The 144,179-nt window shown below is 43.8% G+C and overlaps 3 protein-coding genes across 5 annotated transcripts in view; 2 read left to right on the top strand and 1 right to left on the bottom strand.

The window, feature by feature from the left end:
* etv6 (ETS variant transcription factor 6) overlaps nucleotides 1–50,034 on the bottom strand; it is a 64,294-nt gene extending 14,260 nt beyond the window's left edge. Inside the window, exons 1-4 of one of the 2 annotated variants that reach the window (XM_060902884.1) lie at nucleotides 49,655–50,034; nucleotides 38,827–38,956; nucleotides 9,389–9,553; nucleotides 2,081–2,215 (exon numbers count right to left, since the gene is read on the bottom strand). In XM_060902884.1, coding sequence (XP_060758867.1) covers nucleotides 2,081–2,215; nucleotides 9,389–9,553; nucleotides 38,827–38,956; nucleotides 49,655–49,687 — 463 coding nt within the window. In that variant the 5' untranslated portion in view covers nucleotides 49,688–50,034. The remainder of the gene's footprint in view (nucleotides 1–2,080; nucleotides 2,216–9,388; nucleotides 9,554–38,826; nucleotides 38,957–49,654) is intronic. The other variant, XM_060902885.1, reaches the window with a different exon arrangement.
* A 20,934-nt stretch (nucleotides 50,035–70,968) lies between these two features.
* Nucleotides 70,969–138,910, top strand: LOC132869609 (protein mono-ADP-ribosyltransferase PARP12-like). 2 transcript variants are annotated; one of them, XM_060902888.1, is made up of 12 exons: nucleotides 70,969–71,367; nucleotides 84,288–84,423; nucleotides 86,464–86,869; nucleotides 105,765–105,815; nucleotides 105,958–106,084; nucleotides 116,803–116,959; nucleotides 118,309–118,429; nucleotides 119,728–119,824; nucleotides 119,924–120,002; nucleotides 132,245–132,375; nucleotides 134,095–134,246; nucleotides 137,466–138,910. In XM_060902888.1, the coding sequence occupies exons 1-12, from the start codon at nucleotides 71,075–71,077 to the stop codon at nucleotides 137,948–137,950; spliced, it is 2,235 nt and encodes a 744-aa protein (XP_060758871.1). In that variant the 5' UTR covers nucleotides 70,969–71,074; the 3' UTR covers nucleotides 137,951–138,910. The 2 variants fall into 2 exon arrangements, with proteins under 2 accessions (XP_060758871.1, XP_060758870.1); XM_060902887.1 differs by lacking the exons at nucleotides 70,969–71,367; nucleotides 84,288–84,423; nucleotides 86,464–86,869 and adding exons at nucleotides 95,731–95,843; nucleotides 95,982–97,760.
* Nucleotides 97,768–102,324, top strand: LOC132869610 (uncharacterized). The gene is made up of 2 exons (XM_060902889.1): nucleotides 97,768–102,107; nucleotides 102,246–102,324. The coding sequence occupies exon 1, from the start codon at nucleotides 99,407–99,409 to the stop codon at nucleotides 101,780–101,782; it is 2,376 nt and encodes a 791-aa protein (XP_060758872.1). The 5' UTR covers nucleotides 97,768–99,406; the 3' UTR covers nucleotides 101,783–102,107; nucleotides 102,246–102,324.
* Nucleotides 138,911–144,179: the final 5,269 nt, after the last annotated feature.

Raw genomic sequence — 144,179 nt, 5'->3', positions numbered from 1 at the left:
TGTCCATTTTAAGGCTTCAGTAAAGAACACATGCAACATTTGATCCAGCAGAGGGCCTCATTAGCTTTTTTTTGCAGTGTGAAAGCCATTTTACTAAACAAAATGACAGATTTTAAATTTCTAATAAATTAAACTAAATGCTGAAAGTGAGGCTGACCTTTAGAGGAGAACAGCATGCAAGCAATGATCCTGTGCAAGCGAACTACACCATGGAAATTTACATGACGGTATTTTTGTTTCGTAACACTGAATAAGCATGAAAGTTCAGCACAATAGACGGAGTAGAGCGTGACGCTCTCCGTCTCAAGGACGGTCATTAAACTTGAACACCTGCAACAGTCAATTTAAATCTTCAACTCGGAACGAACAACAAGTGGCAGCTTTTTGTCTGGATTTTGAATAAAACTTCAGGCTTCCAACCTCATGGCATCAAGCATGCTATTTAAACAGAGCCGCATTTCCTCGTACGACAGGTTTTTCTGTCAACATTCCCAACCGCCACTTCCTCCCCGTCAACCTGTTGATTCAAGGTACAGCCTCATTTTATAATCATTGTCTCCTGAGCTCTCAAGTACACAGTGCCAAGTAAATCAATGAACAGGGAAATGAGAAAATTACTTATTTATGAACTAGGTAACGTTCCCTTGAAAATCTTGCTTACCACTCATTAGGACTCCTTACGCAACATTTTTTTTTAAGTTAATAATGGATTACACCCTCCCCCACAGTTTTACAACATACTACACGGATTAGGACACTTAACGAGCATAATTAGCTCAGGGTGGATGAATACTAGCAGGTTACTGATCTTAACGACACCGAATTGCAACCTTTTATTCCACAGCACTGTTGAATTCTCAAATCTGAAGGCGTTGATTCATTTTCTGTAACGGCACAACTCTGTTCCGGCTGTAATTTAATGATAAGTCTCTAAAGCTTTGCCGTTTCTATAGCTACACCTCGTTCAGAGGGATCTGTGTGGTGCACTGTATAGTCTTTATCTGAAAATAAATTACTATATGTTACTTAAAGAAAGCGAAATGCATGTAAACGCTGAAAGTTTTCTGGCTGGACATGTTTCTTTAACGTTTGTGGAAGGAGCCTCTAGTCAAAGGTTCCACTGTGGGAAAGGAAGAAGTGATAACAGGAACTAACTTGTCTTGAGAACATACGACAACGTTAAATGTAACAAAAATGATACATTCTTACCATCAAATACTCTTGTTCTAGATTTTATTGCTGTTTTTTTATTTCATCCTCGACGGCACGTATTGCTGAACTGATCATTTTGTTTTCCTCTACTCACGGTATATATGAGCTGATATCCTAGTAGTGGAGTAGCCAATCAGAGCACACGATTGCTCATATCCAGTGAATGTGGAGATATACATATGCGCACTGTTATCCACCCAGGTGTGGATTATTTTCCTGTAATCACACACCCATCATACCGACTAGTGGCCTAGTGGTAGCGTGTCCGCCTCTCGATCGGGAGATCGTGAGTTCTATTCACGGTCGGGTCATACCAAAGACCATCATAAAAATGGTGCCTACTGCCATCTGGCAAGGCACGCTGCAATACAGATGTGCATGGGGAGTTAAACTCTCGTGGTTACCAGAGGACTAGCCCCCCACTGTAACCCTAGCTATGTAATAGGCGAGAGGCCGAGGGCTATGGAAATGGAGATCGGCGCCGCCCGATGCGCCACCATACAGGTTGGGCCTGGTTAGTACTTGAGTGGGAGACTGCCTAGGAATACCAGGTACTGTAAGGCATGGGAAGGACTTTAACTTAACTTTAACTAACACACCCATCATGTTTTAATCCTTGCTTTTCATTCAGCTGTCTGTCATTACTTCTGTGTAGTGTACTACGCTGCACTTCGTCTTCTACTCCCACTGCATATCGCTCACTTTGTTTTCATATGTCCTTTTGTCTCACGCTTCCTACATAATTCCGTGTGCACAAGGCATGATATTTTATCATCTCGAGGGATCTCATGTCGACGCACTGGATGAGAATAAAGCCTGGCACTGGTGAAGTGCCCCATCTGTTCCTTAAAAAAAAAAAAACACTCACCCTCAAGTTTATGGTGTTGCAGAGCTGTGTCAGACAGAGAGTGAAAGGAGTTTCCAGGGTAATACGTGTTGGGGAAGGATGAGTGGGGCTTCCTCTGCTTCAGGATATGTTGCAAGAGCTCGTAAAGAACGTCTCCTGTTCAAGAACACACCAGCCAAAAAATAAAGAAATGATGGTTAATCTCTCAAGGCCTTCGGGGCAATAAATACGACCCAGTTTTCTAATTGGGGGTGTAACAAGATACTGGTATGGCTGAATAGCATGAGAATGAAATCGGAAATAAATAGTACACGAGATACGTTACTTTACACCAGATCGGTATGGAAATCACAATCTCACAATTATTTTTAACTGCACATTTGCATACACGACACTAGACTATTGTAAACCGGACTCACTTTATTCAAAGCAAAAATGATTTATACGTTCACTAAAGGAGTATTGTAGTTAAGGAGTGCATGGCAAGCTCATTTTCATTGAAACCTGCTAGCTAATAGCATGCTTAATGTCGAGACAAGCATGATGCACGTCGTCATCTTTAAAGGATAAGGCAACTTTTGTACAGTGTGTGTAATAGGAGAAAAACATGTACGTAATCAATTCCGTTAATTATTTCCATTATATATCGAACATGAAAAAATATTTTTAACTTTGAAATCATTAATTGACACAGAGGAGCCAAAGTTGGAGGAGTCGGCCATTTTGAGATTGTGGGCAACTATAAACCAATCAGAATCTTTCGTTAATGCGCCTCCCTCTGATCTGTGACGTCACTGAGCCCATGAAAACAGTGTTTACAGACAGATCACTGTGATGACAGTAAGGAGTCCCGGCGGGTGGCTTGTATTCGATTCGTTTATATCCCGACCTTGTCAGCGGGATTTATGTTCATGGACCCGGTAAGCTGGTAAATAATATTTATTCATTTTTTTCTTTACCAAATTCTAACAGAAAACGAGAGCGCCCGAAAGGGAAAACCGAGCCGAGCCGCTTCGCGCATGCGCAGTAGGCTTGGTAGGACAAATCCAAATAGGAGTCATTCAGGATTCAGCCATGTTTTTGCTCGACCAAAGTTATACAGCATTATGAGCTTTAAGTTGCATAAATAAAACTTTGGTGAAATTTGGTGAAACTTTGAAGCGATTGTACTGGTTTTTTACCTTATTACCATGAAGCACTGAAGAGTTCTTTTCAGTGGTGGGCCGCATGACGTCACGCAGTAGATCAATATGGCGGAACGCATCTTCGCTGAGCTCAGCGCAAGCCCATATTATTAAAAGTTAAAAGATACTGTTATGCGGTCTGTTCTTTCTCTATAAATTCCATGATCGATTACTTTATATATTTATCTATCCATCTATTTGTGGTGATTTTGTACAAAAGTTGCCTTATCCTTTAAAATCAGGGGTTTGTGTACTCTAGTACAAGAATAGCTGAATAGCCGCAGGGTCACCAAATAAAAGAAAAATAAAAGCTTTACGCACTGCTTCGAGAAGACGTATGGTTCTGCAGAAAAAGCTGTAAGATGGCACGTTTCTCAAGGGGGAGATTCAGTATAAAATGTCCTTGTTAGCATTGTGTGGAATATCAGCCGAGTTGCACCCACTGTGTGTGACTGGCCCATGATGCAACGTGTATCTGTTGCATCATTCGGAAATGGTCTGCTCAAATACGTCAGGTTTAATATCCGTCAAAAATGCTGTAAGCAGGACATGTAACAATTTGCTCAAATCATTTTTCACATTTGAGTCACGATATGGTGTTCACGATTCAATTTTTCCACAGTATTTATAATTTAAAAAAAAAAAAAAAAAAAAAAACACACCCCATTCTTAATAACCAACAAAAATCATTTACGCACATTTGTAAAGGTTGGAGTAAAATATAAAATTGCCTATTAACTAAAATATTCCTTTTATTAAAAATGAAATAAATAAATAGGCCTTTTCTTAATAAAAGCTTAGGAACTTTTGTACTCCTTCCATTCGCTTCTCTTTTCTTTATCTTTCAGCAGTCTGTATAAAGACAGCTCTTAAATCTATTGGTACTCATAGTAGAGCAGGTTAAGCAAACCATCGTGCACTTTGTGATAAGCATGACATTTGGCATGATTGTTGCTTATAGGTCACTTTTTCAGAAAAAAGTGCTAGCCACGAAAAAAATTCAATATGGCGGCCATTTTTCAAGATGGCCGCCAGACGCATACTCGTTTCATGTTTTTGTTAAGAAAACAGAGCAAATTGTTATATAAACATGAAATTTTGCAATAATGTTCTGTGTAGGTCATGTTATCAGTTAAAAGTGCTAGCCCTCCAGAAAATTCAATATGGCGGCCATTTTTCAAGATGGCCACCAGACGCGTACCCATTTTGTGGCTTTGTTAAAAAGCCACAGTGCATATTGTCATATGAACCTGAAATTTGGCAATAATGTTCTGTGTAGGTCATGTTTTCAGTTGAAAGTGCTAACAGACCAAAACATTCGATATAGCAGCCATTTTTCAAGATGGCTGCCAGACGCACATCCCCGTTGTGTGGTTGTGCTCATGTGTGCCCCTAAAATGGACTGCTATTGCCGGGATGGCAAGAGCTCTCATTGCTTACAAAATATCCCAAATGGCTTGCGAACCACACAGCCTCTGGCAGTCAAGTGTCCACCCTAGCCTTCCAGAGCCGGCAGGGGTGATTTTGCAGATAGAGGTGGTGCGAAAGGCGGGTATCTGGCGCCTCAAAAACCAGTTGCTCTTGGCAGAAGAAACTGAGTAATGGCACTAACTGGAAGGGGATGAGGAGGACTATGATGGAACAGGACTATGAGGACACCGAGTAATGGCACATCTTCTGGCAGTTCATAGGGCGTAAGAAGAGAGAGTGTATGTCGCTCACTACCAGGGCACACTGGTGACAGATACTGCTGTGAAACTCAGCATGGGGTTCAATGTCAGCTAAACATTGAGTTAGTATCCCAAATGCAAGTGCTCGAAGGCTGGAATAGGGTGTACTCCACTGTGCAGTTGCCCTTGTGAGATTTTTAAGCAAGGAACAGTGACTGAACTTTGGGCCTAGCCATGCTGGTGATGGCAAAGTAATCCAAATGGTCTACCAAACTTCACTTTGGACAGTGGTACATATCCATTCATAAATCAGAGCTGGCAAACCATTTTTATGGTAGGGGGCATTGTCTACCTAAAACTGTGTAATTGGGTGCTGGGGGAGAGGGGGGTAGCAGTTCAGGGATAAAAGATAGATCTCAGCAATGGATATTTTTGTCGATGTCATAGATTTGACCAAGTTATTTTTCACTGTTGAGCATTAGCACTATTTTCGTTCACTTGTTTTTCTCTGAAAGGCCTACGAGCATGCTGGAAAATCATGTGACCAATTCATTTGGGACTATTTGATGGAAGGATCAATCAGCAAGAAACAACTCTTAGAGCTTAGGAAAGATATGGGAATTTTCCCAAAAAAAAAAAAGCATTGGAATGTAAGGGTTTCACAAGATTATCCACTGTGAAAAATAGGCTTTTCATCATGCCAGATTGGCTAATTGTGCAATCATTATGTTTTTCTGCATGTAATTCTGTATTATAATGGCAATAAATCAAAAATTTCTCATTGAATTCATCTTTTGTACTTTGACACCAGAGCAAGACCACTAACGGGGGATTTTTTTGGCGACCATCTTGAAAAAATGGCCGCCATATTGATTTTTTGGGGGGGCTAGCACTTTTAGCTGATAACATGACTTACACAGAACATTATTGCCAAATTTCATGTTCGTATCATAATTTGCACTGTTTTTTTTTTTTTAGCAAAACCACAAAACAGGGACACGTCTGGCGGCCATCTTGAAAAAATGGCCGCCATATTGAATTTTTTTCGTGGCTAGCACTTTTTTCTGAAAAAGTGACCCATCAGCAACAATCGTGCCAAGTTTCATGCTTATATCACAAAGTGCACGATTTGGAGCAAAATCTGCCTTAACCTGCTCCACTATCAAATCACACAACAGCTCTTTCCCATTTTACATCTGTGTTACTTCCGTCTACAATGAAGTCAGGTGCATTCCTGCTACTGTACGTCATTTCACCGTCTGCTGTCTAAACAACGCAATTACAGCTGGGGAACATCCAACATTATACAGCCTGATGAGAATAATCGTGATTGTTTATTTCAGCAATTTGAAATCAACAAACTTTAATTACAATTATTCATCAAACAAGTCTCATTACATGCTGCACTCACACTTAACAGATTTACAGTGCCTTGCAAAAAGTATTCATCCCCTTGGTGTTTGTTCTGTTTTGTTGCATTAAAAGCTGGAATTAAAATGGATTTGGGGGGGTTAGCACCATTTGATTTACACATGTCGACCACTTTAAAGGTACGCTTTTTTTTAATGCGACAAACAATAATCAAGATGAAAAAACAGAAATCTGGAGTGCGCATAGGTATTCACCCCGTTTTTACATTAATCAGAGATGCAACAAAGACAACACTGAAGGAGCTGCAAAGATCTAGTCTGGCTAACGCGACTTGAAAGCTCTACGAGCTATTTGTCTGGCCAAGATATTAAGCCCAACCGTTTCCCAGAGCCCGTGGTTGACCCGCCTCCCTGAAATGCCCCAGTTTGCTACTGGTCGAAGCCAGAAAAGGCTGTGACGAAGCTTAAACCAATCACATCACTCTTCCCTCTGACGTATGTGACGCGACGGGGCTAACTGGTAGATTAAACTCTTACCGAAGCCGGTCGGGAGCAAGGCGAAAACGGCCTTCCTTTCAATAAATACCTCCAGGGCTGCTCTTTGCTCCGTTTTCAACGAGAACTTCCCGTTGAATGCTTTCAATACAGCATCTACCGCTGTGTCAAAGGCTTGCCGCTGCTCCATGTTCATGATGTGAATGAAGTGCTTCCGGCATAGATTCTGTAAACAATCTATGGCTTCCGGTCGCAGTTCTACTACGTCACTGCCTTGAACACGCCTCTACCCAGGGCCGTTGGAGATGCTCAAAGTTGATTGGTTCCAGATTTTTCGGGAGCTTGGAAGAGCTATAGATAGCTTGCCTGGCCAGACTAAGCTCGCAACAGGCCCTCGTGTTGCATCACGTTTAGGATGGGCAGGCCCAGGCTAGCAAAGATCCACAGCGGAGATGGGAGTATCTCCACAGAGTGGGGCTTTATGGAAGAGTGGCCAGAAAAAAAAAAAAAGCCATTGCTTTAAAAAAGATATTTAAATTTCTTTTTTTAAATTAGATTTTGTCCAGCAGCATGTGGCAGACTCCCCAAACACATGGAAGAAGATTCTCTGGTCAAATGAGACTAAAATTGAACTTTTTGGCCACCATGTGTGGCACAAACCCATCACCCTGAGAACACCATTCCTACAGTGAAGCATGGTGGTGGCAGCATCATGCTGTGGGGATGTTTTTCATCTGCAGGGACAGGAAAGCTGGTCGGCACTAAATAAATACGGGGCAACTCTGGAGGAAAACCTGTTCAAGTCAGCCAGAGGTTTGAGACTGGGATGAAGGTTCACGTTCCAGCAGGACAATGACCTGAAACATACTGCTAAAGCTACACTGGAGTGGTTTAAAGGGAAACATTTAAACGTGTTGGAATGGCCTAGTCAAAGCCCAGACCTCAATCCAATTGAGAATCTGTGGCATAACTTGAAGATTGCTGTACACCAACGCAACCCATCTAACTTGAAGGAGTTGGAGCAGTTTTGCCTTGACGAATGGGCAACAATCCCAGTAGCGAGATGTGCTAAGCTAATAGAGACCTATCCCAAGAGACTTGTAGCTGTAATTGCAGCAAAAGGTGGCTCTACAAAAAGTATTTACTTTTTTTTTTTTGGGTTGGGGATATACACACTTATGCACACTCCAGATTTCTGTTTTGTCATCTTATTGTTTGCATCAAAAAATAAAAAATTAATAATAATTTCACCTTTAAAGTGGTCAGCATGTTGTGTAAATCAAATGGTGCCAACACCCCAAAAAATCAATTTTAATTCCAGCTTGTAATGCAACAAAACAAGACAAACACCAAGGGGGATGAATACTTCTGCAAGGCACTGTAAATCTCAGCATGCTGCTCGTATTATTTTAGGCTGATTCATATACATTTGCTGATAAGGTTAATGAGAAGGAAGCGTAGCTTGCTAGTTAAGACTTAAGATGACCTTTTATAACACTTTGCTAAAACGCATAAGAAATTGTTAACTTTTTAAACCGGGTCCAAGATTTCATATCTTAAGGATGTGTGCTACTTTCTCGGTTTGCTGGTAAAGGGTCGTGCTAACCATTAACACCTCAACATGTCCGTTTGAAGAGAAGAAGTGAGAAAAGAAAGTATTAGTGGCTTACAGACCGTGTGAACCCAAGCTTACCCACATCCCACAACAATTTTACAGTCAAGTGTTTAGCTCAACACGCTGGCAAACATTCACAAACAAAAGCTAACCGACACTGCATGACTGTCAAAAATAAACAGATGGCTTATGGCATGGAACTTGGACCATAGAGACTACTTTTATGATTCTGGCTTTGGGCACGATATATAACTGATTATGCATGAATAACTATGAATAAAACTGGGAGTGAGAAAGGAGCAGGATAGTGTTAGTCCAGGGACAGGATTGAGAAACACTTCAACATCATTCGACGGCATGACGAAGCTTTCCATGGCTTCTGTTTATCGTTTTAAAGCCAGTGGAGGAAGAGGAAAAAAAAAAAAGATGCAAAATAGCTTCATTTATGGAACTTCCTCCTGCATGGTGTCTTATAAAAAACTTTTCTTGAGCCTCTTCCAGCAACTTCAAGGAAATGCTTCTCATAAAGGAAGTCAGCATATGCAACACGCACACAAACAAAGCAAAATACCTTTCGGTTCTCTGTTTCTGGTCAGCTTGTTGCTGGAAGGGAAATTCCTAGTTCTACCAGGTGACAGTTGTGGCTAGATTAACACTTCCTTATCAAACGTTAGCCAATTTTTAACTTCCTCTCGCACACTACGCAGACACAAAACTCAGGCTTCAACCACTAGTGCTTTCTATTGTGTCTTTAAAGCTGTGCTCAGTTAATAAAGTTTATTTCACATGCATCTCTACAGTACGTGTGTAGTACAGTAACGGTTTAAAGATTACAACACGGCACACTCACTGAAACGCATCACAAAAATACCCTGGGAGACGTGTCCAAACCAAAAAAAAAATAATAATAATAATAATAATAATAATTGCTTTGCTCTCTGACGTGACCTGCATGCGTGCGTGCGTGTATATATACACACACGTGCAAGTGTCACCTGAGTGGGGTGAACGGTAGCGGAAATCCTCCTTGGTGAGCAGCAGGAGGGCTTTACCGTTCATCTGGAAACTTCCGCTGGAGATGGGTCGGAGAGCGAACTCTCGCTCAGCCCAGCGCAGCCACTGAACGACATCCTCTCTGCTCCAGAACACAGGCTGCAGACCTGAACATGGTGACAGGACCACAGGAGACACAAACGTTTATTGACCTCCTATCAGCACACGTGCACACACACAAAAAAAAGGCTTGATTAATATGTGTAGATTGAAAAAAAAAAAAAAAAAGGAAACTTGCTACACAAGCAGACACGAAACGAGAGAGACTGAAACAGGTGAAATTGTGTAACTGTACATATAATTTACACGATATAGTAACTAAAAACAGTAGATAATACAAAGAGAATACATTTATTTTAACTTCATTTCACAAGCCCAGCAATTTCTGAACACCTTTTTTTTTTTTTATCCCTTATGCTGTATAAATGTTGATCCAATTTAAAAAAAAATATATATTCTTTATTTTCTAATGTAAATATAATTCATGTGCTTTTCTGCAAGAACTCGAATGATTGATGTGACCGAGGGAAGCAGCTTTTTGTTTTTATGTGCCAAAGATCAGTAACATGAATAAAATGGGCAATGGTTCAACGGTGGGCTCAGAGTTACTAAGCAACAGGTCAGGGGTTCACCACCAAGCTGCCACTGTTGGGGCCCTTGAGCAAGGCCCTTAACCCTTTCCGCTCGAGGGACTACCCTGTGCCCCGACCCCAGCTTCCCAACAAGCAGAGATATACAAAGAAAAGAATTACATGGTGCTCTAATGTATACAGAAACAAAAGGTTTCTTCTTCAGATTAAAAAATAAATAAATAAATGAATTAAAAACCACACAAGAATGCTCCGAGAGAATAAATATTCCCCACTGGCAACCAGCGCTCGAAACTAACGGTGTCCCGACGTCCCGGGGACCATAAAAAATGTCATCGGGACACAAAATTATCATATCTGGGACAATCCCGGGACAATGGAAAAAAAATAGATCTAGAAAAAAAGTTCTACATTAATATTATTTACAAAGCCGTAACACATACGTAGACATTCACCTAATTTGTCAATTTTAATTTTAAAACGTTAACAGGGAAAAATACATTAGTAGCTACACTTTCGATGCACCTGCATCCGTAGGCTACAGAGCAGCGCATTCTGTTCTAGAATCTTCGGCCGGAGTCCGCATTATATGGACTTGGAATAGAATTGCTACCGCACACGCTGCGCCGACTCTTGCCAGAACAAAAATGCTGAAGTGGTTGAAGCGGACCGACCGCGGGGAAGAAACTGAAAGCCCAGACATAACGTCTCCGGGACCTTCAGGATCCAAAGTGCCATCGCCTGGTCTGCAGGCAACGCTAGCAACTGAATGAACTTAATGAACACTGTTAGACACGTTATATAAAACAACAGGAATGATGTGGATGATATTGACGGAAGATACCGTTCAACAGAATAAGTGAGTTTTCTTGGTGTCTTTCTAGTTCAGAAAGTTTAGTCAGTCAGCAGCACAACTAGGCTCGGACCTGGCACTATGTTGATGTTGCTAACATTTGCACCCACGTTTCGGCAGCGAAAGTTCATAAAATGGATAACGGTAATGGATAATGGAAAGTTCATAAAAATGGATAACGGTAATGGTGAAAATTATAAGTTGGCCTTATAAGTGCCAGATATTCAAGGTATAAGTAGATGAAATGAACATAAAAGGGGTCTTATTTTCAACTAAAGTGTACTGCAGATGTAGGGAGTTGAAACATTTTCTGAATGAGCTAGTTGGCCCCTTTAAATAAACGGGTATCTATTCATACAGTGAGATCGCCAAAGTTTAATAAACTGAAAATGCAATAACTGTAATTTTGAAGTAGATGATGTATAGGACATGTGTCACTTGTGTCTTGTGACTTATTGTAAAAATGATATAAAGGGTTCAAAATCACATACTTACAAATATAATAGTAACTTCATATGATAATATTAACCACTGGTTATTTCAGAGAGGAAAAAAATGGGGACACTATTGCTTCCATTCGGGACAATACAACACAGAATTCGGGACCACTGGGGGACACAAAGAAAAAAAGTTAATTTCGAGCCCTGCTGGCAACTGTGCCATAACTCGTAAAATGCGACCGAATTGAACAAAATTGCAATATGCGCATTACCGACATATAAACAAAGAATCCTGTGAAATTCCTCCAAAGATTGAGAGAGAGGAGTTGATTTCAGAAGGGGAGTACCCTTCCTGGGATGGATGGGCGGACATCGCCATGACATAATCCCTCTTTGGGTCTTTCGACCAGCGGGGGATTAAAAAACACCCCACAAAAAAAAAAAAAAAAAAAACCACCCACCCACACATGGAATTTAACCACCTTTTATGATTTGACATACTTTTAAGTCAGTATCACATTATTATTTGCTTTTTATATAATATTTTCTTTGACACTGCTGTTACTTATTGTACTTACTGTTAATTATAAATTTGTAAATTATTTTGGGAGATTATTATTATGCAAATCCTGGCTTTTAAAACTGGGACACGAGGGAAGTGCATATTCAAATGGTTACTAAAAGTTACTGTAAACCATGCAGCACACCAGACAATGAGGTGCAGCTCCTTTATGCCACTTTTCCATCAGCCGAGATCCTCTTTTTTGTCTGGGGAATTTGTGCAGCTCCTTCCTTACCAATGAAGCTCCATTCGGTGTAGATCTTTTGAATATTTTGTTCCTTACTGACAGCAGGTAAACAAAACAACTCCCAGCTAATTACAGCTACAATCTGATTTGCAAGGCACAATAAAGGAGAACCTTCAATCACCGTTTATTATATTCCCGCAAATGGATATCTGAACCATCCACAGCAGTAACGATAATATAACTTATAATAACACGAGTAATAAATATCAACTTCATGCCTATTGGAAAGCAGACAGACAATCAGGCTATATGTAAATGTAACTAACGTTGCATGGGCTGCATGCATCAGAAAATCCCTCCATCTTTAAAGTGCTAGTCTTATGAAAATGACACCTTACAAAACTAGACATGTTAAATAGTTTGTCTACATTGTATTTTAATACGAGACCAGGAACATGTTCTATTTAGCTGGTAAAGTTTGGCTCTTTGAGTCCACCATTACACGAATGCGTTCCTGGCAAGTTATTGTTAATTCAGAGGAAGAAGTGACCTCATATGCGCAACGCTTGAAAGTTTGTGGCATTTCTGGCTTCATCTGCTTTGTAAAGTGAAGCACGTTTAACAATTACTTTTTTTTTTTAAATTAAAAATTATGAGTGATTCCACGCTTATGGGTACTGAAATGGGGACATGAACTTGTTTTTAAAAATTCACCTAAAACCATTTCTTTTTTTACCATCAGGTCACAAAACATGTAATCTTTAATGAATGATATGTTAAAAGATAACTTTAATTTTCTGAGATGTCATAAAAACATATTTATATGCCAAAGTCAAGCCTATGAGTTCCGAAATGATGTCTGTTACATTACTTCTGTTACGATTGTCCATCTCGCGTCTGTTACAAATTAATTACAATCTAGCTCTATACCATGTTAATCTTATTGAAAGAATGTGTATGTTTATTCTACTACACATGTTTATTAATTATATTTGCTAAAACATCACCTTCCTATGTTTCAAAAAGTAATTCTACATTGTTAAAATTGAGAATATATATGTCCACAACACTTCTGTTACGTTCTGACTTTGGCATATAAATATGTTTTTATTACATCTCAGAAAATTAAAGTTATCTTTTAACATATCATTCATTAAAGATTACACGTTTTGTGACCTGATGGTAAAAAAAGAAATGGTTTTAGGTGAATTTGTAAAAATAAAGTTCATGTCCCCATAAGCGTGGAATCACTCATATATATATATATATATATATATATATATATATATATATATATATATATATATATATATATATAAAAATGCCTCCTAAGGTGTGTCATTCAAGGCTGTTCAAGTGTAGCAGCTGATTTAAAAAAAAAAGCCGAGCTTAGATCCATGATAGCCCAAAGTCAGCAGGACACTTATGGAATAAATGGGTTCGATTTGTATGGACAAAGAGGTAACGTCAAGCCGACAGGATGGTTTGGTGTGTGCTCCATATATTTATGAGGCAAATTCACATAGAAGGATTTGCGCGACGTCTGGTATGCGGAGCAGTTCCTACCGTATGATCTGGAAACAGACGTCAGAAGCGCCATCCCAAAGAGCAGAGATCTCACCGCCGCACACTAATGGTCGAGCTTGTGTTTAGTCTGTTGCTTGAATTTATTAGTTGTCCTTAGTCAGATCAATAACGTTCTCAGGTAGTTTCTATGCGGCCAAATATAACACTTAGATAGACGACAGACAATTACTGATTTAAAAATCAAACATGCTTATTCACTCTGAGTCACTTCTTCATCCTTGTTGTCGTAAAGTTGTCGGTTTACAAAAGAAAGCAGTAGCGCTCATGACATCACACATGCAGCGCCGCTGACCAATAAATCGCTGCGATCTAATGGAGGACAAGCTTTAAGTGATTTTTGGAACAGAATTCTGACGTTTTTTAAAAAAATAAGAATTAAAAAAAAAAAAAAAAAAAAAACACCTTTGTCGAACAAATTTATCCATTGGTGAACCTTACAACCTATTTGAGCATATCACACACACAACCTGGGATTTTATGATCTCATTTTCGTAAGACTAGCACTTTAACAAGGTGTTTAAAGACCCACTGACAGTCATTTCGTATTAATTTTTAAACAAACAATATATGACTCCAAAGATAAATTCTGGTTTTAATTCTTGGTTTAACTGTCCGTTTTAAACATCAGAAGTAATTTTAAATTTCGCGCAGGGAGATTGACCTGGATATGAACTGGGCTCATTCAGAGATGCCGGAAGTGACGTCACATCAGTGTGTCGTTTTTGTTTACAAGTCACTATGTTGGTTCAGTTCTCACAAGTCTTGTGATATTGAGCTGTGGTTTTGTTGTGATTTCCTTGCGTGAAAAAGTTAAATGGCGTCTAACCGAAAAGGGATTATATGTGTGGCTTACAGGCCTCTGCATGCTCTTGCGACAAGGCTTTCGCAGATAGCTTTTCGCAGACAGTTGTAATTTATTGTTGAGCGGGGGAATAGGCGTGCGCGATGTTATTCACCGGCACAACGCAAGGGGGGCGAAGTCACTAGGAGTAGTTGGTGGGTGTGGTTAGTGGAGTGTTTATCCTCCGGTTACTTATAATGACTAGAACTTTTTTTTTTTTTTATAATGACTAGAACTGGAGTCGTATAGATGTACGTACTTCCTCAATCAACCACTCTTCATGCTGCTCCATCTTCGCTCATGTTTTTAAAAATGCCGGTCGTGAAAACAAAAACCGGGAAAGTAGGGAAGTGGAAGTGCGTGTACAGTGGGTAGAGTGGACCAATCAGAGCCCTCTTGTCTGCGAGGCTTCTGCGGTGGTCATAATTTTTGGGAGGTGCGCGCAGAGCGTCTGCGAAGGTGGGGGGGCTACGCAGACACTGTCTGCGACACTGTCTGCGAGGACTGGGTTGTCAGCATAAATTGGCCTTACGGGTGTTCTAACACCACGTCGGAAGGAGTGAAACTCCATTCCTTTCCTTGGAAAAAACACCCTGAAATAGCAAAAAAAAAAGTGGGAAAGAAACGTTTCCAAAACGCGTGCAAACTGGAAGTCAACAAAATGGTCACGTCTCTGTTCAGCACATTTCGAGGAGCACTGTTTCACTTTGTCGTCCAGAACTCGAAGAACGTTTGATCCAACTTATCCACTGGTGTTGGAGGAGTCAGCTGTGCCGACGTTGTTTGACAGGCCCGGGCCGAATCAATCTGTCAAAAGAGAAAAACAGATGACAGCAGACCCCCCGAAGGGGCGGTCAAAAAACGAAAGTCCGGTGGTGCCTTTGCCAAAAGAGAACGAGCCAGGGTACGTGGCTATGTGTTGTTATTCAATACATGTATGTTGTTTAAAATTTGTTGTAACGTCACAAATGCGTCTTATACCATTGCAGATTACTTATCAATAGGCCAAAGCAGCTAATACCAGTAATGTACAACAACTGAAAGGCCAATACCTTGTTTCATATATTTAGTTAGGATAATATACGTGTGGAGTGATAGATATAAGATGTCATCCGGCATGTTTTGAAAGTTTGTGAACCCTTTAGAGTTTGATATTTCTGCATAAATATGACCTAAACTTCTGGTAGCTACTGTATCTAACATGATCTAAACAGGAGCTTAGACATGATGTTTTTTGGAGTGGGACCAATAGTGTGACGTGACCAGGACCATATGTTTAAGACATTATGCTGTTTAAACAGAATCTTTAATAGACGTGAGGGCAAACAATCTCGATAGCTTCCCTGCTTCATGTTTTGTTTTCATGCAACCCAGAACGACATACACTGATGTGACGTCACTCGCCCTAGCGGCAAAAACGGGCAAATGGCTCATGGCGCTTGTAGAAGCCGGGGCAAAAAACACAAAATCGGCTCTGAAATTCTTGATTTTCTACAAAGACGACCCTTTATTCAAGTTGAGTTTTGGATATTTTATTTCAAAATACAGCAATAAAACAATAAATACACATATTACGTGGTGTAAAAAGTTGTGTCAGTGGGTCTTTAACTGCATGAGCTGAATTGGTGGAAAACTAGATCATTTCTAAATTCCTGTGATGTTTGGACTAACGTTTGCAAAATGTCTTTTTTTTTTTTTTTTTTTTTTACACACATACACTAGCAAAAATCCAACATCTGTAAAGTTTGCCTTTTAGGACACTATTGGAAGAGCATCATCTTGCTGCACGCTGAAATTGAACTTGATCTTGAACAGGAATACCTGAACACAATGTAGATACAGGTCAAGAGCTCGAGTTAAAATGGGGGAAATGTGACCTGTGTGACTGTGACAGGGTTGTTGGTACTAGAGTGCTGATCTCCTGAGATTCTCACACACAACAGTCTCTATTACAGAATGGCATAAAAAGGGGGAGGCGGGGCGGGACATCCAGTCCGTTCGGTGGGTGTAAACACCTTGTTGAGAGGAGAACGGCCTGACTGGTTCAAGTTGACAGGAAAGCTACGGCAACCCAAAAACAACCACTCGTTACAACCGTGGTGAGCAGAAAAGCATCTCGGAATGCCGAACATGTCCAACCTTAAGAAGTTTGGACCACGCCAGCAGAAGACTGCATCTCCTGAACAGGAATCTGAAGATACTGAATCTGGACAGTTCAAGATTATAAAAAGGCCAGGTGACACTTTTCCAATCTACGAGGTCCGACATGTTGCTTTTCTGCTCAGCGTGGTTGTAAATGGTGGTGTACACATATTGCATGTTTAAATGTGTTTAAGGAAGTAAAAGCAAATAAAAGGAACATTTCATAGAAGCATTTTCAAAATGTAAATTGGTGAAAATGTTGGCACAGCAAGCACACAAGTCAGCTGTCACCACTTCAAAGAATAACAACACACGATTCAGCTGTCACACCACGAGTTGGAAAGTCCTGCACTTCCATATCACTTATACCATGAAGGCTTGTTGGGGGTTCCCCCCACCCCTGCCCATATTTTTTTTTTTTTTAGTAAAACAGGGAAACATCTGCTCTGGAAAAAATAAAACATCTGCACTAATGCATCACCCAGTATTCCAAAGACGGACAGCTACTGAAAGTCGAGAAATTCTGCTACATACCTCAAGTATCTTGTATTTTATTTTTCAACGGTACGCAACTATGCATAACTATCCGAAACAGGTCACTCCCTAAGATTTACCCGATCTTATTACGGTCTTTGGGACTGCTGTCTAAGACAGTTTTGCATGTGTAGCTGTTTCTACATCAACCGGTTTTGCTAGTTAACATTTTAACCACAAACAGAACTTTAGGCCTTTTCCACCTTTACTGCACTCTTTACAAAGTCTATGTTAAAGCTTTAACTCTGATGAAAAGGATTTTAAATTTTTTTCCCCCCTTCAACTTAGGTTATCCATGAAATGGAGCAATTAACATATTTTGGATGTGCTGCTTGCCGTTATTACAGCTGAGACAGAAGCATATGTACAAGTGACTGAACTTCGGAGTCTACAATAACCGTTTTGCACAACATCGCAGTACGCCAAATAGATCACATCTCAACTACAGCTCTCGGACTCAAGAGCCTTGTTGCTGTGCAAGACCAAAAACAGTAAAAGCTTGAGCACAGGCATGAAGGAACATTGATGTCAGAATGACCACAGCAACGTCTCAAGCACATATTATGCAGTACTTGACTGGAGTGTGTGTTCGAGCGCATACCGTATAGAGTGTCTCCAGACACAGAGCGACAAAATCACGGGTCATGCGGGTAGGTTAAATTTGTCAGTGCATCTGCACACAGCCTCCGGAGAGACAGTTAACCACAGGAGGAAGGAGAAGAGAACCCATTCTTAACTTCCCACAACACACTTGAACAGGAAGCCCTGCCTCCTCTTCCCCTGCCCCAGAACAAACCTCCACCATGCAGGCTCTGTTTTGAAACAGGAAGCCCCCTGCAGTAAAGCCGGGTGACGCAGACAGCTTTATCAACAGTCAGCAGCAAGAGGGAGAAGACATGAACAGACAGGAATAAAGAAAAAGATGGAGCGAGCACTGCACTAAGACACACAAACTCCAGAAGAAACCATGCTTTTTAAAAAAAAAAAAAAAAATTTCTTGTCTCGTTGTGGTCACAAATGACACCAAAAGCTCAAGCCCCGGCTCTTTAACCCACCAAGGCAGCTACGTGGGCATCTAATCTGGTCTCATGGCATTGCTCTTGCTGTGTGGAATCATGGGAGCTCCGGAAACAGCGCCTTTTTGACTTGTGTTGCCCGGGCAACCTGCAGGCACCAAGGATGAATGGAGGAGATGAGATCACCACTATCTAGTTTCACTGTTGCTCTCGCAACTCCTACTCATACCCACAATTCAGGCATCACACTGCGTGACACGCGTACACACTTACCCTTGCATTTTCTGCGCATGGACCCTTTTCAAATACAAAAAAAAAAAAAATGAACCAGCTATTACTGTTGATTTCCATCAACAAGAAATGAGCCAAAAAAAAAAAGCGCATAAAGGGCACATTTCAATACACATGTAGAAATCAACCAAAACAATAACAAACATCCCGCCTTTTAATATACACCTTTCCGGCTGTTGGCATTAGTGATAAATGAATGGCTGTGAACTGATCAGACATGTTGATGCTGGACTCAAATGACGCAAAGGTATGCTTACAATTCGATTTATGAATGAACGTCTTAAACCGACTCGTCTCATTATAACCGCAAGTTACGCAGGACACTTGAGAAATACTGGAGCCATGTGTTGTGCTTGGCAGGCTGTGTGCCGAGTGACCGCTCTGTATCGAGCGTTTTCCTTTTTCCTTCTCCCCCCCCTCCTTCATATCCTGCAATGACTGGGTGCTTCAAGTCAATAAGGGGTTAATGCTGATGAATCATGATCACTCCCTTTCTGGTAAAGCCGTCCTCTTCAGGAAACATGCAAGAATCACGTAGGTTATGAATCTGATATTTTACAACGTGGGATCAGTACAACATGCTGGATCTGCATTGCTGAACTGAAACACAACTTGGACGGATGCACTTTTGAAAGAATCATTCAAACCTATTGTCCCATTCAGTGATTTGAATTGACATTATTATAATAATAAAGCACCAATGAGTCTTCTTCGCAATAAACACAATGCATTATTACAAAATCATTTGTATTATAACCTGTGTATAAATAACGTGGAAATGTTCTTACCATCAACGATTATTCATAGAAATGTCTGTTCTTGTTCATGTTCCTTAGGATCGTGCACTGTCTGAAGCTACTGGAAGCACAGATCCTTTCATAAATATTTAATAATATTGGCTGGCGTTGAGTGGTATATATCAGATATATTCCATTCAGCTAGCATGATACTGAACGAGTCGAAGATGAATATCTGATATACTGCTAAAAAGCCATTATTATTATTCACACTTTTCCAGTTTTTCAATGTCCATTGGTATGTTTTTCTCTTGTAAATCAGAGGGGAACTGTCAGGGCCTTCGAGGTCTTCAGAGAGGACAAACATATCAGCATTTCAAAAAGTTATATTTAATTAACTTCATTATTTAATTGTAATTAATCTCTTAATTCACCTTCATTTTCTATCAAATGTGCTTCAGAAATGAAGGGGTTACTGTCCTGAAAACATTAAAATCGAGTTATCCAATGAGACGTGCGTGTTTGTCGTCTCAAAGCTGAGAAGAGTTTAGAGCTGCTCACTCATTGGTTAAGACTTCATTGCCGGGACACAAGGCCATGGCAGTGCATGTTTATATAGGAAGTGGCAGATGAATTAACCAATCAGATTGATTTATAGTGTGAGGAACCAAAATTTGATCACTCTTGATGTGAGCTTAACCACGAGTCGTTCATCAGTAGTGTTACCAAATGCTAATAAAGCGGTAAAGCCAGTGCTATCGAGAGCAAGTAGCACAGGATAATGACCGAGAAACTAAGATTTCTGTCTCCAGACTCTTCTTCTACGCAGCTCGCCACAATATTTTTTCACTCAGATTTAAGTATTCATTTCCCTCTGTAATTTACTGAGTTACTTTTAAAATCAACATCGACAGCTACACACAATAGTGCGACTTGGCAGCCTGCCGCTAATCCCTTACAAAATCCTTTGCCCTGTTTATTTTTTTTGGTGTCTGGCTAAGTTTTGGCTGAGCTCAAGTCCCAGCTCTAATAAGAACAGTTCACCACTGCTTGTAAATATGCATGAAGAATACCTAATGAAGTTTTGGTCACCTTTTGGGTGTTTAACAAGTCCCTCTCTTTCCCGGCAAACAAAAATTCTTGTGCGCATGCGCGGCAGAAAACTCTTTGGATATTTGCATCAGCTCCGATGTGTGACGTCATGTTTTGACAACTGTGCAATATCGTAAACCATATTGCACGCTCATTCTCCATTGGGTAGAGTGACATAATACACATAGGATAAGCAATATGCTAACACTATTGCATTCTATCAAACCAGATGAATGAAACCCACTAGAAGGGAATAGAACACATTTTTATCCCATCGAAAAAGTGTCCTTTATGTATAATAGTTCCCGATATTTCACCCTGATGTCACTCCCAGTGTTTTCCTGTGGACTAGACGCATGTTGTCAAAATGGTGAACCGGTTCACTCACCTCACTCACTATCCAGTTTAACGTCACGTAAAACACCACCAGTGTGTTGGACACTGCATGGCAAGTCCGTAATTCCTTCTTCCAGAAGTCCCTGCCTAAAGCATCTTTGGGTGTAAGGCACCACTTCTTGAGGTCCTGGTTGACCAGCTTACACCAGGTCTTGCAGGGGCAGCCCTTTTCCTTGATCCATCCATCTGCTGGGACATGACCCTTCCAATACAAGAGGTGGTCCAACAGACATGGCCAAACCACTGTAGGTGCTTATATCGAAGGTCAGCATCAAGCTCCACTAGGCCAAAGTTTGTGACGAAGACAGCTAGAGCTGGCCACATCAGGCTTCACACCACACCTCCATCTCAGCATTGCTCTCTTGTTCCTCTCCAGGTGCTTCATGTCCACGCTACTCAGAGGCCAACTCTCACTAGCGTACAGCATAGCACTCCTTACGCAGCAGCTGTAGATGCGGCCACGAGTATGGAAAGCAAAACTCCAGCATGACTAGAGGGGGAGCAATTCTCTGAACTTTGCCCAGCCTGCTCTGGTTCTCATGATCGTGGCTAGCTCACATCCTCCACCAGGGCATAAGGTGTCCCCAAGGTAACAAAGAGTCAACTGCATCTAGGACATGTTCACCAACAGGAACCTGGTTACAAAGCCTGGCATCAATTGGACAGGCAAGACCAAGACATCTGCTGCACCTTAAGGATGGGTCTGCAGAGAGTCTGCCACAGATGCTGGTACACTTCTTGTGCACCCAGTGTTGACAACCATTACAGAAGATAGAGTTGCTGCCTACGCCTTTCCTGCAGACAGCACATGGGTATTAACCAGAGCCCCTTAAGGTGTTAAAGTTTGGACCAGATATCAACACTGGTTTTGGCCATATTCACACAGTCTTTTAAACTCCATGCCATTCTTCCACAGCAGAACCTTCTCGAGCTCCTCTAGTATCTCAGCTATGATTACAAGATCATCCGTATATAGAAGTTCCCAGGGAGCACCAGAGGCAAAGTCACTTGACAAAGCTTCAAGTACGATAACCGAGGACTCAGCACTGAGCCTTGGTGAACACCAACTTTCACCCTGAAGTCATCACTAAAGGAGTTGCTGATCCTGACTCTGCTCTTAGCATTGGCATACATCACCTGGACTGTTCTCACCATCCACTGTGGAGCTCCCACATGCCTCAAGGCCCACCACAGAGCTTCACGGGGCACACAATCAAGGCCTTTTCAAGGTCAACAAAAGCAAAGTACAAACTCCTCTCCTTAGCCAAATACTTTTCCTGCAGCTGTTTCACAGGGAAGTCATCACTAGTTCCTCTGCCTGTTACAAAGCCAAACTGCATTTCATTTATGTCCACAATGCCATACAACACTTTCTCCGGCACCCTTTCAAAGCCTTTTAGGCAGTGCTCCATTAGCTTCAAGTCCCAGTAGTTTCAAGTCCATGGCGTCACCCTTGCCCTTAAACAAGTTTGACGTAACATCTCTCAGTAGGGGGCGGCACGGTGGTGTAGTGGTTAGCGCTGTCGCCTCACAGCAAGAAGGTCCGGGTTCGAGCCCCGTGGCCGGCGAGGGCCTTTCTGTGCGGAGTTTGCATGTTCTCCCCGTGTCCGCGTGGGTTTCCTCCGGGTGCTCCAGTTTCCCCCACAGTCCAAACTGGTGACTCTAAATTGACCGTAGGCATGAATGTGAATGGTTGTCTGTGTATGTGTCAGCCCTGTGATGACCTGGCGACTTGTCCAGGGTGTACCCCACCTTTCGCCCGTAGTCAGCTGGGATAGGCTCCAGCTTGCCTGCGACCCTGTAGAACAGGATAAAGCGGCTAGAGATAATGAGATGAGATGTCTCTCAGTCCACAGGTATTTTCTCCTCAGCAACTATGGCATTCGCAAGCCTGGTGACAAGGGGACAGATGTCATCAACGGAAGCTTTGAACATTTCAGCAACACCACCAGATGGGCCAGGAGACTTACCGGGCCTCATCTTGTTTATAACCTCTGCAACCATTTCACCAGTCATGAATATAGGGGGACCGGCAACAAGCTCAGCAGGGCGCCAAGGGAACTCAATGTTGAGAAGACGTTCATAGTGCTCACTCCATGCCCTTTTTTGTCATCACTGCTGAGAGAGATTGCCCTGATCATCTTTAATGCAACCATCACCCACGATGTCCTGGTGCTCCTTTTTCAGTTCAAAATTAAAACCCTTGATTAACTTGTGTATTTTTTTGTGTCTGTGTCCATATAACACAAAGAACATTACACAGTAGTGTGAAGATATCAAGTTTCTCTTCATGTTCCTTTCACTCACTCATATGTTCACCACTCAAAGATAAACTTCATATCTTCGTACCACCATGTTATATCCTCAGACTATATATAAAATCTCTTTAGGAACTTCTGGTCTATAATCACAAAAATAAACCTGTCTGAAGCAGGATCTGACCAATCACACACAAAACTATACACGGCAGGTCAAATGTTTTTGAACACCAAATTCATGTTTAATGCCATTGATTTATAAAAAAAAAAAAAAAGTTACGTACCATAGGTTAACTTTTACAACTGGTCATGTTCATAGCTTAAGTTTTGCTTTGCAAAAGTATTCATCCCCTCGGTGTGTTGTGGGTTCCCCCCCCTTCCTGTTTGCTGCATTCCATCCAGGAATTAAAATAAATTTTATGTAATGAACCCAATATTTATAAAAATCTCCACACGGTCCAAAGTGTTGAAGTGGAATCAAGAAAGGACTGGAAAAAAGGGAAGAAAAAAAAAAACACCCCTGAAAAACAATGATATATTTCATTCAACCCCTGCCATGAAATCCCTAAACAAGATGTGGTCCGACAAAGTAACTCTAGAAGATATAATTAGTGGGTTGATTGCACTCAAATGGACTTTAGTGTCAAATGATTGGTCACGTGATGTCAGTATAAATGCACCTGCTCTGACACCCCCCACCCAAGTCTGCAACACCTCCAAGCAAGTAACATGACCAAGGAGCACTCCAAACAGAAGTATAGATCAGGGTTGGGTTACACACACCACCATTAAGTCCAAGGGTGTGAAAACTTTTGCAAAGCACTGTAAATATGGTGTGATCATGTTTCAATACACAGTCGTAAAACATTTCATGACACCTTTTCCTCAGTTCAATTTTCAAGTATTTAAAATGAGGCAATTGAAACAAACGTGCCAAAACTTTAGGGTGTTCAAAAAAATTGGCACTCTACCTCAACACCTAACAGATTTACGTTGCCGTTTCTATTTCAATTATTTATTTATTATGGCCTTATTTGTATATTGTCTACATTTTGGGTAAAAAGAACCTGGCGTTCTTAAGCTTAACCTTAATCAGGGGATCGGTTTTGATCACGTGTTCAGGTTAAGGTGAAAGCAGGAGGGAAAGCTTTTGAAGCATATGGCATATCGGACAGCTTTATATCTTTTTAAAGCACATCCCCAGCCAGTTTTTTGTTTTTGGAGGAATGTAACTGTCTATCCTTCTGTCTCTCCGTCTTCCTCTCAAACATGTGGAGTTGGTTTTGAGCAGGAAGAGGCTGCATTCGTTTTCTGACCGTTGGCATGTGCGAACAGTTTCCCTTTCACAGTGAGGGGGAGGAGGGGAAAAGAAAAAAAAAAAGGCAGTGCTTGGTCAGGAAGCACAGTCTGCCCACTCAGGAAATTCCTGAGGATGAGAGCAGCTTCCAGGCACAGGAAATTTCCCCTTTCAAAAGAGTGTGTGTTCACATAAACACACACAGACATGTACATGCACGATTCTCTAAATCAGTGGTTCTCAAACTGACGGCCGGAGACAGACAAAAAAAGGGCTGTAAAGCCTAACCAGTGGGTCTGCCTTTTGTTTTGTTTTTTTTTCCTCTCGTCTTACAGTGGTGGAAACGTCCACACACTTATCAAAATTATACTTATAACCGAGTTATCGTACTTATCCTATTAGACTAATGTCTTAACTTGGAGTTTAATCCAAAACCTCAAAAATAAGTAGGCCTACAAAAAGAGTCAACTTGGCCTGAATGTCTCATGTCAAAGGAAAATTCAAAGGGGGGGGGGGGGGGGGGGGGGGGATGACAACACACCCCTGTATGTCTGGAATAAAATATTGGGAATGTTACTGTACAAATTTAAATAATGCTGCTCACAAAAATCCATACTGAAGGTCTGCAGAATTTTATAAAATCACTGTTAAAGTGCATATTTACCAGCTCTGAGCCTCTCCACCCACTGCTTAATTCTCAAAAAAAAAAAAAGCATTTCAGACCCCCGCTCAAGGGTGGAGCTTGGGGAAGATGGGCTGCCCACTTCTGATTTGAGGGCATTAACTTTTTTTTTTTTTAATTTAAAAAATAATTCATGATGGAGAAGTACCAAACAGTTGACTCTACATCAGCATCAGCCTTGAAAGGTTCAGGATGATTATGGCCCGGTCCCACAATACCGATAACTATAAATAAATGGGTCCCCTGTAGTTCATGTGGTCGGTGCTCACACCAGACTGATCGTGATACCTAGAACCCAGGTCTGGGTTTATCCAGATCAGCAAGATTGCTTCTGGAGCCATTTTTCCAGGCCTGAACTGGTCCGATGTTTTATCGGATCAGATCCGGTAATTGTTTACATGTGACGTTGTCGGAGCACGTGCTGTTTTGTACATCCTTGTTGTATTATAAAAGGTCACAGAATACAAAAGTGTAATAAAAAAAGCACGGATCTTTTATTCATGTATGTGATTCTGTTAAATCTCAATAGTAAATTAATAAACGTAAATGCAAGCAAGATATTTTAATTATGAACTTTGGCAGTTGCATGCATTTATTTCCCTGAGTGTCAGGACCAACCGATATATACCCTGTCCACACTAGGGGTTTTGTACAGATACGAAACTACTTTCGTACCGCAACACCTGTCCACACTAGCAACTATACTGGTACTGTAGCGGTATAACTATCGGTACGAAACCCACAAATGTATGGGTTTCGTACCGGTACAGTAGCGCTTCGCTGTAATGTGGACAGATGAAGCGGCTCTGTATTGATACAAATATAATGCGCATGCGCAAAGTCACACACCTCAATCGATGTCTTCGCTGAATAAAATAGTGAAGAACGGAGATTCGTTTGTTTCTTTCTCAACTGCCTCGCACGTTTTATACGATTCGACTGAATAAATGACCACCAGAAATACAGACTGTACATTGACAACAAAAAGCACACACACGCTGTTTCATCCGTACGGAAGCCGAAAGAGGCCCTTCATATAATCCTTTTTTTTTTCCATTCACCTTGTTATCCCGAGATAACGACATAATTAATTCAGGATCTCGAGAAAACACCACAACTAATTCGAGATCTCGAGAAAAACAAACAATTATTTCATGATCTCGAGTAAACAGCTGAGAAATGGTTCATTCAGGTGCGCCAAGAGACTTGTGATATGCGACTTTGGGGCTATTTCTCATTCTGTATAGACGCAACTTTGGTCATTAGAATGTCTGGAATAACCGATCACCTAATAAGGCAATATTTTGATCAGGGGTTGACACGGAGAGATTGCATTAAGTCTTTTAATAAGGGATAATTTCAAAATTAGTCCGCGGCACCTCCGCAGAAGACTGGCCCGGCTTCGTCTCTACCGACGGAGATACAGTGATCCAGCTGAGATCATGAAATAATTTTGTTTTCTTGAGATCTCGAAATAACGGATGCCATATATTCTAGGAAGGAAGTTACTCGGTAACCACGGAAACATTTCGGGCACGCGCATTTCAACTACCGTGAAAGAAAACTGCAAACATTTCTCGCTAGTGTGGACAGATGCACTAAACCGTACCGGTATACTTTGTATCGATACAGTTATACCACTTTCGTACCGGTATAAGTGTGAACACAGCAATAGTTGGGATTATAGGTGTGGTGTTTCTGCTCCAGACTGGAACTACATTCAGGTATAGGTACAGTCTGGGTGAGATTTGCTGGGGGGGATGGTGGGGATCATATCCCCCTCTGGTTTTTATCTCTGCTGAAAAAAAATCCTCGGGGACAACCCCGTCAATAAAACAAACAAGCCAAAAAAAAAAAAAAGTTGACATGACAGGCATGTTGTGACACAGTTTTCTATGGTCTACATTGCACTCACTTTCAAAATGACCTGAAGTGGCAGCTTCGATGTTCACGAACGTCCCCAGCAAATAGATACATTGTAGATAATAACAATATCTTTGCGTTCTATGCAGGGATGCAAACAGCGCGCCTTTTGGCGGATGCCGCCTTTTTCACAGCCGATTTTTTTTTTTTTTGGGGGGGGGGGGGGGGGGGGCGTTGGAGTGTCTGATTATAATTTCAAAGTAAATTCTGTATTAAAATTACTAAATAAGCAAATCCGTTACAGTCCATGAAACAGGAAGTATAAGGATGAGAAAAAAAACAGTTTAAATCGGAAAGCTACGCACAACGTGAACTGCGCCAACAGAGCAAACTGTTCATTTAATATTCATGTATTTTAGTGATTTTCGAGTCACTGTCCATTTAATCCGGAGGGAGAGAAACATCACAGCAACGCGACAAGCAATGCGAACTTTGTGTTAGTGTTCGTGTATTTAGTCAGAGAGATAGGAAGATGAATTTACCATCTCTGGTTTAGTGTTCGTTTTCATTTAGTGTTATTCATCTGATATCATCGGATGTTATTGAGCTGTTAGCCTACTGTTACCTTAATTTTGTGACGTTTCATGATTTAAAAAAAAAAACCATCCCCCCTTCTGGTTTTTTGACAAATCGCACCCTGGGTACAGTCATAGTTGGAGTTACAGGTATAATTAAAATCGGTGTTGTGGGACTGGGCCCTTAACCAAGAGATGGTGTTTTGAGCCATTTTTCCAAGCCAAAAACTTTACCATCTTTATATATTTAAAAAAAAAAAAAAAAAAAAGCTTAATAAATTATAAAAAAAAAAATAATAATAATAATAATAATTGGGAAAATGACCATTTTTACACCAGCATTGATGCATTTAATCACACTATGGTTGCATTAATTATTTTACAGTTCAACACACATTTAGCATGCAGTACCTCTTTTCGGGGACTCTGGCCACAGAAGGGTTGATCTACATGATCATTACAGCCCATCAATTGCTCCTCAATCCTGTGAAGTTTAACTTCCTGCACTTGTGAATTGTATTCGGTTTAATCCAGAGCACTTTCTCTTTACGGTTAAATAATGGTAAACTATTTTCGGTCAGTCGATACATCCTCCTGCTTTCTGATCCCTCACCAAACTGGTTCATTTAGATTTCGACTCTGATGGAGCTATTCGATTCAGCACACTACGCATCATCACTGAGCATTATTATAATGTCTACAGTGAACGTCAAGTAGCGTACAGTCTGTTCTGATACTCAGCCAATCCCCCCCTCCCCTCCCCTCCCCTCGGCATTGCATAATTCCATTCAGAAGCAATTAAAACCCATTCAGTCTACAGCCAACTTATGAACTGTGATTAGGTATTAACAGCCTTGTTTAATCTATGGACCGTTACATAATTAAAGTAGTCGTCGTCAGACTTTCCTCATGCTCTTGCCCACTCGTAATAAATCAAATCAATCACTCGCAATACTCAAATGCATTATTAATCAGCAGCTTCCAAGCAGCAGCAGTGACTATTCTGTAAACAGCATTGTACCTGGAAACCAGATCTCTTCATTCACCTAATGTGTGACTCATGATCTAAAGTGAAGCCAAAAAGAAAGAAAGGCAAGAGAAAGAAGAGGAAAGAAAAAAAAACAACACAGACGAGACGGTGTGTGTTTGGTCTTTTTGACATGGTGTCATCTGAAACAGGAAGTGAGTTTGTAGTAATACTTGGTTTATTGAAGCAGGAACACACACACCCCAGTGACACTAAAGCGCTGTCTTAAGTCTAATCTAGACCAATTCACAGTGAAGCCAATGTGCACACACAGAGAGAGAGAGAGAGAGAGAGAGAGAGAGAGAGCAAGCAGGAGGGGTTAAGTGTGAGTGGCATTCTTTCAGGGTGAAGAACACACTGCTCCTCTCCTCTCATCTAATCCACTTCCTCTCCAGGAAGCCAAGAAGGCTGACTTCTGCCCACTCTGCAATTTCCTTTTTCTTTCTATCTCCCCCCCCCCTTCCTTCCTCTCCTTCCTGCCTTGCGCATTCCTCATGACTCCTGGATTAATGAGAGTTCACTCACTCACTCACTCTCTCTCTCTCTCTCTCACACACACACACACACGTTTACATTAAAACCAGAATGTACCACAAATTTAACAGGTTCGAATACAGACGTTTCAAGACAAACAAGAGCCTGACGCAGTCACGTTGTTGCATTTCATTCAAATCTGGAGATCACCAAACATCACACGCGCGTTAATCCGCAACACGTTTGATATGGTTTCAGATCAGGCTCGTGAAGAAGCCTTGCTGAGAAAGAGAAAGAGACCATTCCATCAGTGTCAGGAAGAGAGAGATGGCCTAGAGCCAGCAGCACTTCTCCACAGTTCGTCTCACCCCCCCCCACCCACCCACCCACTTCCTTCCCCACCACCCTAAGCTTTTTCTCTCCTTCTCACCATCTTTCACTCTCCAGGTAAAGTGTCAAGGCAACATTCAATGAAGCAGAGATGCATCATCTAAATTTAAATAAATTTTTTTTTAAAAATGCGAAACGTTTCGGTGCCACTCAGACACCATTATCAAGCAGGTGTTCATAAGCCAAGTTAATGTCAAAACGAATAAAAATAGATTAGCGTCATGCTAAAACAAAAAGCCTGGCCTGTAAGGAGTCCGACTGCACGTTGAGAGTTGGTCTTCTTTCTCGAATGTAGAGCATTTCATACAACAAGCGGTCGAATTTACTCGGACACTAAGACAACGAAAGCTCTTATTAATATCTTTAGATGCAACCCCGTGTGCCACCCTACAGTGTTTACGGATGCTTGAAGACACCTTTATGCTCTTCGACATGCTCATGCAAGCGTCTACAGGTGTAACCGATATAACGCTCATCACATGAGTCACATTTGAAACTATACACCACCTGTTGCTGATTTAGAACCGGTGGTTTTTCCTCTTGCAGCTTTAGCACATCGTTGAGTTTGCGGCTCATAAATACCGGTGGAGTTCTAATGTTTATCTTATTACCCAGATCAGTGGTGTGCACAGACATTTTGGGGGGGCAAGTGCTCTGGGGGGAAAAAAGGGCACTTTTTTGTGCATGTGGAACACCTTATTATAAAAGTCTGAGATTTAACCCTCCTCTTGTGTTCATAATCATATCAAAGTTTTGGGTATTTTTCTGTAGTTCCATCTTTAAAAAGGCTGATTGATAAAGTCTGATCTTCCCGTCACTGACTTGAGTCTCAAGACTGTTTATTCACAGATTTCCGTGAGATCATCTTAAAATTTGTAATGAAATATACACACTCAATGGGCTCAACGGAGCTCTCCTTTATTTGCATAACGGCGTGCATACTAGCATAACGTGATATTCTTAATCATGTTATAAAAACAGGTCGGAATTGATGGAGAGTGGGGTTGCCTCAATGGTTTAGGCTACATTTAAAAATGTTGTTCAGTTTGTTTCTCCATATGGAAAGGGAGCAAATAAGCTGGCAAAGGCTGCCATGTGCAGTTGTTTCTGTATGCGACGGGCTACTTCACGACAAAATAATTACAGCTTGGGCTTAGAGGGCAAACAATACATTTTCACTCGATTCACGTGTTACCTGGCTGGTGGGGCAGGGGAAGAGCTGACTGACTGCCCGATGTGTTGTCTGCGCTACGACAAGGCCGTGGCTTCCAGGACGCTATGCTGCTGCAACCTCACATTGAATGCACTGCACGCTTGTTCACGTGACTCAGCAAGAGAGACAGAGGTCCGGTGTGCGCGCGCGCGCGGAGGGGGCACACATCGGGACATTATTTTCACACACGCTTTTAATGCCGCGGCTTTTCTAAAAGATCATGTCGACATTGGCCTCAGTAAACTGTTTTTAAAAAAAAAAAAAAAAAAAAAGGGCTCTTTTTTGGACAGAGGGCAGAGGGGCAGTAGCCTGGGCCCGCCCATCCTAAGCGTGACGCAACACGAGGGCCTGTTGCGAGCTTAGTCTGGCCAGGCAGGCTATCTACAGCTCTTCCAAGCTTCTGAAAAATCGGGAACCAATCAACTTTGAGCATCTCCAACGGCCCTGGGTAGAGGCGTGTTCAAGGCAGTGACATAGTAGAACTGCGACCGGAAGCCATAGATTGTTTACAGAATCTATGCTGGAAGTGCTTCATTCACTAGAAACATTACGAACATGGAGCAAGTTCTCATTGAAAACGGAGCAAAGAGCAGCCCTGGAGGTATTTATTGAAAGGAAGGACGTTTTCGCCTTGCTCCCGACCGGCTTCGGTAAGAGTTTAATCTACCAGTTAGCCCCGTCGCGTCACATACGTCAGAGGGAAGAGTGATGTGATTGGTTTAAGCTTCGTCACAGCCTTTTCTGGCTTCGACCAGCAGCAAACTGAGGCATTTCAGGGAGGCGGGTCAACCACGGGCTCTGGGAAACGGTTGGGCTTAATATCTTGGCCAGACCAATAGCTCGTAGAGCTTTGCAGTCGCGTTAGCCAGACTAGAGGGGCAGGTGCTTGAGCACCACCTCGTGTCTATCTGTGCACGCCACTGACCCAGATCTTGTAACCTCCTTCTGACGATGTTAGCTGAACATTGGTCCTTGAATGGTACATCTTACAGGCCAAACTTTTTGTTTAACATCACGCTAATCTATTTTTATGCGTTTCGACATTGACTTAGCTTAGGAACGCTCGCTTGATAATGGTGTCCAGGCGGCACTTAAACACCGTGCTCTTTTCCTTAAGTTAAGACACGTTTTTTTCTAGATCTTCACTTAACAACAACCACCTATCTTTACATTATGGCAGCATCAAATACTTAAGCAAACGTTCATAAACAGAAAAATACATGTGCATATCATTTAAAAATACATGAGTATTGTTCTAAAAGGGTTTTTTTTTTTTTTTGGCCAAGTTTGCATAAACCATGCTGTAAGGCCATTCCAGAGAAACAAACGTATAGAACAAACAAACCCTCAGAGTCTCAGTGTTTAAATTATACTTCATATAGACCATAGCCCCTTTTCACATACCGTACGAAATCCGTTAAGGTAGGAGGTAAAAACACTACGGAAGAGAGAACAGAAATCTTACAGCGATTGTGTATTCCCACCTGACCGGATTTATTGGAATGCTACGGCGCACCAAAAAACACGCGAGACTGGATATGCTGTATAATTCACGAGGCAGCAAGTCTACAGCTGGGAAAAGCCCAAGCTGAGACATTAGCTAGTTAGCAACATGGCACGAGTCGAGCTGCATCACGTCTCTGTTGAGCAAGAGAATTCTCTTCCTGTTTCTGAACATGTATTTTGTTCAAGTAAAGGCTATTTAACATTTTTTGCTTATACAGTGGGACCGTTGTATTCACTGACACGTTCAAGCATACAAGCATGACCCCACAAACTACACACCCTGCCACGTCAACCACACACACCTGCTTTCACTTTGGGCACTTAACATAATAATAAAAAACTTTATTTGCCAGGTATGTGAACACACGAGGAATTTGACTCCGGTTTCACTTAGCTCTCTTAGTACAAACATAAAAAGCATAGACAAAAACAAAAAGCTATGTACATGTAGAAGGGTAAAGATATGTATAGACAGCATAGCGCAAGGATGAATTAGTAAATATACAGTGTGCACAGAATGACTGTATGAGTGTGCAGATATCTCATCTCATTATCTGTAGCCGCTTTATCCTGTTCTACAGGGTCGCAGGCAAGCTGGAGCCTATCCCAGCTGACTACGGGCGAAAGGCGGGGTACACCCTGGACAAGTCGCCAGGTCATCACAGGGCTGACACATAGACACAGACAACCATTCACACCCACATTCACACCTACGGTCAATTTAGAGTCACCAGTTAACCTAACCTGCATGTCTTTGGACTGTGGGGGAAACCGGAGCACCCGGAGGAAACCCACACGGACACGGGGAGAACATGCAAACTCCGCACAGAAAGGCCCTCGCCAGCCACGGGGCTCGAACCTGGACCTTCTTGCTGTGAGGCGACAGCGCTAACCACTACACCACCGTGCCGCCCCAGTGTGCAGATATTTCACAGATATTTTACTTGCTTTATTTAAACCCCAGCTTCTGTTAGTTGGTCTTGCGTTTGTTTTTATTTCCCATGCTGATGCGCATCGTGTTCTTCACTTCCACTCGTTTTCATGCCTGGTGTTTTTTGTTGCTTTATTGCTTTATCCTTATCCTGTGTAAATACAAATTTCCATAATTGCATCAGTGTCTGTGCCTCAACCAGGAAAAATTAAGTGAAAACATCAGAATCTCATTCGCACGTGTGAGGAAAAAAAAAAAAAATTCATATTATTTATTAGTGTATTGTATTTTATATTAGTTCCTGTTGCATGTAGTTTATAAATGAAACCATCAATGGTATGCCTGCATGTGTACAATAAATAAATAAATAAAACCAAAGCTTTATATGAGGTTGATTCATATCCATGGTTTCGGCCATCCACGTTAGATCTTGGAACGCGTCCCCCGTGGGTACGGCGCTTCCAGCGTACCTGCCAATGTTTGCTTGTTGGTTTGAGTTTGCCACTGGTTGTTTTACATTGAGGCAGTTTGAGTAGTGCCATCACAAGATCACTACATTATGTCATCACAAGCAACGTCACAAGCACCACAACAGTTAAGGCTGATGGTTGCGATTCCCACTGGAACCATAATAAAGGATTTCCGTAAAGGTTACTAGGTCGACGGGGAAAGGTTACCAATTTTGCTCCCATTCCCAGAGGACACCATTGTAGTAATAATAACAATAGCAATAATATGAGATAATTCTATAGTGCCTTTGACACCCAAGGTCATTTTACAATTTCAAAACAAGCTGCACAATAACAGAAAATCAACAGGTTTCCATTTTTTGTTTTGACTGGGAATGGGGTGCATGACAGGAGTCATGCTTTTAACCTTGGTAGTGCTAACAAGATAGATTTTTGTCATTAAAATGTCATGCCTATGAATCCAAAGTGTCTCCTAGATACAAACCAGCAGAAGGAGAAAATGCACATTCCATGACCAAAAGTATGTGGACACCTGATCGTCACACCTGCATGTGGTTCTTCCCACAACATTTAGAACATGCAATTGTCTTGAAGAGACTGACTTTGGAATGCTGTAACATTACAATTTCCCATCAGTGGAATTAAGAGGCCCAAACCTGTTCCACAATCACAATTCCCCTTGGGCACAAAGCGAGCGCCAGGAAGACAGACAGTGTGCCAAGTTTGGAGTAGAACCTCTTGAGTGTCCTGTACAGAGCCCTAAATCTAGTGGAACATCTTCCTTCCCAGAAGAGTGGCAGTTATTATAATAAGGGTAAACGCCAAGGGACTAAATCTGGAATGCAAGGTTTTTAAAAGCACATTAATATAAGACGACCTTTATCATGCCACAATGGGGAAGTTTCCTGTTTGCAGCAGATAAATACTAAACTAGAAAAGCACTCGGAGAGCGCAGACCTCCGCCAAGAATCCTTTAAAGTGCCATTCCACCATTGGATGTATTCTTTGGCATAAAATACAATACATTTTATGACAACATGACTAGACAGAGAAATCTTTTAGCTTCAAAATGATATATCAAACATAATTTGACAACGACAAGTATATTAATTTTGCGACCAAAGTCGCCTACCCTTTTAATTTCCGCGCGGTAGTGAAACGTGATGTCATTGGCAGGTTCCCCTTCTTGTGTACCACGTGTCGGTCCATTTTTAGACCAGGAAACCCCCAAAGTGAGAGAGTCATTTCTCCTCGTATATGGGGGCCAAAAAAATTGCGAAAAATTGAGTTAATCTTTCAGTTAGCTAGATTTATTGGTATTAGCTAGATTTATTGGTATTATTTTTATCGCGTTCTATCCGCCATTGCTGATATGTGCCACGTCACACGTTACGTGGTACACAAGAAGGGGAACCTGCCAATGACATCACGCGCGGAAATTAAAAGGGTAGGTGACTTTGGTCGCAAAATTAATATACTTGTCGTTGTCAAAAAATTAATGTTTGATATATAATTTTGAAGCTAAAAGATTTCTCTATCTAGTGATACCATTTATATATGTTGTCAAAATATATTGTATTTTATGCCACAGAATACATCCAATGGTGGAATGGCACTTTAAAAAAATCCGGGGTCCAGACGGTGATGGATTGTTACTTGTCACACCTCTGGGGAAAAAAAAAAAAAAAAAGTTTCAGAGCGATCTGTTCATAACTTTTTCCGTAATGTTGCTAACAAACAAACAAACGCTACTGAAAACATAACCTCCTTGGCGGAGGTAATTAGAGGAATTATGAAGTAGATGAAAAACACTTATTGCACATATCAGGTGCTCATAATAGCAAAAAAAAGACACAATGCAATAACTATTGACAGACATACTGTACAGGTGATTTGGCCGCGACATTCAGGTACCGTATTTATCCTAATAAACGCGCCCGGGCGCGATGCAAAACATGAAGGGGGAGCGTCAATTTCGACCCTTAAATGACAAAAATCGAACATGACAAAATCATCGGAATTTAAAACATATTTTGAAACACATGAAAATACAGTTATATGTCCAAAAAGTCAATTAAACAATGTTCAGCTCGCTTATAAAGGATAACACTGGTAAGTAAACTATTTGTAGTGACGTCACAATTCACGTCATCGTCGATGTTTATGAGCTCACAAAACAAAATGTCGTCCTCAAAACGATCCTTCACCGCTAGTTTTAAGTTAAAGGTTGTAGAACTGGCAGAGCAGAAAGGCAAACACTTAGCTGCAAAAACATTTAATGTTCACCGTAAACGTGTACAAGAGTGGTGCAAACAAAAGGTACGTCTCCACCCGTATTGATATCCGCAGCAGAGTGAATGTCCGTATTTTATACTGTCCATGTTTACTAACGCGATTTCCGGTAAAAAAAAAAAAAAAAAAAATCAGCGGTGAAATTGAACGTCTCTGTTGTGGTTTGTTGGATTTAAAGTTTGTTAAATGAAGAAAATGGTTGGTAAATACTATTCTAGCTCTGAAAATCGTGGAGGCGCGTCAAATAGGGAGGGCGCTTCTATAAGGATAAATACGGTATCGAGAAATTTTTTTTGGCCAGATATAGTGTAGTGTGCTAGTAGTAGTATAGCCTTCATATTTTTGTAAAAACACCATGATAACCTGATCTAGCACTACACTCACTACTGTAATTTGGAGTAATTAGTCATAACTAGTAGTTAGTACAGCATTTATTACTATATCCAGTACCTGCCCTGCAAGAATAGCTACCTCTGTCAAAAATAGCAGGGTGCAAATCTGGCCGGTTAGACGAGTGTGTGCTCTTTTATAATTAAAAAAAAAAAAAAGAACTCCAACATTTCCCTGAGTGTTTGTCAATACAAAAGAAGTTGCACAGAGAATTCCTTCCCTTGCAGTGCTCCAGTGATGCTGTCCAGGTCTCATTAAAGTGAATGAGCTTCACCCTGAGACGTACACGTGCAAATCTTAAGACGGTGGCAGAAGCAAAAGCAGTGTATGATTAAAACTAAACCTGAAGACCAGATACGTTTTGCAGATACTGGATGCCAGTTATGACAAACACACAGGTTAAATATTAATGAGGTTTAGTGCAACACAGACTTCAGTACGCTTTCATCACCACCAAGCCCGTTTCCTGGCCATTGTCCAACTCCACCCTTTCTTTTATTGGCTGAGTCAAGGGCTGGTTTAGACCTGCAGTGAACCAACACTTCACTTCCAATACAAAAACACACACTTCCTCAATGGAGTTAACCTATGAACCGAGTGCTGGCACAATGTGAAATGGGGCATGAACACATGTACACACGCCTCTAAAAATACACCCACTAACATTTATTGAGACCTGGCACGATCTAAAACACGCCCACTCAAAACACACACACCAGGACCAGAAGGACTGTCTCAAGGTGGTCGTTTCGATGATGCCAGACGCTAACTAGTACCTATATCGCCTAAGAATATCAGGACACTCGGCAAGTGTGTACACACATCTAGCTCTATGGCATGGTTGATGCTGAGTAAGGTACAGCAGTTAGGAGATGTGAGCTCAGAGGAGTGAGTGAGAGTGTGTGAAACGACGAGTACTTGGGTGTGTCCAGATCATGTAAGGCAGCTCCAAAGCAAATCAACTTTAAAAGTTAAAGAGGCAATACATACAGAGAACTGGAAAAAGCTGATAAAATAGAAAAGTAAGAACGCATCGTGTGTTTATCTGAGGCTGGTATGTAAATAGACATACTCTACATTTATTCATCAAGCTGAGGTTGAAAGGCTTTGACTCAAAGTTACAACAGTGGCAGTATGACAGTGCCAGGATTTTATCCTTCTTATTAGTCCATCTCCTGGCACCTTCAAATTATTATTAGAATTGAGGTTTTTCACCCACGTGACCAAGTCATGTGAGGCTGCCATTTTGGACGGCACGGCTCGAATCAGTTTGAATGCGAGGAAGGCGACAAACGAAAAACATAAAAGAAAAAGGAGCGAGATGCAGAAAACACCTTCACTATCCAGCGACGTAGGGCATTTACAGGGCGAGCAGAGGGAGAGGTATTTGCAAAAATTGAGGTTAGCAGGCTTAGAGAACGACGTTTACCTGCTTCCACCAGGATTGTTCACTGACGTACGGAAGTACACGAAGCCCTCGTCTTTACCTGACTTCGGCCCACAGGATCTGTATACCTATGTTGTTAAAAACCCATCGCCATACACAGGTATTGATCTGAAAGCGTATAAGAGTTTGGATGCCTACAAATATTTTGTGTCAGGCTGGGTAACATGCCTACATCAGTGGGTCGTCCCTGGAGCCGGTGGTCGCCATCTTATTACAGCTAAGGTTTGTTCACATTTTCATTTACTTTCGGTCCTCAGGATAAACAAAATGTTATTAAATGTCACTGAAATAACTTTAGTCTGTTGAGACATGGCCCGTTATAAATTTGCTGTTACCAGGCAATGACCAAGAACTGTATTATTAGGGTCGGTGTCTGTGTTGTAGCAGTGTACTAGCAGCTAGCTGTTAGCACTAGCTAATGTCAACAACAGTAGCTAGTATGTTACTGTAGCAATGTTTACGTTCAGTCATTTGGATGACTGTTAAAACCTTTCAGTCTCAAGTTTTTCCTTTACTGTATTTACTAGTTTACTGTAATTATGATCCGGGAGCCATTTACACCGGATCCAGTGTAAATAGCTGCCGGAGCGCGCTCCGGCTTGCTCCCCCTCAAATTAAGCAGCGCGCTCCGGCTTGCTCCCCCTCAAATTAAGCAGCGCGCTCCGGCTTGCTCCCGGAGCACTCCAGGAGCAAGCCGGAGCGCACTGCTTAATTTGAGGGGGAGCAAGCCGGAGCGCGCTCCGGAACCTCGGCCGGAGCACTCCGGGAGCAAGCCGGAGCACTCCGGGAGCAAGCCGGAGCACTCCGGGAGCAAGCCGGAGCACTCCGGGAGCAAGCCGGAGCACTCCGGGAGCAAGCCGGAGCACTCCGGGAGCAAGCCGGAGCGCGCTGCTTAATTTGAGGGGGAGCAAGCCGGAGCGCGCTCTGGAACCTCGGCCGGAGCACTCCGGGAACAAGCCGGAGCGCGCTGCTTAATTTGAGGGGGAGCAAGCCGGAGTGCGCTCCGGCAGCTATTTACACTGGCTCCATTGACATTAGCTAGCTTGACCTTCAAAATGGCGGACACCGGGGCGTCACGTGACCCTGTGACGTCAGGTGAAAAACCTCAATAATAAAGTCGATGAGAATCCAGGTGATGTAAATAGCAGAAAACTCGATCGACTTTATTATATAGATTACGATATCCAAAGACCTCCTGGTGATGCACTGCGTAAACAGGGCCAGTGCAAGGAACACTGAATGTGTGTGAGAGTGGGAATGTGTGTGTGAGTGGGAAATGTGTGTGTGTGCAACTCACGCAGGTGTCCAGGCAGTCTGGCTGGCTCTTCCTCTGTCTTGGCATTAGTCAGAGGCGGAGCGCCATGGCCTGGAGAGGAAGTGGAATTTGGCAGTGGACTGGCAGAGGGACTGAATGCACTCCTCTCCTGCTGAAACAGACGCACAACTTAAACAAGGCACTGCATGCACAAACCACTCTTACACAAGTCTATACGCCACTGGAGCATAAACGCAACCTCAAAATTTCACCTCAAGCTGCTGTTACAGAGTCAACAACGGAAAACTAAAAATAGCAGCTTTACTGTACGACCAAATCACCACCCGAACGTTAATAGACCTTCTTGTGCCTCCAAAAACCAAATACAAGTCTGTTACATTTGTCTAGAGCACTGGTTCTCGAAGCGGGTCCTGGTCCCTGGGAGTCAGTGATGGACAGCCCAGGAGATCTGGGATTTAAAAGTCATGGAAATCAAAACCTATTATATATTTAGGGGTCCAAGCATCAAAGCCAACTCACATCTATTGTGCTCGGTAATAAAAAGCTCCATGGCTCGTTTTTAAACACCCCCTTCAATAAATACTCCTCAAATAAATTCATACTCAAGGGGGTCTGGAGGATTTTATTTTACGGTTAAAGGTAACAAAGATCGAGAACCACTGCTCTAGAGGAGGCACAGATTTGCAATGCTGAGAGAGTCACAAAAGACGGACCAATCCATCCAGTATCCTGCTGAGAATAACAGAGCAGCCTTTTCTTTTCTTAACTCCATACACCATCTACAAAATAATGGCGATTTGGAACATTTTTCCAGCATGACTCGAGTCCTCTTAGAGTCGAGTCACTAAGTTATTCGGCCTGATCACCAATTAGTTTCCTTTGATAAAATAAAGATACCCGTCCACAGACCATCAGGATTGAATGGTTTGTGGACCTTTATTGAAATTAGTCCTAAAAAAAAAAAATTACACTGTACTAGCAGGAAATATTAAAAAGATTACATTACACACGTATATGCACACACATGTATACCCATATACATTCATAAATCAGGGATGAGAGTGGGTGGTCACCAAAAAAGCAGAAAACAAGATGGCGCCCGAAGCCGGGGGTCTGGGAGGGATACCCCCCCCAGAAAAATTTTGAAAAATAAGGCCTTACAAACCACTTTCCTGCAATCTGAGCTGTAGTAGATTAAAAAAAAAAAAATCTGTTGTCCTTTTTATATATTTACATGAAAATATGTTTCAAATCAATAGGAGTATTGTTTGAATTCAAAATAAAAATCACATTCTACATTCAAGGGTATGGTTATAATTCATGATCAACAAAAATGACAAACTAAATTCACATTAAACGCAAGTTTTATTAATTATCAAAATGTTCATATATTAAATACAATTTCTTAGGGAGAAAAGGTCAGTCACCCTATGTCCTCATTAGTTGCATATGATTTCAAAGTCTTTTGAAATATTTAAGTTTTCAAAACTGTCAGCATTAATTCAGATTTACTGACCATCATATACATGTTCAATGTATTAAATCAAACGAATGCCAAGTTTATGGGATAATGTCTATGTACACTTTATACAATTATTTATAGTTCACAGTCACTTCTCATTTTCATTTAATCATTTCGACGACTTCTTCAGCTTTTTGGCCAAAGACAAGAGCTTGTCAGTCCTCTCTCTGTTTTTATACCAGCATCGATTTCACGTACCTTCGCTTCGTCTCGCTTGTCAATTGTATTCGGCATTTTGAGTAAAAAAGCCGATACGAAAGAGAAATGTATTTTTGAAGCGCAGCGACGATGAACATGTGCAAGTTTCGATAAAATAGAACAGATGCGGGTACTTTTGTAAGAACTGTTATGATTGGCTTTTGTTCTCTCCCACACTCTTGTAAGAACTGTTATGATTGGCTATCATGCTCTCGCCAGCGATGTTTTGGCCAATTACATTGTAGATAACACGTATTCTACCGCGAGACTTAGCGAGACTAAAGATGGCGAAAATGTAAACATGTAACATTGTCGTACGCTTGAGTATCATGAAGGAACATACCCCAACCCCCCTCAATGAAAAAAATCTCAACGGATTTGGCATAATATCGATTTTTGCTCAGAAAAAGCGGAAATCCGCCGAAAAGCAGAAAACTCTCATCCCTGATAAATACACAAATGTGAATAAAATACATATTCCCATTTGCAGTTCAATAATTATCGGATTCTAAAAGTTTGACTTCTGTAAGACTTGATGGCTGAAAGGGCAACATTTACTTCATTAGTTATTGGTAAATTGTCCCACATTATTACCGTCCTTGGATAAAAGGAGTACATAAACATTACCAGATACACTAAATTGACAAAGAACGAATGATTTGGTAATCTGGTCGCTCTTGTTATTTGATGCACTTCAGGAGGGAAACTGATGCCAACATGCCCCATCAAAATATTGTTGAGCATGCTTGTTTGGAGGAGGAGGAGTCCATGATCGAGGGAATCCTGGCCAAGACGTCCAAATCAACGGCGAAACATGACTGAAACGTGAATAATTGTCGAAAACAAATCTCGCAGCTCAGTGTTGGACCATTTCAATTTGGTTGATGTTCTGTTTGGTGTAAGGATTCCAGGCACTACAAGCATATTCAAGTTTTGGACACCAGAGCACGGTAGGCTGTGTCCTTGACTTTTGGATTATAACCTCCCAGGATACGACAGAAAAGCCCAAGGGTAGAATTTGCCTTCTTGCAGATGTGACTGACATGTTCGTTCCAACACAACTTATCCGAGATGGTGACTCCAAGATATTTTGTCGAATTAACTCTAGAGATCAAATGGCCATTTAGAAAATAGCTGAATATGGTTGGACTTTTCTTGGACGTTATGCCAAGATAAGGCCAAAAAAAAAAAAAAGTGTTTCTGGTAACCCGACCGATCGAGAATTTCCGCGTCGAAATTGCCGACCGTAAAGTTTTTATTACAAATTTCCCTCGATATTTTAGTGTAAGCGGCGTTAGTTTGTCATAATTTTTTGTTTCAACGCATTCAGGTTGTGAAAGAAACGATAAAAAGTAAAATGTTTCGCCACTTCTATCAGCCCTCCTGCATAAACATGGAAGCGCACTTGTATACTGAAGGAGGAAGGGAAAACTGAGCCGAGCCGCCATTTTGAATCCTCATTCAAGGCTGTAATGCAAATTGCTTCCTTTTCAGTATACAAGTGCACTTCCATGGCAGGGAAAAACACTACATTTTGCCGCCTATGTAGTCCCCTATTTATACAAATAGGAGTCATTCAGGATTCAGCCGTGTTTTTGCTCTGTTTTTGCTCGACCCAAGTTCTACAGTAGGCTAGGCTAGGCCGTCTGCTTTTAATGGAAGTAGCCTAGCCTAGGACGTTATTTTCACGTTATTTCTTGATGGTGTTTTCACGTTATTACATGAAAAAATACCATGAAATATCACTTCTGTAGATCATAACTCAAACTCACGATATTTTTATTCGTTTAAAGATTTAAGACACTTATTTTATTATTATGATGTGTGGTATAAAGGATTCTGTGCCAAAATACTATTTTGTAAGATGTTTACTTGTGTTAATTTTTTCAAACCAAAAAAAAAAAAAAAAAAAAAACACACCACTTTCCTACCTACCGATCTTATTTTAGTATTTCATGTTACCGGAAACACACTATTTTTTTTTTTGGCCTAATAGCTTTTCCTAACGTTTCTTGGAGTATAAAAAATGAGATGTAAAATCACATCACATCAACTGAACACCTATGAGAGACTTTTGAGCAACGAGTGCTAAAGCGAGTGTTCTATGCTTTTGTCATTATCATAAGAACTGAGAGAATATCTTTTGGAACAATGGGGTTCATTTGTTCTGTACAGTCTCAGAGACGTGTACAATTAAAGCCAAGGTGCACTGAAGCTGTTCTGGTGTTACTAAGACACACTATATTGAATATGTACACTGTGCATGTATATAATATATCTTTAAGCACCACTTCCATTTCCTGAAATATCCTCCAGAACATACTACCAAACAGATACAGTCAAGCCGGAAAGTCTGCACACCCCTTTCACCTTCTCTGCATTTTATTACGTTACAGACTTATTCTACAATAGATATTCATTTTTTGTCACAAAATTCTACACAAAATAGCCCATAATGACAAAGTCAAAGCAGGATTTTAGACATTGTGCCAATTTATTTAAAAAAAAAGTAAAATCATACACACCCTTTGATGAGACACTCCAAAGTGAACTGAGGTGCATTTTGTTTCCACTGATACTGCTTGAGATGTTTCTACAATGTAATTGGAGTCCACCTGTGGTAAATTCAATTGATTGAACATGATTGGCGATTGCCAACACCTGCCTCCATAAGGTCTCATGTCAGGGCAAACTCCAAGCCATGGGGTCAAAGGAATTATCTACAGACCTCAGAAACAGGATTGTGTCAAGGCATGGGAAGAAGTTTGGAACCACCAAGAATCTTCCTAGGCCTGGCCACCCAGCCAAACTGAGCGATCGGGAAAGACGGGCCTTGGCCAGGAAGGTGAGCAGGAACCTGAGGGTCACTCTGACAGAGCTCCAGCGTATCCTTGTGGAGATCGGAGAACCTTTCAGAAGATCAACCATCCAGGCAGCACTCCACAAATCAGGCCTTTATGGTAGAGTGGCCAGACGGAAGCTACTCCTTAGTAAAACTCCTGTTTGGAGTTTGCTAAAAGGCACCTGGAGGACTCTCAAACCATGAGAAACAAGATTCTCTGGTCTGATGAAACCAAAATTGAACTTTTTGGCCTGAATACCAAACATCACGTCTGGAGGAAACCAGGCACCGCTCATTACCTGACTAATGACATCCCTACAGTGAAGCATGGCGGTGGCAGCATCATGATGTAGGGATGTTTTTCAGCAGCAGGAAAGGGTTGACTAGTCCTAATAGAGGGAACGATTAATGCAGCCAAGTACACAGATCCTTGAAGAAAACCTGCTCCAGAGCGCTCTGGACCTCAGACTGGGGCGAAGGTTTACCTTCCAACATGACGATGACCTGAAGCACACAGCCAAGAGGACAAAGGAGTGGCTTCGGAGAAAGTCTGTGAATGTCCTTGAGGGGCCCAGCCAGAGCCCAGACCTGAATCCAATTGACCATCTGTGGAAGGAGCTGAAAAGGCTGTGTACCAATGCTCCCCATCCAACCTGACGGAGCTTGCAAGGATATGCCAAGAGGAATGGGCAAAAATGTCAAGAAATAAGTGTGCCAAACTCATAGCTTCTTTCCCAAGACGCCTTGAAGCTGTAACTGCTGCCAAAAGGTGCATCAACCAAGTATTAGGCTAAGGGTGTGTACAGATATGTAACCCCTAAATAACCTATTTTTGTCAGTAAAATATAATTGCATATTTTCTAAAAACCTGCTTTCACTGTCATTATGGGCTATTTTGTGTAGAATTGTGAGACAAAAAATGAACTCAATCTATTGTAGAATAAGTCTGTAATGTAATAAAACATGAAGGTGAAAGGGGTGTGCAGACTTTCCAAGTTGACTATTACATCATAATAATAATAATAAGAAGAAGAAGAAGAAATTTAAAAGCTGGTGTTCATAAACGTCTCCGAGCTACTCGTCTGACACATGCAGGTGACAGGAGTGCATTCAGAGGTAACTCCTGTGCAAATGAAAGCATGCAAAAATCAAACCCGATAAAACCACTTTTCTGTGGAGGTAATTTGACTGTCATTTGATGTGCAGGAAAAGCTGAGCTGTTTAAAAGAAAACGAGCACACAGTTTTGGGAAACATGAGAAACGGTTCCAGTATGTACCGGCTCACCGCCTGGTCGTCATGTTATGCAGGGAAAACACCGTTTATCCCTGTGAGATTATAGACATTATTTACAGTAAAGAACACCATGCTGTTGCATTAGAGAGGGAAAAAAAATGAAGTCAACCATTAAATCTGAATCTACAAGTAAAATGTTATTCAGCAACACATTTTTCTGATAAGACTATTATAGCCCTTTTCCACTACCCTTTTTCAGCTCACTTCAGCTCGCTTCAGCCCGACACGGCTCGCGTTTCGACTACCAAAAAACAGCACGACTCAGCTCGCTTCAGCCCTGCTTAGCCCCTAAAATTCGCACCGTTTTGGAGTGGGGCTGAAGCGAGCCGAGTGAGCCTGGGGGCATGAGCAGACACTCCCCTGTGCACTGATTGGTGAGGAAGAGTGTCCTCACATGCCCCCACACGCCCCCCGCGAGCGCACTGGGATCTGTAAACACCGCAAACCCGGAAGGAGAAGAATTACGCATTACGAGAATTTCTGAAGCCTTATGCGCCTCGCCTCATCTATACGCTCTTGCCAGTATCTGTCCGTGACAACAAGCCACAGCACCAAGACCAGCAACACTAACGACTCCATGTCCTCCATGTTTATTGTTTACTATTCGGGTCGTGAGACTACCGCTTAAAAGCTCACTGATGTCACTGTTTGCGCTGCTTAACGACATCACCTGACGTCCACCCACTTTCGCTAACTCCACCCAATGTGTCCACCCACTTCCAGCCAGCACGGTTCAGCGCGGTTGTAGTCGAAATGCAACTCCAACAGCCCCGCTCAGCCCGACTCAGCACGGCACGGCTCAGCCCAACTCAGCCGCGTTTGTAGTGGAAAAGCGGCATTGGTAGCATACTTTCACTCACATGTAATCCCACGATCAGATTACACAGTATTTGTCTTTAACGATGATCACCACATCAGATAAGATGATCATAGTGCCAAAAATTCGTGGCATATCTCAGTTAGGAGACTAAGGCTACATCCACACGACAACGAGATTTTTTTTTTTTTTTTTTAATATCGCGTCCACATGGGCAACGGATCAGTAAAATTTCAGGTCCATATGGCAACGCGACGCTTGCTGAAAACGATGCAATAGACATGCCACACCACTACGTGCGCTGTAAGACGGTCCCATCGGAGACACCAGAACAATAGAAGTAGACGCATGCGCATAAACCCCTTCTTCTGTAGCATTAGCCACACAAAGTTTTGATCATTAATCAGTAGCGTAAAACGAAAGATGCAGAAAGAGGAATGAATGGGGGTAGATGGAAGCTGGTACGCCAACATTCTGATATCCTCCAGAATTCTTTAATGGTCCGGAATAAATTGAATGCTACACGTTGATGGATTACTTTGTTCTTCTACGCCCTTTTTGAGGAATGTATTGTCGGACTTAAACCAACATCTGAAGAGGTGAGATCGCTCCTTTTTTTCCTCCCTACATTTGCTGGCGGGATTGTTTTTGGAAAGCGCACAGGCGGTGTGCGGTTTGGTACTGCTTCCGCAGTGTTTGGACTAAAGACTCTGCCCTAAGGGCTATTCTCTCACACTCTCACTTTGCACCATTACACAATAAATATTCACAGTGAAAATATTTTGTAAGCGCGTTTCATGAACCAAGTTATAGGATTTGTTGACAACTCGCATCGAATTCGTTACACTTCTACCCGGCGTGAAGCACTGACAGTCATGTGGTTGTGACGTCATCATAAACAAATCCATTCTACTCATCCAGACGACTTCGCAATGGCGCCGTTGCCAGATTTTTTCACTCTGGAACCCGTTCTAAAAAGATTTCGCTTTGGGGCACCCAAAACGTTCGTGCCATGTGGACGCCAGGCCGAAACGATAAACAATTTTATCAGATTCACTTGAATCTGTTGCCGTGTGGACAGGGCCTAACATGACAAGTTTGGCCCTGACCAATCATCGTTCACGTCATTGTGGAGAAGGGTCAAGAAACTGGCATTCACTGCCACCAAGAAACACGTCGTAGGAGTTGTTAAACTAGGTGAGGGGAAAAAAAAAAACTGACATGATAGACTTTTCATCAAGGCATCACTGTTCTTTGATTACACCACACTGCAAGGCCTATTTGATATTCTTGACACTCATTCAGACGAGATACTGGAAAATTTCTCAACCACAACAAAACCATGTCAAAATGAGGCTGACTTCGCGCCTGAGCACAGTATTCAGTACATTTACACCGACACCAATATTCTATTCGGAGTTTGATATGAGTCACGTAAACATTCCATTTGGATATTCCGAATTGAATAGAATTGAGCATTTTCCGATTAACACGTGGGATATGCCAATATTATTCAGGTTTTAGGAGCGTTTTTAGTCATGTATACAGCGCATTTGGAAATGCGCGTCTCAGTTGGCGGTTTTTACAGCAGTTTGCGACACACGGCCTCTTGCTTGTTTGCGATCAGCTCTGCACGTTGTACGCAAACCAACAGAGGGGTGTTTTACATTATCCGATTACGTACGTACGACTGCACATGAACAGTAACATTATCATATGCATTTTCATTAACTGTAAAAACAGCTTCGCAGGAATATTGTCTTTCAGAGTAAGAGCAAAAATGTAAACGCAAAATGTAGTGACTGGAAATGTAGATCCTTATAGATCATAGTAGGAAAAAAAAAAGTTTCTTTAATTTAGTGGGAAAATAAAAGCGTCAAAGTGACTTGACGTGCAGCTTCGTCAAAAACTCAACAATTAATCTTGAGGAAGGAAAAGTAATCAAATCAATCTAAAGTAAGAGCAGTGTCTACATTCTTCAAAAATAAAAGTATATTACTGTGACCTTAAAGTGCATATCACGGGTAAATTCAGGAGTAAGATCAATGCAATTCTATTTTATATTAAACTTTGGTCAAATATCTGTCACATTTTACGCAATACCAGAAAAATTCAGTTGAAATCAAGCCATTTGAGGCGAATTGGTCTGCCTCGGAAAAAACTTGGCATTTGGATTTCCCGGCAAACATTGATTTTCGTGACGTCGCGTGCGGGACGCCTCCCTCTGAATCCTACGCCAGCGCTGGTTTGTTTATGAGAAAACGACCTGGTGGTTTTCTGCAAATTTCTTCAACGTTATTGCGTAATTATTAAAATGGTTAACAGATGTATCGTAGGAGGGTGTAGCAACACCAATCTTGATGGGATTAGTACTCATCGTTTCCCAAAAGACCGGACAATGAGAGAGAAATGGGAGCGCTTGGTGTACACAGGCTGTGCACTGAAACCGTGCAAAGCTCGCGCAGCCTGCTAGCACTTCCGCAGGTAACATCACGAATCTGGCTCCAGACTCCCTTGGGATTTTTCCAGATGCGTTTTGTTATTTTATTTTTTTCTGCTGTAGACAGATGGCCTTGTGCAAAATTACCCTTCTGGATGAGTGTGTAAAGGGACATACTTTCATATAAAAAAAAATATATATATATATATATATATGAAATTGGTCCAGAATATGCACTTTAAGGGTACAATGGCTCATCACTGGTGCAGGGGCAGTACCAGTACCCTCCAAGGGTGTTATTTGTACCCTTTATATTATACTGCTTAGGAACATACTGTATGTTTCTTTTATCCCCCCCCCCAAAAAAAAAAACCCACCAAGTCTGATAATGAGCCCTAATGCTCCTTTTCCACCAAAGCAGTTCCAGGGCTGGTTCGGGGCCAGTGCTTAGTTTGGAACCGGGTTTTCTGTTTCCACTGACAAAGAACTGGCTCTGGGGCCAGAAAAACCGGTTCCAGGCTAGCACCAACTCTCTGCTGGGCCAGAGGAAAGAACCGCTTATGTCAGCGTGGGGGGGTTGTTAAGACCAACAACAATAGCAAGACTGCGGAAGATTGTCATTTTTAAGCGACAAGAAGCAGCAGCTGTACAAACGCGAAGTCATCCATTATTATTATTGTTGCTGCTTCTTCCGTGTTGTTTTTGCTTCGATATTTGCACCAAGGTTTTATGCAAACGTAGCGACGTAACTGACGTATACAGCGACGTAATGACGTGGCTTCCCTTAGCACCGCGAGCTATGGAAAAGCAAACTGGTTCTCAGCTGGCTCGCAAGTTGAACGAGTTGTGAACCAGCACCAGCCCCGGAACTGGTACATTAGTGTCAATTATGCCATGGGGTCCGGAAACGGACTCCTATTTGACAGTACAGGTGAGGTGTTTACCATACAGGTGATCTTGATGCAAACTGAAAAGAAAAAAAACAAAGTTTACAGAGATGGAAATCATGTTGTTTGGGTTAGTCAGGACAGAATAGATATATAGTTCATACAGTTTGGGTTCATCTTCTGACCTTTCCAAAAAGGTGACAAGGCTAAAAGCTCAGCTTGGAGCAGCAATACTTCGTCACTGTGGAACTAATGGAGGCACTGGAGGAGCTTAATCAAAATCTCAATCTCGGGTCAAAGTTCAAAGCAGAGCGAAATAAACCGATTCGGAAATGAAAATTTTGGAAAGGGGATTAAAAAGTCAGTCAGCTTGCACTCACTCGGTGTGAAGTAGGCCTGGAAATTCTGCATTTACGCATTCGACGCTTACTCAGTGGTGATGGATGGACCTTGATTTGGTGTGTGTGTGTGTGTGTGTGTGGAAAAGCTACACGGATGGCGCAACATAACAAAAACATTGTTGCAACCTTCTTTCTAAAGCTACAGTTATCAAAAGGAACAGCAACTACAGCCTGGGAGGCTGTTGTGACGGATTTCCTATCAAAATTTGACCAAAAAAAACCCCCACAAACAAGAGAAGAAAGAAGAAGGGGGGAAAGAAAACACGAGCTAGCTACAGGTCACGGTGTGTTTTCTTTCCTCAGAGAGACAAAATCCTCTCAGCAACAGATGATAGAGCAAAGAAGGTGGGGAAAACAAGAAGAAGAAGATTAGTCGGGTTTAGTCAACATTCCCGGTGTCATTCTCCAACTCGGACCTGTTAAAGACTTAAATAAAGGCAGAAATACCTTAATGTTGAGTTGTAAAGGGGACTCGGACATGTCTCGGTCGAATTCAGGAAGTTCTCCCGTTTCCACTTTTCCTTCCCCGTTGTTTTTCCGTGAAGCGACCCAAGCGGAAATGCGAGCATCCGACTTTGTTGTTTTGAATTGACGAGCAGCCGACGCTCTATAAACCCATCGCTCTGTGGACCAATAATACCCCTCTAACTTTTTAGCTTCTCTATATGTCGAATTCTTCTCCCTGCTCAGCCTTTCAGGCACTACATATTGGCTAGGTGATGGTTAATACCTTCCTGGAAGAGTTGGCTGTCCGAGGCTCATTGATTTTGGTTTGTGTGTGTGTATATATAAGTGTGTGTGTGTGTTATAGTGGTGAAGTGACGTGAATTCCTGGCACTTAAAGTGCGGCCCCTTAAAGGGAAACTTAACTCTGGAAATAGCCAATCAGAATCGACGTTGTGGGCGTGGCCAGAAATCCCTTATCCTGTGTGAAAACAGGAACTGGGACTTTGCCTGGGATCAGCGGGTTCATTTATTTACCTCTGTGACTGGAATTCAGTGAAACGCTCTCACTGATCCTCAGTCAGTTTTTTTTGTTTTGTTTGACACACCATTCTTGTGACAAGTCTTTTTCTGGTGTCAGAGGAAGACTTATGAGTGGCTTGTTGAAAGGTTGTTTTTGATGCCCTTGGAAATACAGCCACCAAATGACATGATGTTTGAGATGTTCCTTCTAATGGAGGTGCATTTGCATTATCCATCCATTTTCTATACCGCTGAGGGTTGTGGATGATCTGGAGCTAATAAAAGAAAGCACAACTTTATTCATCACACACTTGTGACATTGCCTCTCTGCATTTAACCCATCTGAAGCAGTGAACACACACGTTGTGTTGGGAGTTAGGTGCCTCGCTCAAAGCCGTCCCATATTAACCTAACCTGTATGTTTTTGGGGGAAACCGGAGCAAACCCACAGGGAGAACATGCAAACTCCACACAGAAAGGCCCTTGCTAGCCACTGGGTTCGAACCTAGAACCTTCTTGCTGCGAGGCGACCGTGCTAACCACTACACCACCCTGACTAATAAGAAGAAATCTTTATTTGTAACATGCATACTTCAAGCACACTGAAATTCATCCTCTGCATTTAACCCATCTGAAGCAGTGAACACACGTGCATACACTCAGAGCAGTGGGCAGCCACACAAGAGCGCCCGGGGAGCAGTCAGGGGTTAGGTACCTTGCTCAAGGGCACTTCAGCCCAAGGCCACCCCACGTTAACCGAACTGCATGTCTTTGGACTGTGGGGGAAACCGGAGCACCCGAAGGAAACCCACGCAGACATGGGGAGAACATGCAAACTCCACACAGAAAGGCCCTCACCGGCCGCTGGGTTCGAACCCGGAACCCAGCTAATCCTAGCTGAGTTTTGCAGGAGGTGGGGTTCATTGTCAGAAGGAGCCCATTTCTGTCCCCCAACATACAATCTACACTAATGTACCCACTAGGGTTCATTATTGGACTACAAGGTAACCATGTGTACCTTCTTAGGGCCAAAAAGGTACTTATATGTTCCCATGCAGTGGTGCTTGAAAGTTTGTGAACCCTTTAGAATTTTCTATATTTCTGCATAAGTATGACCTAAAACATCAAATTTTCACACAAGTCCTAAAAGTAGATAAAGAGAACCCAGTTAAACAAATCTCATCTCATCTCATTATCTCTAGCCGCTTTATCCTGTTCTACAGGGTCGCAGGCAAGCTGGAGCCTATCCCAGCTGACTACGGGCAAAAGATGGGGTACACCCTGGACAAGTCGCCAGGTCATCACAGGGCCAACACATAGACAACCATTCACATCTATGGTCAATTTAGAGTCACCAGTTAACCTAACCTGCATGTCTTTGGACTGTGGGGGAAACCGGAGAAAACCTACGCGGACACGGGGAGACCATGCAAACTCCACATAGAAAGGCCCTCGCGGGCCACAGGGCTCGAACCCGGACCTTCTTGCTGTGAGGCGACAGCGCTAACCACTACGCCACTGTGCCGCCCCAGTTAAACAAATGAGACAAAAATATTATACTTGGTCATTTAGTTATTGAGGAAAATAATCCAATATTACATATCTGTGAGTGGCAAAAGTATGTGAACCTCTAGGTTTAGCAGTTAATTTGAAGGTGAAATTAGAATTAGGTGTTTTCAATCAATGGGATGACAATCAGGTGTGAGTGGGTACCCTGTTTTATTTAAAGAATAGGGATCTATCAAAGTCTGATCTTCACAACACATGTTTGTGGAAGTGTATCATGGCACGAGCAAAGGAGATTTCTGAGGACCTCAGAAAAAGCGTTGTTGATGATCATCAGGCTGGAAAAGGTTAGAAAACCATCTCTAAATAGTTTGGACTCCACCAATCCACAGTCAGACAGATTGTGTACAAATGGAGAAAATTCAAGACCATTGTTACCCTCCCCAGGAGTGCTCGACCAACAAAGATCACTCCAAGAGCAAGGTGTGTAATAGTCGGCGAGGTCACAAAGGACCCCAGGGTAACTTCTAAGCAACTGAAGGCCTCTCTCACATTGGCTAATGTTCATGTTCATGAGTCCACCATCAGGAGAACACTGAACAACAATGGTGTGCATGGCAGGGTTGCGAGGAGAAAGCCACTGCTCTCCAAAAAGAACATTGCTGCTCGTCTGCAGTTTGCTAAAGATCACGTGGACAAGCCAGAAGGCTATTGGAAAAATGTTTTGTGGACAGATGAGACCAAAATAGAACTTTTTGGTTTAAATGAGAAGCATTATGTTTGGAGAAAGGAAAATACTGCCTTCCAGCATAAGAACTTTATCCCATCTGTGAAACATGGTGATGGTAGTATCATGGTTTGGGCCTGTTTGGCTGCATCTGGTCCAGGACGGCTTGCCATCATTGATGGAACAATGAATTCTGAATTATACCAGTGAATTCTAAAGGAAAATGTCAGGACATCTGTCCATGAACTGAATTTCAAGAGAAGGTGTGTCATGCAGCAAGACAACGACCCTAAGCACACAAGTCGTTCTACCAAAGAATGGTTAAAGAAGAATAAAGTTAATGTTTTGGAATGGCCAAGTCAAAGTCCTGACCTTAATCCAATCGAAATGTTGTGGAAGGACCTGAAGTGAGCAGTTGATGTGAGGAAACCCACCAACATCCCAGAGTTGAAGCTGTTCTGTACGGAGGAATGGGCTAAAATTCCTCCAAGCCAGTGTGCAGGGCTGATCAACAGTTACCGGAAACGTTTAGTTGCAGTTATTGCTGCACAAGGGGGTCACACCAGATACTGAAAGCAAAGGTTCACATACTTTTTCCATTCACAGGTATGTAATATTGGATCATTTCTCAATAAATGAATGACCAAGTATAATATTTTTGTCTCATTTGTTTAACTGGGTTCTCTTTATCTACTTTTAGGACTTGTGTGAAAATCTGATGATGTTTTAGATCATATTTCTGCAGAAATATAGAAAATTCTAAAGGGTTCACAAATTTTCAAGCACCACTGTAAAGAGTACAAATAAATACCTTTGAGGGCACTGCTCCAGTGGCAAGCCATTGTACCCCTAAAGGTACTTTCTCTTCTGAGAGTGTACAACCTGGACAGGTCGCCAATCTATCTCAAGGAGAGAGACAGCAACCATTCACAGTTGCCGTTGGGAAATGTAGAGTAGGCAGTTGACCTAATTCACATGGTTTTGGACTGTAGGAGGAAACCAGATCACCTGGAGGAAACCCACACAGGCATGAGAACGTACAAACTCCACACAGAAAGGCCTCAATCGAGCACCAGGTTCAAATCCAGTACCTTCTTGCTGTGAAGCAATAGTGATAACCACTGTACCACCGTGCCAAACTGCATGATTTACATTCACACTGATTTGGTTAGGTTTCATTTGAACAGCTTTTCAGGCCATTTTATGTTTCTGTTCATTCGTTCATCCATGCATCTTCAGGAACACAGTGTATCTGGAGCCTATCTGGAGTCCCATTCAGGAATACACCCTGAATAAGATGTCATTCACAGTGTAGCAGACTTCCATTTGTATAATCACATTTAGAGGTCACCGATCCATCTGCTAGCGTGTTGTTGGAAAGCGGGATGAAACTGGAGGACATTCTTGCAGATGTTCAAAACTCCACACAGAAAATAACCTGAGTTCAGGATTGAACCAAGAACCCTGGAGCTGTTAGCATCTATTATGGTGTAGAGTATTTCCTGAAAGGATTTTTTTTAATGGCATAAGTAATTCAACTTGATTTAAAACAAATGTTTAATATATTCTAATAAATATGGTCTCTAACTGGTCTGAAATATCATTAAACCTAAACAGGGTTCAGTTTCCCAAAAGCATCGCAAATGTAGGATCACTTTAACTTATGAGAGAGAGAGAGAGAGAGAGAGAGAGAGAGAGAGAGAGAGAGAGAGAGAGAGTTTAAAGCCATTTATTGATTAGCTTTATGCTGCAATGCTTTTTGGAAACTCAGCCTAGCATGTTATTTGCTACTAAATATGTAAGAGCAATATTTGACATCATTTAACCTTTGTGAACGTCTTTCCTGGTTTAAAAAAAAAAGGTTTCATGGATTACAAATACCACACACGTGTATTGTATGACGTCTTAGTTAACCTAGCTGGTTTTAAGAAGTCATGATAAAAGGTCAAGGTAATGAGAAGGAAACTGATAGTCACCCTAAGAAATGTATCCTATTATCACTTTTTGTGTGTAGATTCAATCATTAACAGAGATTATGGTAGGAATATGATGGCATTTGTGATAAGAATATGATGGCGTGTAGGACATAACCTAATTTTTTGCCACAGGGATCTATTATTAGCTCATCCGGCTGACAGGCGATGAGTTTATGCCAGCATGTGTCATCTGTTGTCCGTCCAGCGTCGTCCACATTTCACGAAAATCGCTTCTTCTGTCTCAGTTCTTCACCGATTTTTATTCTTTGTGTCTGGAAGGTAGGTCTGCCTGGGGTGCATATGGCTTCTACCCAAATTTGCATAATTGCAATTAATAATGAAGATATGGAGTAATTAAGCCCTAATGAGCAGTTTCCATACAAATCACTTCTTCTCCCTCAATTCTTCACCGATTTTGATTCTTTCTGGCATGAAGGTAGGAGTACCTAGGATGCATACCGGTATAACTTCTACCCAGATTTGCTTCATTACAGTTATTAATAAAGTTATGGACTAATTAAGCCTTAATGAGCAGTTCAATAAAAATCACTTCTTCTCAGTCATTTCCTCGCCCTTTGGGATTCTTTCTGGTAAATAGGTTGGTATTCCTAGGGTGGATAGAGCTTCTATACACAGTATATCTTGTATATAGTGTATATAGCTTACAACATTTATTGCGCAAGGTGGCCCTCTTTAGATCATTCCTTCTGGACTAGACAAGGCCGGGGTGAGCTACGCCGTCATTGACGTTCTCGTTATTAATTTGTACATGCCTTTTATTTTAGAATGAATATAAAATGTGTATTTCACTGGGCCCCCTGTTGGCCTTGAGGTCAGGCCACTGCTTTTAATGTGTTAGTTAGAAAACAGACTTGGCAAGAGCTAATCTTTATGCGTGTCCGGTAACTGCTGTACACTGGACCCCTTGATTACATGCATGAGTCATGATTTTTAACAAATTTTCTACTTTAGATTGCCTCTTAACTCCTGATGAGGAAATGGAAATTGTCTTACTTGGGGCTCTCTTCATGCATTATTCTGTTCCGTTTGTCGATAGGACTTTTGAAATTGAAAGTCTAAGGCATAATAATAGTTTTTGTGGCCTGTAGGCAGTGCAAGTTTGCATACTATGTCAGTGTTGGTCAAGACTTGATTTGCATGTCATCACAGCGCATACACCTCACTGTGCTCATAAGGAAAACTGTGATTTTATTTGTGATTTTCAGTACAACAGTGCGCTTCTTTTCAGGTGTCAAGGATTTATAGAGGTGCTCTAATGACTTTAAAAAAAAATTGATCAGGGACTGTAATAAATACAGTAAAGACATTTATGATTATATTATGATGTAATTATTATGAATGATAATGGGAAAACACCAAACGGTGATCATCTCACCTATATGTATGGTAAGTTTTAAGTTGAACCTCTGAAGAAAGTTAAAACTCTAACTTAACCATCCAAATAACCATTGAAGATTTTATATATTATATAAATGCAACAACTGACATGCAGCTTCTTGGAACTGCTTCTTGGAACAGAAAAGAAGAGCGCTAACTGCATACATGAGCTAACAATCAGCCTTCATTATGAACCATCAGTGAAGTCTAGAGGGTGAGGGTGGATTACATACCCAGAAATCTGGAACAAGTCTTTTTATTTTACATGACACTCTTACCAATAAAGGTGACAGATAGGATTTAGGATAAATCCATTTTTTTTGGCTTCCTAAATAGCTTTCTGATTTATGAAGTTTCACCAATTTTTGTTGATGCCATATGTACAGCACTGTGCAAAAGTCTTAACTCTTTACCCCTTAAAGCACTTGCTACAACCACCCTTGTATATGTACGGTATATACTGGTCACCCTTAGAGCATATTTACAAGAAAAAAAAGTCTAGTTTTGTTCATATCAGTTAAGAAGAAGAAGAAACCTTTATTTGTCACATGCACACTTCAAGCACAGTGAAATTCATCCTCTGCATTTAACCCATCTGAAGCAGTGAACACACACACACACCCAGAGCAGTGGGCAGCCACACTAGAGCGCCCGGGGAGCAGTCAGGGGTCAGGTACCTTGCTCAAGGGCACTTCAGCCCAAGGCCACCCCACATTAACCTAACTGCATATCTTTGGACTGTGGGGGAAACCAGAGCACCAGGAGGAAACCCACATGGACACGGGGAGAACATGCAAACTCCACACAGAAAGGCCCTCGCCGACCACAGGGTTCGAACCCAGAACCTTCTTGCTGTGAGGCGACAGTGCTAACCACTACACCACCATGCCACCAGTTTTCTCCTTCATTATGTTGAAACAATCATGACATATCATCTCATCTCATTATCTCTAGCCACTTTATCCTGTTCTGCAGGGTCTCAGGCAAGCTGGAGCCTATCCCAGCTGACTACGGGCGAAAGGCGGGGTACACCCTGGACAAGACGCCAGGTCATCACAGGGCTGACACATAGACACAGACAAACATTCACACTCACATTCACACCTACGCTCAATTTAGAGTCACCAGTTAACCTAACCTGCATGTCTTTGGACTGTGGGGGAAACCGGAGCACCCGGAGGAAACCCACACAGACATGGGGAGAACATGCAAACTCCGCACAGAAAGGCCCTCGCCGGCCATGGGGCTCGAACCCAGACCTTCTTGCTGTGAGGCGACAGCGCTAACCACTACACCACCGTGCCACCAGTTTTCTCCTTCATTATGTTGAAACAATCATGACTTATCATACATTTTTGAAAAGACAGAATACAAAAATCACTCAAAGTTATGTTTCAACATTCACCAACTCACAGGTAGTGTCTGAAAGGTGAGTAATACCAACCAATCTTCACATTTTGCATGAAGAATTCATGTCAAATGATGTACAATAAATGATTGCTGCAACTTTACAAAGATGCTTTATATAACGTTCAATTATCTTTTCAAAATTCATAAATTTTATCATAAACATTCACCTGGGATGCCTGTAAAGGGTAAAATACGTATGTAGAGGCAAATTCAGAGTCGTCAAATGTCGTCAATATGGTGCATACACGCTGGCGTCATATGTCGTCATTATGGGATATACACAGTGTCGCCATATGTCGTCATTATGGGATATACACAGTGTCGTCATATGTCGTCATTAAGGGGTAAAGAGTTAATCTAAAGAAATGCTGTCGACCAAAAATGGCTTAAAAATAATGAAATGAAATGTTTCAACATAAAAAAATACTGTAAACCATAAGCAGTAAGCCATAATAAATAAAGCAAAGTCAATATCTGGTGTGAGACGACCCTTTGCTTTAAAAAAAATAGTAGTCTGAGGTCCAATGAGTGCAGTTTTATGCGGAAATGAGCTGTAGGTTTTACTGAGCATCTTACAGAACCAGCCACAGTTCTTCTGGACACTTTGACGGTCACACTCGCTTCTTCATTTTGCACCAAAACCCAGCAGCCTTCATTATGTTTTCTTTTTTACTCTGAAACGTGCTCTGTTTATGTAATATGCTGCTCAGATACAAACATTTTTCCCCCTGTAACATTTAATTTTGTGCTTGAAAACAAACGTTTGGACTCTAAAATGTTTTTGTAATGTTTTGACCCGATAATGTAGAAATCATAAAATAGAAATCTATAACACAGTCTGGATGAAAAAAAAAGGTGCCAAAGACTTTTGCACTGAACTATATAACAGAAAAATTACCCACCATAAATGTCCTTTTGCTTATCATTTTTCGGAAGGACTTTTATGGTGGAAAAGGATTATTTGATTTACTTTGGCAACATCAAGAACTAATTATAGACCAAAACGTTTGTCTTGGGAACCAACATGACTCATGGCATCTTCAGAGGAAAAAAAATAGACCTCATCTCTAGCATGGCAGTTTGGTTTGTCCTTCTGGAGAAGCTATGGATCTATGTACAACCCTACAATCCATTAGGACGCGTTGAAACCTTGACTATCCAAAGACCCCTTCAGGAACCTTCTTGAAATAATGCAGGGCAACTATTATGAATAAATTGGTTGGTTGGAGGTTGTGAAGGTTTAATTAGCAAGTCCTGTATTTCTAGAGATGTGGAACTATAAACACAATGACATACATTACTCATCCTGTAGGTTCTGTGATTGTGATTCAATGCACTATTTTTACATTAACTCAAAAGTTGTATTTATTCAGTTTAGTGGGTGTGCTGCAACAAGGAGATAACCAAACTCTACCCAAACTCTGGTCTTTTAGAGTAGACGTCAGGCGCTGCTTCTGAAAGAAACTGAACTCTCCGCTCTTCTTCGTTGTCAGAGTGACTATCACAAACATGAGGATGTGAGCATGGAGGACATGGGTATGTTTTTAGACATCCACTTTTGTTGTTGCTGGTGAAACAAGCTAAAAGCCAATTGTCATCTCGATACCAGAATGGTCTCAACATTACATGTGACCTGCATCTCAAACATTAGAATGAGATTACTATAATGTACGGCATGTTCCAAACACTGGAAAGCATTGAATCTGTTATAAGAGGACTTTTTATAACAGGGCCTTATATGTTCTGCTCTTCATTGTCATATCTACTGGATTTACACTATCGCTGTCAAACAGTAGTGTTTGGTTTACACCAAATTCAATTGCATTTTAGACAATATTTGTACAATATAAAGTCAAGTGCAAGGCATTACACTGCCTACATCATGGTTCTTCTTCTTAAATTGCTAATCTGCTTAAGGTTTTATTGCTCGCATACAAGGAAAATATGTTACAAACCTATTGTAAGTCACTGATTCTGTATGAACTTATTCAGAAGTAGTCTTGCTGGATATTTTGATCATTTGTGCCATCTCCTGCTTACTTTTGGTAGTACATGTGAAAACAGAGAAAGGGTCACATATTACCTTCTATCAAGTTGATCAAAATAATGTAAAAGGAGTGCTTGTAACAATAGCTAGAGAAATTAAAGTAAATGAGAATTACATTTACATTATTGTTGTTGGATAATAACACCATCAACAACAGCAACAATAATACCACCACCACCACCACGAACAACAACAGCAACAACAATACCACCACCACGAACAACAGCAGCAGCAGCAACAATAATACCTCCACCACCACCATCATCATCAACAACAGCAACAATAATACCTCCACACCCAGCAACAACATTACCACCACCATTAGCAACAACAATACCTCCACTATTAACAACAATAACACCATCAACAACAGCAATACCTCCACCATTAACACCAACAACAGTAGCAACAATACCATCACCATCACCACCACCATGAACAACAGCAACAACAATACCATCACCACGAACAACAGCAACAATACCACCACCACCACCAACAACAACAACAACGGCAGCAGCAACAATAATACCTCCACCACCACTATCATCATCATCATCATCATCATCATCAACATCAACAACAACAATACCACCACCACAAAAAACAACAGTAACAACAATACCACCACCATGAACAACAACAGCAGCAGCAACAATAATACTTCCACCACCATCATCACAACAACAACAGCAACAACAATAATACCTCCATGCCCAGCAACAACATTACCACCACCATTAACAACAGCAACAGCAATACCTCCACCATTACCACCAACAACAGCAGCAACAATAATACCACCACAACCACAAACAGCAACAACAATACCACCACCACAAACAAACACCTCCACACCCAGCAACAGCATTACCACCACCATTAACAACCATACCTCCACCATTAACAACAACACCATCAACAACAGCAATACCTCCACCATTAACACCAACAACAGTAGCAACAATAATACCACCACCACCATGAACAACAACAGCAACAACAATATCATCACCACGAACAACAGCAACAATACCACCACCAGCAACAACAACGGCAGCAGCAGCAATAATACCTCCACCACCACTATCATCGACAACAACAATACCACCACCACCACTACAAAAAACAACAGTAACAACAATACCACCACCACCATGAACAACAACAGCAGCAGCAACAATATTTTTTTTAATTTATGCACAAGCATATCATTTAAAATAATGTAAACAATTATTATGATTGAGATGTGCGAAGGAGAGGTATGAAACCCGAAAGGCCTTATAAAACCCATAAAAACAATAATCAAACACCACATTTGTTACAAACAAAGGCAAAAAATGATAATACTTCCACCATCACCACCACCACCATCATCAACAACAATAATACCTCCACGCCCAGCAACAACATTACCACTACCATTAACAACAGCAACAACAATACCTCCACCATTAACACCAACAACAGCAGCAACAATAATACCACCACCACAACCACGAACAATAGCAATAACAATACCACCACCACAAACAACAACAATATATCCACACCCAGAAACAAAAGCATTACCACCACCATTAACAACAGCAACAACCATACCTCCACCATTAACAACAACAACAACAACAACAACAACATCAACAACAGTACCTCAACCATTTGCACCAACAACAGCAACAACAATAATACCACCACCAACATCAACAACACCAGCACAGCAGCAACAATAATACCACTACCACCAATAACAACAATAATACCACCATCAACAGCAACAACAATAATACCACCAACAACAACAACAACAACTCTACCATTAGCAACACCAACAATAATACCACCACCACCAACAACAACAACAATAATACCTCCACACCCAGCAACAACAACAGCATTACTACCACCATTAACAACAGCAACAACCATACCTCCACCATTAACAACAACACCATCAACAGCAACAACAACAGTACCTCAACCATTAACACCAACAACAGCAACAACAATAATACCACCATCAACAACACCAGCACCATCAACAACACCAGCAAAAATAATACCACCACCACCAATAACAACAATAATATCACCACTATCAACAACAGCAACAACAATAATACCACCAACAACAACAATAATAACTCCACACCCAGCAACAACAACAGCATTACCACCACAATTAACAACAACAACAACCATACCTCCACCATTAACAACAACAGTACCTCAACCATTAACACCAACAACAGCAACAACAATAATACCACCACCAACAACAATAATAACTCCACACCCAGCAACAACAACAGCATTACCACCACCATTAACAACAGCAACAACCATACCTCCACCATTAACAACAACACCAGCACCATCAACAACACCAGCAAAAATAATACCACCACCACCAATAACAACAATAATACCACCACTATCAACAACAGCAACAACAATAATACCACCACCAACAACAACAATAATAACTCCACACCCAGCAACAACAACAGCATTACCACCACCATTAACAACAGCAACAACCATACCTCCACCATTAACAACAACACCATCAACAACAACAGTACCTCAACCATTAACACCAACAACAGCAACAACAATAATACCACCACCAACACCAGCACCATCAACAACAGCAGCAACAATACCACCACCACCAATAACAATAATACCACCACTATCAATGACAGCAACAACAATAATACCAACAACAACAACAACTCTACCATTAACAACACCAACAACAATAATACCACCACTACCACCACCATCAACAACACCATCAACAGCAACAACAGTACCTCAACCATTAACACCAACAACAGCACCAACAATAATACCACCACCACCATCAACAACAGCAGCAACAATAATAACACCACCACCAGTAACAACAATACCACCACTATCAACAACAGCAACAACAATAATACTACCAACAACAACAATACCTACACCATTAACAGCACCACCAACAATAATACCACCACTACCACCAACAACAACACCAGCACCATCAACAACAGCAGCAACAATAATACCACCACCACCACCAATAACAACAATAATACCACCACCACCAACAACAACAACAACAACAACTCCACACCCAGCAACAACAACAGCATTACCACCACCATTAACAACAGCAACAACCATACCCCCACCATTAACAACAACAACAACAACAACACCATCAACAACAACAGTACCTCAACCATTAACACCAACAACAGCAACAACAATAATACCATCACCACCATCAACAACACCAGCACCATCAACAACAGCAGCAACAATAATACCACCACCACCAGTAACAACAATACCACCACTATCAACAACAACAATACCTCCACCATTAACAACACCAACAACAATAATGGGTCATTCCACATCAATTCAACCGGGGCCCCCGCACTTAGGTCTCAGAAAATTCTGAAAAATTCACCAGATGTGGGGTGGCACGGTGGTGTAGTGGTTAGCGCTGTCGCCTCACAGCACTGTCGCCTCACAGCAAGAAGGTCCTGGGTTCGAGCCCCGGGGCCGGCGAGGGCCTTTCTGTGTGGAGTTTGCATGTTCTCCCCGTGTCCGCGTGGGTTTCCTCCGGGTGCTCCGGTTTCCCCCACAGTCCAAAGACATGCAGGTTAGGTTAACTGGTGACTCTAAATTGACCATAGGTGTGAATGTGAGTATGAATGATTGTCTGTGTCTATGTGTCAGCCCTGTGATGACCTGGCGACTTGTCCAGGGTGTACCCCGCCTTTCGCCCGTACTCAGCTGGGATAGGCTCCAGCTTGCCTGTGACCCTGTAGAAGGATAAAGCGGCTAGAGATAATGAGATGAGATGAGATCACCAGATGTACCCATGTTACCTAGGAGAAACACTGTAAACTTATTTGAATGTAAGATGTATACTTTCCATGTTACAGCCAGTTTTACTGGGAGAGGGGGGTGTCAATTTTGTTCAGACTCTTTTTTTTTTGTCAAAGTTCACAAGCCCATAGCTCAAGAACTAAACCATGTAGGAGGCTCAAATTTTGCATGCTGGTACATAAATAGGAATAGTATGTAGCAAAACTGTCATTTTGGGTCTGGATGATCCTGCATGGTCATAGCACTCCCTCAAAGATGATCAAAATTTTATTGGAGTTTTTGGCTGTGCTCTGTTTAGGCCTTCAGAAGACATATTTTTACCCAACATAGGCCCAACATTACCCAACATTTTTTTCCCTAATTGAGATAAGTAGAAACACTCTCAAAAAAAGCAATAAACAGAAAGGAAACTCTCAGAGATGGGACCAAGTCGCACATGTGCAAGTCTCAAGTAAGTCTCAAGTCTTAACCTTCAAGTCCCAAGTAAGTCCCAAGTCTTTTTTGTCTTGGGCAAGTCAAGTCAAGTCAAGTCACAGGCTATGTCAAGTCAAGTCAAGTCAAGTCCTATAATAAGTCAAGTCCAAGTCAATTCACCTTAGGTGTATTGGTGTAATTTTAGCAGCAGAATATGAATTTAATACATTGAAAAGGCAATACATAAGTAAATGTCAGTAAACATCCCTGGCACATTCATTAATTTTTATATTTTATTTATTTCTGATCAGTGATGGGAATAACAGCAGCCGCTACTAACACCTTTACTTGATCCAGTAACAGGCCATCTAATTAATTATTAGGGATGCACCGAAATGAAATTATGGGGCCAAAGTCGAACACCGTGTCTAATGCCGTACACACTATGTTTAATGCAATTGTACACCCTGAAGTTTAAGAACAGCAAAGGAAGATGAAAAATTCAGGGAGCTGTCTGTCTCATTTTTCACAATAAAATAAAACTAAACAATATATAAATAAATACATATAAATAGTAAATGCAAAAATTAATGAAAAAAACACCCCATTATGGTAGCCTACTCATGCAGAGAATTGGCATTCTGTTATGTGCGTAGTTAAAAGAGGGTAGGACGACACCTTGGGTTAACAGGGGCATGAGCTCCTCCAATCTCTAATCACGTCAGATGAGATGATTATTATTAATAAGATACACGTGGAGAAACCTGAAGTGACTTCGATGTATGTTTGCGCCAGTAAAAAAAAAAACCCCAAAGGATAGAGAAATGTGTCAGACATAATTTAGGTCTCAAAAAGAAGACCTGTTCGCCCGTGCAAAAGTGACATCATCTTACCCCATATGACAAGCTACAGAGGTGTGTGCAAAAGTGCTCTCTCGCTCTCTCCCTCTCCGAGGCTGCCTCAGCCTGTGCGGAGCGGGGACATACGACTTTGGCGCGGGAGTCTTGGTTCCCGCTATAATAGATTGTTACGAAAATAAATGTTAAATGAAATATGCATCCCGCGCATTCCTTTCCACAGGAACTTTGCTCACAACGTTTCGGTCGTGGCTAACGCACTGTCCTCCTTACCACAAGTGCAAAGTTTCGGGAACAATACGGAAAGGACAGTGCGCGGGATTCATCTTTCCTTGAACAATTACCCAGAGACTTTTTAAATTACCTCACTGGGAAATATCCAATGCACCTGTTCAGTTACAGAGTTGTGCTCTCTAAATTGTAGTCATTCAAACCATTGTTTTGGCGGCCTAGTAGCCTGATATACTAAATGTAAATTCATGGTTTGGATGACTGCACAATTTATTTTCGTAACACTGTGTTACAACGGGAACCAAGACTCCCGCGCACAGTCAGACTATTTTGCAGAGTTTAGTATTGCTGCTAGCCTGTATTCAAACAGCGAGTGGCATGCCGGGGAATCCAAATCGTGGCGCTTTTTTCAATAGTGCATGATAGGCAGTGGGACGGAGTTTTCTTTTCTTTTTTGATCGGGTAGTGTGACGAAAAAAATGTGCAGGTTGCTGCACTGCTATTTCAAACGGCTGTGATAAACTCCCCTGCCTCTATGCCCTATGGACAGTCTGGCTAATCTACACGAACACACTTACACGAATTTGTACTGCTCATGAACGTATACATGTTCACAAGCTGACCATTAGCTTAACCCTGAAACAGAACAACAGGGTAGGAAGCTGCTTATGTTATTCAGCATCACTACTGCAAAGTGCACAATCAACTTACTACTACTGATATACAATATCATTAAACTTGACGTAACTACATTGCTTACGAGCATTCACATAAGAATTTCACAATAATAAACTGAATCCCTAGCTACATCTGCAACGGCTAAAATCCTCCTACCGCTCACTCTCGTGGCTAACATTGGCTAACGAGGAGTTTAGCTGCTATCACCAAATAACAACACATTAATAAACTTACTGGGCAGAATGGATCTTCAAATGCCGGACGAAATTGGAGGTCGTGGTCTGGCTGTCAGAAATCGTCACGTTGCAAATCTTGCACTGCGCCGTTCGTCGGTTACTTTCTAGGCAGTAGCCCTTGAAGCCGAAAGTGATGACTCTTGGGATGGCTGACATGATGATATGATGTGAAATCTGTGAACACATCGTGGCATGGGGCGTGCCGGTATATAGCCCACACAGAGAGCGTGCCTGATGGACAGGGCGCTGACAACGCAATGGTAGTGCAATCAAAATTACTGAAGTATGTGCATATTACATTTTATTTTCACAATAAAAACATGATGGAAATAACACTCAAGTCACTCAAGTCATCGTGTGTCAAGTCAAGTCAAGTCCCGAGTCTTAAACTTCCAAGTCCGAGTCAAGTCTCAAGTATTTTCATGTTTTGTCAAGTCAAGTCACAAGTCATGAAAACAGTGACTCGAGTTGACTCGAGTCCAAGTCCCCAAGTCTCAAGTCCCCACCTCTGGAAACTCTATCAGTGTTTGAACAGAAGACCTCACAATTCTGACAAATCATTTTGGATGTCATTTTCAGAGCACTGTAACACCTTGTGGGAATGTGCGCAGATTTTTAAAATATTTTTTTCTTTATTCTCCATGATCCCTTCTTTTTAAAAACACCAATTTGGCTTGTCTTACTCAAATCTTTCTTTTTTATTTTCTACCCTGAACATGGGCAAAATGCACCATTGAGATCAATATGTTTTCTATAACATTAATGTAAAGAGTAAATAACCAAAGGCCAATTTTGCCCTGACATGATCACCTGAGAGTGCCAAAATGACAGTTTTGCTACATACTATTCCTATTTATGTACCAGCATGCAAAATTTGAGCCTCCTACAGTACATGGTTTAGTTCTTGAGCTATGGGCTTGTGAACTTTGACAAAAAAAAAAAAAAGAGTCTGAACAAAATTGACCCCCCCCCAGTAAAACTGGCTGTAACATGGAAAGTATACAGCTTACATTCAAATAAATTTACAGTGTTTCTCCTAGGTAACATGGGTACATCTGGTGATTTTTTCAGAATTTTTTGAGACCTAAGTGCGCGGGCCCCGGTTGAATTGACGTGGAATGACCCTAATACCACCACCACCATCAACAACAACAACACCAGCACAATCAACAGCAACAGTAATACCACCACCACCAACAACAATAATACCACCACTATCAACAACAGCAACACCATAAACAATAGGAACAGCAATAATACCAACAACAACAACAGCAGCAGCAACAACAATAACTAGAGGTGCTGTGCCAAGGGTACAGTGGTATTCCATTTCCACACCTGAGGCCTTGGGACAAAGGTCAAGGTCACAGAACTGAGAGAAATGAGGCTAATTGTCTGGAATCTGATGATAAAGGGAACAGGATATAATACTTCCATGGTTAATAATATTAACTAAGTTCCAATCTTTTACCAATTTCTTGATGTAGGCCAGTGAAAAATATGCAGATCATTGATCTGACCTGTCAAGGTCACTCCAGGGCAAAACTAATGTTCCCAAATGAAAGCCCATATATGACTTCCTATTCAATCATAACTATGGGCCTATCTCACACCGTTTTCATAATACAAGCCATTGAAAATATGCAGGTCATCGATTTGACCTTTCAAGGCCACTCGAGATCAAATTTTTTGGTGCCAAAAGAAAATCGATATATGAGTTCCTATTCATGATTAATAGTAACTATGGACCTATTTAGCACAGTTTATGAGATACAGGCCTTCGAAAATATGGGGGTCACCCATCTGACCTTTCAAGGTCACTTCAGGTCAAAATTTTTGGTGCCAAAAGAAAGTCTGTATATGACTTCCTATTCATGGTTAATAGTAACTATGGCCTTATCTTGCTCTGTTTTTGAGATATAGGCCATTGAAAATATGTGACCTAATATGGACCTAGGTCAAAACTACAAATATTCATTAAAGCATGTTTTTCTATGGCAAAGGAGCAAGGCTAGCTCAAAGATCATGAAAAATAGACAAAACTCTGACTTTTTGCTGTAGAGTCACCTAATTTACAAGTTCAAGGCCAGTGAAAATGGGTCTGATTAACTGATGCGAACTATTTTGAAGCCCTCCAAAAAGGTTCTCTGTACCCAATTTGGTGAAAATTCATAAAAAAAATGAGGGTGGAATAGCGATTTAACACATAAGTGACCTTTGACCTAATTCTGGCAAAGGGTCAAGGTCAGAGGTCAAATGAGTGCAAAAAAAGTATTAAGGTATAAGGGCCATGGAAGATGGCATGAAAGAATTTTGTCTACCTTGTCCTGGTACTGTACCAGGTGGTCCCATTTATTGCCATTCCTGAAAAATTTTTATGACATCATGACAATGGGCGGCACGGTGGTGTAGTGGTTAGCGCTGTCGCCTCACAGCAAGAAGGTCCGGGTTCGAGTCCCGTGGCCGGCGAGGGCCTTTCTGTGCAGAGTTTGCATGTTCTCCCCGTGTCTGCGTGGGTTTCCTCCGGGTGCTCCGGTTTCCCCCACAGTCCAAAGACATGCAGGTTAGGTTAACTGGCGACTCTAAATTGACCGTAGGTGTGAATGTGAGTGTGAATGGTTGTCTGTGTCTATGTGTCAGCCCTGTGATGACCTGGCGACTTGTCCAGGGTGTACCCCGCCTTTCGCCTGTAGTCAGCTGGGATAGGCTCCAGCTTGCCTGCGACCCTGTAGAACAGGATAAAGTGGCTAGATATAATGAGATGAGATGAGATCATGACAATGTGATGTCATACATTATATGGAGATCACAGATGGTCACTATCAATATGCACAACAAGTTTCATCCAGATATCTTGAAAATGGAGCGAGAAATGACCCATGTCTAACTACTACGATGACGTGTACACTAAACCTAAGTAATTTCAAGATCCCATTTCCACTTAAGTGGAAATGGGATAATAATTTCCACTGAAGGGGAAATGGGACAATAATTATACTGCATTCACATTGTAAAACATAATTGCATTGATTGTGCTATAATGTGTACAGTCTAATCACGCTTTACAACCGTGGTGAGCAGAAAAGCATCTGAGCATGCAATTGCAGAAGACCACATTGGGTTCCACTCCTGCAGCCAAGAACATGTTCCTATTAAATTAAAGTGGTCTTTTTCCTTTTCATTTGCAGCAACTACTGATCATTGACTTGAAAAACAAAATGTTTTTCAACATGGTGGTGTAGTGGTTAGCACCGTCGCCTCACAGCAAGAAGGTTCTGGGTTCGAGTCCAGTGGCCGATGAGGGCCTTTCTGTGTGGAGTTTGCATGTTCTCCCCATGTCTGTGTGGGTTTCCTCCGGGTGCTCCGGTTTCCCCCACAGTCCAAAGACATGCAGATTAGGCTAATTGGTGGTTCTAAATTGACCGTAGGTGTGAATGTGAGTGTAAATGGTTGTTTGTCTCTGTGTCAGCCCTGCGATAACCTGGCGACTTGTCCAGGGTGTACCCCGCCTCTCACCCATAGTCAGATGGGATCAGCTCCAGCTTGCCTGCGACCCTGCACAGGATAAGCGGTTTTGGATCATGGATGGGGGGCGGCGGCACGGTGGTGTAGTGGTTAGCACTGTCGCCTCACAGCAAGAAGGTCCTGAGCTCGAGCACAGCAGCTGACAAGGGTCTTTCTGTGTGGAGTTTGCATGCTCTCCCTGTGTCTGTGTGGGTTTGCTCCGGTTTCCCCGACAGTCCAAAGACATGCAGGCTAGGCTAATTGGTGACTCTAAATTGACCGTAGGTGTGAATGTGAGTGTGAATGATTGTGTGTCTCTATGTGTCAGCCCTGTGATGACCTGGTGACTTGTCCAGGGTGTACCCCGCCTCTCTCACCCATAGTCAGATGGGATAGGCTCCAGCTTGCCTGCGACCCTGTAGTACAGGATAAGCAGTTTTGGATCATGGATGGGGGGCGGCAGCACGGTGGTGTAGTGGTTAGCACTGTCGCCTCATAGGAAGAAGGTCCTGAGTTTGAGCCCAGCAGCTGACAAGGGTCTTTCTGTGTGGGTTTGCTCCGGTTTCCCCGACAGTCCAAAGACATGCAGGTTAGGTTAACTGGTGACTCTAAATTGACCGTAGGTGTGAATGTGAGTGTGAATGGTTGTGTGTCTCTATGTGTCAGCCCTGCGATAACCTGGCAACTTGTCCAGGGTGTACCCCACCTCTCACCCATAGTCAGATGGGATCAGCTCCAGCTTGCCTGCGACCCTGCACAGGATAAACGGTTTTGGATCATGGCTGGGGGGCAGCGGTACGGTGGTGTAGTGGTTAGCACTGTCACCTCACAGCAAGAAGGTCCTGAGTTTGAGCCTAGCAGCTGACAAGGGTCTTTCTGTGTGGGTTTGCTCCGGTTTCCCCAACAGTCCAAAGACATGCAGGTTAGGCTAATTGGTGGCTCTAAATTGACAGTAGGTGTGAATGGTTGTGTGTCTCTATATGTCAGCCCTGTGATGATCTGGCGACTTGTCCAGGGTGTACCCCGCCTCTCTCACCCATAGTCAGATGGGAGGAGGCTACGTTCAGACTGCACCCTGAAACGACCCATATCCGATTTTTTTTTGCCCATATGCGACCTGTATCCGATTTGTTATTGACAATCTGAACGACACAGATCTGATTTTTTCACATGCGACCCAGGCCGCTTGGATATGTGGCCCTAATTCCGATGCATATCCATTATTTTCACATGCGACTGCAGTCTGACCGGACAGGTCGCATTCATGCAACCTACACGTCATCAACAAGAGACAAACGTCACTATTCTGCGTTGGCTAATCCCGCCTCTTTGGTGGAAAACAACAACATTTGTACAGTTTTCAGAATTTAAATAGACTTTTATAGAATTGATCAAGCTAATGGTGGATTTGGTAGGGACCTGGATGTTAAACCATCCTGTATTACAAGATTATAAGATTACTGGAAATTTCCAGTAATTTGACACCTTTCGGTCTCATTAGTCTGCTGCCCACATTAATCAGATTATTGTGTGAGTTCCGCCGCCGCCACAAAAACCACATCGCCAGGTCTCGCCTCATCTCCATGCTTTGCTTGAAGAGTGCGCTTTTTTTTTGTTTACGTATTACGTAGATGTGCTTATTACGTGTCAATTTGCGCATGCGGGACACTTTTGGGTCGTTTTCCGTTCATATTGGAGATCGCATACAAGTCTCATATAATTGGTAATGTGAACGGCCTAACAAAAAAATCGGATTTCACAACAAATCGGATACGGGTCGTTTCAGGTTGCAGTCTGAACGTAGTGGGATAGGCTCCAGCTTGCCTGCGACCCTGTAGAACAGGATAAGAGGCTACAGATGATGGATTTTCTCCAACATGGCAACCTTGGCAATGATAACTTTCGTTTTCCGTTCGTCAGGACTCGGTACAGAGCTGGAAGGTAAACAGAGGAGTTGGCTTTCCAGTCGGGAGAAGAAGCAGAGGCGTGTTTTCGACCTGGTCCTAACACAGCGTCCACAACGATGACTCTTGACTCTCTAATGAAGCAGATCTGCGCGAATGGCGGCGCTATGCTCTATGAGAATGCGATATCTGAATTTAGACGCGGTGTCTTTGATGACTGGTTCACCAGCTCCTTCACCGATGCAGCTCTCGAAGGAAATGAATCTCTCGTGACGGTTTTTGTAAGCGGACAGAAAACAATCATCGCCAAAACCGGGGTGAAGCTGTGCAGAGCGAAGAACTGTCAGGGCTGTATGAATTTACACCTGTGCAAGTTTTTCCTGCTTGGTGACTGTCAGTATGGGAGAGGAAGGTAAGAAACCAGAAGGAGGCGAATGGATGATCCCAGTACATGTGGGATTTCCGATTCTTTCGGTGATCGGTTCAGAGTCGACTCTTTCAGTGCTCAAACGACTCAGTGCTATTTTCCCCACAAAACTTCTTTCATCACTTAATCATCGTTCATCTATCGTTTAAGGTGGGGTTTACATTAGAGCGGATCATCAGATTAACGTTTTTAAAAACGATTCGCGTGCACACAGCAACGCCAATACACGGATACGCTAATCACATGACTAATTCGGCACGTAAGTTGAAATGTGTCAGTGCGGCTCATCGTGTCCTCCTCAGCGGCTGCGCTCCAAATCACTCCGCCCTGAACAGCGAGTGCCCTCTGGAGGGTGCGCACTCCGGCCCTGCGCAGCTTACAGAGCGCGCGAGTGAAGCGCACGAGCAGTGTTTCGGGACTGAGCCGCTGTGCGCAAGTCACCACTTGCAAGTGGAAGGATGGCAAGCCTAAAGACCATCATAACTACACAATGGGCAGTATTTGCATCAGTATTTGCAGTATTTTCATACTTTTATACTCTTTAATGAAAGGTGATACAAGGCGGAAGTCCGCGCTGTTTTTCAGCAGTCGCGTCACATGACCAACGCCAGCGAATCAGGAAGGTGGATGTCACAGTGACGTTGTCCAATGATGACGCCAGCTAGAGCTCAGCACAGCGTATCCGCGTATTCTCAATGTTTACACAGCACCGGACCAGACACGATCTGGACTGAATATGTGGACCCTGGCGGATTCCCGTTTCCCGGCGTTTCCAGGCGTTTTAATGTAAACGGACAGTGCAGCCGCGAAGAAAACGAGACAGATACGGTCTAATGTAAACTTGGCCTAAATCAGGGGTTTTCAAAGTGTGGGAGAGTCAGCCCCCCCTCGGAGAGCAAATAAACAACAGCGCCCCCTTACAATTTTTGTTGTTGCTATACTTAATGTTCCATTTGTATTTTTAAAAAATGGTTGTTGTACACATTTTTATTTTTCACATTTTAAACATCTGTGCTTTTTAAAACATCTTGTTTTACACATTTTAAACATCTCATAGCATCGTTAGCGAGCACCTCTTGGCAGACAACACACTGTGGCAGTGGAGCATCTTCCGATCCAGTCCATGAAAATCCAAACTTTAAATAGTCGTGGTCATACTTCCTTCTTTTTCCAGTCCCCCAGGATTCCGCGGGCCTTTTTTGTGATTGTTGCGGGCTAAAATGTCTGATGTTGCGGGGGGTTTCCAAAAAATTGCGATGAAAGTTGCGGTGTTTTTTAGGTTTTTGTTGCGATTACATTGCGGGAGGAAGTGAAAGTTGCGAGAAATTGTTGCGATTTTCTCTTTTTGTGATTTAAAATTGAGTGATATGTTAAATATTAAGTTATTACCGAAAAACTATTGATTAAAAAAACAAAGACGCTGAGAAATGGTTCTATAAACAACTTTACCAATATAAAAGATTACCAGGACTACAAAAATGCAGAAAAATAGGCTTTACTTATCCAAATGCACCTGTTGGTTCAAAAGTTAAAGTGCAGAGAACCTCACAGCACAACATGAAGTTACCTTAAAATATAATGTAAATGCCTCAGCTTTCATGTAAGAAAAAAAAAACTATTAATACCAGTACTGTGTGCAGGCAGTCTCTCCTGAAGACTAAATTAAACAATAATTATAAACTAATAAAATAAATGGCTCAGGCTTCATAGAAGAAAAAAAAACAATTTGAACAGAATCTCACAGTACAATGCTGAAGCTGCCTAAACAATGGAAAATAAAATACCATTTTGGCAAAAATGTTGGCATCCATTAATTTCTTGTATTAAGTAAAAAAAAAAATAAAGTGCACACAGTCCTTCACTGTAAACATAACACACTTTCAGTAACAGAATTTAAGCCTATATAAACACTGACTCGCACATCATGCAATGTTGCCAGATACTGCTGACGTTTTCCAGTCCAAAATATGTTCAAAACCCGCCAAAATGCACTTGAAACCGCCCAATCTGGCAACACTGCGCGCACATGCTGCTTGTCTTGAACGTATACACGGAAGTAAGGCGGAAGGTAGTTTGTCGACGTCACCTTAAGATGACGCCAACGATTGGTCAAATTTGCGGGAAGGTTGCGGTGATTGGATATAATTGCAACACCGCCCTGAATTCGCGGGGATTGGTTGAATTTGCATTGAAGTTGCAAATCGCAACATCGCGAAATCCTGGAGGCTCTGGTTTTTTTTTTGCTTGGCCCAGACTCTGTCTCCTCACTCACTGTAGCTTTAGGTACTAAAAATCGATCCGTTTTGTCTCTGGCAAAGGCTAGCTGAAGTTCGCTAAACGTCCGCAATAGTAACTTATTCTGGTTTATGTTTCCTCACGTTGCGCCCCCCCCGAAGAACTCTGGCGCCCCCCAGGGGAGGCGCGCCCCACACTTTGAAAAGCCCTGGTTTAAATGATTCAGCAACATGTTTAATAGCTATAATCTTCTAGTTAATGAACTCATAACATGTTATTGTGTATAAAATCTATTTAAATACGTTTTAAAAACAAAACTAATACAACCCCGATTCCAAAAAAGTTGGGACAAAGTACAAATTGTAAATAAAAACGGAATGCAATAATTTACAAATCTCAAAAACTGATATTGTATTCACAATAGAACAGAGACAACATATCAAATGTCGAAAGTGAGACATTTTGAAATTTCATGACAGCGACACATCTCAAAAAAGTTGGGACAGGGGCAATAAGAGGCTGGAAAATTTAAAGGTACAAAAAAGGAACAGCTGGAGGACCAAATTGCAACTCATTAGGTCAATTGGCAATAGGTCATTAACATGACTGGGTATAAAAAGAGCATCTTGGAGTGGCAGCGTCTCTCAGAAGTAAAGATGGGAAGAGGATCACCAATCCCCCTAATTCTGCGCCGACAAATAGTGGAGCAATATCAGAAAGGAGTTCGACAGTGTAAAATTGCAAAGAGTTTGAACATATCATCATCTACAGTGCATAATATCATCAAAAGATTCAGAGAATCTGGAAGAATCTCTGTGCGTAAGGCTCAAGGCCGGAAAACCATACTGGGTGCCCGTGATCTTCGGGCCCTTAGACGGCACTGCATCACATACAGGCATGCTTCTGTATTGGAAATCACAAAATGGGCTCAGGAATATTTCCAGAGAAATCGAGAAGCAGGAATCAGAATCAGTAAACTAGCAAGGGTTGGGCGATTGGCAATCAACGTAGTGTAGGAATGACAAAGAGTGAGAAACAAGAAGAAAGTAGCGAGGGTCAGAATCAAAATAAGCAGCCCAAAAGATACAAGGCTTGGTATGTACTGAAAGCAGAACAATACTTCGCAAAGGTGTGTTTGAGAGGTGAGCTTATATGGAGGGACAGGTGATTGAGGAAATGACAGTCAGCTGTGATTCAGTAGGTGGAAGACAGAGGGTGCTGTGTGTTATGGGAGTTGTACTTCGGGGAGTCCATGTTTGTAGTCTGTTGAGCTTCAGCAGGTTTACTGACACCACATCACGAAATTTCTAACGCTACGTTCACACTGCAAGGCTTAATGCTCAATTCCGATTTTTTTGTGAAATCCGATTTTTTTGTGAGGTCGTTCACATTAACAAATATATGCGACTTGTATGTGATCCTCAGTATGAACGAAAAGCGACCTAAAAGTGTTCCGCATGCGCATTGCAGGATACGACGACGTCACACGCAGTGAGCATGGCCAGTGTTTACGGAAGTAAAACCGCCCGGTTGCGGTATGACTCATCCAATCTAGCTTGAATAGCTGTATCTCCCCAAATGGAAATCAGCTCCCTAACCTCTGCGTCCTTCCATTGAGAAGATTCAGAACCTTCACAGCCCGAAGCGTCCCTCGCATTGATGTCATGCGCAGGGGCGCAGATACGTTTTTTGAACTGGGAGGGACAAAAAACTGGGGGGGGACAAAGCTGCCAGCAAACCAACCCCAACCCCGATATGCCTGTCAAACTTGTTGTTAGTAACCATAGCAACCAAGCTCGAGCTCGCAACCTGTGCAGTCTGCGCAGCTCAACCAACCAAATATCAGTCTTTGTTTTGTTTTATGTGAGTTGTTGCAACTATGTATACACTGCTGTGCACCTCAATAAACCGAATGGTAATTAGTCTTTTGATTTTTCCGTGAGGTTTGCCTTATGCAAAGAAAGACAGCATAGACGTTTTTTCCTCCCTATAAGTGGGGGGGACCGAACGAGGTGAATTTAAATCTGGGTGGGACGAGTCCCACCCTCTATCTGCGCCCGTGATTATGCGCCATGTTGTTGTAACTTTTTTTGAGAGACCCGCCGCCTACTTCAGCGCAGAATAGTGACGTTTGTGGCTTGTTGATGACGTGTAAGTCGGATGAATGCGACCTGGCGGTTCAGACTGAAGTCGCATATGAAAAGAGCGGATAGGAATCGGAATTAGGACCACATATCCAAACGGCCTGGGTCGGATTTGAAAAAATCGGATCTGTGTCGTTCATATTGTCAATAAAAGATTGGATACAGGTCACATATGGGCGAAAAGATCGGATTTGAGTCACTTCAGCCTGCAGTGTGAACGTAGCCTAAGTCATCGAGGGCTGAATAATCGCTGAACAACTATGTTAAAAGGGCAGCCATGAAATCTGTACGGCAAAATGAATCGTATATTCAAGAAGTTTTGAACACTTTCATTGGGAATCAGTAAAACAATGACTAAGTTAATTTCCTGTTTATTTCTTTTGATTCCATTTCAATACATTTCCAACTTTTTGTTTGATATCTTTTAACATCGAAACATGAAAATGAGTGCAATCAAACATTTACATTCAGTCTGTCAATGGGCTATAAACTCGCCTATCATCACCGGTGTGGCAGTAAAAACTTAACAGTTCGGTTTCAATAGGAACATCTTTAAAATTCAACGTCCATATGTACATGCCCCATTCATTCCTTCATTTACAGTATATTTAACACTATGAAACTGAGTCGTACATAGGCTGATAGCCGAGTTGTCTATAAGCCATGTACGACAAGCTTGAGTGGAATAACTTTTATTCTATCCACATTCACTGGATTTTGAGAAACAGAACATTTTTATTTTTATTTTGCAAATTTGATAAATAAATACACAAAACGTCTGACAAAATCATTTCCGCTTAGACTGTAAACAAACCGGCGAAATGATAGGAGCAATTTGTGAAAAATGCTATAATAATAATAATAATTCTTGAAAAATAAAAAAGATACGATCTTACCATCAAATACTTTTATTCCATATTTTGTTGCTTTTTTATTTTTTGGGGTTTTGTTTTCAGGTAGTTTTTATTTCGTCCTTGGTTGTTTCAGCAATGCACTCTGCCATTTTGTTTTTCTGTACTCACGGTATATGAGCTGATAGCCTAGTAGTAGAGTAGCCAATCAGAGTGCACGATTGTTCATATCCAGTGAATGTGGATAAAATAATCAAGTGTGTTTGGTTTGATGTTTTTAGCATGTAACATACAGTAGAATTATTAACATTAATGAAAAATGCAGTCAGCAATTTACATTCAGGATAAAAACTTGCCTGTCCTCACCATTCAAAAACTGTGTGGCAGTAAAAAGTGTGTGTGTGAGAGAGAGAGAGAGAGAGAGCGCACGAGAGTGTGTTTCATTGAGCAGAGCTGTGAGCAAGCCGAACAAATTGGCTTTCGTCCACTTTTCCTGAAAGCTTTGACTCTTTATCAACTTTCATTTTCTTTAACGTCTTGACACTAGACAGCAAGAAGCTAGCTTGCAATCTTTCTTCCGTCATGAATGACTAGCTGTTTACTTGAAATAGCTTGTCACCACCTAGTGGATGGATGGCGAATTGCTTTTCGTAGTAATAGGTGACGCAAAGAATGTAGAATCTTTGGTTGACATGCGGGCCGTTCTGAATCTTTGAGCAGGCCAGATGTTTGACACCCCTGCCTTAGAGTAACCTACTTTCTTTGGAGCCATGAAGCTGGACACTGCAGTCAGGTTTGTGCAGTTCAACATTATCAACCAAAATGTGTATTTTCTACTTCGCCTCCACCTCCATTCTCTGGTGTAATGTACGCTGATGAACTGGGGATTTGTTAGGAATGAAAGTATGTAGCCGCGAGTTACCATATATAGCATTGTTTATTAAAGGTCCTGACTGCAAAGTTGAATTCTGGGCAAAAAATGTTCTATTTCTGTTGCTGTTGGAATTTCAGGATGTTGTACTGCTGCACACACCGTGTATCCTGTGTGTGAATGTTTTGCTGAGATAAAAAGCGTCCCGCATTTTACGATTCCGGAGATTGCCAAAGCAAGTGAGCAACAATATCACGTGACAACCGTGGGACGTGTTTAACCTACTTTTAACCAAAACAGGTCAGCGTGGGCAAACATGACGGACTCTGCTCTCCCACCAGCTAAAAGCCAGCGGAAAAGAAAAGGAAAATATGAAAGCGAATCGGCTAGAAAGCACAGCAGAAAAAACAATGGAAACCAAAAGGTTGTCGTGAGGGGACAGATCGACCGCTGGAATCAACTGAAGGATGAAGGTCGATGCAGAGTCACAATGTTTTCCGCGTGTCACCATGTTGGTGTAATGCAGTTCCACAGTTATGCTAATTAGTTAAAGCTCCTTGCGTTCGGCTGTTTCCGTAGGGCCGTACCGTTTACCTCAAGAGGGAGGAAAATGGTCCCAAAACGGAGAAACGTGACCCTCAGGACATCAAAATGATCACATCTCGTCCGCATGATATTGTTCTTGCAAGACAGAAGAAGATGCCATGAACAATAAAAAAAAAAAAATCAGATGACTTTGCAGTCAGCATATTTAAACTTAAGTTGTAGGGAAATACTTTTTTTCCTTCCTATTTTTTTCAAAATGGCCAGATAGGGAGAGTTGGGACGGTTCATTATGTTACAGTTTTTTTCTTCTGGTTTACAAATATAAAATTGTTTACTTTTTTTAGTGCTGTCAAAAATGTCGCGTTATTAACGTGTTAACTTGACTCAATTTTAACGGCGATAATTTTTTTTATCGCGAGATTAACACTCTGTGACATGATGTAGGTTTTTCATAAGCTTTTGAAACTGCCAGGAACTTGGAACAGAACAGAGACTTTGCTTAGAAAAACGATAGCAGCTAGACTGTAATGCCACGCCCGCCCCACGCAGCCAGAGTCCTCTGCCCTCCCCCCAAAGAACCAGCGCGGGCAGCTCGCGCTGCCACGCCTCGGGACGAAGAGCCATGGTGCTCGGCTTAGGTTTCGTTTTCCCATCGGCGGCTCCAGCCCGACTTTGCAGTGGCTGTGACAAGACATGTTATACGGAGCCGTAGTAACTCGTCCCCTCACTTTTAATTACCCGAGCGCACGCCTTAACGCAAAGCGTGCGCACGGGTTATAACTTGTGCGCGTGCATTAATATCTCGTGCACACGCCTTATAAGTCGTTCCCACGCTTTGTTATTTTTTTATTCACCATGTCCCCTCTACGGCTCCGTAGTGTTATGCTCTGCAATAAAAATAAAAAAAAATTGGTACAAAGCAAGCCCATTCACTTTTTTATGCTGATAAGAGAATTACAATGGTTTTTCATGTGACAAAAATGTGCGATTAAATTGCGATTAATCGTGAGTTAACTATGACAGTCGCGACATTAATCGCGATTAAATATTTTAATCGCTTGACAACACTACTTTTTTTTGTTGTTGTTAAAAATGTGGGCGTGTCCCTGCACGAGGATTAAACTTCTTTTCATTTGTTCTTCAGAATGGAAATGTTTCGTCGAATCAGGTTTTGGGTAAAATGACATTTTTTCTATCGCTGTACCAGCATTGTGTGTTCATAAAGTTCATATGTAACAAGTTTCGATAATAAATAAAAATTAAACATGTAGGATTTTATTTTTGTTCCATGTCTCTACACTGTGTCCCAAGTCTCCCAACATAATGTCCCATGTATCCCTGCAAATAAATAAATAAATAATAACAGAAAACCTGAAGCCTTCAATATATGTGACAAGCTGAGAAACTAATGTTGTGTTAAAGGCGTCGTGCGGTAATTTCAGCAATCAGGCTATATCATGTGTCAAAATGTCGGGTTTGGTGGGTTATTCAAGCCCCTCAGTTTCCCACGATCTCAGTGTCACGATGCGCCCGCTACAAGCATTTAAAGTTGACGCGCACAGCCAAATTTAGGCAGCCAGCCGTTAACTAGGTCAACTTATGTGTGACGTCATACCAGTAACCTCCCTTGGGTGATGCTGGCCTGTCCCCATGTTTTCTCTATAGCGTGCGTTTACCAGAGTTGTTCACATTGCGGATTTTGTGGATTTATTCAGTTTGTGGATAGTTTTGAACACTCAAAACACTATGAAATGATGTATTAATATTCTGTGATACAAAATGCCTAGTGAATGTGAGTGTGAATGGTTGTCTGTGTCTATGTGTCAGCCCTGTGATGACCTGGCGACTTGTCCAGGGTGTACCCCGCCTTTCGCCCGTAGTCAGCTGGGATAGGCTCCAGCTTGCCTGCGACCCTGTAGAACAGGATCTGATTTCAAGGTCATGGCTAGGTATTGATAGAAAAAAAAATTTTTTTTAAAACACATTGTGGCAGCGGGGGCGTGGTCAAGCGCCGGTCTGTGACAGGAGGGCGGAGCCAGGGAAGGTGAGTGGCAGAATCATTACACCTGATGGTAATTAACCTGTGTTTTGTGTGTTTTCCCAGTAACCGCGCCCTATTTAAGGAGGCAGAGCAGAGAAGAGCTCATCCCGGGACAAGAACACAGTGTGTGTGTTTCGCTATCGGATTAAAACTGGCGGTTATACTGAAAAGTCTGGCAATAAAAAGCCTATTTGCATCTGAAGCGTTGTCCTGCCGTCCTCTGTGCTCCACCCACACTTCAGAGAGCTCTACAGTGGTGCCAAAACCCGGGACAAGGTGGAGCACCAACCTCGCAGCCCCATGGAATCCTCCCCGTTTGCGGACCTGGTCCACGCCCTCGCCACGGCTCAGCAAAGCCAGCACCAGGCGCTCGTCACGCTCCGAAAGGAGCAAGAGCGGCGCTTCGAAGCCCTGGTGCTGGCCCAGCAGGAAGATCGCGAGGCGTTCCGGCATCTCCTCGCGTCGGCGGGGTCCACCAGCGCCCCGGCCGCGGGCCCGTCTCCCCTCACCGTGACCAAGATGGGCCCGCAGGACGACCCCGAGGCGTTTCTCACATTGTTCGAGCAGGTCGCCGAAGCCTCGGGGTGGCCGATGGAGCAGCGCGCGGCGCGCCTCCTCCCCCTCCTGACGGGAGAGGCGCAGCTGGCCACGCTATAACTCCCCGCCGGTTGGCCTACGCGGACCTTCGCCGGGCCGTCCTCCAGCGCACGGAAGCGCTGTGCGCCCCACGCGCTGGAGGACGGCCCGGCGAAGGTCCGCGTAGGCAAGCCGGCGGGGAGTTATAGCGCGGCCAGCTGCGCCTCTCCCGTCAGGAGGGGGAGGAGGCGCGCCGCGCGCTGCTCCATCGGCCATCGTGACGAGCGCCTGGTGCTGGCTTTGCTGAGCCGTGGCGAGGGCGTGGACCAGGTCCGCGAATGGGGAGGATTCCATGGGGCTGCGAGGTTGGTGCTCCACCTTGTCCCGGGTTTTGGCACCACTGTAGAGCTCTCTGAAGTGTGGGTGGAGCACAGAGGACGGCAGGACAACACTTCAGATGCAAATAGGCTTTTTATTGCCAGACTTTTCAGTATAACCGCCAGTTTTAATCTGATAGCGAAACACACACTGTGTTCTTGTCCCGGGATGAGCTCTTCTCTGCTCTCCCTCTGCCTCCTTAAATAGGGTGCGGTGACTGGGAAAACACAGGTTAATTACCGTCAGGTGTAATGATTCTGCCACTCACCTTCCCTGGCTCCGCCCTCCTGTCACAGACCGGCGCTTGACCACGCCCCCGCTGCCACACACATGTTTTAAGTGTTTCTATGTATCAATCATTAATTGTACAAAATGATTTTCATACATTTATGTATGTGTCATATCTTTCTTTGTCACATGAAGTGTTGTCTTGATAACACATGTGGCACATAATTTTAGCAAATGGATGACAGAAGATTAATTGAAAGATTTATGCCACAGAGCTGCCTTTAACTAATAATTATCACTTATTACTGACGATTGTACGTTTACTAAACAATACAATACAAAGCTCAATACTCCCAGCCTATAACATACTGAATATCAAGTTAAAATCAACCGCAATAAAAGGAAAATGATGAAAACTGGAATATCAAGGGGTCTACTGTATCAGAAGGCCCACTGCATTTCGCGAGATCGCAAGCTGTCAAGTTGCTAGAATTCAATCTTTCTAGCTATACTTTCACCCCCTACAGCGATCAGTATTACACATAATCATAGATTAATCTCACAGCATTCTAATTCAAGTGAAAATGGTCTTTAAAAATACACATAAGTAGTGATTTAGTCAGAGAAACCAACCAAAACAAGTCTTCAAGTCGCCGGTCTTCATTCTCGTCTTCGTTTCTGTCGTCGTCAGAACTGTCCTCATTTTCTTCTGAAGATGAGCGCTCAGGTTCAGATCTGTAAGGCTGGATACCACCAGGACATTCAGCTCTCAAAATCTCTACTTGTGGGCCATTTTCTTCTTCTGTATCGGTAAAATCAAAGCTAATTTCCTCAGCATCGCTCCTATTTTCTGGTGTGTCCGTCATTGCAACTGCACCAAGTGGTTACTGGTATGACGTCACGCAGCTGTTCCATTGACCGAGAGGGGGCGCTGCGAACGCGGGAAATTTCAAGTGATGGGCATGATCAAATAAGGACCGATTACAACCGCGGGAAGCTTTTGAAAAATCGACGGTCAATTTATTTCGAATCTCGAAAGCATTCTGGTGCAGAATAATGCGACTTTTATCGCCACTGCATGACGCCTTTAAAGTGCATATCACGGGTAAATTGAGGAGCAAGATCAATGTAATTCTCCTATTTTATATTAAACTTTGGTCAAATATCTGTAACATTGTGCGTTCTCTGCAATTTTTTTTACTTTGCGCAATACCAGAAAAATTCAGTTGAAATCAAGCCATTTGAGGCGAATTCATCTGCTCTGAAAAAAACTTGCCATTTGGATTTCCCAGCATTGATTTTCGTGACGTTGCGTGCGGGACGCCTCCTTCTGAATCCTACGTCAGCGCTGGTTTGTTTATGAGAAAACGACCTGTTGATTTTCTGCAAATTTCTTCAACGTTATCACGTAATTATTAAAATGGTTAACAGATGTATCATAGGAGGGTGTAGCAACACCAATCTTGATGGGATTGGTACTCATCGTTTCCCAAAAGACCGGACAATGAGAGAGAAATGGGAGCGCTTCATGCGAGGCAGCCGAGGACCAAAGCAGAGCCGAGAAAAAGACCAAGAAAATCGGCAATTCACAAGTTGACTGTTGCCAGAGTAAGAAATAATTCTGACATCTCATTATATTCTTCATCCAAAGGTGAAGTAACATTGCGCTCAGGTGACAATTCCATATTTCAATGCAAAATCGCTAGCTGCTAAACTTGGTCTACACAGGCTGTGCTCTGAAACCGTACAAAGCTCTCGCAGCCTGCTGGCGCTTCCGCAGGTGACGTCACGAATCTGGCTCGAGACTCCCTTGGGATTTTTCCAGACGCATTTTATTTTATTTTTTTCTGCTGTAGACAGATGGCCTTGTGCAAAACTACCCTTCTGGATGAGTGTGTAAAGGGACATTCTTTCATATAAAAAAAAAAAACTAAATTGGTCCAGGATATGCACTTTAAGAGGGCATAGTAAATCCTCTCTAAAGCAATATGAATGTGACGCTACCTGTAAAGAATTTCACACAATCTACAAAAGTTGAAAACTTGTCCCAAGTCTCCCTGCTCTCCCCTACAGTGAGTGGTTATTCACGGGTTATTATTATTATTATCCTGCTCGCTTTTCACCTATTAATATTCACTTAAAAAGAGTCGACTCTGAGTGAACGAGTCATCAGTAGTAACTACGGCAGGCTAACCTCAGTCCACAGTGACGTCAGCTGAGAGTCAAAGGTTTCTATTAGGTAGATAGCGGAGAGAACATTGATTAGAAAGTTTGGTTTTACTATCATAATAATCATCACTGGACTGAACTACTATACGACTAAAGTACTACTAAAGTCAGCCATTAAAAACACAACAATTCAGAGTGGCTTCAATTTCCTAGGCGGTGCCTTTCAAGAGCTAAACATCTTGTTACGTCTGCCAACTTTGTTGGAGCAGGTTATGCTTCTGTTTGTTTGTCTGTCTGTTCCCAACGTAACTCAAAAAGTAGTGAATAGATTTTGATGAAATTTGGAGGAAAGGTGAGCCATGGGCCAGGGAGCAACTGATTAGATTTTCATGCAAACCTGAATATGTGGCTTGGTGGAGGAGGTATGCACTCTACCAAGTGCCCTTCGAGTTTATCTTGTTTTTAAATAATGTATACTTACAATTGAAGAAAATGCGCTTTTTTTTTCTTGGCAGGTGGCTGGGCTCAGATTTTTAGACAGGCCTTATAGGTGAAAAAGTTCTACCATGTTTGGTGCCACTATTTTGCATTTTATGGACCAATAGCCTTGGGATATTGCCCAAGACTAAGATAAGAGAAGCACATGAGCACAAACAAAAACATCGTGACCCAAGGGAAAGACACATTACGAGTAAAGAAAGAACAGTGAACACTGAACTCACATTAAATTCAAGTGATCTTAAATGTCTAAATCATGTATTTATTAATCATGGGGGGAAAATAGAACATAATCCTACAATATTGCTTAAACTATATATCACAGTCGTTTAACAGCTACTCTGAAAATGACCTCTTTTGTTCTGTAGACGAGGATGCCGTTTTAGTCACGACCTGCAGACGGAGCAGAACGCCAGAGTCCTTCAGAAACATGGCCTGAGTCAGCTGGACAGGAGCGAGCTCTGTACCTTACTACTCCAGAGTGACAACACCATCCTCCCTCCAGTAAAAGATCATACCATTCTGTTTTACTCATAGTAGCCAGTTTATAGTGTTTTATCAACATTCTGCACTCATCCAACTTAGTAGACTTGAAGCAATTTGAAATTTCAGGGTCATTTACGTATTATGAAACACAATCCTCAGTCATAAAAGGTGAAAATGAACGTAGTTAAATATGCTTAAGTTGATTTTTGCTCACAATAGCACCCAAATAATTTACTTCCCTAGAATAAAACAACTTTCATTCCGTGCGAATGGGTACAGTAATTGGCCCTTTTCACGTTTCTGTGCAGGGTAGCGTTACTTCCACTGCAACAATAACAATGCGAATTACAGATGAATCGAAGAAAGAGCTTGAAATATAACACTGCAAAAAGTGACGTCTTCACAAGAGGAAATCTTATCTCATCTCATTATCTCTAGCTGCTTTATCCTGTTCTACAGGGTCGTAGGCAAGCTGGAGCCTATCCCAGCTGACTACAGGCAAAAGGCGAGATACACCGTGGACAAGTCGCCAGGTCATCACAGGGCTGACACACAGACACAGAACCATTCACACTCACATTCACACCTACGGTCAATTTAGAGTCACCAGTTAACCTAACCTGCATGTCTTTGGACTGTGGGGGAAACCGGAGCAAACCCACGCGGACACGGGGAGAACATGCAAACTCCACACAGAAAGGCCCTCGCCGGCCACGGGGCTCGAACCCGGACCTTCTTGCTGTGAGGCGACAGCGCTAACCACTACACCACCGTGCCGCCCCAGAGGAAATGCATGTTGCAAATATTTCCTATTATAAGGTTACAACAATCCAAATATCAGCTTCTCAAGCCTATTTCTAGCAATTCTTTAAAGAAATAATAATTTGATTCTTGAAATAGTCTTGTTCTATAGGCAGATAATTTCACTCATTTTTAGCATTCTAGTAAATTTTTAAAAAGTTTTAAATGAATACAAACGTATAACGCGGCTGTGACAACCCAGACGTTCGTGGATTGTGAATAGACTCAAGGTTTTAATGAGAACAATGACCGAAGACAATGTACAAAAGCCAGGCCAGGTCAATACCGAGAGATCCAAAACAGTAACGAGGGCTCGACAAATCATGGTCAGGAAACAGGCAAGAGTCCACGAACCGGGAATCAGTAAACACAGGCAATCTAAACACAAGGGCTAGGCAAATTGTAATCAGGAAACAGGCGAGGATCAAAAAAACAGGAAGCAAGAGAAACGGGCAAACAGACACAAAGGCTAGGCGAAACGGGAAAAAAACGGAAGGCAAAAAGGGTCATACACAATCAGAATGATAACGCTGATAACGCTCAGTAGGCTCACGAAATGTAGAGGCAATACTGTGCGACGAACAAAACAAACAAAGGGGTATAAATACAAACGGAAACAAAAAGGTACAGGTAATGGTGATTAGAACTCGGGGGAGCCGCTCCTAGGAAGTGGCTCCGGGTTGGCTGACGGAGTGCACGTGGTAGTGACTGGTGTGTGAGGGGAATTGTGGGAAGTGGAGTCCTGAGTGTTGGGTGAGCCCGGAAGCATGACAAAATGTCTAGAAATATTATTAGCTCATCCAGCCAACAGGTGATGAGTTTATGCCATCGTGTGTTGTCCGGCGTCGTCCACATTTCACAAAAATCGCTTCTTCTTTCTCAATCCTTCAGTGAAATCCTGTAGTGTTGACTAACTTCATAGTTTATTGAAGATAGTGTTGACAAAAATGAGGAGAAAAATCTTTCCATTGTGAGCTGAATTGATAAAATGGCAGTGTTTATTTGCTAAATAAGTTTGTCAGGTTTACTGTAAACCATTTTGTCCTGCCTCGACATACTTCTGTTTATTGTGAAAAGGGCCCATATAGCTGAAGCCAACAACTAATTTTGTATCAAAACTGACTTCATGATTTATGTTTAGGTCATAGCTCTCGTTTACCTTTTAAAATGCCTAATCAACACTTGGCTGTATTTTTACCTACTAATGACTGAGAAAGCCACACTAACTGGAACGTCTTTTATTTCTGACTCTCACAGGTGTGCTATTCTTATAATAACGGCACGGGCCAATATGGGCGATGCGAGGATGGCGAGAATTGCAAGCGGTTGCATATTTGCGAGAAGTACCTGAGAGGCCCGTGTCAGTGTTCACGAGCACACGATTTCTATGAGCCCCATCCTCTGAAAACGTTACAGGACAGAGGTGTCCCTGCTGAGCTCATGGCGTCTATGAAGACCACATACTCGAACATTGAGGCCTTACGGATAATGGCTAAAGTCACATCGCATCAAAATGGTGGTAAATTTCAAAATAACAACGGCCAGAGATCCACCAGAAATGGCAACTGGCAGAAACCGACATCAGCTGATGCTTCTGCTACAGGTAGTGGAGGTCCGAGGACCAACAGAGGCGCAACCCCGAAGAATTCACAACACTGTCAAGGTAAATTGCAGTGCGCTTATCAGACTGCAGGGTCTGTGGAGGGTACTGTTCTTCTGAAGTCCCTCAGATAAGTCAAGGGTGTCTGAAAAGTCATGGAATTTGTTGAGGAAAATCTGCAAAAATGTGATGCAGCAGCTGGGAACATGTGTAGATCATAAGGGTGAACATGTAGAGCATACTGTATTGTGTAAATAATAAATACAAAATTAAGTATATGTAATTTTACTCTCATTGGTTCCTGACTCTTCTGACACGCTGTATAAAGCCATGTACAACACTATAACTATTATATAAATATAATATAATGAATTGATCAAAAGAAACCAAGATAAAGACAAATGGACGATTCACAGTCAATATTAAAATTATTAAAGCAGGATGCTAGAAAAGCTATAAGCTACAAAAATCAAAATACAATAAAGCAATAAAATATTATACCATAAGTGCAATGTAATCCATAAGCCCAAGTACTACCATTTACTAATATTATCAGGTGTTACCAACTACTACTAGGTCTGTGTTTCCAGCTAACAGTAGGAAAATAGAGTGTATACTGCTTACACATTTGCATACAGCTGGTTTCATTGAATGGCTCCAATAAAGAAACACATTTTTGATTTGGCATGCAGTAATTTCCTTCAGCATTTTATATCTCCATTTTATGTCATCCCATTATACAACCCCAAATCAAAAAAAAAAAAATTGAGATAGTATGGAAATTCTTCTTCTTCTTTTGGCTGCTCCCGATTAGGGGTCGCCACAGCGGATCTTTCGTCTTCATTGCTCCCTGTCTTCCGCATCCTTCTCGACCACACCTGCCACTTTCATGTCTTCTCTCACCACATCCATGTATCTCCTCTTTAGCCTTCCTCGTTTTCGTTTGCCTGGCAGCTCCATCCTCAACATTCTCCTTCCCACATGCTCTGCATGTCTTCTCAGGATGTCCCCATACCATCTCAGTCTCATCTCTCTTAGCTTAATTCCCAAGCTCTCCACATGTGCTGTCCCTCTGATGTGCTTGTTCCTTATCCTGTCCAACCTCGTCACTCCCATCGCAAACCTTAACATCCTCAACTCCGCCACCTCCAACTTTGCCTCCTGACTCTTCGTTAAGGGCACGGTCTCCAATCCATACATCACAGCTGGTCTCACTACTGTCTTATAAATCTTACCTTTCACTTTTGCTGGGATTTTCCTATAGTGATGAAAGATGTAAATGGGAATGTGCTGACAAACAAAGAGAGTGTATTAAGAAGGTGGAAAGAGTACTTTGAGGATTTATTAAATGAGGAGAATCCAAGAGAGAAAAGGTCAGACTCGTTGGAGACAGCAAATCAGGAAGCAAAGTTGGTTAGTGTGGCAGCGGGGGCGTGGTCAAGCGTCAGTCTGTGACCGGAGGGCGGAGTCAGGGAAGGTAAGTGGCAGAATCACTGCACCTGATGTTGGTTAACCTGTGTTTGTGTGTCTTCCCCAATGACCGCGCCCTATATAATGAGAGAGAGAGCAGAGGAAAGGAGCTCTCTCCCCAACCAGATGGCTGATGTGTGTGTGTGCGCGTGTCTGTGTGACTGGGAGATTGAAAAAGCTGAAAAGCTGAAAATAAAGAGCTTTTTGAAACTCAGTTCTGGCCTGCTGTACTTCTGTGCTCCACCCACCCGCTCAAAGTCCTATAGTGGTGCCAAAACCCAGGAAGGAGCACAGAGGAGAACAGCCCCATGGAGTCCTCCCCCTTTGCGGACCTGATCCACACCCTCGCCACGGCCCAACAGAGCCAGCACCAGGCGCTGGTCGCCCTCCGAAAGGAGCAAGCACAAAGGTTCGAGGCCCTGGTGCTGGTGCAACAGGAAGATCGTCAGGCGTTCCGGCACCTCCTCGCGTCGGCGGGGTCCACCACCTCCACCGCCACGGGCCCTCCCCACCTCACCCTAATGAAGATGGGCCTGCACGACGACCCCGAGGCCTTCCTAGCGCTCTTCGAGCAAGCAGCAGAGGCCTGGGGCTGGCCGGTGGAACAGCGCGCGGCGTGCCTCCTCCCCCTGCTAACGGGCGAGGCGCAGCTGGCCGCGCTACAGCTCCCCGCCGACAGCCGGCTGGTCTACGCAGACCTGCGCCGGGCCATCCTCTAGCGTGTGGGGCGCACCCCTGAACAACAACGCCAGTGCTTCCGCACTCTACGCCTAGAGGAGGTCGGCCACCCATTCACATTTGGCCAGCAACTCTAGGACGCCTGCCGGCGGTGGCTGAGGGCTGACAACCACGACACCGAGGGAATCGTCGATCTGGTGGTACTGGAGCAGTTCGTCACCCGACTTCCCGAAGGGACCACGGAGTGGGTCCAGTGCCATCGCCCGGCGTCGCTGGATCAGGCCATTGAGTTGGCAGAGGATCATTTGGCGGCTGTTCCAATGGCAGGATCGCAGATCTCCTCTTCTCCTCTCTCTCTCTCCCTCCCCTTCTGTGTCTCGTCCTCGCCCCGTTCCCCCACCGCGGAGTCGGGGGCCGGCTCCACCCCAGCCGGCCCACCGCACCCGCGGTGCCCTCCCGTTTCCCGCTTCCGTGTCTGTCTCTCCCCCCCTCAGGTGAGTGAGCCCCAGAGCACCGGTGCAGAGAGAGAGCCCGGGCCGGTTTTCTGGCGCTGCGGGGAGCCGGGGCACCTCCAGCATCAGTGCTTGGCAATGGAGGTGGGCGCGGTGGTCCGGATCCCCGACGCGCCAGGAACCGCCCTTGATCGGGCCGGAGCGTATCACATACCGGTGAGTGTCCAAGGGGATACGTATCAGGCTTTGGTGGACTCCGGCTGTAATCAGACCTCAATCCACCAAAACCTGGTGCAAGACGAGGCATTGGGGGTAGCACAATTGGTGAAGGTGTTGTGTGTGTGTGTGTGTGTGTGTGTGTGTGTGTGTGTGTGTGTGTGTGCGCGCACAGGGATGTTCACAACTGCCCTTTAGTGTCAGTCCACATTCTATTTCGAGGGGGAAAATTTAGTGTAAAGGCGGCGGTTAATCCTCGCCTTACCCACTCGATAATTTTGGGGACTGATTGGCCGGGATTTCGGGAGTTAATGACTCCTTTATTGAAGAGTGGGTCCTGCCGTAGTTCAGCAGGGGGAGGTCCCGGTGTGGCATTGCCGGGAGCAGCTGTCACAGAGCCGTCTACGTCATCTCCGCGTCAGAGTGAGGAGCAGCAGGCTCCTCCTCCCTCTCTTGGGGAATCCCTCGTGGAGTTTCCGTTAGAGCAGTCGCGAGACGAGACTCTGCGGCATGCGTTTGACCAAGTGAGAGTAATCGATGGTCAAACGCTCCAGCCAAACGCCACCCCGTCCTTCCCCTATTTCTCCATTATGAAGGATAGATTATACCGAGTGACGCAGGGCACTCAGACTAAGGAGCCGATAACACAACTTTTGATCCCAAAGAGCCTCCGGGAATTGATATTCCAGGTGGCTCACTTTAATCCCATGGCTGGACACTTGGGGCAAGATAAGACACTAGCCCGAATAATGGCCCGGTTCTATTGGCCAGGGATTCGTGGCGATGTCCGTAGGTGGTGTACGGCATGCCGCGAATGCCAATTAGTAAATCCAGCGGCCATTCCAAAAGTGTCTTTGCGCCCTCTACCATTAATTGAGACCCCGTTCGAAAGAATTGGGATGGATCTCGTCGGGCCATTAGATCGGTCAACACGAGGGTATCGCTTTATTTTAGTTCTGGTGGACTATGCAACGCGATACCTGGAAGCAGTGCCTCTTCGCAATCTCTCAGCACGTAGTATTGCGGAAGCAGTCTTCCACGTCATCTCCCGAGTCAGAATCCCCAAAGAGATTCTGACTGATCAAGGCACTTTGTTTATGTCACGCACACTGCGCGAACTGTATGGGTTACTGGGAATTAAGCCGATCCATACCAGCATTTATCACCCACAAACGGATGGTTTAGTCGAACGGTTCAATCGCACCCTCAAGAATATAATTAAAAAGTTTGTACGCAAGGATGCATGCAATTGGGATAAATGGCTTGAACCCCTGTTGTTCGCAGTGCGAGAGGTCCCCCAAGCCTCCACGGGGTTCTCCCCATTCGAATTATTATATGGGTGTAAGCCGCGCGGCATCCTAGATATGCTGCGGGAAAATTGGGAGTAGGGACCTTCACCGAGCAAAAATGAAATTCAATACGTTATCAATCTGTGCGCAAAAATCCACACACTCACACACCTAACCCAGGAGAATTTGCAGCAGGCCCAAGAACGGCAAATCCACCTGTACAACAGGGGTACGCGCCTTAGGGAGTTTGCACTGGGAGATAAAGTACTCATACTGTTGCCCACGTCGAGCTCCAATTTGATCGCCAAGTAGCAAGGGCCTTTTGAGGTCACACGGCGAGTCGGGGACGTTGACTATGAGGTGAGGCAAACGGACAGGGGTGGAGCGCTACAGATTTACCACCTCAATCTGCTCAAACTCTGGAACGAGGAGGTCCCCATGGCGTTGGTGTCGTTGGTTCCGGAGAAGGCGGAGCAGGGGCCGGAGGTTCAAAAGGGAACATTGGCATCGCTTACCTCTCCGGTCCCCTGTGGAGACCACCTCTCCCCGTGTTCTCGCCCCTGCCCGGCCACACCCGCCTCATAGAACACCACATTGAGATGCCCCCGGGGGTGGTCGTGCACAGCCGCCCTTACAGGCTACCCGAACACAAGAAAAAGGTGGTTCGGGAAGAACTCGAGGCCATGCTCGACATGGAGATCGTCGAGGAGTCCCACAGTGACTGGAGCAGCCCGGTGGTCTTGGTTCCCAAGGCCGACGGGTCGGTCCGGTTCTGTGCGGACTATAGAAAAGTCAACGCGGTGTCTAAATTTGATGCGTACCCAATGTCTCGTATTGATTAGTTGCTGGATCGACTAGGCATGGCTCGCTTTTATTCGACACTGGATTTGACAAAGTGTGATTGGCAGATCCCCTTGACTCCACTATCCCGAGAAAAAAACGGCCTTTTCCACACCATTTGGCTTACACCAATTTGTCACACTTCCTTTTGGGCTGTTTGGGGCGCCCACTACGTTCCAGCGGCTTATGGACAGGGTCCTCCGCCCCCACGCCACCTATGCAGCCGCATACTTAGACGACATTATAATCTATAGTAATGACTGGCTGTGGCATCTGCAACACCTGAGGGCCGTCCTTAGGTCGCTGAGGCGAGCGGGTCTCACGGCCAACCCGAAGAAGTGTGCGATTGGGCGGGTGGAAGTACGGTATCTGGGCTTCCACTTGGGCAATGGGCAGGTGCATCCCCAAATTAACAAGACAGCAGCGATTGCGGCCTGCCCGAGGCCCAAGACCAAAAAGGGGGTGAGACAGTTCCTGGGGCTGGCTGGCTACTATTGTAGGTTTATACCTAATTATTCGATGTCACCAGCCCGCTGACTGATCTCACTAAAAAGGGGGCACCAGATCCGGTCCAGTGGACGGAGCAATGCCAGTGGGCTTTCTCTGAGGTGAAGGCTGCACTGTGTGGGGGGCCACTGTTACACTCCCCTGACTTTTCTCTCCCCTTTATGCTGCAGACGGATGCGTCGGACAGAGGGCTGGGGGCTGTTCTGTCCCAGGAGGGGGAGGATCGCCCCGTGCTGTACATCAGCAGAAAGCTGTCGGTGCGTGAGGGGTGCTACAGCACGATAGAGAAAGAGTGCCTAGTCATCAAGTGGGCGGTCCTCGCCCTCCGCTACTACCTGGTGGGACGCCCTTTCACCCTCTATTCGGACCACGTGCCCCTCCAGTGGCTCCACCGCATGAAGGATGCCAACGCGTGGATCACCCGTTGGTATCTGGCACTCCAGCCCTTTAACTTTAAGGTGATCCACAGGCTGGGGGCGCAGATGGTCGTGGCGGATTTCCTCTCCCGTCAAGGAGGGGTGAGTCAGCTGCAGGCCGGACGGCTGCCCTGCCTGAGTCGGGCGGTGAGGGTATGTGGCAGCGGGGGCGTGGTCAAGCGTCGGTCTGTGACCGGAGGGCGGAGTCAGGGAAGGTAAGTGGCAGAATCACTGCACCTGATGTCAGTTAACCTGTGTTTGTGTGTCTTCCCCAGTGACTGCGCCCTATATAACGAGAGAGAGAGCAGAGGAAGGGAGCTCTCTCCCCAACCAGACGACTGATGTGTGTGTGTGTGTGTGTGTGTGTGTCTGGTCAACTTAATTTAATTTGCTAAGAATAGGGCTGTCAGTTGATTAAAATATTTAATCGCATTATTGTCCATAGTTAACTCGTGATTAATCACAAATTAATCACACATTTTTTTATCGGTTCTAAATGTACCGAAAATGGATTCATGTTTTTGGGGAGTGGGAGTGTACAAATCTGCTTGCTTTATGCAAATGTATGTGGCCAGGTCAGGAAGGATAAGGTTGGACACAGCAAAAATTATTTTTGTGGGTATTTTATTCTTCCACTGCATTTAAAAAATAAAGCAGTGTTAATGTTATAATTGTGAGGGTTTCACACAATTCAGTGTGAACAAAACAGTGTAGTATTTTCCTCGAGTTCTGTCCTTACCTTCCAGCTTCAAACTACGCAAAAAAATAAACGAAACTAACTCTGTGATGTGGACTCTGGACAACAGGAGTGGCTATCTTTAAAGCGAGACGGCCTTTCGATTTGATAAAATCGGTGAAATTTGGTCATTGTGATATATGTTTATTTCTGTAATATCTCACAAAATATCAGACCATTCTGTAGCTGGGAAGTTATTTAATTTGAGAGGATTAAAGCAAATAATGTGCATGAAATCGCTCACTTCATGCAGTCAAGTAGACAGAGGAAGTCCGTGTGCGCATGCACAGGTTTATCTTCTTTTGGGTTTTACGGCAGCTGGCATCCACGGTGTTGCATTACTGCCATCTACAGGTTTACTTTGACTGTGCACTGACAGTTCCATCATTCTGTCGCTAAACAAACAGCTGATCACACCGAGGTGCTCGCTGAGCACCGATATTTATTAGTTTGGTCCTGCGTTTCCTTTCCTTCGTATATAACATAACATCTTTTCTTCTCGCTTTCCGTTACTGTAGTCAGTCTTTCATGATTCATTCGCACACTCACGTCCTCCATTTTTCTCTCCTGATTCAATCACAAATGAATCACACATTTTTTAATCGGTTCTAAATGTACCGAAAATAGATTCATGTTTTTGGGGAGTGGGAGTGTACAAATCTGCTTGCTTTATGCAAATGTATGTGGCCAGGTCAGGAAGGATAAGGTTGGACACAGCAAAAATTATTTTTGTGAGTATTTTATTCTTCCACTGCATTTAAAAAATAAAGCAGTGTTAATGTTATAATTGTGAGGGTTTCACACAATTCAGTGTGAACAAAACAGTGTAGTATTTTCCTCGAGTTCTGTCCTTACCTTCCAGCTTCAAACTACGCAATAAAATAAACGAAACTAACTCTGTGATGTGGACTCTGGACAACAGGACAACTTCTTTTGGGTTTTACGGCAGCTGGCATCCACGGTGTTGCATTACTGCCATCTACAGGTTTACTTTGACTGTGCACTGACAGTTCCATCATTCTGTCGCTAAACGAACAGCTGATCACACCGAGGTGCTCGCTGAGCACTGATATTTATTAGTTTGGTCCTGCATTTCCTTTCCTTCGTATATAACATAACATCTTTTCTTCTCGCTTTCCGTTACTGTAGTCAGTCTTTCATAATTCATTCACACACTCGCGTCCTCCATTTTTCTCTCCTGATTCAAATTTGTATCCCACAATGCCTTGTGCAAATGGGGAAAGCCCACCATGTGATACATGACATAGTATTTTGAATTGGGTCATGGTGAAGCAGGAAAAAATAGCGGAGAATTTAGAGCCACGTGGAGATGAATTCATTAAATGTTCTATTTAAAAAAAATTGGTAGTCTGTGATTCGAATTCAGTAGCTTTCGGTCCATGAAGCAAAAATAATTGAGTGTCAGGGAAAATTCTTTATATGATCTAAACTTGAAAAATCTGAAAGGCAGTCTACCTTTTAAATAAAGAAAGTACAAAACCCAAATAAATAAATTTGTTAAGGCACACAGCTCATAAAGATGTTTTCCAGTAAAATGCAATAACTCACTGGTAAATATACAGTACATTCATGAAAAAAACCCTGCATTTATAAACACTTTTACATAACTCACAAATTTCTCAGAATAAAACATACTCTCACTCCACTGTGCAGCCTGTGCGCTTAGACTCTCTCTCTCTCTCTCTCTCACTGGACCTTAACATGTCTTCTTTTCTTCCCTCTGGACCACCAAAAACATATAAAAATACACACATTTTATGTAAACCGTCAGAATGCATCAATATCTGTTGATTCTGTACATAAGTTCACTTTATCATGAAATCCGCCGACCAGCTACTCGCTGAAACTCCACACAGAAAGACCCCCATTAGCCACTGGGCTCGAACCTAGAACCTTCTTGCTGTGAGGTGACGGTGCTAACCACTACACCACTGTGCCGCCTACTAATGAGATAAAACAATTTAAATAATGATGTGATTTGAAACAGGTGATGTCAACAGGTGATTGTAATCATGATTCGGTACAAAATCAGTATCCAGGATATGTCTAGTCTTTTGAGGAGCAAATATGAGCTGAGGAGCTCCAGTTTTTCAACAGATACATGAGAAAATTAATGAAATGTGTGTTGCCCTTAAGGCAATTGTTTTTCTTTAATAAATAATTTCATGTGTTTAAAATATGGTACAAGGCTAAAAACGGTTGTAATTTCATTAAGAAGTGTTTTACATAAATATTTCATGTTTATTTGTGCTTTTGGTTAAAAAATATAGCGAAATAATACTACTTCCGGTTTTGCCGCGCGACTTCCGGTTTCGGTGTTCTCATGGTAAACAAGACGCATGCTATGGCTGGCTTGACTGTCACATGTCCAATCTGTCTCCATCCACCTTGAAGTATTAACAAGGCAATGCCGTAAGTTGTGAAAAGTGTTTATTTGATGTCTAGGCAACTATATTTTTGTATTAGTTTGTAGAGATGCGAAGTTTATGCACTTTATTTTTGTGATTGTATCAGCTCATGTTCTCAATGCATTGTACTGTATTGCTGCAGTTTTCACCATCCGAAGAGGGAAATTAAAGCCTCAATAACACGTCCCCTGTGGTCCCGGTCCTTCTTTGGTGGTTTAACTCGGTGTCATATCGATGGCGCTATAGTGAAAAGGCAGCATTCGATGCTTCATTGGGGACAAAATGGCAGCCAGCAACAAGTCAGAGAAAGCTTCAACTGTCGTCACATCTTCATCAGTGAGCAGCGTCGCCCATGCTCGAGCCAAAGCAGAGGCAGCGAAGGTGAGGGCTTCATATGCAAGCAAGGAAGCACAGCTAAAAGTGGAAAAAACGAAAATTGATGTAGAGCTTGAAGTGCTAATGCTACACAGAGAAGCAGACATTGCAGTAGCTGAAGCAGCAGTGCTAGAAGAAGAGGCAGAGTGTGAGAGCAGAAAATCAGTATCAGACGGAGTAAAAAGAGAAAGAACGCAGGAATATGTGCGGTCTCAGATTAAGCTTTCTGAACCTCAAGGCCCCCCACCGGTTCCCCCCGCTAATGACAACAATGGTCACTCAGGTGAAACATTAGTGACATGGGATGGATCACAAGGTTCAGATCCAAAGCCACAGCCCAAAAGCAGTAAGCCAAAGCCTGATGACAATCACGCACCTTTGCTCACTCAAAGAGCATCTGAGACTCCAAAAGTTGAACAAACAAACAAAGTTCTCAGTCCATTCTCCAACCCATTCACGCCTCACTACAATACACCGGCAAGCATGTTACATTCAGCTGAGCCATTTGCACAATACATGGCACGCCGAGACCTCATCACTTCGGGTCTCTACCAGTATGATGACAGGCCAGAGAATTTCAGGGCATGGTTCTCTTCATTCAATGGTGCAACAGCAGAGGTTGCTCTCACACCAACTCAAGAACTCGACCTCATGACAAAATGGCTGGGAAAAGAGTCAAGCAATCAGGTGAAACGCATTCGCTCTGTACATATCAACAACCCCAAAACTGCTCTGAAGAAAGCATGGGAGAGACTTTGGGAGTGTTATGCAGCCCCTGAAATAATCGAAAAATCACTCTTTCAGAGACTGGACAGTTTTCCCAGACTAACAACAAAGGACAATGTAAAGCTACAGGAACTAGGGGATCTGCTGCAAGAGATCCACGGTGCAAAGGAGGACGGGTATCTCCCCGGCCTGCTTTATCTAGACACTTCACGTGGAATTGGACCAATTGTGGACAAACTTCCATACGGGCTCCAGGAGAAATGGATGTCTCATGGCTCACAATACAAAGAGGAAAATGATGGTTGTTTTCCTCCTTTCAGCTACTTCTGCAAATTCATATGTAAAGAGGCCAAGAAACGTAACGATCCAAGTTTCAACCAGTACAACAGTCAAACGCACTTAAAACTTGAAAGGCCCTACCAAAAGAACTTTCACTCAGCTAAACCAATCGTAGTGCACAAGACTAACATTACGCCCCCCAACAAAGACTTTAACAAGAACTGCCCGCTGCACAACAAACCCCACCCACTAAAGAAATGCAGGACATTCAGGAACAAGCTACTGGACGAAAGAAAGGCTTTTCTCAAGGAGAAAGGAATATGTTTCAAGTGCTGTTCGTCAGACACTCATCTCGCTAAGGACTGTAAATCTACAGTAAAGTGCTCTGAATGCGGCAGTACATACCACGACACAGTCATGCATCCTGGTCCTCCACCACAAACAGACAGGGCTCCTTCTCGTGCTAAAGAGGATGGCGGGGAGGGAGAAAATCCAGACAACGCAGCAGTAACTACAACTTGCACAACAGTGTGCGGTCCAGGTCAGTGGGGTCGTTCATGTTCTAAAATATGTCTCACACAGGTGTATCCTAAAGGTGACAAAAACAGTGCAGTAAAAGCTTACGTTATTCTTGACGACCAGAGCAATCGTTCCTTAGCTAGGCCGGAGTTCTTCGAACTTTTTAACATTAGAACCGAACCTGTCTCTTACCACCTGAGAACTTGCTCTGGGCTAGTTGAAACATGGGGCAAAACGGCTGAAGGCTTTCAGATAGAGTCTTTAGATGGGTCAGTAGTAATCCCACTGCCACCTCTCATTGAATGTCAGGACATTCCTAATAACAGAAGTGAAATCCCAACTCCAAACGCTGCACTGCACCAGCCACATCTCAAGTCCATTGCAAAGTACATTCCAGAGTTGGACCCTAAAGCAGAGATATTCCTGCTGCTAGGACGAGATGTTTTGCGTGCACACAAAGTCAGGGAACAAGTCAATGGCCCTCATCATGCACCCTTTGCCAACGCCTAGATTTAGGGTGGGTAGTAATCGGGGAGGTGTGTGTAGGTAATGTCCACAAGGAAACAGTCAGCTCATACAAAACAGTGATACTTGAAAATGGCCGTCCAACAGTCTTTGGGAAATGTGATAGCTTCCTGCAACTAAAAGAAATGTCACACACAGCTAGGCCCAGCAAGGCACCTGAACTAGCGCTGGGACAAACAGCTTTCAGTCGCACTGAAAATGACAACAAGCTAGCTCCCTCCATAGAGGACACTCTCTTTTTAGAGATAATGGACAAAGCCATGTACAGAGACGACAACAGTAGCTGGGTCGCCCCTCTACCCTTTAAAGAGCCTCGCCAACCAATGCCAAACAACAGAGAGTTAGCACTCAGTCGATTTTCCTCTCTCAAAAGGAGCATGCAGAGGAAACCCCACATGCAGCAACAATATGTGGAGTTCATGGGAGCCATCTTCTCAAATGGTCACGCGGAAGTAGCACCTGATTTAAAGCAAGGAGAAGAGTGCTGGTTTCTTCCGACATTCGGGGTTTACCACCCTCAAAAGCCCAACAAGATCAGGGTAGTTTTCGAGTCCAGCGCCCAACACTCTGGCGTCTCACTCAACAACGTACTCCTCACAGGCCCAGATCTTAATAACAGCCTCATTGGGGTACTCCTTCGCTTCCGCAAAGAACCTGTCGCTATCATGGCCGACATACAGCAAATGTTTCACTGTTTCATGGTGCGCGAAGACCATCGTAACTACCTCCGTTTTCTGTGGCACAAGGACAATGATGTTAACAAGGAAGTCATAGACTATCGCATGAAAGTCCACGTGTTTGGCAACTCACCGTCTCCTGCCATTGCTGTTTATGGACTGCGCAAGGCCATTCAAGCAGGAGCAAAAGAGCATGGGACTGACACAGTCAAGTTCGTGGAGAGGCACTTTTATGTAGATGATGGCCTCATCTCTTTGCCCTCTCCAGCCGAAGCAATCGACTTGCTCCAAAGGACTCAAGCCTCACTTGCTGAGTCCAACCTCTGCCTGCACAAGTTTGCTTCCAACTCTCAGGCGGTCATGCAGGCCTTCTGCCCTGAAGATTGTGCAGCAGTAGTAAAGGACTTAGATCTTGGTGGCGAAGAAACCCAGTCACAGAGAAGTCTGGGTCTCATTTGGGGAAACTATGACAGACACTTTCACTTTTTCAGTGGCCACCACAGACAAGCCATTCACACGGCGCGGTGTCCTGTCATCTGTTAATAGTGTCTTTGATCCAATGGGCCTATTAGCACCAGTCACAATCCAAGGAAGGGCTTTGCTCAGAGAACTCACTTCTGAAAATTCAGATTGGGACACTCCACTTCCGGAAGACAAGCAAAGCAAATGGGAAGCTTGGAGAGGTTCCCTCAAAGACTTGAAAGAGCTTCATGTCCCGAGAATGTACACAACAACCTCTCTGAGTCAAGCAAAATACAAAGAACTGTATCTGTTTTCGGACGCTTCAACCAAAGCCATAGGCGCTGTAGCCTACTTAAGAGCAGTCTTTCCAGACAACAAAGTCGAGACCGGATTTGTCATGGGCAAAGCAAGACTAGCCCCTCAGTCAGAACCCACTATACCAAGACTTGAACTATGCGCCGCCGTCTTGGCAGCAGAGATGGCTGATCTAATTCAGGATGAGTTAGACATTCAGTTTGATGCAGTTCACTTTTACACAGACAGTAAGGTAGTCTTGGGCTACATCTGCAGTGAGTCAAAGAGATTCTACACATATGTTCACAACAGAGTGCAGCGCATTCGTCAGTCTTCAAAACCGGAACAGTGGCACTATGTGCGCACCGAGGAAAACCCAGCGGATCATGCATCTCGCTCGCTCACAGCAACTCAACTAACAAAGACAACTTGGTTCACTGGACCTTCCTTCATTCGTCGTCCACCTGCAGAAACAAAGCAAGAAAGCAAAACGTTTGAGTTAGTTGAACCAGACAAAGACTGTGAAATCAGACCACAAGTTAAAACTTGCGCCACTCACCTCCAAGTACTCACCTGCAAACGCTTTGAACACTTCTCCACCTTCAAGTCCTTAGTCAGAGCAGTAGCGTTCCTCATTCACATCGCAAAGTCTTTCAACGGCACAAATCCAAACAGTGAATGCAAAGGGTGGCACAAATGCAACTTACCTCGAACACAAGATGAAATGACCAAAGCAAAGCACATCATTCTTCAAAAGGCTCAACAGGCCGCCTTCGAAAAAGAACTGTCTGCCCACAAAGCTGGCAAACCAATTTCAAAACAGAGCCCCTTGCTGAGACTCAGCCCAGTCCTTCACAACGACCTCATTTCAATTGGAGGCCGTCTCAAACACTCAGAGCTCGAGAACTTTGAAAAGAGCTCAATTGTTCTCCCTAAAGACAGTCACATCTCACTCCTGCTCACTCGTCACTACCACGAGCGGGTCCACCACCAAGGCCGTCATCTGACGGACGGGGCAATAAGGGCAGCAGGACTGTGGATAATAGGTGGCAAAAGACTTGTAAACTCAGTAATCCACAAATGCATCACCTGTCGCAAACTACATGGAAAACAGGAACAACGCATGGCAGATCTTCCACCAGAACGACTGAAAACATGTCCTCCCTTTAGTTACGTCGGCCTTGACGTTTTCGGGCCATGGACTGTCACTAGTAGACGTACTAGAGGTGGACATGCACAAAGTAAGCGCTGGGCCATCATGTTTAGCTGTATGAGTTCGAGAGCCGTTCATATTGAGGTGATCGATTCTTTGGACACGTCCAGCTGCGTCAATGCCCTGAGACGCTTCTTCTCACTAAGAGGACCCGCCAAAAAACTATTATCGGATCGTGGCACTAACTTCATCGGAGCTTCTAAGGAGTTAGGCATGGACAAGACACTTGAAAACTATCTAAAGGACCAAGGCTGCAGCTGGGAATTCAACCCACCACACGCCTCTCACATGGGAGGCTCCTGGGAGCGAATGATCGGTGTTGCTTGGAGAATACTGGACTCTATGCTGCTCCAAAGTAAGGTACAACTCACTCACGACGTGTTGTGCACGCTCATGGCCGAAGTCACCGCAATCATAAATGCACGGCCGCTCCTTCCAGTTTCTTCCGACCCCGACAATCCTTTCATTCTATCTCCATCAATGTTGCTCACCCAGAAATCTTGCCTTCTTCCACCTCCTGGAAATTTCATGGACAAAGACCTTTACACCAAGCAATGGAGACAAGTTCAGGCTCTTGCTAACCAGTTTTGGACACGCTGGAGGCGAGAGTACCTGCCGTCACTACAAAAAAGACAAAAATGGACTGTTTCTCGAAGGAATCTTCAAGTTGGTGACCTAGTTTTGCTGAAAAACAAGCAGGCCCCACGCAACAGCTGGCCCATGGCTAGAGTCACTACCACATTTCCTGGAAAGGACAGTCACGTGAAGAAGATTGAGATCAAAGTAAGCGATCAAGGCAGTGTAAAGACTTTTATGCGACCAGTCACCGAAGTCATTCTTCTTCTGCCAATGGACACTTCTTGCAAAGTTTAGTTAGCTATAGTGGCCTACGAGGCCAGGCGGGGAGTGTGTTGCCCTTAAGGCAATTGTTTTTCTTTAATAAATAATTTCATGTGTTTAAAATATGGTACAAGGCTAAAAACGGTTGTAATTTCATTAAGAAGTGTTTTACATAAATATTTCATGTTTATTTGTGCTTTTGGTTAAAAAATATAGCGAAATACTACTACTTCCGGTTTTGCCGCGCGACTTCCGGTTTCGGTGTTCTCATGGTAAACAAGACGCATGCTATGGCTGGCTTGACTGTCATATGTCCAATCTGTCTCCATCCACCTTGAAGTATTAACAAGGCAATGCCGTAAGTTGTGAAAAGTGTTTATTTGATGTCTAGGCAACTATATTTTTGTATTAGTTTGTAGAGATGCGAAGTTTATGCACTTTATTTTTGTGATTGTATCAGCTCATGTTCTCAATGCATTGTACTGTATTGTTGCAGTTTTCACCATCCGAAGAGGGAAATTAAAGCCTCAATAACACGTCCCCTGTGGTCCCGGTCCTTCTTTGGTGGTTTAACTTGGTGTCATATCGATGGCGCTATAAAATGTTTAAAAACAATATTCCTCAAAGAAAGATAGGAAGGGATTTGGATATTTCACTCTCTACGGTGCATAATATCATTAAACGATTCAAGTAATCTGGAGGAATTTCAGTGCATAAAGGGCAAGAGCTCAAGCCTAAGCTGAACACCTGTGATCTCCGATCCCTCAGATGGCACTGCATCAAGAACCGTCATTCATCTATAGCTAATATACCCACATGGGCTCGGGATTACTTTGGGAAACCTTTTGTCAAGCTTGACAATACGGAGTTACATCCACAAGTGGTAGTTAAAATTTTACTGTGCAAAAAGGAAGCTTGATATTCACTGTGTCCAGAAGCGACATCGACTCCTCTGGGCTCAGAGGCGTCTGGGATGGACCATCACACAGTGGAAACGTGTATTGTGATCAGACGAATCAGTATTCCAGGTCTTTTTTGGAAGAAATGGACATTGTGAAAAGGACCATCCAGACTGTTACCAGCAACAAGTCCAAAAGCCCAGGGTCTGTCATAGTATAGGGTTGTGTCAGTGCCCTTGGCAAAGGTAACTTGCACTTCTGTGATGGGGCATTAATGCAGAAAAGTACATTGAGATTTTGGAGCAACATGTGCTGCTTTCAAGACGACATCTTTTCCAGGGAGATTTCAAAAAGACAAGGCAAAACAAGACAATGGGTGGCATGGTGGTGTAGTTGTTAGCGCTGTCGCCTCACAGAAAGAAGGTTGTGGGGTTGAATCTCATGGCCAACGGTAGCCTTTCTGTGTGGAGTTTGCATGTTTTCCCCATGTCTGCATGGGTTTCCTCCCACTGTTCAAAGACTTGTAGATTAGTTAAAATACGCAGCCACTGGGTTTGTACAAGACAGTGCGTACTTAGTGCCAGTCCCAAGCCTGGATAGATTGAGGAGGGTTGTGTCAAGGAAGGCCCAGTGTGAGATTAGCGTGAACTAAACTGGTTATTAACCTTCTGAAAATAAAGTATTATTATTATTATTATTATTATTGGCGGCACGGTGGTATAGTGGTTAGCGCTGTCGCCTCACAGCAAGAAGGTCCGGGTTCGAGCCCCGTGGCCGGCGAGGGCCTTTCTGTGCAGAGTTTGCATGTTCTCCCCGTGCCCGCGTGGGCTTCCTCCGGGTGCTCCGGTTTCCCCCACAGTCCAAAGACATGCAGGTTAGGTTAACTGGTGACTCTAAATTGACCGTAGGTGTGAGTGTGAATGGTTGTCTGTGTCTATGTGTCAGCCCTGTGATGACCTGGCGACTTGTCCAGGGTGTACCCCGCCTTTCGCCCGTAGTCAGCTGGGATAGGCTCCAGCTTGCCTGCGACCCTGTAGAACAGGATAAAGCGGCTAGAGATGATGAGATGAGATGAGACAATCCCGTACTGTTGCACACCTTAAGACCTGTTTGCAGGAAGAATGGGAAAAAATAACACCTGAAACACTTCATCACTTGGTGTCTTCAGTCCGTAAACATCTTTTAAGTGTTGTGAGAAGGAATGGCAACATTACAAAGTGATAAATGCTTTACTGTCCCAACTTTTTTTGAAATGTGTCACAAGAATCAGAATTGAAATGTCTTTATTTTGAATAAACAATAACTTCATCTAATGGTCTAAAAGTGATCATAGGTACCTGGGAATATGCTGTCAATTCCTCCAAATACCCACTAACCCTCCCAGAGAGAAATAATGAACAATGTTTTGGTGAAATCTGTGGACCTCGTCATTGGCTTGAATAGAGCACTTGGTCATAATGGTCTGCTCCAGAAGCTGTTCCCCCTCCCCTTTCCAAAAGTCAAATGCGGAAGTGGTCATACGTTTGCAACTCTTGCTCCGCCTCTATCCTCTCTGACTTCTGTGTAACTTGGTATTGATTCATCCAAATCTCTGAACTGGTCTTGAAGTTCGAAACTCTTTCATGGATGTTTAATTGACTTGAGATCTGATGACCACAAAGGTGATTAGTATATGATTTACATACATAAATTTCATACTCATTCAGTCAAATTGTTGTCCTATTTTCTGATGTCTATCTCCTAGATCTAATAACAGATATCACTGTTAATTGCTTGACTGAACTCCTTACTCATTATCCCCCACTTAGTTTTCCTTTAATTTGTCACCTGTCTGTATTGCTGGGTTTCAGTCACGTGACTTTTCTTAGCGGTTTTACCGAAAGTGAAATAGCTGGTGGTCTAAACGGCTGCTGCAGCGCAAACAACTAGCGATAACTTATCAGAGTACGCTCGTAATCTAGAAGCCACTGCTGGCTTTAGATCTATTCAGAAGATTGCTATGTGTAATGGAATCAACCCCTACAGTCTGGGAAAGAAGGATTTGTCATACGATCTCGAAAACTACCCTTCAGTCGAGTTCCCCGACATCTCGAACTATCTGGTGTTGCAGACGTCCTTCTACACCGCAAAACAGATGAAAGCGTGGAAGAGTACGGAGGCTTACAACTTTTTTGTATGTGGCTGGGTAAAGGACCTCGGGATCAAGTCGCTGCCGAATGAATCCTGGATTGTTTTTGCCCATGTAAGGATTTTTTGTTTGGTTTTTTAAGCTTTTCGTTCACGTCTTTACAACGAAGCGCTGCAAGTTGAAGTGTAAACAAACAACAGTTGGCTTGATTCTCACTTGTGTTGGCTCTTATCTCTCAGGTAAATCATTCACAAAGATCATCAGAAACCCCTTTAAAGACCTGGATCTTAGTTAAACAAGACGGAGAAGTGATCACGGCGCATTGTAACTGTATGGCTGGGTGAGAATTTTGTCGCGACCTTCATGCATATGGACTTTGTGAGGAGTAAACAAAGAAACAGCTGGGGACTTTAGAGCTTCGTGACTAAAAAAAAGTACCGTAAAATAACGACACAGCAAGAAAAGTACTTGGAAAACAGTAAGGACGTAGCTGAGAGGGAGATACAAACCTTTCACCAAGTGATCACTGCAAACTCGGTCATGCTTCGACTCGATTCCCTTCGATTTCAGTGAGAGGTTCAAAAGCCACCTTTCTCCATGTCTTTTTGTGAAATCCTGTGTTCGTTCACCCTTTTTTATTAGTTCACAGGGAACCCTGAAGAAACTTTTATCAGTTTCACGGTTTGATTGATTCGAACAACCTAATACAACACAAGCGTAAGGCATTTTTCATGTGAGCAGTGCACCTTCAACGTACAAACGCTTTGTCAACTGAGCTTTGGTAGACCACCAGCTAAAGTTCTGAATAACTAATGAGGCGGATGTGACGTCACATGAAACCCAGCAATTTTTGTGAGACTGTTTTGTTTTCATTTTAAAAATTAATGAAAAGGTCCCAAAGTCAATTCCAGTAGAACATCTCGATCGGGACGTTCACCAGAACATGATTAACGGTTTTGTGAAAATTTGTTTCATTGTGTTTCCTCAGAGAAAAAAGAGATCTGTATGTACTTTGTCAAAGGACACTGCAGGAATGAAGGTATGATTACAATCCAGTCTTTTTTTTTCTTCCCCTTGACCAAACAGTTTTGATGATTTACCAGAGTTTACTGGGTGTCTGACTTAAGTAATGTAAACTAATGTAATATAAACTCACTGAATTAAACATACATGTCTTGCAGATAAATGTTTTAAAGAGCACTCCAAAATGCCCTATAAATGGGAGGTGAAGGAGGGACTCAGTTGGGCAGCTCTTCCTGATAACGAGGGCATAGAGAAAGATTACTGTAATCCAGCTAAAACATACAGGTAATATGCTTTATACTTTCTCAAAGTTTTGAAAATAAGAAGACTACCCAAAAAAAGAGAGATTTATAAATTGGCCTTCATTTGTTTCTGTAGTTATTTATTGTTTTTTTTACCTCTGTCCGTCCGTATCTCTGTATTTCCGTCCGTCCGAAACACGCTTTTTCTCAGCAACCACAAATCATAGCCACTTGGTACCAAACTTCAGCTTGGGGTTCTATACCGTGTGTACCATTTTCAGGTCTGTTGCACATCGACTTCCTGTTTACCGACTGAATATATTTATGAAACGTATAGGGTGGATTTACAAAATTTTCATAACATTTTTCTCAGCAACTATAAATCACAACTGCTTGATATTTGGTACCGAGCATCAGCTTGGGGTTCTATACCGTGTATACTGTTTTCAGGTCTGTCGCACATTGACTTCCTGTTTACCAACTTTATGTATTTACGAAACATACTAGTGCATCTCAAAAAATTAGAATACCATGAAAAAGTTCCTTTTTTTTCATAATTTAATTCAAAAAGGTAAACTTTCATATATTCTATATTCATTACATGTAAAGTGAAATATTTAAAGCCTTTTTTGTTTTAATTTTGATGATTATGGTTTATAGCTCATGAAAATCAGAAATCCAGTATCTCAGATTATTAGAATATTCCCTAAGATCAATCAAAAAAAAAGAATTTACAATACAGAAATGTCCAACTTCTGAAAAGTATATTCATTTATACACTCAATACTTGGTTGGGGCTCCTTTACCATGAATTACTGTATCAATGCGGTGTGGCATGGAGGTGATCAGTCTGTGGCACTGCTGAGGTGTTATTGAAGCCCAGGTTGCTTTGATAGTGGCCTTCAGCATATCTGTATTTTTGGGTTGGGTGTTTCTCATCTTCCTCTTGACAATACCCTATAGATTCTCTATGGGGTTCAGGTCAGGCAAGTTGGCTGGCCAATCAAACACAGTAATATCATGGTCAGCAAACCATTTGGTAGTAGTTTTGGCACTGTGGGTAGGTGCTAAGTCCTGCTGGAAAAGGAAATCAGCATCTCCAAAAAGCTCGTCAGCAGATGGAAGCATGAAGTGCTCTAAAATCTCCTGGTAGATGGCTGTGTTGACTTTGGACTTGATAAAATACAGTGGACCAACACCAGCAGATGACATGGCACCCCAAATCATCACAGACTGTGGAAACTTCACACTGGGCTTCAAACCCCTTGGATTTTGTGCCTCTCCACTCTTCCTCCAGACTCTAGAACTGTGATTTCCAAATTAAATGCAAAATGTACTTTCATCTGAAAAGAGGACTTTGGACCACTGAGCAACAGTCCATTTCTTTCTCTCCTTAGCCCAGATAAGACACTTCTGACATTGTCTCTGGCTCAGGAGTAGCTTGATATTAGGAATGCGAAAGTTGTATCCCCTTTCTTGAAGATGTCTGTTCGTGATGGGTCTTGATACACTGACACCAGCCTCAGTCCACTCCTTGTGAAGCTCTCCCAAGTTCTTGAATCAACTTTTCTTGACAATCTTCTCAGGACTGCGGCAATCCCTGTTGCTTGTGCACCTTTTCCAGCCACCCTTTTCAGCAGTGACCTTTTGTGGCTTACCCTCCTTGTGGAGGGCATCAGTGATCATCTTCTGGATAACAGTCAAGTCAGCAGTCTTCCCCATGATTGTGGTTGTGTGTACTGAACTAGACCGAGAGATACACTGTGTTCATACTGTTTTACTCAAACTCGAAATGAAATATTCTAATATTTTGAGATGGGTTTTTTATGTTTTTGTACTGTATGCCATACTGATTAAAATTAAAATAGAAAAATGCTTGAAACATTTTAGTTTATGTGTAATGAGTCTATAATGTATAACATTTTCACTTTCTTAAATAACTGATGGAAAATATTGAACTTTTTCACAATATTCTAATTTTTTGAGATGCACTAGTATAGGGTGGATTTTGACGCCATTTCAAGAAACAAAATGCTATTTCAAAATGACACTTTGCCAGGATGCTATTTGAAATCCCTGGGGAGAGACACTGCTCTTTACTTACTTGTTTCAGAGTTAATTATTTGTTGAAGTCAACATTCATAATAAGTGTCCTGTTCCTTCGATTGCTTGCATTCTGATATAAGCGAGAGCGGGGGATACGTAAGTGAGCAGTAGCTCACAGTTGATCTTGTTTTTTAACAACATTGACCATTTAAGATGGCTGTTATTAGGAAATTAGTGAATTGGTAGCAATTTCACAGTAACTCTTTATTTGGATAGGTTGTTTTAAAGAATGTATTTGCAAATTATGGTGGAAAATAAGTATTTGGTCAATAACAAAAGTTCATCTCAATACTTTGTTATATACCCTTTGTTGGCAATGACAGAGGTCAAACGTTTTCTGTAAGTCTTCACAAGGTTTTCACACACTGTTGCTGGTATTTTGGCCCATTCCTCCATGCAGATCTCCTCTAGAGCAGTGATGTTTTGGGGCTGTCGCTGGGCAACACGGACTTTCAACTCCCTCCAAAGATTTTCTATGGGGTTGAGATCTGGAGACTGGCTAGGCCACTCCAGGACCTTGAAATGCTTCTTACGAAGCCACTCCTTCGTTGCCCGGGCGGTGTGTTTGGGATCATTGTCATGCTGAAAGACCCAGCCACGTTTCATCTTCAGCGCCCTGTTAGGACTAGGACTGTTTTGGCCTCTAGAGGCCGCTGTTATTTCCTTTTCATGTCGTGTTTATTTTGGCCTCTAGAGGCCGCCACTGTTCCTGTGTTTTGTGTTTGTGTTAATTGCCTAATTATCTTCACCTGTGTCCTTAATTAGTTTGTCTATTTATACCCCTGAGTTCAGTCCTCTTGTCACGGAGTCTTTGTGCTGTTATGTTTATCTCCAGTTTCCTTTGTACTGTGTTTTTTGATCTTCTTAGCTTTTGAATTTTTGCACTTTGCTTTTCTTTTGGATTATACTCTTTGGTTTTTTTTTTGTCTTTTGTTTTGCCCTGTATATAGTGTATATAGTTTAAATAAACCTTTTGTTTCTTTTTCTACTTCCGCCTCACGCCTCTGCATTTGAGTCATCCCCCTGGTGGCCTAGTGGGGGTTTGCTGGATTATCACACCAACGAACCAGGTTCGAATCCCAGCAAAACCCTAACAGAAAGACTCCGTCATGACCGACTCAGCAGAGGCTGCTTCAACTGTCTACCCGGCCAACCTTCAGGGAATTATGGCAGCTTTGACACGCTTCGGAGCGACCATGGACGCTCATGGACGTACACTCACCAGCCAACGTGAGGCCCTCGCTCGCCACGAGGAACTGCTTCAGCAAATTGGGAAAACCCTGGCACAGCTGACATCTCTGCCTGCATCTCCTGCTCCTGATCCAGTTCCTGCTCCTGATCCAGCTCCCACTCCTGCTCCAGTGCCTCCTGCAATGCTGCCTTCTTCACCTCGCGAACCCAGCCTTCCTGCACCACAGAGGTATGACGGCAAGCACAGTGAGTGCCGAGAGTTCCTTACCCAGTGTCAACTCACCTTTGAGCTTCAGCCTACCACCTACACTACGGATCGCCGCAAGATTGCCTTTGTGATAACCTTATTAGCTGGTAAGGCGCGAGCCTGGGCTACTGCTATCTGGCAAAGACAGGGACCTGAGTGCTTTGATTTCCAGCTGTTTTCTGAAGAGATGCTTCGGGTCTTCGATCAGGCAGACATCAGTACCGACGCAGCCCGAAAGCTCATGTCCATCCGGCAAGGAGGAAGCGTCGCAGATTACGCCATCTCGTTCCGAACACTCGCAGCAGTAAGTGGATGGAACGAGACTGCCCTGGTGTCAGCCTTCCACCATGGTCTGTCTGACCCCATCAAGGACGGTCTGGCCTCTATTGGATGCCCAAGTGACCTCGAAACCCTCATCTCACATGCTATTCGTCTGGACAACAGGATGAGAGAACGCCACCAAGCCTTGAGCCCCCCCAGCCTCCCTACCTCTACCTGGAGACCGTCTACCTCCTTCAGTGACTGTCCAGAACCCATGCAAGTGGGTCGTACTCGCCTCTCCGCATCTGAGAGGGAGCGCAGAAGGAGGGACAAGTGCTGCATCTACTGTGGCAAGCCTGGTCACTTCCGAGCATCATGTCCCGAACTCTTGGGAAAAGGACCGCCCCGTCCAGCCGAGGGAGGGTTGTGACGGGGCCTACCCTCTCTCCCGGACTCCCTGGCCAAGGAATCTACATCCCGGTCTCCATCTCCTGGGGTGAGTCTGTCCACTCTTGTCAAGCTTTGATAGACTCAGGGGCGGCTGGGAACTTTATGGATATTCACTTCGCCCAAAGCATCAATATTCCGACTGCACCTCTTGAAGTCCCACTGTCTGTGTCTGCCCTCGATGGCCAAGCGTTAGGTGATGGAAGAGTCACCCAAGTTACTTCTCCAGTTTTCCTCCAGTCTCAAGGTCACAAGGAAGAAATATCCCTGCACCTGATTCCTTCACCTGAGTTCCCAGTTATTCTAGGCCTTCCTTGGCTTACTCGCCACAACCCTCGCATAGACTGGGTAACAAGCCAGGTTGTGGAATGGGGCCCTGCATGCCATGCCTCTTGTCTGCTCTCTAGCTCTCCTGTGTCTCCTGCCGAGCCCCCTGATCTCACCGAGTTATCTCAAGTTCCCACAGAGTACTGGGATCTCAAGGAGGTATTCAGCAAGAGCAGGGCCGCCGTTCTTCCTCCGCACCGGGCCTACGACTGTGCCATCGACTTGCTCCCTGGGACTACCCCTCCTCGTGGCAGACTGTTTTCCCTCTCTCAGCCAGAACACAAGGCTATGGAGGAATACCTCAAAGACGCCCTGGTCTCTGGGTTCATTCGACCCTCCACCTCACCTGCTGGTGCCGGCTTCTTCTTTGTCGGCAAGAAGGATGGGGGGCTTCGACCATGTATTGACTACAGGGGCCTGAACAAGATTACTGTGCGCAACCGATATCCTCTTCCGCTGATGTCCACTGCTTTCGACCTGCTCCAAGGCGCCACCGTCTTCACCAAGTTGGACCTACGGAACGCATACCACCTCATCCGTATCCGACAGGGAGACGAGTGGAAGACTGCCTTTAACACCCCGTCTGGGCACTACGAATACCAGGTGATGCCCTTCGGACTCACCAACGCACCAGCTGTTTTTCAGGCCCTAATCAACGACGTCTTAAGGGACATGATTAACCTATACGTTTTTGTCTACCTCGACGACATCCTTATCTTTTCCAAGACCGTGCAGGAGCACCGCCACCATGTCCGCCAGGTTCTCCAGAGGCTGCTACAGAACAATCTGTTCGCCAAGGCCCAGAAATGCGAATTTCATGTTCCCGAGGTCTCCTTTCTGGGATTTATTGTACGGACAGGCCAACTCCAAATGGACCCTGCCAAGACCCTGGCCGTCCGGGATTGGCCTACTCCCAAGTCCGTTAAGGAGGTTCAGCGGTTCTTAGGATTCGCTAACTTCTACCGCAAGTTCATCAGGAACTTCAGTTCTGTGGCAGCACCCATGTCAGACCTCACCAAAGGGACAGGTGGATCTTATGGCTGGTCTCCTCAGGCAGAAAAGGCATTCAAAGACCTCAAGGACCGCTTCTGCACGGCACCCATTCTGGTTCTCCCGGACACCTCCCAACCATTCATCGTGGAGGTGGACGCCTCGGACAGTGGTGTCGGCGCGGTGCTCTCTCAACGTTCGGAAGGAAAGCTGCACCCCTGCGCTTACTTCTCCCACCGCCTGAGTCCTGCTGAGTCCCGGTACGATGTGGGGGATCGAGAACTGCTAGCGGTCAAACTGGCCCTTGAGGAGTGGAGGCACTGGCTGGAGGGAGCACAACATCCATTCCTGGTTTGGACTGACCACAAGAACCTGGAGTACCTCCAGCAAGCCAAGAGACTGAACCCTCGACAGGCTAGGTGGGCCCTGTTTTTCAGTCGGTTTGACTTCACCCTCTCATACCGCCCCGGCTCCAAGAACACCAAACCTGACGCACTGTCCAGACTGTTCTCTGCCACTAACAGGGAGAATGAAGTCGGGCCTATTATCCCTGTGTCCCGGATTGTGGCCCCTGTCCGCTGGGGTATTGAGGAGGCTGTCCGACGAGCCCAACGCCAGGACCCCGGTCCTGGGACGGGGCCACCAGGCCTCTTGTACGTCCCACATCAAGCCCGGGCCAAGGTTCTCCAGTGGGGTCACTCTTCCCCTCTCACCGCCCACCCGGGAGCTCGGAGGACCCTGGACTTCCTGAAAAGACGCTTCTGGTGGCCTAACATGGAGAAGGAAGTAAGGTCATTTGTCCTGTCCTGTGAGGTTTGCACCAGAACCAAGAACCCACGACAGCGTCCCCAGGGTCTCCTGCATCCTCTGACCATTCCCCGGCGTCCCTGGTCCCACGTGGCAGTCGACTTTATCACGGGTCTCCCTGAGTCACAAGGTAACACGGTCATTTTGGTCTTAGTTGACAGATTCTCCAAGGCCTGCCGCTTCATACCACTGTGCAAACTCCCCTCTGCTCTTGAAACTGCGAAACTTTTGTTTAATCATGTCTTCCGAGTCTTTGGTCTTCCACAGGACATCGTCTCAGACCGAGGGCCCCAGTTCTCCTCCCGAGTGTGGCACGGGTTCTGCAAGGTCATCGGAGCCACTGCCAGCCTCTCCTCTGGGTTTCACCCACAGTCCAATGGTCAGACGGAGAGGCTCAACCAGGACCTGGAAACCACCCTGCGAGGCCTGGCTATGGATAACCCGACATCGTGGAGCACCTGGCTGCCATGGGCGGAGTACGCCCACAACACCCTGCAGTCATCGGCCACCAAGCTGTCGCCATTCCAGTGCCAATTCGGGTTCCAGCCACCTCTGTTCCCGGACCAGGAGGAGGACGCGGGGGTGCCCTCGGTCAACCAATATGTGAGACGGTGTCGCAAGACCTGGAGCAAGGTCAGGAAGACCCTCATACAGACCTCCAGAACCAACCAGACTCAGGCCAACCGCCATAGAAGACCTGCACACGCTTTCCGCCCTGGGCAGCGTGTTTGGCTGTCCACTAAGGACCTTCCACTGCGGGTGGAGAACCGCAAGCTTGCTCCTCGCTACATTGGCCCCTTCAAGGTGGTGCGCAGGGTGAACCCTGTCTCCTACCGGCTCCAGTTGCCCCGGACTCTGAGGATCAACCCCACTTTCCATGTTTCCCTGTTACGGCCCGTACTGACGTCTACGTATGCCCCTGCCCCTAGGAACCCCCCACCCCCCCGCATCTTCCAGGGGCAGACTGTGTTCACTGTGAATCGCCTGCTTGACTCCCGCCGGGTCCGCGGCGGGTTGCAATATCTGGTGGACTGGGAGGGCTATGGTCCTGAGGAGCGCTGCTGGGTTCCTGCTCGGGATGTCCTTGATAAAGAACTATGTCGGGACTTCCATTCGGCCCATCCGGATCGCCCTGGGAACGTCAGGAGACGCTCCTAGAGGGGGGGGTCCTGTTAGGACTAGGACTGTTTTGGCCTCTAGAGGCCGCTGTTATTTCCTTTTCATGTCGTGTTTATTTTGGCCTCTAGAGGCCGCCACTGTTCCTGTGTTTTGTGTTTGTGTTAATTGCCTAATTATCTTCACCTGTGTCCTTAATTAGTTTGTCTATTTATACCCCTGAGTTCAGTCCTCTTGTCACGGAGTCTTTGTGCTGTTATGTTTATCTCCAGTTTCCTTTGTACTGTGTTTTTTGATCTTCTTAGCTTTTGAATTTTTGCACTTTGCTTTTCTTTTGGATTATACTCTTTGGTTTTTTTTTTGTCTTTTGTTTTGCCCTGTATATAGTGTATATAGTTTAAATAAACCTTTTGATTCTTTTTCTACTTCCGCCTCACGCCTCTGCATTTGAGTCATCCCCCTGGTGGCCTAGTGGGGGTTTGCTGGATTATCACACCAACGAACCAGGTTCGAATCCCAGCAAAACCCTAACACGCCCTTGCTGATGGAAGGAGGTTTTCACTCAAAATCTCACGATACATGGCCCCATTCATTCTTTCCTTTACGTGGATCAGTCGTCCTGGTCCGTTTGCAGAAAAACAGCCCCAAAGCATGATGTTTCCACCCCCATGCTTCACAGTAGGTATGGTGTTCTTTGGATGCAACTCAGCATTCTTTCTCCTCCAAACACGGCAAGTTGAGTTTTTACCAAAAAGTTCTATTTTGGTTTCATCAGACCATATGACATTCTCCCAATCCTCTTCTGGATCATCCAAATGCTCTCTAGCAAACTTCAGACGGGCCTGGACATGTACTGGCTTAAGCAGGGGGACACGTCTGGCACTGCAGGATTTGAGTCCCTGGCAGTGTAGTGTGTTACTGATGGTAGCCTTTGTTACTTTGGTCCCAGCTCTCTGCAGGTCATTCACTAGGTCCCCCCGTGTGGTTCTGGGATTTTTGCTCACCGTTCTTGTGATCATTTTGACCCCACGAGGTGAGATCTTGCGTGGAGCCCCAGATCGAGGGAGATTATCAGTGGTCTTGTATGTCTACCATTTTCTAATAATTGCTCCCACAGTTGATTTCTTCACACCAAGCTGCTTACCTATTGCAGATTCAGTCTTCCCAGCCTGGTGCAGGTCTACAATTTTGTTTCTGGTGTCCTTTGACAGCTCTTTGGTCTTGGCCATAGTGGAGTTTGGAGTGTGACTGTTTGAGGTTGTGGACAGGTGTCTTTTATGCTGATAACGAGTTCAAACAGGTGCCATTAATACAGGTAACGAGTGGAGGACAGAGGAGCCTCTTAAAGAAGTTGTTACAGGTCTGTGAGAGCCAGAAATCTTGCTTGTTTGTAGGTGACAAGATACTTATTTTACCGAGGAATTTACCAATTAATTCATTAAAAAATCCTACAATGTGATTTCCTGGATTCTTTCCCCCCATTCTGTCTCTCATAGTTGAAGTGTACCTATGATGAAAATTACAGGCCTCTCTCATCTTTTTAAGTGGGAAAACTTGCACAATTGGTGGCTGACTAAATACTTTTTTGCCCCACTGTACACACACTGTCGCCATGACCGAAACTCTTATTTCCCGGAAATGGCCCGGCGCTAGAGCTCAGTGGAACGTACTTTCCCTCTGTAATAAGCATAAACATGTCTGAAAGCGATTTCTTTAGCCTAGTCCATTTATTTCGAATGGTGAACTGAATTGTATACACTCACCAGCCATTTTAATCGGAACACGTGTATGTGCATGCGCAGTGCGCAATCGTTACACTCTTACGTATGAGTGTATGAGGCAGTAGCCACAAAAATCTTGACCTTGACTGGATGACCCCTAAAATGTTGGAGGTTCTATTTTAGAGACCAATGCCCATCTATCCTGAAATTTTCATGAAGGTTGGTCCAGCCATTTTCCAATAATATCGTTAACAAACAAACAAAGAAACCTGACCAAAAACAATACCTCGCCCCCTGGTGGACTCCATCCCAGGCGAGGTAACAACAACAGCAACATCCAGCAAACCACACTTCAGTTACTAGCTACAGTATACCCAGGCTACAAATGACTTTTTCATGAATGACTTCAGTGCTTTTAAAGGCTATACTGTCAATGACAGAAATAAATAAATCAGTGCGGAGTAATAAATCATGGCAATGTGTTTGATGTAACACTATTTATGGACGTACCAATTTTTTAAAAATGTACCCACGTGGGTGACGTAGCTCAGATGACACAGAAGCCGATCAGCAACAGAATTCACTACAGCACAAGGGTGCAAGGTTTTTTGTTTTTTAAATAAATGTATTTATCTGTTAAAGATGACAAAAATAGCATGCTGGATATGTCAGAATTACAACGGTTTGAAGGTGACGTTCTACGAGTTGACACAGTTCCCTGAGGTCTTAATGAAATGTCTGTAACATGCTTTGGTCAAAATGTTGCAAGGATAAAACACCACAGCTCCCTTCTCCCCCCGTCTAAACAGCCCTGTTCAAAACGGCCATTTTGAGTTCCTGTTCCTTTAAATGAGCCACTGCTCCCCCTCTTCCCCTCCTTCTGCCGGCCAATCAGATAGCACTTTCCTCATGAATATTCATTCACAAAGGCAGTTCTCAAGCCATGAGTGGAGATACTTAGATTAGGGGGCGGGATTATTCCAATGAGCTCCTCTTGTGACATAGAAAGAGGAGACGAATCTGAATGGCTGGTTCAAGCTCATGTTTTCTGAAATGGGCAGAACAAAAGAAACTGAACTCTGGTCTTATTTCAGAGTTTGTGGGTTGGTAGGCTCCAGATACCCAAATGTATGTAACTCACAAGCACTGAAAAAGTGAGTTTTTCATCATATGTCCCCTTTAAAAAGGCAGTTCCACAGACACATCTACATTTCATACATAGTTTGATCTAAGCATTATTAAATGAAAGTTCTCGAAGTTCTATCAAAGTAAAAGCCTTTTCCAGCATAGTCTAGAATTGGTCTCATCTTCTCTGAAATATTTCCAGGTGACTAAAGTACATTTATTCAGCTTTCTTTACCAAATTCATGCCAATGCAATCACTTTGTAATGCTAATTAATAAACATGAGATATTTAAGAACCTACAAACTGACTGTACTAACTGTACTGCAACATTTTATTCACAATTAGTGGCTGATTATCAAAACCTGGACCGAGGAATCATTCCAACCATTTGTCTGTTATTCTGTATGTCCTCTCTGGTAAAGCTCTGGAGTCTGCTTTGATACAATGACCCGTGGTTCTGACACTGTGCGGCGTCTCTCAACGGTCTCCTCAGTGATCGAACCCAATTACATCCTCACCACCAGCTGGGCATGGTACTGGGAGGATGAGTACGGCAACTGGATTCAGTATGCATCGTCAGTAAGTAACAGCATCGGGTAAAATTTTTGGGAACAGTAGGGATTTGGATATACCAGTACACCAGTATCGGAAATAATTATAATGTTAACATTACACTATACTGAGCAAAAGGTTAGTTTAATTGTTGCAAGACCAAATGAGGCCCTGGTCACACTACAGCTTGCAATGGGTTTGTGATGAAAAATTTGACGATGAAAAATTGGTAGCGTCGCCACTAATCATATGATGCACGGCGAATGTTCTCCAAGTTTTGGGAGTTGTTTTTTGGTGCGTCTCGGCCTTGAGAGTGGGCAAAAACATTGCGAAAAATTTCAGTGCATGCATTGAAATTTGGTAGTGATGTTTTCGTCGGCAAACTAAGCGGTGAATGCTCGCAGATGGGCTTGGGAATACTTCCAGAAGCTCAGGGAGCCTTTAGGGATGTATTTGTCTCAAATCTATATCCCCGATGGGCCTCGCGGGGGCCTCGGCGACACAGCCGCTCAGCATAGCCTGACCTTCACCAAGACTTGAAAAGTGCATTTACTTTCGGCAATGTATGTACTTCGCCAAGGTTCGTAATTGGTTGGACGAAGGGTTCATGAATATTCGGCAAATGTTTGGTGATGGTTAGACAATGCATTTGTGATCGTCGCTGATTGATGGGCGCTGATGTCACTAAAGTCCTTCCCGCACCATATGGCGCATTAGGCGGCGCCGATCTCAGTTTCTGTAGCCCTCGGCCTCTCGCCTATTACATAGCTAGGGTTACAGTGGGGGGCTGGTCCTCTGGTAACCATGAGAGTTTGAGGTCTGTACATTCAGAGCTGATGTCATGCATTGTTGAAATCTATTGAGCAAGGCATTGGCGATTATTCTCCTGCCAGACACCGATACGTACAAAACCCTTAAGCATGCCTCCTAGAAAAAATGCCAGGTCTCCTAAAAAGAAAAGGGCCGAGTGTTCGCCTGCTGTGTGACCAGAACTTTTAGCTCACCTGTACGAAGTATGCATTGCCACTAAAACGCCTCATTTTCATCAATAATCCATCGCAAAGCATCGCAAAGTGTAGTGTGACCGTAGCTTGAGATAAAACTATATCTAGAAAGTTTGAATAAAATATTGAAGACTAAAACATCTCTAAGAGATTTAAGATTTTCCCAAAACAAATGTAATACTTGCTGAACTTGTACTGAATTTCATCCAATTTGCTTGGCAGATTTTTCATTATTTTCATGTTTGGTCTGTAGATTCATGACAAAAATAAACAGGATGCTCTTTTATTCAATTTCTCATAAACCAATGCTGTATTATGTCTGTAGATGTTTGTGGTATTTTTTTCATCATACAGTCCGTCTTAATTATTCAGGGAGGAGGTCACAACGCAGCTTCCATCAGCAGTGAGGAATTGGAGCAGAAATATACACAGGACAACAAAGCAGAGATGGAGTTCATGGCTGGCTCACAAACATATACGCTCTGCTTCCAAGGTACCACCTCATTCCCACACACACTATTCATGTTGTTTGAATGCTCTTTAGATTTCAAGATTAACAAAACCCAAAAATAAACTCCTTCATACTGACAGATAATATTCATACAAAACATGTTCGAGTGTTCACTTGTTCATACTGTATTTGTACCTGTATACTGTATACAGATTTTATTTTAAAAGAAAAACAGTGTCCCTGGGCGCTGACATCTTACTCTCTCCGAGGTTCAAATATCGCGCTCCGAGTACAAATTACGCGAGAGAATCCGAGATCGTGACATCATCTACACGCTACATGACTTACCGAGGCTGAGATCTAGTGGATACATCGCTTCTAAATTGCTGTAAACAGCCCTGAAGATGCCCGAGTGTCAAGCGTTTGGGTGTAAAAATAAGCCCGATCATTGAAGCAGTGAATACACACAACTTTTGGGAACCTTTTGCTGCCTATAAACACGCCATCGCTGGCTGCTCAGTGGGTTTTTTTTTTTTGTTTTTTTCAAAAACTTAAATGTTTCCTTGTATTTTTATGTGACATGCTTTTGTTTGTTTTTATTCACTGGGAAAAGCCATATTTTTAGATGGCGAGCACTGGGTTGCTATGATAACAACTGTTGTTTCTAGTATCTATGTCAGTACTGCATATGCTTCATTTTACCGAGTAAGAGTCAAACTTCATAAAAATGAAGACTGTTGATTCGCGGATTTTGTTGCCAATAAAAAATAACATGGTTACAGAAAATTTCTGATTAGATGTTTAGAATTAGAAGCCTTTATTTGTCACATATACATTACAGCACAGTGAAGATCTTTCTCTGCATTTAACCCACCTGAAGCAGTGAAAACAGAGAGAGCGAGAGAGAGAGCACAGTGGTGCCTGGGTTTTTTTTTTTTTTTTTAATTAGAAGCCTTTATTTGATATCTGCGTGTAACAAAGGCAAGCGGCGTACTAGTGTGCCTGTTACGTCCCAGGTGGATATCCGGTTTCAGTGCACCCAGGTAAGCATATTTGTAGCAGTATCATAACTTTTAAAGTGGATAAGTTGCTATAAAGTTTTATTTTTAATTAAACATGCAGAGGGCACATTAGGGCATTTGCTGTTATTGGCAAATAGCGTTTATTTTTGGGTTTTGTTTGACTTTAAGGTGTAGGACAGTTAACGATATGAAAATACGGTGACAGTATTATAGCTCGTTGTATCACTCAGTGTGTGGCTTTGTTTTACAAGCACACATAAAATGAAAACTAATAATAATGTTATGTTTATGACTTGAAAAGTAAATCTCGTTCTTCAGATATGATCCAGACGAACAAGCGCTATGGAACCAAAAAGCTTGTGAGGCGTCGACCTGTATTCGTGTCAGCAGTAGATGCTGAAACAATCAGAAAAACGTAAGAAGGAAACAATCACTATTGTCCTTTCCTGATATGAACTGCTTAGACTAAAACACTGATGATGAACATAAGGAACATTTTGTATATTGTTCTCAGCAAACCAGCTCCCAACAGACAGATGAAAACATTGCCAAGCCACTGGAATAAAGCGCAGACACCGGAGGTTGGTTACAAGGTGCGTGATGATTGATTTGCAAAAGAAAAATTAACATTGGGGGGTTTTTTTTGTTTGTTTTTTGTTTTTAATTTTAGAGCATGTTAGAAATGTGTTTTAGAAATGTTAAGTGCTGCAACATTTCCACCAGCTAATCAGTAAGAATTGTGAGACAATTGTAGGAAGAACAGGGACAAATACAACCAAACACACCCAAATAAAATGTGGAAACATTAAAGGGGGTGTGGGGATGGGGAATGTGTGTTGTGTGTGAAAACTAATGCGGCATTCAGTCTGCCTCGGAAAAGGGAACTCGGGGGGGTGGTGTCGTGGTTCAGGTGGATAAGGCGCCATACCATAAATCCGGGGACCCGGGTACGATTCCGACCTGAGGTCATTTCCCGATCCCTCCCCGTCTCTCTCTCCTGCTCATTTCCTGTCTCTACACTGTCCTATCCAATAAAGGTGAAAAAAGCCTTTAAAAGAAAAGGGAAATCGGAACGTTGAATTACTTCATTTTTAATCTGCAGTTCCAGTCGAAAGTCTGGATATACCTCTTAATTCAATGTTTTTTCTTTATTTTTATTAATTAAAAGTCACTTCATGTCTTAAAGTAACGATGGATGTCGTTTCTCTTTACTTAGTTGACGGTTCTTGACATAATATGGATTACTCCAGTTGTCGAATATAACTACTGTATTTTTATTATTTATTGTTTACTGTTTGATCTCCAACGCATTAAGAAGGCAAGAAACTAGTCCACTAATTAACTTTTGACGAGGCACCTGTTAATTGAAAAGCATTCCAGGTGACTACCTCATGAAGCTGGTTAAGATAATGCCAATAGTGTACAAAGCGTCATCAAGGGAAACACTGGATACTTTGAAGATTCTAAAATATCAAACATATATTTTTTCTTTTTTTTTTAATCCCCCACTGGCTGAAAGGCCCGAAGGAGGATTATGTCGTGGCAATGTCCGTCTGTCAGTTGTCTGTCCATCCGTCCCAGAAAGGGTACTCTTCTGAAATCAACTCCTATCACAATTTTTGGAGGAATTTCACAAAACTTGACAGAATTCTTTGTTATATGTCGGTAATACATGTATTGCAATTTCATTCAATTCAGTCACGTTTTACCAGAGTTATGGCATAGCTGCCAGCGGGGGATATTGTGCTCTCAGAGCACTCTTGTTAACACTTTTTTTGTTTACCACAAAATTCCATATACGTGACCCTTCGTTACATGGGTCAGATTTTCAAAATTGAGGGGGGTTTTTTTGTTTGTTTTTTAATGAAAGGCCATTAAAAAATCTTTCCAGTGATGCATAGATCTAAAAATTTGACCCATATACCAGTGAGAGATGGGCGTTTGAAGTAGTCAGAGTTTACTTCTTACAAAAAGTCAGAAATGGAGAAATCTGCTTGTAAAGATTACTCCTTAGCAATGCATATTTCAAAAAAGATATCTCATCTCATTATCCTGCTCTACAGGGTCACAGGCAAGCTGGAGCCTATCCCAGCTGACTACGGGCAAAAGGCGGGGTACACCCTGGACAAGTCGCCAGGTCATCACAGGGCTGACACATAGACACAGACAACCATTCACACCTACGGTCAATTTAGAGTCACCAGTTAGCCTAACCTGCATGTCTTTGGACTGTGGGGGAAACCGGAGCACCCGGAGGAAACCCACGCGGACACGGGGAGAACATGCAAACTCCGCACAGAAAGGCCCCTGTCGGCCACGGGGATCGAACCCAGACCTTCTTGCTGTGAGGCGACAGCGCTAACCACTACACCACCGTGCCACCAAAATTCTAAAGTTCTTTGAAAATTATGTTTTTAGTTCATGAATAGGGCAGCACAGTGGTGCATTGGTTAGCACTGTCGCCTCACAGCAAGAAGGTTCTGGGTTCGAACTTCATGGCCAAGGGGGGCCTTTCTGTGTAGAGATTGCATGTTCTCCCCGTGTCTGTGTGGGTTTCCTCCAGGTGCTTCAGTTTTCTCCACAGTCCAAAGATATGCAGTTAGGTTAACTGGCTATTCTAAATTGCCCATAAGTGTGAATGTGTGTGTGAATAGTTGTTTGTCTGGGGAAGCTGCGACAGGCCTAGCAAGCCGGCAGTAGGTAAACTGTGCTCAAGATAGACGCAGAGAACTGGTGTACAGGGTGTCAGGGTGAGTGAGTGAAAGAGTTGATGAATAACAACAAAAGACCCCCCACCACTTCAGCCTTTCTGCCGTGGCCACAGCCATACCCATGACCACGCCCGCTTCTGCAGCCACACACACACACGTCCTTGCCCGCATCCGTTACCTTGACCCTGTCCTTCTTGTGCTTTATCTGCCTGCACCTGTACCTCTTCATCTTCTGACCCATCTGGAGGCAGCATATCTGGTGTAGGGCACATTACCTCCTTGTAGGGTTCAGGAACAAAGACTCGGATGTGTTTGTAGAGACCCTGTTGTCTAGCTAGCAGACATCCAGGTGAGGGAAGTGTGACTGGATGACTACATAGATCATGTCTTTGGGTACAAAAAGGTGATAGCCCAGTGTTCCATCAGGCCTGATCTGGCATGTGAAGCTGAAAAAAAAAAAAAAAGAGTTCGTTGAACTGTAGGAAACCAATACAATAAAAGATGTTCGGCCTATTTCAGTAAATTTAGCCTAGTTTGTCATGTGCAGCCACTGTAAGCACTCAGCATGACAACATATGTTTGTCAATTTAAAAATAAAAGGGCAGGAAAAAGAAAGACCTATCTGTTTCTGTACACATTAATTGTGTGTCAGCTCTTTGTCAGAGTCTTGGAATTGAATGTGACTGAAACATCTCGTCCTGGTTTAGGTTGCTTAGCCTTCATTGCTTGTCCACACAATACATATTGTAACGCCCCTTGTGGCAAGGAGTGACACAGGTACACTGACAACAGGCATGAAGTGCAAAACGGGTAGGTTCTATTTCGTTTCTACTGACCGCCAGAGGCGGTGCTTTCAGCACATGGATATCCATCACACGAACGTGCAGGTCGAGTAATAGTAACAACAAAGTCACGTGTGACCTGGGTGACGTCACCCCGTGACCCCGGCATAAAAGACCGGTAAACCCAGGAAGTGACCTCTTACATCTTCTCGCGTTTGCAGGTTGCGAGTTGGATTGAAATTTGGACAAAGCGCTGTGGTAGTTTCGTTACCCGTAGGGTTGGGGCTGTGCTTATGCACCCTCCAAGAAACTGCGCTAAGTCCACCAACTCTTTTCTTCTTGTCGTTATATTCGTATTGATTTATTACTCCGTAAGCTGAGCGCTCTCGCTCGGTGGAGTTAGTTGATTAGCCCTCCGGGGCGGTGTCCTCACCGCTGGAGGCCGGCTTGTTTTCGCTTCAGGTAAGCGGGTTTCATTTATTTAAATTAAGCGGCGTTCCTCTCGCCGCTGTTTATCAGTTCTGCGGCGCTCGGCGCCTACCCTTGTTAATATTATTAACCACCTTGTTTTGTGTAGCCTCGCCGCCGGCCTGTTCACAGGCCGGCTGTCTTGTGTGTTGTATTCGTATTGATTTATTACTCCGTTAAGCTGAGCGCTCTCGCTCGGTGGAGTTAGCTGATTAGTCCTCCGGGGCGGTGTCCTCACCGCTGGAGGCCGGCTTGTCTTCATTCAGGTAAGCGGTTTTCATTCATTTAATTTAAAGCGGTGTTTCTCGCCGCTGTTTATCAGTTCTGTGGCGCACTGCGCCTATCTTTGTTAATATTATTAACCGCCTTATTTTGTGTAGCCTTGTCTCCGGCCTGCTCACAGGCCGGCGGTCTTGTGTGTTGTATTGTTTGTTACTCCGTTAAGCTGAGCGCTCTCGCTCGGTGGAGTTAGCTGATTAGTCCTCCGGGGCGGCGTCCTCGCCGCTGGAGGCCGGCTTGTCCTCATTCAGGTAAGCGGTTTTCATTTGTTTAATTTAAAGCGGTGTTTCTCGCCGCTGTTTATCAGTTCTGTGGCGCACTGCGCCTATCTTTGTTAATATTATTAACCGCCTTATTTTGTGTAGCCTTGTCTCCGGCCTGCTCACAGGCCGGCGGTCTTGTGTGTTGTATTCGTATTGTTACTCCGTTAAGCTGAGCGCTCTCGCTCGGTGGAGTTAGCTGACTAGCCCTCCGGGGCGGTGTCCTCGCCGCTGGAGGCTGGCTTGTTGTCGCCCAGGTAAGCGGTTTTCATTCATCTAAATTAAAACGGTGTTTCTCGCCGCTGCTTATCAGTGCTGTGGCGCACGGCGCCTATCCTTGTTAATATTCCCGACCACGGGTGTGTTCGCCCGGTCGTTTTTCATTACCGCCTGATTGTTTATTTTGGGCTGCTTACTTGGGGGTGTTCTCGCCCTATTTTTTAAGTTCCCTTCTGCCAGCCAGGCGTCATGGACCTCTTCTCTCGCTGCGCCAACTGCCGGTCCCCCTCGAACCGGAGGACGGCCACCGCGAGTGCCCCTCATGCCTGGGTATTGATCACCTGCGGCAGGGGCTGACAGACATGGCCTGCGCAGACTGCATGTGCCTGAGCGTGGCTGCGCGGACCGCCAGGCTGGCTCGGCTGGATTCTCCGTCTGACATCCCCCGGGCCTCGGGGGGACAGGACACGGTGTCGGCTGCAGCAGCGGGGCCCAGCAAGCGCATCCAGCCAACGCTGAGGGCTGCATTGGCCCGTCTGGGGTTGGACACGCCCCGGTGGCCCAGCATCAGAGCGCTTCCTTCAGAGGTCCCACATAGCCTTCCTCGTTGTCTGTTCCGCCCTCGGCCTCATACATCGAGGAGTTACAGAGGTGTTGGGCGGACCCTAGATGCCTTCCCACCTCCCTAGTGACTGCAGGGCCCTGGCGGCAATGCAGGACACCCCTACCTATGGCCTCCTGCAGATGCCCAACATTGAGAAGCGGCTTTCATTCATTTAAATTAAAGCGGTGGTTCTCACCGCTGTTTATCAGTTCTGTGGCGCACAGTGCCTATCCTTGTTAATATTATCAACCGCTTGTTTTGTGTAGCCTTGTCTCCGGCCTGCTCACGGGCCGGCTGTCTTGTGTGTTTTATTCGTATTGTTTGTTACTCCGTTAAGCTGAGCGCTCTCGCTCGGTGGAGTTAGCTGACTAGCCCCCCGAGGCATGTCCTCGCTGCTGGAGGCCGGTTTGTTGTCGCTCAGGTAAGCGGTTTTCATTCATTTAAATTAAAGCGGTGTTTCTCGCCGCTGTTTATCAGTTCTGTAGCGCATGGCGCCATCCTTGTTAATATTCCCGACCACGGGTGTGTTCGCCCGGTCGTTTATTTTTTATTTCCGCCTGATAGTTTATTTTGGGCTACTTACTTGGAGCGTTCTCGCCCTATTTAAGTTCCCTTCTGCCAGCCAGGTGTCATGGACCCCCAGACGCTGGAGGGGACGAGCGCGGCATCACGGGAGCTGTGTGACGCGGCTCCAGGCCTTTGCCTACTCGTCGCGGGAACTGGGCCGGCTGATGTCGTATCTCACCCTCGGCCGCCAGCAGATATGGCGGGCACAGTCCCCTCTGGCCGAGCCCGACCGGCGTGTGCTGCACTCTCTCCCTGTTGTCCCCGGGGAGCTGTTTGGCGAAGCCACTCAGCAAGCCCTGGATCGGAGTGCCCAGGTCATCTAGGCGTAACAGCAGTTCGCTGGCCCCCGCCAGGCCCACCACCATGGCAATGCTGCCCAGTCCTTCAGGGGGCCCACACCGACTCTGTCTCGGCCACGCACCCGCCAGGAGACCAGACGGGTTGATGACTTTCGCCGCCCCACCACCTCCCGGACCCGCGGTGCCGCCCCCTACACCCAGTCCATTCCTCGTCGCCCCATGGTGACCGACGGGGGCGCTCTGGACGGCGCTGACATCAGCGCGCCGGCGGTCGGCTGCTTTTCCAGCGAACAGCTCCAAAGCTGGAGAGCGTTGACCCCTGGGTGCTGGTGACCCTCACCGAGGGTTACCGCATCCAGTTCTGCCGCCGTCCACCACGTTTCATGGGGTCAAACACACCACCGTGAGCCATCCGGGGAAGTCCCTCGTCCCCCGGCAGGAAATCGCCACCCTCCTGGAGAAAGGAGCAGTCTCTCCCGTCGACAGGCAGAGACAGCAAGGTGGGTTCTACTCCAGGTATTTTCTGGTTCCGAAGGACGGCGGTATCCGCCCGGTCCTCGACCTGAGGTCCCTCAATTCCCACTTGAGGACCATGAGATTCCGCATGCTGCGTACAGTGGATGTCTTACACCACATCCAGGCGGGCGACTGGTTTGTCACCTTCGACCTGAAAGACGCCTACTTCCATGCTCCCATTGTGCCACACCACAGGCAGTTCCTGCGGTTTGCCTTCGAGGGCCAGGCTTTTGAGTTCAATGTTCTGCCCTTTGGGATATCGCTGGCACCCCGTGTGTTCACCGGGTGTGCGGCATCGGCACTACTTCAGGCAAGGGGTTTGCGTGTCCTGCCTTACCTGGACGACTGGCTTGTCTGTTCACGGTCAGCAGCTCAGGCCCGCACCAACATTGCGACTGTGCTCTCGCATGTCGTAGAGCTGGGGCTCAGGGTGAATTACAAGAGCTCGCTGGTGCCCAGCCAGGAGACGACTTTCTTGGGCATGCACCTGGATTCGAGGTCGTTGATGGTAACTCCCTCCCAGACCAGGATCCACAACATCCGCCTACTGCTTGGCCGCTTCGGACGGGGTAGGTCACTCGCCCTGAAGACCTTTCAGCGCCTGCTGGGCATGCTTACGGCAGCCTCCTCTCTGGTCCCGCTGGGACTTCTGGACTTACGCCGCTTCAGAGGTGGTTCAACGGTCTCCACCTCCACCCGGTGCTGCACGGGCGCAGCACATCAACGTGCTGGAGCTACGGGCTGTGTTCCTCGGCCTACAGCACTTCCTCCCAGGCCTGACCGGCAGACACGTTCTGGTGCGGACGGACAACGCCACGGTAGTGTACATCATCAACCACCAGGGAGGCACAAAGTCCCTCCAGTGCTTGGAAGTGGCTGGCCAACTTCTGCGGTGGGCCCATCGACATCTCTTGAGCCTGCGTGCCATGTACTTGCCAGGCACTGCCAACAGGGCAGCAGATCTGCTGTCCCGCCAGGACCCCGATCCCGGGGAATGGAGACTCAACCCAGCGGTGGTTCTCGCCATCTGGGAACATTTTGGCAGGGCAGAGGTGGACCTCTTTGCCTGCCAGGAGTCGACACACTGCCCTCTGTGGTTCAGCCTCCACGGCCCCAGTCCCCTGGGCCAGGATGCGCTGGCGCATGCTTGGCCGAGGCAACTGCTGTATGCCTCCCCCCCTCTGCTGCTGATCGTGCCAACCCTACACAGGGGTGCGATGGACCACCACGGACTGCTGCTTGTCGCCCCCCCGGTGGCTGGGCCGAGTGTGGTTCCCAAGTTGCTGCAACTTCTGAACGGCGACCCCTGGTGCCTGCCAGTGAGGACTGACCTGCTATCACAGCTGGGAGGGCAGATCTGGCACCCGGATCCAGCCCGTCTGCAGCTCTGGGTATGGCCGCTGAAGGGCCGGACCCCCTGCGAGGTCCTTGTGAGCCGGCAGTGGTCAACACCATTGCAAGCTCTCGGGCACCCCCCACCAATGCCCTCTATGCCAACAGATGGAGGCTTTTCTCCAACTGGTGCTTAACTCGGGGGGAGGAGCCTACATGCTGCCCCCTGCCGACCATTCGACTGTTCCGCCAGTCTCTGCTTTGATAAGGGTCTTACCCCTGCCACCATCAAGGTCTATGCAGCTGCCATCTCTGCTCAGCATGCCAGAGTTGGGGGAAGGACCGTGGGGTCCCACGCCTTGGTGGCACGTTTCTTGAAGGGTGCTCTCCGGTTGAGACCCCCCCGACGGAGCCGGGTACCCACATGGGACCTTCATTGGTGCTGCAGGCTCTCTGCGACGCACCGTTCTGAGCCCCTGCTCACGGCAGACATTTCATGGCTCTCCCTGAAGACTGCTTTTCTTCTGGCCATTACATCGACGAGGCGCGTCGGGGAACTACACGCGCTGTCAGTCAGTGGGGAGTGCCTGCAGCGGCACTCCGGCGACAGTGGGGTCACCCTGTGGCCTAACCCCTCTTTCCTCCCGAAGACCCTCTCTGCTACCTTCGTCAACCAGCCCCTTAGCCTTGCGGCGTTCGAGGCGGGCCATGGTGAGAGGTCGGAACTTTTGTGCCCAGTTCGCGCCCTCAGGGTGTACGTGTCGCGTACAGAGGGCTTCCGTAGGAGTGACGCCCTGTTTCTGTGCCACACAGGACCGACGAGGGGTCTGGCGCTCTCTAAGCAGAGGCTATCCAAGTGGATAGTCGAGGCCATATTACATGCCTACAGGCACAGTGGCTTCCCGATTCCTCCGGCTGTCAGGGCGCACTCTGCACGGGGCGTGGTGGCCTCATGGGCATCACTGAAGGGCGTGCCCCTTTCAGACATATGCAGCGCAGCCTCCTGGGCTTCCAGCTGCACCTTCACCAGGTTTTACCGTCTTAATGTCGTCCCACATAATCCTGTGGCGACGGCTGTCATTCCAGGCCCGTCGCAGCAGCACTGGGTACGGGTAGGCACTCCTCATGACCTGGTTGGTATTAGTCATCCATGTGCTGAAAGCACCGCCTCTGGCGGTCAGTAGAAACGAAATAGAACGAGGGTTATGTATATAACCGCGGTTCTATGAGTTTCGGATGACCGCCAGAGCTTGGCAGTCACTCGGAGTGTACACGAGAAGATTTGCCAAGAGGTCACTTCCTGGGTTTACCGGTCTTTTATGCCGTGGTCACGGGGTGACGTCACCCAGGTCACACGTGACTTTGTTGTTACTATTACTCGACCTGCACGTTCGTGTGATGGATATCCATGTGCTGAAAGCACCGCCTCTGGCGGTCATCCGAAACTCATAGAACCGCGGTTATATACATAACCCTCGTTTTATTCTTTCTCTTTTAGTGGAGTGAGCCTAAGGGTGTGTAAATGGTGATCCAAGTGAGAAGGAGTGGGTGAAGAAGGTCCCAGGAGGTGAGGAGTGATGGGCTTGCCTTACTGTGTGGAGGCAGCTTTCCCATCTTTCCAGTGTGTGAGAGTGTCGTTTGAACTGGTATTTGACAGACGGAGAAAACTCAGAACATCAGAATGATCATTCAGGTGGACATACTCCCATGCTTTGCTGTGCACAGCCCTTATATATTCCATCGTGAGCTCCTGGAGGGTGAATGTGCTCACCATAATTAGTAGCTGCCAGACACACTGTATTTGGCTGCTCCTCCCTGTGTGTGCGCGCGCGCGCACGTGCACACACGCATGTGCTGCATTGTCTTCTGCCCGTGGCGCTAACCTGCCACCGCTTGTTTTTGGTGCGAAGAGTGGGGCGCTGTCTTTTCAGCACCACTGCTTCTATGCACCAAGGAGCACCTGCAGATAGAGAGAAGACAACTGCCAGCCCACCATCTTTACGGTGCCCCCCCCCCCCCCCCCCCCAGCTCCGAGCTGCTTGTCAGAGAAAGCTGGGTCCAGAGCGCATGCCATCAGGAGAGGCTGTCTGCATTACCATTGCGGGCTCCTGCCCAGTGTTTTATCTGGAACAAGAAGTCCTGGAGGGAGAGAAACCAGCGGGTTACTTTACTGTTTGTGTTTTACTTGGCAATCCAATGAAATGGGGCATGGTCTGTGATCAGGGTGAAATGCCTGCCTGGCAAATAATAATGGAGCTCCTTGATGACCCATTTGATGGCGAGAGCTTTTCGCTCCACCGCTGCATACCTTTATTCACTAGGAGTCAGCTTGTGGCTAAAGTAGACGACAGGGTGCTCATCTCCCTCGAAGTCCTGTGACAGCATGGCTCCTAGGCCTGTTTCCGATGCATTTGTGTGCATCAGGAAGGGGCTCTGGAAGTCAGGGTTCCTCAAGTCAGGGGAGCTTGTGAGGGCAGTTTCAAAGGCCTGGAACTCTGCCTTAGCCATGGGTGTCCAGTGGATCTCCTTGGGCTCCCCCTTCCTGGTAAGATCTGAGAGGGGGTAAGCTATAGAGGCAAAGTTAGGCATAAACTGCTGGTAATAGCCAGCCAGCCCCAAAAAGGCACAAACCTGTTTCTTGGTGGTAGGCCAGGGGTAAAGGTGAATGGCTTTGGTTTTCTTTTCTTGGGGCTTCAGGAGCCCCTGGCTGATGCAGTATCCCAGGTCCTGTGCCTCGTTCAGCCCCAGGTAGTATTACTTGGGATTTCCTATCAGTCTCGCGTTGCAGAGTCCACCCTGCACTTCCCAAAGGTGATCTTGCCAGCTAGTGGAGTGGATGACCACATTGTCCAGCCTTGCAGAGAGGGATGGCCTCTGGGTATCATGTTGTGTAGTCGACAATAACTAGGATCTACTCTTTGCCACGGGTGGATTTGCCTTACTGTGCAGAGGCAGCTTTCCCATCCTTCCAGCGTGTGAAAGCGTCATCTGAATGGATATCTGAGAGTGAGAGAGAACCCAGAACATCAGAATGAGCATTCAGGTGGACGTTCTTTCATGCTTTGCCATGTGCAGCCCTTACATACTCCACCGTGAGCTCCTGGAGGGTGAATGCGCACACTGTAATTAGTAGCTGCCAGCTGCACTGCATTTAGCTTTTCCTCCGTGTGCGCACACGTGCGTGGAGCTGTCATCTACTCGTGGTGTTGAACTGCTGCTGCTTATTTTTGGTGCGGAGAGTGGGGCGCTGTCTTTTCAGCACCACGACCGCTACACAGCGAGAAGTGGCTTCAGAAGGGAGAAGACGCCTGTCAGCCTGCCGTCTTTACAGTATAAACATAATGGTGTTTATACACCATTATGTCTTTTGTAAGACTTTGAAATGTATATTGTCATACTCATGAAATGTATGGTGATTCCCATTGTGTTTATGATGCCCATCACAATACAAACTTCCACAACACACTGCATAAAGATCATAATAACTTCGCACAAGATATAAAAACGTGACTCACCTCTGAAGCTTTCTGTCACTTGACTTGGTCGACATCACTGACATCGGCAGCTTAGCACTTTCCGTGACAAACTCAAACTCTGTCTTTTTCATCAAATTCAGCTTCATTGTTCTTGCTATCAGTTATAATATCCTCTTTCTACAGTTGTTCAAAGAAATACATAGCTAAATGGCTCAACTTTTAACTATCGTTGTGATTGAAGCTTAAGAGCTTTGCGATTTCTCCCAGTATGGTTCATACAGGAACACTATGCAGTTCACAACACAGCCTATCAGAAGCCTTTTTACAGATCATACATAGCAACAAGATTTTGTTTACACAAACATGAGTCTGTTTCATACCATCTTATTGGCTACCCATTGAAATTATGTCAAAATAAAGACTGACTCTAGTGAGTGGGTAAACTCCATTGTATTTTGATACCAGACATGAAGGGTTATCCTCTGAAATACGCGATCTTGTGTACAAAGTCCGAAGGGCCTTTTTCTCTTTTGTTTTACAAATTTCTACCAGGATTTGAAAACATTATCTCAATAAAAGTATGTTTTAAAGGTCATAAGGTATGAATTTCTGCAAAATTCTTTCCAAACGTGAAAGTGTAGACATTATACTCTGATATTAGGCCAAAATCTAAAATTCAACCATTTTAGCCCACACAATGTATTTCCCCATTTTTCTCAAAATCATGACCTGCGACTTCCAACTGGTTTTCTAATGGAAGGTCATATATGTTCCATATGTTATTTCATAGTTTTGATGTCTTCAGTATTGTTCAACAATGTAGAAAATTGTCCAAATACAGAAAAACCTATGAATAAGTAGGTGTCCAGATGTTTGACTTGGACTGTACATGCATTCAGGCTACAAAGTGTCTATAATGTCTGTATTCTGATTGATCTAAAGCAAACGCTTGTATATACAGTGTAACTCATTTAACAGTAAGAAGTGATGCTGTGAGCAGCCATTTTGATTTGATGTTACTTGCTGAACTTGGGGTTGAGAAGATCATCCAGAGTTTCCGAGTAAGAATTCCGAACTATTTGGTCTTTCCTAGTCAGAGGCTGGAAATTACGAGTTACGACCTCTAGTGAAATGCAGCATTATGTAAGCAATTGTGCATGCAGATCAGCTTTTGTGTAAAATGAAAACCTGCATTTTTTATTATGTGATCTTGTAAACTTGGATATCATTAGTTGGGTTTGAAGACTTTGACAAGCTAAACGTATTTCATGACATTTTTAGCATGGTCCACTCTTAATGAACTTGTCTATAATTTCTGGCAGAAATTAAAGCTGGAGAGCGATTCAAGTGAATACAGTGGAATCGAGCGCCTTTTCAAAACCACCATGCGAGGTTTCAGCATTCAACAGATTGAGAGGATACAAAACAAAGCCCTTTGGGAAGTTTTTCAGTGGTAAGTACATAAGCCCTGGGATTTACAGTGGTGCTTGAAAGTTTGTGAACCCTTTAGAATTTTCTATATTTCTGCATAAATATGACCGAAAACATCATCAGATTTTCACACAAGTCCTAAAAGTAGATAAAGAAAACCCAGTTAAACAAATGAGAAAAAAAATTATACTTGGTCATTTATTTATTGAGGAAAATGACCCAATATTACATATCTGTGAGTGGTAAAAGTATGTGAACCTCTAGGATTAGCAGTTAATTTGAATGTGAAATTAGAGTCAGTTGTTTTCAATCAATGGGATGACAATCAGGTGTGAGTGGGCACCCTGTTTTATTTAAAGAACAGGGATCTATCAAAGTCTGATCTTCACAACACATGTTTGTGGAAGTGTATCATGGCGCGAACAAAGGAGATTTCTGAGGACCTCAGAAAAAGCGTTGTTGATGCTCATCAGGCTGGAAAAGGTTACAAAACCATCTCTAAAGAGTTTGGACTCCACCAGTCCACAGTCAGACAGATTGTGTACAAACGGAGGAAATTCAAGACCATTGTTACCCTCCCCAGGAGTGGTCGACCAACAAAGATCACTCCAAGAGCAAGGCGTGAAATAGTCGGCGAGGTCACAAAGGACCCCAGGGTAACTTCTAAGCAACTGAAGGCCTCTCTCACATTGGCTAATGTTAATGTTCATGAGTCCACCCTCAGGAGAACACTGAACAACAATGGTGTGCATGGCAGGGTTGCAAGGAGAAAGCCACTGCTCTCCAAAAAGAATATTGCTACTCATCTGCAGTTTGCTAAAGATCATGTGGACAAGCCAGAAGGCTATTGGAAAAATGTTTTGTGGACGGATGAGACCAAAATAAAACTTTTTGGTTTAAATGAGAAGCGTAATGTTTGGAGAAAGGAAAACAGTGCATTCCCACATAAGAACCTTATCCCACCTGTGAAACATGGTGGTGGTAGTATCATGGTTTGGGCCTGTTTTGCTGCATCTGGGCCAGGACGGTTTGCCATCATTGATGGAACAATGAATTCTGAATTATACCAGCGAATTCTAAAGGAAAATGTCAGGACATCTGTCCATGAACTGAATCTCAAGAGAAGGTGGGTCATGCAGCAAGACAACGACCCTAAGCACACAAGTCGTTCTACCAAAGAATGGTTAAAGAAGAATAAAGTTAATGTTTTGGAATGACCAAGTCAAAGTCCTGACCTTAATCCAATGGAAATGTTGTGGAAGGACCTGAAGCGAGCAGTTCATGTGAGGAAACCCACCAGCATCCCAGAGTTGAAGCTGTTCTGTACGGAGGAATGGGCTAAAATTCCTCCAAGCTGGTGTGCAGGACTGATCAACAGTTACCGGAAATGTTTAGTTGCAGTTATTGCTGCACAAGGGGGTCACACCAGATTCTGAAAGCAAAGGTTCACATACTTTTGCCACTCACAGATATGTAATATTGGATCATTTTCCTCGATAAATAAATGACCAAGTATAATATTTTTGTCTTATTTGTTTAACTGGGTTCTCTTTATCTACTTTTAGGACTTGTGTGAAAATCTGATGATGTTTTAGGTCATATTTATGCAGAAATAGAGAAAATTCTAAAGGGTTCACAAACTTTCAAGCACCACTGTACTAATTTTGTGCATGCAACAAAAGTTCTGCATAAAATTATTTTTATTATTATTATTATTATTATTATTATTATTATTTCATAGGCAGAAAGATCAGATGAAAAAGAATAACACAGGAAAGAACGTTGCAGAGAAACAGCTGTTTCATGGGACAGACTCCAAACACGTCGACGCCATTTGCTACAATAACTTTGACTGGAGAATCTGTGGCACTCACGGCACAGCCTATGGGAAAGGTGTTTTGCTATTGTTTATTTAGAAATAGTTTGTTATTTTATAAGAACATTATGAGCCACTGAGCCATTATTCACCATTTAAAAAATATTCACAGAGCCTGTGTTTAGGCCATGAGTATAATTAAGTGTTTTTCAGAATTGCATAACCAATTTATGTTATGAGTTGAACTTTAAAGTCAGAGTGTTTGATCAGCTTATCCTTCAAACCACCAGTGGATTTTTAAATGGAAGGACACGTCAAATGAATAAATGAATAAAAAGCACTGGCATTATTTTATAAATTCACCACCTCCAAAATCATAAATTAACAGCATGGCAAAATAGCCTTCATGTTATGATTTCATGTCCTCAGTTCAGCATCTCGTTGTATTAAGATGTACACATAAGCAACTGTTTAAAAAAAGAATTAAATGCAAAATAATATAACCCCAATTCCACAAAAGTTGGGACGCTGTGTAAACTCTCAATAAAAACAGAATGTGATAATGAGCAAATCATGGAAACCCTATATTTCTTTGAAAATAGTACAAAGACAACATATCAAATGTTGAAACTGAGAATTTTTTTGTTTTTTTGAAAAATACATGCTCATTTTGAATTTGATGTCAGCAACACATTTCAAAAAAGTTGGGACAGGGGCATGTTTACCACTGTGTTGCATCACCTCTACTTTTAACAACACTGTAAACGTTTGGGAACTGAGGAGACCAATTGCTGTAGTTTTGAAAGAGAAATGTTGTCCCATTCTTGTCTGATATACAATTTCAGCTGCTCAACAGTTCGGGGTCTTCTTTGTGCATCATAATGTGCCTAATGTTTTAAATGGGAGACAGGTCTGGACTGCAGGCAGGCCAGTTTAGTGCCAGGACTCTTTTACTACAGACCCATGCAGTTTTAATATATACAGAAGGCGGTTTGGCATTGTCTTGCTGAAAGAGGGAAGGCCTTCCCTGGATAAGGTTTTGTCTGGATGGCAGCATATTGCTCTGAAACATGTATATATCATTCAGCATTAATGATGCCTTCCCAGATGTACAAGCTCCCCATGTCATGTGCACTAACGCACCCTCATACCATCACAGATGCTGGCTTTTGAACTGTGCACTGATAACAAGCCGGATGGTCCCTCTCCTCTTTAGCCTGGAGAATGTGGTGTCCATGATTTTGAAAAATAATTTAAAATTTTGATTCGTCAGACCTCAGGACAGTTTTCCACTTCGCCTTGGTCCATCATAAATGGGCTCAGGCCCAGAGAAGGTAGTAGTAGTAATAATAATAATAATAAGAAGAAGAAGAAGAAGAAGAAGTAGAGTTTTAATTTATATAGCACCTTTCTCACACCCAAGGTCACTTTACAGTTACAAAAACTGGTCAGGATGTAACTCCAGCGGTATTAGCTGCGAACAGTCCCACCGAAAAGCGCATAAAGATCTGTCCTACACTGCTTGCACAGCCACTGGGCAACAGCTCTTGGAACACCCCATCATGGTGGCAGTGTTTCTGGACATTGTTTATATCTGGTTTTAACTTCCATTTGTGGATGCAGTAATGAACTGTTTTTTTCAGAGACGATTGTTTTCAGAAAAGTTTCTGTGCCCATGCAGTGCTTTCCACAACAGAATCATGTCTGTTTTTAATGCAGTGTCCCTTGAGGGCCCTGAAGATCACAGCCATCCAATATTGGCTTTATTTATATTTATTTTATTATTTATATTGGTTTTAGCATCCAGTGTTGGTTTTACAATATCGGCCTTGTCTCTTGCATACAGAGATTTCTCTAGATTCTCTGAATCTTTTAATGATATTATGTACCATAGATGATGTGATCCCCAAATTCTTTGCAGTTTTACATTGAGGAACATTATTCTTAAATTGTTGTATTGTTTGCTCACGTAGTCTTTCACAGAGCGGTGAACCCCTCTCCATCTTTACTTCTGAGAGACTCCGCCTCTCCGGGATTGCTCTTTTTATACCCAATCGTGTTACTGACCTGTTGCAGTTAGCCAAATTAGTTTTTTTTTTTTCCCACATTACACAACTTTATCAGTCTTTTGTTTCCCTGTCCCAACTTTTTTTGAAATGTGTTGCTGGCACTAAATTCAAAATAAGCATCCATCCGTTATCTGTAGCCACTTATCCTGTACAGGGTCACAGGAGCCTATCCCAGCTGACTATGGGCAAGAGGCGGGGTACACCCTAGACAAGTTGCCAGGTCATCGCAGGGATGACACATAGAGACAAACAACCATTCACACTCACATTCACACCTACGGTCAATTTAGAGTCACCAGTTAACCTAACCTGCATGTCTTTGGACTGTGGGGGAAACCAGAGCACCCGGAGGAAACCCACGCGGACACGGGGAGAACATGCAAACTCCACACAGAAAGGCCCTCGTCGGCCACTGGGCTCGAACCCAGGACCTTCTTGCTGTGAGGCAACAGTGCACTACACCACCATGCCACCCCCAAAATGAGCATATATTTTTTTCAAAAAACAAATTCTTAGTTTTGGGCAGCACGGTGGTGTAGTGGTTAGTGCTGTCGCCTCACAGCAAGAAGGTCCGGGTTCGAGCCCCGTGGCCGGCGAGGGCCTTTCTGTGCGGAGTTTGCATGTTCTCCCCGTGTCCGCGTGGGTTTCCTCCGGGTGCTCCGGTTTCCCCCACAGTCCAAAGACATGCAGGTTAGGTTAACTGGTGACTCTAAATTGACCGTAGGTGTGAATGTGAGTGTGAATGGTTGTCTGTGTCTATGTGTCAGCCCTGTGATGACCTGGCGACTTGTCCAGGGTGTACCCCGCCTTTCGTCCGTAGTCAGCTGGGATAGGCTCCAGCTTGCCTGCGACCCTGTAGAACAGGATAAAGCGGCTACAGATAATGAGATGAGATGAGAAATTCTGTTTCAACATTGGTGTTGTTATTTATGTACCATTTTCAATTAAATATAGGCTTTATATGATTTGTAAATCATCACATTCTGTGTTTTTTCAGTTTACACAGCATCCCGATATTTTTCTGAAAATGGGGTTATAGGATGTGCTGGATCAAATGCTATTTTATCACTTTAAAATCAAAACATTATTTTCTGGGTCAGCTGGCCATCTTTTGAATGAACAGAACATGAGGTTAAGAAGAATTTTGTGATTTGATATAGCATAATTGCACTTAATTTGTAAAATACTGTTAAATAACAGTATGTTAAATACCTGCTCTTGTTACAGGGAGTTATTTTGCCAGGGATGCCAAGTACTCACACAGCTACACCGGAGACTCCACAACTCGCTGCATGTTCGTTTGCCGTGTCCTGGTGGGTGACTACATTGTCGGCCACTCCAGCTACACCCGTCCCCCCTCGAAAGATGGAGGAGACACCATCTTTTACGACAGCTGTGTGAATGATGTCCACGATCCGTCCATATTCGTAGTGTTTGAGAAGCATCAGATCTATCCAGAGTATCTCATTAAGTATAGTGAGACGAGTCAGTTGTCATCATCCCCATATTACAGACCAAATCCTCCTGTAGTAAACAGGGCGGCTTATGCTTCTACAACCAACTATCAACCCACCCCTGCTCCTCCAGTTCAGGCAGCAACTCCGAGATATCAACCCCAGCCTGCTTCAAGGTCGTATCCTTCATCATATTCATATACAAGCCATTCCCCCTCCCAGTCATCCAAATCAGACAACTCCTGCATTATCTCATGATAATGATATTGACGTGACATAAAGAAGATGAGGTTAAATGTGAAATTACAGGCCTGTGTTGTGTTCTATTAGTTTTTAACACTCATTATTATTGCTCTCCCGTTGCCATGTGCCCGTTTTTATTTTTCTATTTTAATTGATGTTCCAATATTTGATGAATATTAGGTGACCCTTTATAGGCTTGAAAGAATGAAGCAATGTGCACTGAAGAGCAGAAGGAACCGTAATAGTAGAAGGTACTGTGATCTGAATCATTTTCCTTTTCCGTTAGATCACTTGAGGTTTTAGGGAGCCAAGCGCTTGATTCAGCAAAATGACGGCAGATATAACGTATTACTTTATTAACCGTATTGAAACACAGGACAGGTAAAGCAGGTTGTTGAGTAGGTAAAGGTTCAAAACAGATTCACCCTGATCACATGGTTTTTAAGAAGGTTGTACATGTTTTATTTCACAAGATTGACTTTACTTGAAATTGAAGTGAAGCTTCTGTTAATTCAGTTCGTATAACTTGTACTTCATTTCACTCATCATTCACTAATCATCTTCTGCCTCTAACACTTGAGTGGAACTTTTTTTTTTTCCCAATCTTGCTAATATTTGTACCCGTTCCCCAGGCAGAGCTTGCTGTTAACTAATTTGGCTGCACAAAATATTTACTACGTACATAGCACCTCTCTCTGTCTGCTATAAGGTTTGAGGAAATCATTGTGTCATTTTATCATTTAACACAAACGTTTTGGGTTTCACATCCCAGTGTACAAAAAAAGAGCTTTGTTTGAGTTTCTTATTTGAGTGATTTTTAAATCAAATTTGAATTTCATTGAGTGTATCAGATTAATTTCATTTCTCAAATATTTGTTTGAATCATTGAAATCGAAATCTTTTGACTCAGGACTCCTGGGTATACTGTAAAAATGTGTGCTCAGGTTTCAGAATAATAAATGCAGTTGTATAAAATTGAAGGTGTGCTGGTTTTCTTCATCTCTGCTACATATGATTTCATTAATGTTATGATGATTTAAAAATTAGGAAGTGTCTGTTTGCATTTAGGCGAGAATTGACATATGGCAGCAGTGAGTGTAAGTGTCTCGTCTCATCTCATTATCTCTAGCCGCTTTATCCTGTTCTACAGGGTCGCAGGCAAGCTGGAGCCTATCCCAGCTGACTACGGGCGAAAGGCGGGGTACACCCTGGACAAGTCGCCAGGTCATCACAGGGCTGACACATATGGCCCTTTTCCACTACCCTTTTTCAGCTCACTTCAGCCCGACACGGCTCGCGTTTTGACTACCAAAAACCAGCACGACTCAGCTCGCTTCAGCCCTGCTTAGCCCCTAAAACTCGCACCGTTTTGGAGTGGGGCTGAAGCGAGCCAAACCGTGCCGAGTGAGGCTGGGGGCGTGAGCAGACACTCCCCTGTGCACTGATTGGTGAGGAGGAGTGTCCTCACATGCCCACACACTCCCCGCCAGCACGCTGGGATCTGTAAACACCGTAAACCCGGAAGAAGAAGAATTACGAGCATTTCTGAAGCCTTATGCGCCTCACCTCATCTATACGCTCTTGCCAGTATCTGTCCGCGTTGTCGGTGACAACAAGCCACAGCACCAAGACCAGCAACACTAACGACTCCATGTCCTCCATGTTTATTGTTTACTATTCGGGTCGTGAGACTACCGCTTAAAAGCTCACTGATGTCACTGTTTGCGCCGCCTAACGACATCACCTGACATCCACCCACTTTCGCTAACTCCACCCAATGTGTCCACCCACTTCCAGCCAGCACGGTTCAGCGCGGTTGTAGTCGAAATGCAACTCCAACAGCCCCGCTCAGCCCGACTCAGCCGCGTTTGTAGTGGAAAAGCGGCAATAGACACAGACAACCATTCACACTCACATTCACACCTATGGTCAATTTAGAGTCACCAGTTAACCTAACCTGCATGTCTTTGGACTGTGGGGGAAACCGGAGCACCCGGAGGAAACCCACACGGACACGGGGAGAACATGCAAACTCCGCACAGAAAGGCCCTCATCGGCCATGGGGCTCGAACCCGGACCTTCTTGCTGTGAGGCGACAGCGCTAACCACTACACCACCGTGCCACCCCGGTGCAAATAGTATCTGCCAAAAATTAATCCGGGTAACATAATACATTTAAACATGTTATGTACCCTCAGTTATAGTAATCGAATATACCATGCACTGAGAGGTGCTGGTTGGAATGATAGATTTTCTACCATCGATCTACACACAGAAATGCTTGCAGTGCCACAGCTGTAACTTGAGTTGGCCATAAAGCTTGAAATTATGACATCAGTTCATGGTATATACAGGATACACCATCACTGACTCACACCATATCCATTTTTTTTTGGCATCACAAGATACATTGCTTAATTAATGGTGGAACTATTTTATGTCACGTGAGCCATCCTTGACCAATCCCTGCATGGGAATTTTTTAATGAAGGATATTTTACAGTTATTTCACAAAACCAATTTGTGAAAAATGTGATAATAATAATTCTTGAAAAAAAAAATATGTTCTTACCATGAAACACTTTTATTCCATATTTTGTTGCTTTTTAGCTCATCTGGCCGTAGGCCAGGCCGGATGAGCTTATGCGATCACGCCTCATCTGTCCGTCGTCCGTTCTTGTTGTTGCCCATCCACAATTTACAAAAATTGCTACTCCTCCTACAGGATTGATTGGATTGTGATTAAAACTCACAATGTTCCCCAGGTGGGTGTGCATAAAAGTTGTAAAGATGGTAGCGCTATCTGTCACGTTTATGATTTTATGGGTGTCTGAATTTTTGGGGGGACTCATTACATTAAACGCTACTCTTCGTAAACTGCTGGCCCGTTTTCACTGAAACTCACCCAGAAGACTCTAAAGACATATACCAACAAGACTTGTTCACCAGGTGGCACCACCTACCATGGATGAGGCTACAGAGGGGTCACGTGCAATTTCATGAAAATCGCTACTCCTCTTACAGGAGTGATCAGATTTTGATCAAACTCATACAGAATGTTCCCCAGGTTGGTATGTATAAAAGTTGTCAAGACGGTGGTGCTACCTGTCATATTTAATATTTTATGGGTGTTTGAAAATTTTGAGTGACTCCTCACACCAAACACTACTGTTCATAAACTGCTGGGACGTTTTCACTGAAACTCACCCAGAAGACTCTAAAGACAGATTCCAACAAGAATTGTTCACCAGGTGGCACCACCTACCATGGATGCGGCTACACAGGGGTCATATGCAATTTCAGAAAAATCGCTACTCCTCCCACAGGATTAATCAGATTTCAAACTCTCACACACACACACACACACACACACACCAGTAAGCCTCATTGAGGCCTTTTGTATTTTGGGGGGTTTTGTGTTCAAGTAGAGTTTTTATTTCATCCTTGGTTGGTTCAGCAACACACTCTGCCATTTTCTTCTTCTTTTGTTTTTTTTTTTTTGGCAGTTGGCAAACCAACTTAAAGGTGCATTACCACCAACAACTGGGCTGGAGTGTGGAACAGGAGATATTGGGGGAAAATATAATCTTTAAGCTATTTCTGTTTCTTTTAATTACTTGATAACAAAGTAAAGTATCTGACTTGACGCTCTCTGCCATTTTCTTTTTCTCTACTCATGGTTTATGAGCTGATAGCCTAGTAGTAGAGTAGCCAATCAGAGCATGTGATTGCTCATATTCAGTGAATGTGGATAGAATAAAATGTTAGATACAGTATGGTAGATAATGTGCTGTATGGTATGATATAATTATCATTAGACATTACGGCAGCTTAAATTTATTTATTTATACTGCATCCATGGTCACTTTGACTTTTTTTTCTGTAGTCTTCATCTTTATCTACACAAGGAGACAAAGGTTTAAAGGTGAAAGAAACTGGGATTGTACACAGAACCACAGTTACAATATTATTGTCTACAACAGATGCATGAACGGTTTATTTTTTCCCTCTTTTTGGTTTTTCGGTATCCCTCTTAGTATATCCTTCAATCAAAATAGTACTGATTTTGCATTTATGACAAAATCGGGCAATTAAAAAAAAGAGCCAGTAGTAACCTCTATTATGATATTTTATTGCTATTGACTTACTGGGAGATAAGGCACTGATGTCTATAAATCTAAAACAAACTGTGTCATAAAACATGTTATGGTTGATTTATTTTCATCTTGTTCCTCATGTCTATGTGGGCTTGTTGTAGGTAGGATTGCAGGCCTTGCCCAGGAGCCTGACAATGGCAGCTGGGCAGCACTGGGACTTGAATCATCAACCTTCTGATCAGCAACTTAACCACTGAGCCAGCGTCAATTTTAAAAAAATGCTATGAATGTTAAATTACTAAGACTACAGACACTACAATTAAGACAAAATAAGATAATTAAAAATATATTTTACTGTGCTAATCACCTTAGCAGGGCAGTGTATTCAAATCATTCAGCATTCATTCATATTGGGGGTCACCATGCTGGCTATATTACTCCAGTCCAGTGTTGTGCACAGGCTCCTGCCAGGGGCCGAACTTCTCAAGGTCTTCCTGTGTGCATCGCTGTGGTAGCTGCGGGCAGACAAGTAGGTGTTTCATCATCTGCTCCGCTCCACAGTCACATGTTGTTTGTCTATCTCTGTTATATCCCCATTTTTTCATCAGGACTCTACATCGTCTGGTTTCAGTTCTAAGACAGTTTAGGCATGACTATATCGGCCATATCAGTTGGATCCTGGGGGAGGCATTCGCTGGGGCTCAGGTTCAGTTTGTGAGGAGCTGTCTGGAGGTGTTCTGTCCACGTAGTCAACCTTTGATTGTGAGCACTGCCATTAAGTGCTGTAGTGGAATGTAGAAAACTGTGTCTTGATTTGAGTCTCTTATATGCTGGTTCATGCTGAAAGAGTGGGCGGAGAAGATCATTCTCTTGTTTGAGTTTCTCCATCTGGGCTGAGACTGCTCTTCTGATGTGTGGAGGTGCAATACCGCACAACAGGTAGAGGTCGTCAACTCTTGTTGGTCTTAGGCATCCGGATATGATTCTGCATGTGTTGTTTAAGGCTGAGTCCAGCTTTGTGGTATGGGCTGATCTGCTCCATATGGGGGATGCATATTCAGCTGTAGAGAAACAGAGGGCAAGAGCTGTAATACGGATGGTTTTGGCATTTGTACCCCACTTGGTGTTTGCGAGCTTCTTCAGGATGCTGTTCCTGGCTCTGACTTTTGGCCTTGTCTTCATGATGTGTTCCTTGTATGTGAGAGACCGGTTTAGGGTAGCACCAAGGTAGACTAGCTTATGGGTATATTCCAGCCATTTACCCTGCCATCGATCTGCCTAAGCCATCGATCTGCATCTCTGTTCCTTAGGTGGAAGACGCTTAGTTGGGTTTTGTCAGGGTTAGCCCTTAGGTGGTTCTCGGCATAGTATGGGGTTAGGTCTGCCAGGGTATTACTAAGTTTTGTTTCCACTTCTTTAAAGGATCTTCCCTGTGCGGCAGTGCTACAGTCATAGAGAAAATTCCTTGTGTCTGGGTTGGCCATTTGTGTATATGCTGAAGAGCAGAGGGGTGAGAACGCTTCCTTGAGGAAGGCCGTTTGTCTGTCTGCGCCATCTGCTGCGGTTGCCATTGAGATCCATAAAGAAACGTCTGTTGGACGGCATGCTCTGGATCAATTCTGTCAACTTCACATCCTTTGTCATGTCGTAGAATTTCCTGGTGAGGATCCTGTGATTGACTGTGTTGTAGGCAGCAGAGAGATCAATAAAGACCACTCCAGTAACTAGTCCTTTCTCGTACCCATCTTCGATGTACTGTGTCAGGTTCAAGAGTTGACTAGTACAGGACTTTCCTGGTCTGAAGCCTGCTTGCTCTGGAATAAGGAGCTTGTCCACAAGTGCATACTTGCCAATCCTCCCGATTTCGGCAGGAGGCTTCCGATTTTAGCCTCCGTCTCCCGACTCCCGATCGTATTTGTTAAAAACTGGATAATCTCCCAGTTTTGGGAAATCCCTACCGCCAAGTTAAAAATACTCCCGATTATGTCCAATCAGAATCGTATGAGAAACACTGCTAACGTCAACTGATTTTTAACCAATCAATGAACAGAACGACAGTCACTTCCGTGATGTAGGATTCACCCAGGCTGTCAGACATTTTTTACAAGCAGTCATTCATCATGGCCACTAAACCCAATACCAAACAGC

This window comes from Neoarius graeffei, chromosome 21, assembly GCF_027579695.1.
Source record: "Neoarius graeffei isolate fNeoGra1 chromosome 21, fNeoGra1.pri, whole genome shotgun sequence".
In the NCBI taxonomy this organism is placed as follows: Eukaryota; Metazoa; Chordata; class Actinopteri; order Siluriformes; family Ariidae; genus Neoarius; species Neoarius graeffei.
This window is presented reverse-complemented; position numbering and strand designations above follow the sequence as displayed.

What these genes read in the sequence shown, in the direction of transcription:
- LOC132869609 (XM_060902887.1), top strand. Translation starts at nt 96,122, where the DNA reads ATGGCAGCCAGCAACAAGTCAGAGAAAGCTTCAACTGTCGTCACATCT. An exon ending in GGATTCAGTATGCATCGTCA is followed by an intron (nt 116,960 to 118,308) that starts GTAAGTAACAGC and finishes TTAATTATTCAG; the next exon opens with GGAGGAGGTCACAACGCAGC. An exon ending in GCTGAAACAATCAGAAAAAC is followed by an intron (nt 119,825 to 119,923) that starts GTAAGAAGGAAA and finishes TATTGTTCTCAG; the next exon opens with CAAACCAGCTCCCAACAGAC.
- LOC132869610 (XM_060902889.1), top strand. Translation starts at nt 99,407, where the DNA reads ATGACAGACACTTTCACTTTTTCAGTGGCCACCACAGACAAGCCATTC.